The following is a 105,808-nucleotide window of genomic DNA, read 5'->3' on the forward strand; positions in this document are numbered from 1 at the left end:
CCCTGGAATACTTAGGTACAAGGCTTCGGGAGCTGTTCAACGAATGTCTGCGCAGCGGGCAATTTCCGAAGCCTTGGAAGCAAGGGAAGTTGGTGCTCTTGCCAAAGGAGGGGCGGGCACCAGGCTCCTCTTCGGCATATAGGCCGATAGTGCTGCTGAACGAGACGGGCAAATTGTTTGAGAAGATTCTCGCAGCTCGTCTCGTTCAACACCTCGACGAGGCCGGTCCGGGTATCTCGGAGGCTCAGTTCGGGTTCAGGGCCGTTCAACGATCGACGCCTTGAACGCCCTGAAGACTCGGACCACGGAAGCAGTGGCCCAGGGGCAAGTGGTCCTGGCGGTGTCGTTAGACGTTGCAAACGCCTTTAACAGTCTCCCATTCGAGACGATCAGGGAGGCACTCCGATACCAAGGGGTGCCGATCTATCTGAGGAGACTGTTGGAGGCCTACCTCCAGGACAGGGAGGTCGTATGGGCAGGAGGCGGCGGGAAGTTGGTCCGGCGTCGGGTAGGCTGCGGCGTTCCACAGGGGTCGGTCCTCGGCCCAATTCTGTGGAACGTCGGTTTTGATTGGCTTCTGAAGGCACCCGTCCTCCCCGGTATGAGGGTGTTCTGTTACGCGGACGACACCCTCATTACCGCGACGGGGCGGGACTTTGGGGAGGCGGCCCGCCTGGCCGAAGTTGGAACAACTTTGACCATGGACCGAATGGAAATGCTGGGCCTGAGAGTCTCTATATCCAAAACGGAGGCTCTCCTCTTCCACGGTCCACGGAGAGGCCCTCCTCGGGGGGCGAGTATCACTGTCCACGGGACGGTGATCAAGGTGCAGGCCCAGATAAAGTATCTGGGCTTAATCCTGGACGGGCAATGGAGCTTCAGACAGCACTTCGTGCAACTCGGCCCGAAGCTCATCAACACAGCTGCCGCCTTGGGTCGCCTCCTACCCAACGTGGGAGGACCGGGATCGCTATGTCGGCGCCTCTATGCTGGCGTAGTGAGGTCGATGGCACTGTACGGTGCCCCGATATGGGTCGATGCGCTCACTGCTCACAACCGGGCCCTCCTGCGGAGGCCGCAGAGGGTCATAGCGGTAAGAGCGATAAGAGGGTATCGTACAGTGTCTTGGACAGCGGCGACGCTCCTCGCGGACGATCCGCCCTGGGAATTCCAGGCGGAGGTGCTCGCAGAGGTGTACCGCTTCCGGGACGAGGCGAGAGACCGCGGCGACCGTCCAGGGTCGGCGGATGTCGGGCGGATCAGGGCTCTAGCCCAGCAAGCCCGATGGGAGGAAGACCTGAGGTCCCCCACAGCGGGCCTGGCGACAGTGGAGGCGGTACGCCCCCACTTAAATCGCTGGGTCAAAAGAAAACGAGGCACGCTCTCGTTTAGGTTAACGCAGGTACTTACCGGGCACGGCTGCTTCGGTAAGTACCTGCACAAGATAGCACGGCGGGAAATGTCACCTTCCTGCCACGCGTGTGGTGCGCCAACCGACACGGCGCAACACACCCTGACGGAGTGTGCCGCGTGGGGGCCTCAGAGGCTTTCTCTGGCCTCTCCTTGCCGAGCATCATCAACGCGATGTTCGGAAGTCGGAAATGGTCTCCTTCTGTGAAAATGTAATGTCGCAGAAGGAGCGGGAGCGGGAAGAGGACGCCGCTGCAAATCTGCTCCGCCGAAGAAGACTGGGGAGAAGAATGAAACTAATCACTTAATTGAATCATGAATTAAATATTTTGTATCATCTGTAAATAATATTCAATTTAACTTAATTTTATCATTTTGGCGCAAAAGATCATGAATAAAAGTCAAAAAGTAAATTTTCATAAATAAATATAATTTTTCATACACATTTCATACCAGCGAATCATTTACAATGAAGTAAAAAAATTCTATATAGGAACTGTGCAAAATACAACCGAGGCACACCGTGATACATAAAAATATTAATTTAATTTAAAACAAGCTTTTATTTAGTCCATGTACTAAATTACAATTATTATATTAGATTATATTTACATCAGCATTAAATTCCTGATCAATTTGTCATTAAGACATAACCCACACATAGTACTAGGTGAAGTTAAAAACATCATAACCAATGATCATTTTCACTATATATGTACATATAAAACTTAGTATCAACATATTAGTATGGGCACTTATTTCAAAATATGTTTTATAAACACAAAATTTAAAATTTGTTAATACTGATATTCATATGCATGATTGTATTTAAAAAAAATAGTGCTTAAATATAAAAGTGATCTATTTATCAGAAAAACTTAATAACGATTCTTCTAAATTCTGCATGCACTTATAAAGACGAAAGGTCGTACAGTCTAAAATAGCGGCGCATTCGCGTATCACAAAGACGAAACTTTTTGGACAGTTTTCCATAATTTCAATATCAAATTTTTCACTCATATCCAAGCTGCGGGTAACGGCTCGTGATTTGTAATGTCTCGTCCAGTAATTGAACTTTTCTAATTCTATATTAGTAACGAGATTTTCACGCTTAACACGCTTTCTACTATTTTTTTCCAAACGTGATAATTTTTCATTTGCAATTTCACTTAATGGTATATCATCTTCAGAATCACTGTCGCTGTTTGTATGTTTTGATTCATTTTGTTTAGATTCACTAATTGTAAAGTTTTCTATTGTCTTATCAATTATCTCGACAAGCTCTGAATCATCCTCGAATTTAAAACTATAATTAAATTCTATGCCTGAATTCATTTTTAAGTATAATTGCTCGATATGGTGAGTTGAATCGTCGAATTTTGGATTATATTGCGTTTTTGGCATTACGTCTTCTGTGGTTTCATCTTCGTCTGATATTGTATTATTTATTGTTATATTTGGACGAATGCTACTTATAACTGACGAATTCTTATCATCTATATCATGTTCATTGATATTGTTTTCTTCTAGTTTACTATCGCAAATTTCTATTTTAGTATCTTCTAAATTATCACACTGATTATTGTCAAATGTTTCATTATTTGCTAATTCCTGATTTTCTTGGTTATGTATAACATGCTCCGTTATTTTTTCTAACACGTCGTTTTCTAGGCTTTTATAATACTCTTCAATTATTTCTTTAACTGAACCTTTCGATTCGCTTTGACCCATTAACACATCAACTTTCTTCCTTTTTACTTTGGTTTCACCAGCCTCTTGATTTTCATATATATTCTTTCGCTTTTTCGAAACTGGCAGTTTTTCCCTTGGTAATGGTATTTTATATTTTCTGCAAGCCATTTCTATTAATCTCTTTATAATTGAATTTCTGTCAAATGTGTTCGGATTATAATAACCGTCTTCCGAGTTGATAGAGCCTTGTTCACTTAATCTGTCGTTAAAATCTAGTTTACTATCTTGAAAATCGTTTACGTAATCATTTCGAAATTCGGCAATGTTTTTCGAATCCTCAAATGTATAGTTTTTTTTATCTTTTTGAAAATCATTCACGTCGCTAAAATCGTCATCAAATATACAAATACCTTCATCTTCTTCGTCTAACAGTTCAACGTCATTTTCTTCTTTCACCTTAATATTCCCCTTTGAGTCGTCACTCATTGTTTCATCACTTTCAAAGGGTGTGCATTCTGCGTAAGAATCGTATCCATGATCACTGTCTTTATCATTATTGATATTAATTTCTTCTTTGGTAACGTGATCTGTTGTAGGTGGTTTGGTTTTTAACCAGTGTTTATTTTCACAATTTCTAACGAATACCATAGTAGTGTTCCCTTTGGATGATTTCAAGGTTCCAATTATATAAGGATTTATACGTTTATTGTTCTCGCTAACACCCTGAATAATGTTATTAGCGTCATCATATTTTTCAGGAAATTTTAAATCCTTAACGGCGTATTTGAGAGAATATTGAGTGAAATCTTCGCTGAGAAGTAATCGCAGGTCCGGATCTTGTAAGTATTCTAATATAACTTCCGTATACGCAGACATAGGTGTTAAAGTGGCGTGGAATTCTTTTTTAGGAATAAATGATACGGTTTTTTCGACTGTGATCTTGTTTATGATGTCCATCGTTACATTATCACTTAACTTTATAGTCCTTGATTTTCTCTCATTCAAATGTTCCATTAACACAGAATCTTCAACTGGCAGTTTATATAATCTTGCCATTGGTAAGTAATATTTACACAATATGGTTTTTCTAAATAGTAAAAACTGATACCAATCTTGAAATGAGAATAATCTCTCTGTTGAGTCTGAATATGAACCGAGTTTGTAAGACTTTAAATAGTTCTGTTCATAATTGATTTTATCAACCTGATCTGATATTTTCAATTCATATTGAGAATCTAAACCGAAACACATTTTCATAGCTACCAGGATATAAGACATGCAAACACCTTCGTAATCGGGTATGCGAACTAATGTTTGCTTAGTCCTAGTATCCAGTTTTAAAAAGTCGCATGGCATGAGATTCATGAGCGATACTACTAAAGTTTTAAATTCACACGGTAAACATAATTCCTTGACATAGTTAGTGATCATTTTATTCAAATCTGGTACAAGAGGAACACCTAGATCGAGACGTTTGAAGAAAGTCATCGCTAATGTACGAATAATTTTTGGGGTATATTCGTTTTGACACAGAATGAAATTCTTCCAATGCGGGATGGACTTTGTGTTTATTTCATCTGGCACATACTTTGTACAGTTATACAAACTTAATCTACCCTCTTTTATGAACCTCAGCAGATGGGATAGCTGGATGTCACTTCTATCTAAATTTAATGCTATATATATTAATGTTAACAATGTCCCTTTTGTTACAATTTTAATGTCACGTCGAAATTTTTCTGTTTTTTTATTTTTATTATGAGAAGTCTTGGCGATTGAAGATTTGTCGTTTTCATTATCAGACTCATCTGAATTTGCATTATTAGCTTTTTCTTTTCCGACAGAATTTATTGTTTCATTTAAACTTTCGTTATCGAGTTGACTTTTGTTCCTGAAAAAAAAAAATGTTCGTTAATGAAGCCTGTAAATATGTTGTTTAAATTTAAGACAAATTTACAGAAAAAAATTACACTCACTTGTCAACTTCTTTCACTTGAAACATTTTAATGTATTTTGTCCAAATCCATAGTATTGCCATCTTCACGCTGGGTTCAGCTCCCAAGTTCAACAATTCCTCTGTCAATCCGGCTAAAATAAAGTTGTAAGCATGCCATTTGTTCCATTCTGGACTCACTGAAACAATTAAAAACAAAAAATTATATCTACTCTTCAAAGGGATAAATAATATTTATTATGTTTTTGTTACGTACTTGGCATGGCAATTTATATTAGCTTTGCAACTAACGGCCTTATTTATTTATAAAATATAAACGTTGCTTGGCATTGTTTAGTTAAACTTAATGCTTTGTCTTTTTCTTTCTTACTTGTCTTGTCTTTTCTTCAAAACTGACAGAGAAAGAGATAAATCAGTATTTATCTAAACAGTCGCTAAGCAACGTTTACAAGGTAAGGCTGTAAGCGATTACGTAGAAATATCGATTACGTAGAAGCATTTCCGAGCTTCATTTGTTTTTCTCGGCTATTTGGAAACTCAAAAATTTATAAATTTTCAACCAAGTGATGTTAATGTAAAACTTGAATTAAAAAGAGTTACAGTTTCAAGTTTCGATTTTCGATATCGGCGTTCTAGAAAGTACAGAAGACTTAAAGGGTAAGGTTGCCAAAAAAAAAAAATGCTAGGGACGACATATTAATCGAAATCTTACTTAGACTTATACCGAGATGAGCACCAAATTTCAGAAATGCGACAAGCTCGTTGTAGAGCTTGAAATCCATTAAAGGAAGAATTTATACTACTGGAAGATGGGAATATTTCCCAGAATGAAATTACTTACCATTGCCCTTCAAATCGATCCAATTTTGCTACTTTTTGACGAAGATAGAAGAGAATCCCAATTTTGTCTGAAGATAGAAGATTAAGATATGGAGACGACCCTGAGGAAGACACATCCAGTGTAACTTTTTTGAAAGAAAGCTCTCTATAGTGGTTAGTCAGCAATAATTTGAATAGACATTTACATAGGATCACGCTCGGAGCTATATATAGTAGAACATGGGCGCCTGACTGAAATGCACTTTGAAAAAAGAATGTACCTTGTGCCATAGATATGATACACGGAGTTTTAACAGCAAGAGGAAGTACCACTAATTCAAAGTGATGATGTAGTCTTGAGATAATTTCGACTATGGTGACCAGTTTCAGAGACTTGCTATTGGAAAAAAAGAAATTATAGTACACAAGTTTCTACACACAAGTAGTCTCCCTATTTCCTTACTATCATAGACCAGTGGCAGTAAGAGACGACCGGATATACAAAAGGCGCAAGCTACGAACTGCCTAAAACACGGTACTGTAATTATGGCATGAGCCAAAATAAATCTAAGCTATTGCCAGACCCGAAATATTCTGGGCGAGATTATTTACTGAAACAGCAAATACCTGTTCAAGCTATTTTTAATTTTCTATATGAAAAGACCAATTTATTTAAATATATTGTTTTTATTTAACAATGACTACCTTAAAATGTGAATAAAGGTATCTTTAAGCAAATTTTGTAACATTTTATGCATTCTTCTAAATATGTCCATAAGTACTATTAGAAGAATGGAAATTCTGTTAGTTGAATAGGAAAACCACTCTGACTCCTTCACCCTTCAAACCAGAATAAAACAATACTTTATATAAATAGTGCTGTTTAGTAGTAGAATATTGTAATGATTGGGTGGTACGAAGTAAAATACTAATTAATAAAATATAATTACATTACATGCATATATTGATAAAATCATTATTATCATCATCATCACGAATCAATTATTAATGGTCATAATGCTTTACGGTGAAGGAAAATATTGTAAGAAAACCTGCATGTGTCTAATTTCTCTGAAATTCTGCCACAAGTGTATTCCACCAACCCACACTGGAGCAGCATGGTGGAATAAGCTCCAAACCTTCTTTCCGAAAAAGGGAGAGGAGGCCTTTAGCCCAGCAGTGGAACATTTACAGGCTGTTACAGTTACGGTCATAATATTCTTGATGAGTAAAATAATATTAAAAATAATACAATTCTAAGGTTATTTTCTTAAATAAATACTGACTAGGAGAAGAGTCTTTGTTTTATTATGGATTATTGCATTTTACAAACCATCCTATTTCTAGAAGATTTTATTAAACCGGTTTAAGCAGTTAAGTAATTAGGTCACAGGTCTCATAAAAGGCACCCATCACCATACAGGTAGTAGATGTTTCTTAAGAGGAGCCAAGAGACTAAGAGAGAAATAATAAATGTAAGCTATGCTTGATGATGAATATGGCTACTAAGCAATGATAAGGTCCAGAATGTTGGAGTATGCTTGCTTTAAAAAATGTTCACACAAAAATAGACTTAAAGGAGTGTATGACCGAGCAAAGGTGCTGTCCATTGTCATGAGTTAAGTGAGAGAGTGATGAGCCGAAGAAGCCAGTTTCTAAGTCTTTAGCTTTCGTGAGAATATGTAGCCTCAATAATAACATTATTTAAGAAAAAAATATTTATCGGTTCTTATTCACATATGCAAGTCGCTGTTCCCACTATGGTAGCGACCTATTAAATATTGCAATCGCTTATATTTAAATATTCATACAAAAAGTCTTTTAAGTAAATATTTGTCTACTATTAGGACGAACAATTTTTATTTAACATACTAATAAAAAAGATAAATTTATAATAAAAATTCTATTTAACATACTTTCATTTGTCTCTTGCAAAGCTGTAGTTATCTTCTTAGCTGTGGTATGTGCGAAGGTACCATCAGCTAGAACTGTTTGCTCCACAACAGTCTCTCTAACATTTACATCTTGAGTGCCACACTCCACACAGTAGTAGTAGCCATCGACAAGATTCATATCTGTTCCATCACAAACTTTACAAGAATTCGATGTCATTTTAAAATTTTAAAGACAGATGATAATTACATATATTGATCACAATTTTAAAAACACGTGAACGACATGCTGCAACTCAGCTGATATTTGACGTTTATTTAAAAACTTTAAATAGTGTAAAAAACATGATTTAAAAAATGAATTACACTATTTGTAAATATTAAAATTTTCCTATTTAAGCAATTTGCATTACATGCAATGGTATTGCAAATCTTTAATGTATAAATAATATTAAAGTTATTTAGTTTAACTATTTCATGTTTAAAAACGAAATGATCTTTAATGTTGGCAAAATTGTTTTGAACTGACATATTCATTATTGCCATTTACAATAGAAAACTCCCAATTTAGGTGAATTATAATCTGTACTCATTTGACACAAAATTAACCCATACAATTTAAAAGTTGAATTCCATGTAAAACCAATCAGTTAAATAAAAAAACCGAAAAAGTATCTTTCTACCTGGCGCATTAGGTGACATTAGTAAATAGTACTATTATTATTATTAGTAGAAGTATGAGTTTTAATTTATTTTATTTATTTGATTTTTAAAGCTATCACATTAAATTTAAGCTGTACCAAATTAAAAGAGACAGCATAAAAATACACAACATGGGCAATATAACGGTACGGCAAATTCGCGTTCAGAATTTTTTTAACTATTAATTCAGGGTTAATTTGTCTAAATAATTTATTAACGTCTAATTTTATTATGAACTTTTTAAAATCAATTATAGGTTATGTAATGTAATACATTACGAATATTTTAATTAAAATATATATATATACATTTTTTTTATGTTATAATAGTAGCATACAAAATTAGATCATGGCAACTGGAGTTGTACCGTACCTTGCTTGCGGTTGTGGTCATTTGTAGCGTATCGCTATTCGTCGTCAATAACTATACGATACGATCCCGGGGCGTGTTCTGCGTAACAGAGAAACTGAAAGAAACCGACCGGCTTATTTTACTTTCATCACTTAAACGAGTAAAGTTAACTCTTTGCAGATAAAAAACTGAAATGCGAGCTCTGTTACGACCCGTCACACCCCTGTGAGAGATCGTGAATCGTGTTCGTTGCGTGTCTCTGTTTCAAGGGTTGTGCTATTCCCGCGGCTGTTTATCAGTGTTTACTATAGAGTGACTGAGCTGATGTTGTGCAGTGTAAGTTCTGTGTAAGATCGCGCGTTATTCATTGATGGGCGGCTTTTTGCACGCGGCGAAGGCGGCAGATCGGCCGCAACGGCGGATACCAGTTTTCCGGAGGGTCTACTTTAAAATCCGCCACACTGGAACTGATGGAATTAGAAAATATCGTAGCCAACACTGTCTACTTGAAAGCCAGAGAGGGTACGTTTGTAATTTACAATTTAAATTAGTTTTGCGAATTATTATTCATGAGCGACTCTGGGATTCTTTATTCAAAATGGTATGAAGTCGTGCGTGAATCTTGTTTACCGTGCAATTTGTAAACAGGGATAGTTGAATGACCTAATAATCAGTTATTTAATATATATTAATAAAGTTGATCAATAGAGTCCTGTATGCACGTAATAGTGGTTATCTTCAACCGAAAGGTAAATAAATCTTAAACGGCCGGGCATTAGACATTACACATTAGTCATAATTGTATGTAATCAGCTGTGAAATATAATTTACGTCTATAGGTATGTTATTATTTATATACCTGATAAATTATCATATGGTCCTATTTAGATAGTGTGCTTAAAATTGCAAAATTAGAATTATGAAAAATTGAAATATGTTGAAAGTATGATTTTTTTTTTAGTTGACGTTGGCAAATAGTCCAGTTTGGACTTAATATAAAATAAAACTGAATAAAATTAACTTTTTCTTAGCAATCATATACATTTTTGTAATACTATATGGTATTGTGTATTTAAATATAGATGAATATTAAAAATAGATTTTACAATCAATGTTCTTCAAACATTTTCATAAAAGAAACAAATTATTAAATTAAATTATTTTTTCATATCACAAATAATTATATTTGCTACATAGGATAAATCATTGTTCATTTGAAATATATACAAATCGCAAATTTCCTTGTATTGGTGTCAATACAACGTTATAATTAATTGCTAAAGATTTATTATAACTAAAATCCCATTTTTATTTATTAATAATATGCAACATATCTTATTTTTTTTTTTTAATGGGTGCTTAGTTAAATAATGCTATGTATTTACGAATGTCAAAACATTGATGACAAAAAGAGAGATCAGCTTAAGTAATAATAAAAAATAAAAATAAACCAGTGTATAGAATAAAAGATGTATGAAACAAATAAAAACTATTTTTAAACGATAAAGTATTTCAAGTACAAATAGAATAATTTCACTAATATTTGATTAGTAAATCAATGTTGGATTGAGGCAAATACATGTTAGTAATTGGTTTAGCTTATGTTTTTCGGAAGCTATGTCTATGTTGTTAGATGGTTACAAAGATGAAATAAGCTAGGCCTCTTTAAAATACTTTCATACAGCTTGGCAGTTGGTAATTATCTTAACCTAATATTGGGATTCGATGGGTTCTTTCTATTGTCTTCTATGCCAGTGCTAAGAAATGGATATAAATTCTAGAACCAGCAAATATATTTAATATTTTCACTTTAAGTAAGACCGCACAAACTTATTTATTAGTACATAATTAATAGTGACCTCTCTTAATTTCCTGTAGCCTTATTTAAAATCAATGTAAGCTTAAAGCATAGTTTTAGTATATGATATTATTATAATATAAGCATTGTTACTTTAAATTATCAAAAAGACAAGAATGAATTTCAATTTTTTGTACTAATTAAAATCAAATATAGAAATATTTTTTTTTCTCTCAAAATAAATGACATTATATAACTAAAATTATATAATAAAACAAATTTTATCAAATACAGATACTGCAAATTCTTAGCAAATATTCATTGCAATCTTTGTTATTGTTATCAAAGTTTTTATAACATTAGGGTCCGTTCACACAGACCGGCTCGGAGAGGAGAGCAGATTTTTATCACGTTGGAAACAGTGTTTTGAGTGATTGTAGTAAAGTTTATTTTTGCATTTGCACCTTTTTTGTCATTAAAAATGCCTGAACGCGCTTCGTGTGAAGTAATAAAAGGAGCCGACCGGCTCCGCTTGCGTGCTCTTTCTCGCTCGCACCGCAACCGCACCCGCTTTCAGATCTCTTCCAGCCGGTCGATGTGAAATAGTTGGCGGCTCCGCTCCGGCCAATTCCAAGCGTATACGACCCGGTCTGTGTGAAAAGAAAAAAGCAGGCCGATGCTCTCCGAGCCGGTCTGTGTGAACGGACCCTTAGTCATATTAATAAATAGACAACAAACAAACTTTTATTTAATGAAATAAGATTTGTAACATATTTATCAGTTTATATGTATGTATGTTACAGAGGACTGTTAGTTTTTATTAATTAATCTAAATAGATAAGAAAATAATCGTGCATATTGTTTTTAGTATTTATTTAGTATATGTTGTCATTTTAACTAACTTAACAAACCGAAAAATTATAAACTATCTAAATCTTATATCATTTAGTATACCCTTCAAAATCTTTCAATGTATAATTTTGTACAATCTAACTGAATTTATTAAAAACATTTTTTTTTAAATAACACTAGTAAATTGTCACAACCGCCCATAAACATTGGGGATGTAATCATTCCTTACATCACCAATACATCACCAACCTTGATAACTAATATGTTATGGGCCTTGTGTTTGAAGTTAGGCTGGCTCACATACCATTCAAATGGAAAGGGCTGCTGTTTTAGCGATGGAATAATAGATAAGTGGGTGGTACCTACCCAAATGGGCGCTCATAAAGCTTTACCACCTTTTGTGAGTATACATAACATATTAATTCTTATTGTTGACAACATTGACAGTGAAAACAGTGAATTAAAGTTCTTGCATTATCAGTGTACATAAGTAATGGTCACTTACATCCAGCGCCCACGCTCGTAAGGCTAAAAAAAAGTGGTTCCTTATTTTAAATTTGGTCATGTAACTAATAATATTTCTCTATAGACTTATGTATTTGGATGACAAATATTTTATAATAACCATAATATATTTAGTTCCTTATCAGTTTTAAAGGTTAGACAGTTACATAAACCACTTTAGATAAAATTGTTCTAATGCATTATGTCACATGTTTTGGATAAAAAAAAAAAACAAAAGTTTATTGAACTTGTTGTTTATTGTATTTGTTATCCAATTATATACCTACTTTTTAATACCTGTAACTATGGTCATTTTTACACATTATTATTTTTATAACAATAAATCCGTATCCGTCCGTAACAGCCTGTGAATGTCCCACTGCTGGGCTAAAGGCCTCCTCTCCTCTTTTTGAGGAGAAGGTTTGGAGCTTATTCCACCACGCTGCTCCAATGCGGGTTGGTAGAATTCACATGTGGCACAATTTCAGTGAAATTATACACATGCAGGTTTCCTCACGATGTTTTCCTTCACCGTAAAGCACGAGATGAATTATAATCACAAATTAAGCACATGAAAATTCAGTGTTGCTTGCCCGGGTTTGAACCCACGATCATCGGTTAAGATTCACGCGTTCTTACCACAGGGCCATCTCGGCTTTTTTACAACAACAAATACTGAATCAAAATTAATGTACACTTAAATGAGGTTTTATTATGTTATTATACATAAGACTAGCGTCTTATGAAATTAGCTGTGACGATATCATATTTCATACATAACATATAAACGTAACACATATATACAATATATCTCTATAAAACCCAAAATCTTATGAGCATAGTGCCGGTCTGTGTGATTGTTAACACCTTCTTCTTTTAATTTTTTTTAAAACATTAATAACCGTAAGCTTATGTATTACGAGTGTTTTAATTTGAAGGAGAAGGAAAGCCGATCTTGAGGTTTTGAGCCAACGAGCTGCTCCAATTTTGTTTGTTGAATTGTCTATTGCATAAAATGAAGCAAATGAAAACATAGTGGTCCTAGCCCGGGTTTGAATCCGCAATATTCAGTTAGGATTTACGTGTTCTAACCACTCGGCACTCTCGGCTCAAGAGTCAGTGTAATTACAGACACAAGAAATACATTTAACATTGTAAATCCCATTGTTTGTGGTAGCGCAATGACAGTGTAGGGAGTGATTTGTTTCTAACAGTGTCATTTTCTACGAAAGTACACTTACCATTAGATGTAGTCCTTTTGCTTGCCAACCTCCCTATTTTAAAATATAAGATAATTAAATTTTTTTTGGCAAAATGTAGTAAGACCTTTGTCAAAGTTTAAACATTAGAAAAAAAAGCTCGCCAGAATAACATTCGCACAACTTCGAATTTGTATATACTTATATGAAGTTCTTTTTTACGTCGTAAACGGTACATTAAAAGTTCAGACTGAAATTCCGTTATTAAAATTGTTCACATAACAACACTCCCTATACGCCTAAATAATTAATTGAAAACAAGTGAATTGACTAACTAAGGATGGCGACAAGCGTGAACTTGTTTAATTAGCATTCATGGCGCCGATCAACTGGTTTCATGCATTTCTAGAAAATGCAACGCAATAAATAAATATAAATAAACAAAAGTGTATTAAAATAAACTTTATTTATTGGTGATAGGGCTTAGCGTTAGTGTTTTTGAATATATAACGGTTATTCTACATCGAAAACAAAAATATATTTAAGTTATGTTTTATTCTAGTTATTCTTGTTGCGGGCGTAAATATATAACTTCGATTCTATGGTTGAAAGACAGATAGAGAGAATCAAAGAGAGAGAGAAAACGTTAAATATATGAAAACGATCTTGTTTAAAAATATAATTGCATATTTCTAATAAACACAAAAAATTTGAAACCAAGAAAAAATGATAATAATAAATGTATGGTAAAAGATTAAAGAAGCGTAATTTGCGTAGATACCCCATTATATATGTGTGTTTTGAGTATGCATATATATATAACTTTTTATAGGACAAAATTTGGGTTTGAATCCTGCACCTCGGGATTCACAGTCCAATAAGCTACCCACTCGACCAAAGAATAAAACCTTCTACAAAACTTAGCATTATAATTATATCGTCTCCAATTAATGAATTCCAGTCTGCTACGTAATTATATAAAATGGAATGTTACTTTGATCGTACCGTATGCGCTTAAGCATCGTTTATCCGATTGAGTTTAAAAAAATGTAGTTTTGTTGACACTAAGTTTTCTGGCATAGAGCAATAAGAGGAACGCGACTCGTATAGAAAGTCGCAGCGCGGCGACGCTGTCGGGAAACTTACTGGTGGTAGAGCTTTGTGCAAGCTCGTCTGGGTTTCCACCCACTCATCAGATATTCTACCGCAAAACAGTACTTGGTATTGTTGTATTCCGGTTTGAAGGGTGAATGAGCCAGTGTAATTACAGGCACAAGGGACATAACATCTTAGTTCCCAAGGTTCGTGGCGCAGTGATTCGCAGGTGGCCCATATGCTGGTCCGCCTTTCTATTCTATAAAAAAAAAATACGTTATATATAGCTCCAAGTGCAATCGGCTACCTTATTTTTATCTTCATGATTTTATTTCAGTTTTGTCATATTTTTCTCTCCAACTTCATGTCGCACAATAGTATCACTTATAATATATAATCGTGCTACCTTTTCGTCGCGTATGTTTTTACGTCGACTTACATTTTATGACCTAATTATTAAATAGAAGTTTTTTTTATGACACATGTAACTTAAAACAGGCCCTAAATGCTCAATTGCGGGCTAAAAAGCTCTCCTCTTAAGGAGACTGATTTTTCCAGTACGCATCTCCAGTGCAGATCGGTGAAACATTTGTCAGAATTTTTCGGTTCGGTTCCACATTGATGATTGAAAATTTGTACATATTTTTTACTGGTTACAATACAATGTAACATTTAATGTTATTTGTTTTATGACATGGATTAGATTAAAAAGATTTTTGCTAGTTAATTTTTTTTTTAATATAAATATATTTTAATGTCAATGACTCGAAAAGGAGTGCCAGATCGACTATTTCATATTAAAGTAAATAGTTCGTATAAAATTACGTTGACGCTTTAAAAACACCTTAGTCTAAATGTTAGATTATGGCCGTAAATGGTTTTAAGTTTTTTTTCTCACTTAAGTCTTACGACTTTTAAGACACGAATTTTAAGTCTTACGACTTGGGGTCAAATTATATGATACATTAAAACAAATACGACTAATTCGTGCTATCAAATCGAGTCGGCTTTTGCAAGCACTATGAATCGTCATTTTACAGGTCAATATTAAATGTGAAGCTACCACCGTTTCGGAACATAGATCCTTCCTAGAAGATCCGACAAGAAACCCATACATAACATCTTAGTTCCCACGGTTGGTGATGCATTAGCGATGTAAAGAATGCTTAATATTTCTTACAGCGCTTATGTCTATGGGTGGTGGTGACTACTTACCATCAGGTGGCCCATTTTCCCGTCCGCCAACCTGTATTATATAAATAAACAAAGCCACTAAAAAATTGGAATATATATATATAACAGATACGTTTTACGATTTATTTTTTTAATTCAAACAAGCAAATTTGACACCTGTTTGTAACTAGTCTGCCACCCTGAAATAAATATTTAAAATAATTCTTATATCTTAAATGACGTCTAGCAAAGCGGACGGGTTAAGGCGGTGACACATATGCCTGTAAAACGGAGCAGTAGTGCATGCTAGTTAACGGCATTCGCAAGTAACTGGCCAGTACAATTGCTAACTTGCATGCTATTTGTTTTCTTGCATGCCTGTTACTTGCAAGAGGTATACACAAGCCAGTTCACGTGACAGTAGGACCCAGTTCGGAGCTAAGTGTCCTACTGTTTTAAGCTTTTCAATGGAACGCATATAAAATTAATTAAATATTGTCATATGTATTAATTAAGTATTATCATTGTCGCTATTAGCAGTGGAATGTCTGGTGAAAATATTGAGAGAAAAAAGGAGAAGAAGAAAATTTGGTCTGCTACTTTCGTGAAGCGTGTAACTGTCGCGTCGGTTTACACGTTTCGGTTCTACAGCCACCCCCGCTATCCCTAATATTGCATGTTAGTAAATCAAATGTTGTGCAGGTTGCACACACTCCGAGAACCTCCTAGGATTTGGAGGTCTGCAGAGGCGGGCCAACCGTCGGGGCGTTACGGTAGTATGTATGGTATACGTGACGCCCCTCGAAAAGGCGGTGTGGGTACCGCTGATTTTTTAGTGGATATTCCGGCGCATGATTTCGGTGCCGGCGAGTCCCACATACCCCCCAATTCAAGTGGGGGAAACGCGTCAAAGCGTTTCTTCAGCGAAAATAAAAGCGAAAGCGATCCCGTGGCGCTCCTCGTTAAGACGGAAAGGGTACCGCTGGTTTTTTAGTGGGTATTCCGATGTTCGGAGCGCACTCGGCGCCTTGGACACCGGCGAGCCCCATATACCCCCCCCACTGTTCCCGTGGGGGAAACGCGTAACGCGTTTTTCCAGCGTTAAAAAAAAGGTTGTACACTTTGTTGCTAGATACAGGCATGCAATATATACACATGAAAGTAGCTAACTAGATGGCATGCAATACAATTCAAGTAACAGGCGTGTGTGTTCTCGCCTTAACAACCAGAAAACAAATAAATAACTGTTTTTGTCTAGATTTGCATTAACAAAGTGATTAAGTATTATCTACTTAGCGTTATGAAAATATGACCTTGCATAAATAATAAACGTATGTGCTTAGCGTGGCAGAACGTGTTTGTCTAAGTGTATTTTAATATTTGAGTTGGTACTTCAAATTTTAACAATTTAAAAATTTGATTAAACCAATGACGATACGGTACTTTTATTTTATGAGTAACATCCCTTAAAAAGCCCAGGTTTTGAGCTTTTCTTTGTAGAACACGACGAGCCCAGACATTGGCATTGTAACAAATGTTAACTATCGCTTACATCACCAATGCGCCACTAACCTTGGGAACTAAGATGTTATGTCCCTTGTGTCTGTAATTACACTGGCTCACTTACCCTTCAAACCGGAACACAACAATACCAAGTACTGCTATTTTGCGGTAGAATATCTGATGAGTGGGTGGTACCTACCCAGAGGAGCTTGCACAAAGCTCTATCACCAGTAGATTCATATATATATAGCTTATTCTATCACGCTGCCTCCACTCCCAAATGGGTTGGTAGATATACCAGCGACAGATCATCCGAATTACACCGATTTTCCAACCAAATACAAGACAAATTCTTCGTTATTAAATAAGTGTTCCAAATTCTTTTTCTTTATTGGATTTTATTAAGTTAAGCAACATTAAATCAAAACGATTGACGTCAACCTTAAAATCCTCATAAGGTATAATTACATTTGCCGTTTTAGTGTTTTTTTTTTAAATTTCGATTTTTAAATTTGCACGCCTGGGAATAACATTTATTGACACGTTCGTGTTAAATGAAAATGGTGTGATTTGATGCGGTTCGACACTTAAGGAACTTTAATTACTGTATTAAGTTCTTATATGGATTTGTAGTGTTATTTATACGCCGGGTAAGCTAACTTAAGTCTTAATTCAATCGCCTGTTAGGCATTCCACACGATCAGGATTTATCGCTGCGGAAAACCTTGCGTCTTAAACCCTATTCGCTGCTGCTTTTTGTTATCATAATATACGTTTATTTGCGCCAAATGAACCTTTATTATTCTCTATCCAATTGAGAGTTCTTTTTTTTTATATTCGCCGGGAGGGCAAATGACTCTACTCCACCTGATGGTAAGTGGTAGTAGAGTCCAAACGCGACGACGGCCAGTACAGACGGGAAAAACGTTCTGCACTAGCCGCTTTCGCCTTGCCGGCCCGCAAGATGCCTCTTCACACCTCGTTTGAAGGAACCCGGGTTGTAAGAGGAGGGGAACACATAAGCTGGTAAGGAATTCCATTTTTTGGAAGTGCGACAAAGAAAGGAGTTGTTTCTTTGTTCGCGATGGAATTGATGTCACAGTTAGGCGGTGACATCGAGAACCAGCTCGCGTGGACTTAAGAAGGAAGGGGGAAGCAGGAATAATTATTCTAAATTAGTTTAATTATCAATGGGTGAAATATCTAGACTTAACAAAAAATATATATAATATATCCGAATATGTAGTAATTTATAAGTAACGATGGTTAGCTACACGATCTTCTTTCTATAAATATCTTTGAATGTCCGCTCGTAGATTAGTAATATAATTTTTGTATCATAACTTTAATTTATAAGTTGTAATAAAACCTATTTTTGACGACGAAAGGTTATGTCGATCAACGAAAAATTATATCATCATATCTTAGACAAATTATTACAATAAATAAAATTAATTTAAAAAAAAAACCTATTTACTGAAATAATTTTCGACGGTACTAGGAGTTTTCCAATGACACTTAGGACACTTAACTTCAAAGGACCTTTTTAGTGAATTTGAGTGAAAATTGTTTGACAATTTGGCATATACATGTAGTTTAGAATATAAACATATAAATTTACATACAACATATAATGAAAATATTTTTTTATCGGTCTATCGATGAGTACATATCTAAAATCGATTTCAATCTCGGATTGTAGATATAATTTGTTTTGTTAAAAGAATCTCGTTTAATTTTATGGTATAAAATATCATAATATTTGAAAATGGAACGCAATGAATAATGTCATGTTATGTACGTAAATGAACATTTATGAAAGCATTTTCGGTCAGTGTGAAGTGACTTAACAAGATTTAGCGTTTAATTGCGCTCCAGTTGTGACCGACTCGTGGCCGGCGATTCAGTTCTTGTTAAAATTTATTTCAATTATAAATCAATGCATTGCGTAACCTGAATCTATATATCTATTTTGATATAATAGAGTCGGAAATTTCGATATAACAAAGCTTTGTAGTGCCAGAACTACCAGTCAGATTCAAATGGTTTTATGATTATTTATGCCATATATACTCTGTTGATGGTTATGTAGATTATATAACGTTGGGCTACAACTAAATTTCAAATTCGGAAAAATAACGTTCGGAAAGAAATAACTCAGATAGGTCAGACTAGGAAATCGATGACAGTTTTTGTTTTTTATAACAATTTTTTTTTTATTTGAAACTGCTTTGAGGCGATTATTTTGTAGCTCGAGGGTGTATTGTGGTAACACTTTCTATACTTTTCTAGGATCCTTTTATAAAAGCGAAAGAATTACTAATTCCAGTGTAACTATAGGCACAAGGGACATAATCTGCGTTCCCAAGGATGGTGGCGCATTGGCGATGTAAGGAATCGTTATTATTTCTTACATCGTCAGTGTCTATGGGCGGTGGTGACCACATAACATCAGGTGCTCCATTTGCGCGTCGGCCTACCTATATAAAAAATGTATACTGCTAGTAAGATAATACATGTTCCGTGTATTGATAGTATGAACGTCACAATTTCTAGGGGAATTGTTATATTTTTACGAAAATACATTACATAAGTGTATTGAGATGTGAGGGTCAGTATTTTAATCTCTGGAAATGTAATTTTAATAAACATCATATTTGGTCCCAAATTATACTATGCACGAAAAGCCTTTACAAGATCGTATTGATATCGGTTGCATTACCTCGAAGTAGAACTGGATCCAAATTGGTAAAGAAAATGCAGTAAGCGTTTTAAAGCTTATTGTAATAAAAAGGAAACGAAAATGTTTTATATAAGATCCCGATGGGGCACCCGTCGATTATTTGTAAATATGTTTAATTATCTACTTTTTGTCTCAATAACGAAGAAATGTAAAGGTTAGAGTAGAGGACATTTCGTGATTTTTTTTTACTCCTTTATGGGTTTTATCTGACAGCCCTTGAAAATACAATGCAGTTATACGTATAATATTTTAATGTTAACTCAGAACTTATTTACACTAGTAAAATAAAAAATTAGAAATTTTTCTTCATACTAGTCTTAAATATGAGATGTTGTGATGTCGGTAATATACGCTGTTTTTAATTAAAACATTATAATAAAAGCTAATAAGCAACGAATAATACACAGGTAATATACTTGTGTTATATTATATATATAAAAAAGCCGAGATGGCCCAGTGATAAGAACACGTGAATCTTAACCGATGATCGTGGGTTCAAACCCGGGCAAGCATGAATGAACTGAATTTTCATGTGCCTAATTTGTGATTATAATTCATCTCGTGTTTTACGGTGAAGTAAAACATCGTGAGGAAACCTGCATGTGTCTAATTTCACTGAAATTCTGCCACATGTGTATTCTACCAACCCGCACTGGATCAGCGTGGTGGAATAAGCTCCAAACCTTCTCCTCAAAAAGGGAGAGGAGGCCTTCAGAACTGCAGTGGGACATTCTCAGGCTGTTACGGATATTATATATATGTATATATTTCTCTGCATGTGTCTGTCAATGTCCTTATCCAACTTATTTACATGTCTAAGGAGAGAGAGAGAGAGAGAGTATAATAAGCCCTAATTTTCTCCACAGAATAATGTTTTTTCTTCATTTGATTTGATGTTTTAAAGTAGACTGACAAGATATTATTTATAAGTAAAATAAAAAACTAAAGTTAACATTACTTGTTCGATAAATAACCGTGGTGTAACTACGAAAACCTGTTCCCTAGTTTTCTATAAACTGAATTTGTTATTTACAATATGGCATACAACACAAATAGGCATTAAAAAAATAACATATTTAAAAATATTATCGCGAACAACTTCTAAATTTAAATTTCATTTGTTTTTTTTTTAAATTTAATTATAATGTACAATGTTGTTATATATGTATAATGTTGTTTTCTTACTATATAGTTATATATTATTATACGTATGTAAAGGCAATAAAGATACATATTAATCGTGTACGTTTGTCCTCAGGCGGTTCCGATAGCAACAAGGGCAAAAGCAAGAAATGGCGGAAGATCCTACAATTCCCTCACATATCGCAATGTTTAGATATAAAAACAAAAATAGGTAAGTACTTTGTTCTAAGTTCATCACATAATCTTGATCTTAGTAAGTATTTTCTATTACTATGTCACTCGCTGATAATGGAGCATGTAAGTGAAAGAATTTTTAAAATCGGTTAAGTAGTTTTTGGTGTTATCCATTACAAACGAACATACAAAAAAAAAATCAAATCATATCTTTTTATAATATATTTAAATTTTATATATTATATCGTACTTTATTGTATATATGTATATATAAATGTTCTATTTGATAATAGAATGTAAATTGTTTACGTTTGTTATTTGCATTTTTAGACATGTTAAGTTAACGAATAAATTATATATTTAATGTAATTACCATTTAGTAACGGACATAAGGAGATCGCAGTGTCCCTGATATTTCTAAGATAACATTCCTAGGTCATATCCAAGTCACACCGTCTTAACAAGTTTGTTCAACCGCCGTTCCCTTAATAACCATTAACAGTTGAAATATAACGCTTATACGACACTGGCTATTCCTGTAAACGCTATAAATGCTAAGCATTACGGAGTGCCGTTTAAAGAGACAGTTCAAGCTGAGGGTCAGTTCTACTAACAAATTGTCACACTTTGTCGTAACTGTACTTAACGACTGCCTCGTTGGTCTTGTGGCTAGATTTAAGGCCGCAGACCCGAAGGTCCTGGGTTCAAATCCCAGGTCAGGCCAATAAAAGTTATTGGGTTTTTCTGTCGAAAATTCTCAGTAGCAGCCCGGAGTTTGGAAGTTGGAAGTGTGTACACTCCCGTGCGTCGGAAAGCACGTAAAACGTTGGTCCTGCGCTTGAACTCTTTCCAAGCTTGTCGAATTGCCGTCTCATCGGATTTATCTTTATTTTATTGCTTTTTCCTAATTAGTTATACAGTGCGATTCCTTTTTTTAATACGCTCTTTAAATACCTTAAATGATAATTCGCGACAAAAGTGGCAACACTAATTGTTGTCGATTTTATCGGGTCCCTCTAATGATTTGGCCTGTTGATGTATACCTTTTTTATAAAAAAAGTTAGCAATGCCTGTTTTTTAAGAAATTAATAATATTCCTATCTATTCCACCGAATTGTTGCGTTATTGACGCTTTAACGTAATACATAGCTTTCGTATTTACAATAATATGACGGGACGTTACATTTGTCAGTCGGATCTAATGTAAACCGGCTCTCACATAAAATAAGATAAAGTCTTATTAATGTTCATCCTAGAGTTTATTAATAATGTTTAATGTAATGGCATTCAGTGAAGGACTCTTTCAATCCGAATAGTGGACATTACTTTTAGGATGAGCCATAACTCGTTTATCTTATACTTCCCGCGTTAAATTTGTATTATATATATATATATATATAATACAAATTTAACTTATATATATATTACTTTTTATAATTATATATTTTATTATATTTCTGCATATCCATCAATCCGAATATTTTAGCGCTTTGAAATAGTTTAACCTTTTCAAACGGAGAAGGTTAGCCTAGCAGTGGGACATTTACATGTTCTTATTTATGAACAATCTTAAAACCTAATAATTGTAAGGGAGGTAGAACACTTGTACGTTACTAACTTAATTTATACTAATATTTAACGACATTAGCGACATGATTTTTGCTCGAACCTGTTTTCATTTTAAGTTTTGAGATAGTTCCGTGCAGTTAAAAGTATTCAATATGTTGACCCAAAGAATCGGCTACCACCATACGTAATTAGATCAAGTAGTTTTTGCGTGTTGTGGTAACAGACATACGAACATATAACACCATACGTAAATAAATCATTTATGTTCATATGATTATGAACATAATTAGCTAGTATGCTAATCATCCCCGATTAGAACGCGTGAATCTTAACCGAAGATCGTGGGTTCAAACCCGGGCAAGCACCACCGAATTTTCATGTGCTTAATTTGTGTTTATAATTCATCTCGTGCTTGACAGTCAAAGAAAACATCGTGAGGAAACCTGCATGTGTCTAATTTCATTGAAATTCTGCCACATGTGTATTCTACCAACCCGCATTGGAGCAGCGTGGTGGAATAAGCTCGAAACCTTCTCCTTAAAAGGGAGGCCTTAGCCCAGCAGTGGGACATTAACAGGCTGTTACTTTATCTGGGATTAGCACGGGTAGATAAGAAGAAAAATGTATTTTGGATAGGATTTACGTAAAATCAGTTCTTAGTAACCGTCTACGTCGGGGAAGGAGTAACTGTGACAAATTTCAAGTCAATCGGGCGCGTATAGCTTGGGAGATATCGTGTTGAGTTATATATGATGAGTCGCTTATATAAATCTAGATATGTAATTTGTACCTTACACAATACGTCATATTTACATTAATACTTTGAAACATAATAAATTGAAATAAATTTAAATATATTTAAATTTATTTAAAAGAATCGACTGAACATTTAATCTTACGAAACAATCGATTAATACTGACTCTTATGTATATCAATATAAAGGCGAAATTTGAACTCAATCCCGTGACTCGTGCTGGCTCAAAGAAAGCAGAGACACAAAAGAAAACGACGACAATATGGCGTCCCATTTTCTCTCATTCAAATGTCACGTGCATATTAAGTGTGCGTATGATACTATGATCAGCGAGACATTGGTTTACTCAAGTGGATTTTTTCATACATTCTATCTATTGAAAGCGTATATTTATAATAGAAATATATATATATATACATATATATATATATATATATATATATATATATTAAATGTATAAGCTAGCGCTTGACTGTTATCACACCTGATGGAAAGTGATGACACAGTCGAAGATGGAGCGCGCTTGCCTAGAAGATGCCTATTCACTCTAGACTTGAAGATACCCATATTGTAGGTGGTGGGGAAAACGGAGGTCGGGAGGATGGTATTCCAGATCTTAGCGGTGCGTATCAGAAACGAGGAAGCAAATCGTTTCGTACGTGTCTTAGATACGTCAACAACGTACGGGTGCAGATCTTTACGGTGCCTCGCAGTTCTGTGATAAAATGGTGACGGAGGAACCAAATTAAACAGTTCCTGGGCGCACTCTCCGAAATATATTCTGTAGAAAACCGACGAATATATTAGCAAAAGTACTATCCTAACTTATATTATAAATGAGAGAGTGAGTTTGTTATGTTTACACGTCTTAACTGCTCAACTGATTGAAATGTGATTTTACATAAAGGAGTATCTAACACCACAAACGTGGATTAAGTCGCGGGCGAAAACTAGTCATTAATAAAAAGCCAACACGCTATCTCTTTAAAAACAATTGTATAATTTAATTTCATTGTTTTGTTACATAAATTAAAGCAATGCACGTTAAAGGATTCATTAACCAATCGATTCAATTAAAAGTAATGAGAAATTAAATATTTTTATTTTATGGGTAGGCAGACTGACTAATGACCCACATGATGGTCACCATCGCTCATAGACAATGGCGCTAGAAATAATTGATATTACATCGTCAATGCGCCACCAACTTAGGTAAGGTATGTCCCTCGTCCGAATAGTTGCTCTTTATTAAAAAAAATATAATTTTCCAGAAACGACACACAAAATATATACAACAATGCGAAGTATTGATACTTGGGGGTAGGGTAAATGATTGCGTGCAACCGTCTAAGAGTTCCCTGAACTATCATTACCGTTAATATTACAGTTAATTTATAATTAAATACGTAATTTTATATAATATAAAGTTTACCAGACAGTAAAAATATTATTAACGTTATTGTACTGCTTAACCCACAAGGTCGTTGTCGTCAATGAAAACTGTCTCATAATGCTAACAAAGTATATAAGAACAAACGAAGTAACTCCATAACCCTTGATCGCGACGCTGTCAGATAAAACAGGGCATGCTGACACACTTATTAAAGCGGGCTGAAATAACGTTACATCTGTCAACTCCACGATCCAGCTCTTTTAATATAAGCATACCGACATCAAAGTGTGACGCCGCTTAAAATTGAAATATTAAACCCATAAATACTAAGGCTAAGTCATCTATCGTCGAAGGAAAGAAACGACGTGAAATACTTGTACGTAAATAACAATTAAATGGTAAACGCGTTCATTTCCAGTCACAAACGATGCCGGGTACGGTGATGTAAGGTGACCACAAATTTTGAATATTCGTAGGAATTTTCGTTTGTTATGTTTGAGTGGTAATTAAAGGAAACGAGTGTTTTAATGTCTTACGAGTTCGTTTTATTACTATGTCAATATCTCTGGTTAGATTTTTTTGTTACCCAAACTGTACTGTAAAGCAAGGCTCAACTTCTGTTATCTTTATTTAAAAACCTGAGACCATTTGTATTAATTTAAATATTATACTGCTCTAATTTAAGTTTTCTTGAGACTTTTTGTATTCTTTAAATTTATATAATATTAAATAAAATACATTCTTACATATATCAATATATGTGTGTGTGCGTTGCTAAAGTGTTGAGTTTTTTTCTTATAGAATTATGTGGAAGTTATATATCGTTGTAAAACCTAACTTTAGGTAAAGCTAGCTAATAATAGAGTGTCATGATAATCGCGACTAATAGTCACCCTACCGTTCAAGTAGGATGCCTCTACTTATTACACGCGTGGGGTGGCTCAGGGCTGTCTATAAGAAATTCATTTTACATTTTTTTTCCTAACAAATTACCTACGGAATTTGTATTTTATTACATAACGATATTAAATGTAATAAATCTTGTCTTTGTAACTTTATATAAAACCTTATGTAACATTACAAATTTTTAGAGACAGATTCGGTACTTATTATATCTGGATAAACTTCAGAATTTCGAAGATCTTCCGCTGAGTTTTAGGCAGTTGAGTATTGAAATAGTTTGTAAAAACTAATTTTGATGAAATCGTATCTCGAAAAATATTGAAATCAAAAATCCTTTGGAGGGAAATCTTATGATATGAAAGCGTAGCCGTGTGCCAAATTTTAACTCCATTATAACCTTTCGATGGTACACCCCTTATTTTAATTATGGTTAGTATAATATTTCAGACAATTTTCGGCTCCAGGAAAGACGTTTTGGATAAATTTTGAATATAAGAGAAGAGTTTTTATGATAATAAATTGATTGTAAGGCTACAGGGCTTTTCTGTGAAAAGAAAAATAAATTTGCATTCATTTAGATTTAATTTTCCTCAAAATTACTAATTAATTAATATCCGTAACAGCCTGTGAATGTCCCACTGCTGGGCTAAAGGCCTCCTCTCCTCTTTTTGAGGAGAAGGTTTGGAGCTTATTCCACCACGCTGCTCCAATGCGGGTTGGTAGAATTCACATGTGGCAGAACTTCAGTGAAATTAGACACATGCAGGTTTCCTCACGATGTTTTCCTTCACCGTAAAGCACGAGATGAATTATAATCACAAATTAAGCACATGAAAATTCAGTGGTGCTTGCCCGGGTTTGAACCCACGATCATCGGTTAAGATTCACGCGTTCTTACCACAGGGCCATCTCGGCTTTTTTTAATTAATTAATAATATTAATAATTTAATAATTAATTTTAATTATTTAATATACATGAGTCAATTAAATCACCCCCCAAAACCAATGTAAGCCGAATTTAATCAAAATCGTTTTCCAAAAACCATTTAACTTTGTTTAATATTACTTACATCTTTTTAAGAGATAGGTATGCGGACGGGCAAATGGACCACTTCACGTTAAGTGGTCACCACCGCCCATAGACACTAGCGATGTAAGAAACATTAATCATTCCTTACGTCGCCAATGCGCCACCAACCTTGGGAACTGAAATGTTATGTCCTTTGTGCGTGTAGTTACACTGGCTCATTCACCCTTCAAACCCGAACGCGACAATACTAAGTATTGCTTTTCAGCGGTAGAATATCTGATCAGTGGGTGGTACCTACCCAGGCGGGCTTGCACAAAGCCCTACTACACAGAAACCTATAAAGCTATCATAAAAAAGAATAGTAGATTAATATATAATTATTTTATTTCAGTTAGGAGATCTATGTAGAATCCTCGTACTTGAAAATTTCGAAATTAATCCAAAACTGCTAATAAATTAAACCCATATTTGACAATGCAATAATTTACTGTAGGACGTTTAAATTTGTTTTGCAAAACAAATTATCGCTTAAAATTCAACGCGCATATTTTATATCGAGTTTAATTCAAGACGACATTGTCGTAACGCAATAAATTTAACACCTAACATGAAAACACGCGCAGTTCCATAGATAAGACAGTTTAAGAGTTGTAGCCGTGACAGACTGACATATTGACAGGGCGGCTTTCAGAGGTTTTCGCTGTGCCTTTAATGGTAAGGTTTTATAAGCGATGCATATATGTATTAGTCTTACCAAAACGGGCGAGAACTTGTCTCCGTGACGAATTGCTTACAAAATGGAGATCCACGACTCGGAATGTATGATCTCGTGTAATAGACGGCTCGTGTCCCACTGCTGGCTGCGTTATTTATGGAGTTTCATCGCTGGTGCAAATGGTTTAACTAAATACGAATTATATTATATATTTATATTACGTGTATAGTGTAATATATTTAATTGCCAAACTCACGATGTTATAATTGAACTAGTGACGTTATGATTGGGCGGAATTTTGTATTTTTAATGTCAATCAATGTCACTGGATAATTAAGAAATTTAATGGGTTCCATTTTTAAATATCCTATGTGTTAAGTCGAGCTTTAAGTTATCTCTATTTAATTCTATTGTATTTTCGTTTTGCGATTGAATAGCAAATATTCACGTTTGTAATATTAGTAGGATAGTGGGAATCTTCAGTACTTGTGACCATTGTAAGGCCTTGGTCCAATTGTTATTCCTATATCTTCACTTTTTTATATAACTAAACGCTAATCATTGCAAGATGAAGCCGCTTGTCAAAAATGCATCGTCACGCCACGAAAATATACGACAATATTACATAAATATATGTTTAAAATATCGAGATAGAAGCACCAAAATCGCCGAATAGATGATTATGGACCGTCGCTTCAAATGTGTATCATCAACAATTAGATAACCGAATGTGTCGGAGATGTAATTCTTGTACTTTATATGTATTTTCACGGTCTAAAATGAGTAGCGTGATGGAAGAAGTGCCATCCTTCCTAAGAGGAGAACTTTACCAGTCATGAGTTACGTGCTGTTACTTGAAAACTCGGTGAAATAGAGGATGCCTTGTACTGTGTAGTTTTCAAGTGTTTTCTATGTGCCACTTAATAAAAGCTGTTGACAATTACTATTCAAAAAATAATATGGTTATTAAATAAGACAGATATTTCTAATTATCTAGACTATTTCCTAGTATGCAGTAATTACTCGAATTAAATTAAGCGTTCCGTTTTATAATAATCATAATACAGTACATATTTTCTTAATTTAAAGCAATGACAAATTTACGTCAGATATAAACTAATTAATGCTGTATGTCATACAGTTTATTTATAACATAAATGTTTGCGTAACAAATATATATAAATCAAATACTCGCTATTACCAAATCGTATAACTTATGTAACTATTTACGTGTATAGTTATTCTAGGCCGCGTAGATTTATCAATCAAATTAACCGAATGTGACACTCAGCCCTACGTCCCACTGACCCCGCCCTCCTCAATAAACAACTTTTCTATGTAGTTATAAATAAAATCGGGGAGGACGCTAAATGGGTGTTCCCATTAGTCCCTAGTCCAAAACTATTCATTTTGTTAAGATGACGAAATGGTTTTTTCGTTTTTTTTTTGTGACGAAATGTTTCGTCTTCTTCGATTTATAATTTGGCATGGGAATACTGACTGTTTTTTTAAATAATTCTAGGAAGCTCTTTCTAGTATTAATCCGATATCTTGCCAGGACACGCTTTATTACTTTAATCCAGAACTGTCAAGTAACAGTTTTTATTTGCTATAAAAGAATTTTTGTGTATTTGCTACTAGTGAAAAGATTACGAATCAATCTAGATAAGAAAAAGACATTGAAATAAATGTTCTTCGTATTGATTTAACTGCTCAGGAATATACCGATGTATTGTATGGACAGGTATTCTCTAATTCCCTTAGTCTCATAGTCCGATGAGACGGCAGCTCGACATTACCCCAGAGAGAACAGGAGCTGAAGACTTCGCTATAATTATAAAACTATAATTTCGCGCCAGTAAACCCAATAACTTTTTATCGGCCATAGAACCAAACCGAACAAGATGTAGACACAAATGAATTTGATGATATTGTCAGGTCTTAGTGTGCGCGAGTAACACACACAGCGAAATAATCTTTAAATGCAATACAAATAAATAGTAATCGTTCCATTTATATAATAACATATGACTATATAGACTAAGGCAGGCCATCAAAAGAACGTGGATAGTAGAGAAGCCAACAAAATTTTTTCGCCAAGTAATTATTCAGATTTGATGCTAGGACCTTGATATCGACGTAAAGTGTTTAACGAAATGTCACGGCTCAAAGTAAGGTTAAACAGATGAAAATCTGAACTCATCTGGGAGATGTTATTTAAATTAACCAGATTATTTATATAAAGTGGTATTTCATTGTTATGCGTCATTTTTCTTATTTAGATTTATGCATACGATTTTTTTGTATGTACATATTAATTGTACAATTACAAGACCGTCCGTTGAGAGATATTAGTGCGTTTTTAGAACGACACTCTTTTGTCTAATCGAAAAAGTACTTGGTGAGTGAGCCAGTGTAACAACAGACACAAATATCTTAGTTCCCAAGGTTGGTGTTAATATTTCTTACGGCGCCATTATGTATGGGCGGTGGTGACTATTTACCTTCAGGTGTCCCATTTGCCCGTCTGTCTGTGTAATAAAAAAAAAAGTATAGCTATATTTATTTGACTTTTGTGCTCAACTGAATCTAATTAAAGATTTATTAATAGTACTTTAGCTTTGCCAATTAATAAATTATTAATCTCACGTTAAAATAAAACAATAATAAATTAACGCGTATTTGTCAGCAAATGATTACGTAGGAGATAAAAAGCTTGGAGTTTGTTATTCGTTGATCTTGATATTGGATGAATTAATTGAATCTTCTTTAAAATCCTTGTGCCTTATAAAATTTATATATATATTTTAAATAAATATTTTTGTTTTTTATTAACACAGTGTTGACTGAAAGACGCGTCTTGGCGTTTTGTCCTTGCATTATTTGTGCAAATAAATAATCTCATCAATATATCTATTGCGTACATTCAATTAAATTCATTTATTCAACATATAGGCCCGTCAAGGCGAAGTAAACGCGTCAGCACTTGTGATTCCAACGACGCGCGATTGACGTACGACTTAAAAAAATCTATTTATTTATGATTTATTTGAGAATATAATTTATTGTTTTAAGACGAAGGACGCTGTAACTATGCCCGTAGAATGTTAATATATTTGATAATGGTTTCGAATAATGATTTGTATGAATATATGTTGTTTATATAATACGTACTTTGTTATACATTGATTTATCTTATCCTGTCATTGGAAATTTTACATTCGACATATGAGTATAAGTATATTATGTTCATTAGTAAGGTGCAAAGTATATAACTTGGTAGTTGCTTAATTAGAGGTCAGTCTACTATTATAATAAATTAAATAGAACATCGTTTTGTGACAAATGTGAGTCGTTTAGAAAGACTACATAACAAGGTATATTATATTTAGGCTATAACATTACAAATGTCTGTAACTATGATATGACACCCTTTTTACTAAACACACATGGATGGGAAAGGTATAATGTTTCACTCAACATAGTATTACATAAAGGGTCACTTCTCTGTTCTCATCAAGACAGCGGGATTAAAGCTACATTTCTTTGGCGATATTGACGCTTAAGCTCTTGAAATGCAGCAGAAGCTCCATGTTCGTAGAAGGATGGTCGTGGCTAATTCCAAGATTAGAAAACGATTAGGCATAGAATCGTACCACTGAAAGTTGTATAATATCCTGGGACATCATTCACATACGGCCATCTGTTCCCAAACTAAGCATAGCTTGTACTATGGAAACCAGACAACTGATATACTACATATACTACTTTTCTTTTGTAAATACATACTTATATAGATAATTACACCCAGAGTCAGAATAAACACATTCATGCACACAAATGTCTGTCCTGGGTGAGAATCGAACCCACAACCTTCGGCATGAAAGGCAAGTATCTACCAACCACGCCAACCGGCCCGTTTTGATATAAATCAGCTAATTGGTCGAATGTAAGGGCAGCCTATCGAAGATCTTAACTTTTCACATGAGCAAATTATGCCAACGGCTTTATTTAAAGGCGACTACTTAATATCATATTCACTTGTTTACTTTACTTCTGTTTTCTCTTAAAAATTTAACATCTTCTCTAATGCTGGACGAACAAACATCCACTCTTCTAAATATATTTGGCAACGGGAAATATTAATAAAGGTGAAATGCCCTGTTGGGCTATTTGGTTTACTGTTTCTCTTGCTGTCTTCTTTGTTAATGAACCTTGGCAAAGTCATTGACCGAGCCCACCTTTATGCATTGCCAATCCACCTATCTGTTATAACAATAAACATAAAAACATAGCGATCTATCCAGCGCTGAATGATATAGGGGCAGCTAAGTGTGAAGACTGTGTGTATACTTTTGACGGGCCGACAGTTTTATCGCATGCTCAATGAACATGAAGACACATTCGAGTGAAGGTACTTAACGATTAGAAGTCCGTCGGTGTGTGCATTATGCGAAAACGTAGCCCAGGTTGCACGGTTTCTAAGAGAGACAAAGCGATCGTGCAGCTTTGTTGTAGGTATTGCTTACAGTTGTATTGTCTCTTTCTAGAGAGTGATCAATTTGTAAGACTATTGCTCAGTTTTTGTCTCAAGAGACAATAGCAAGTTATTTCATTACATAAGAGTAATTATATTAAGCCGTGTTGTCGACAGATCATGAGGCCCTCGGTGGAAATCCCGGGTTGATCCAATTAAAATATAATTGAGTTTTAAAGTATAAAACAAATTAAAGGATGTGTAGGTTTTTGTTATTGTATTAATTAGACATACTGGATCATCTGATGCTAAGTGGTTATCATCGCAGACATTGGCCTTGTAAGAAATTGGCCTGGTTAATACCAGCCCTCGCCAACACGCCACCAACCTTTGGAACTAGGACGTTATGTCCCTTGTGCCTGTAGTTACACTGGCTCACTCACTTTTCAAACCGAAACACGATAATAATAATGCATTCCGGTTTGAAGGATTGTGGCGAATTGGCGAGGTAAGGAATGGTTATTATTTCTTACCTCGCCAATGTCTGTGGGCGGTGGTGACCACTTACCATTTGGAGGGCCCATTTGCTCGTCAATCTGCCTATAAAATAAAATAAAAATGTGTGTAAGAATAGCGATTAAAATTGTAACTTCGTATGCAGGATATCGTTTGTTTTTGTGCAGTACCCCAGAACAATGTAAGATGACACTTCCGTGGTTGTGCGTATCGAATGTTGAAGTTGAAGGACTGATGCTGTTTATTCTGCATGACGAATGCGAACGGACATAGAATATTTTATTTAAAATATATAAGTATATACATATGTCTTATATTTATTTGGATTTTTTAATGCGTATTCACGGAGCTTAGGTGGCACAGTAAATAGAACGTATTAATTTTTACCGAAGGTTGTAAAACCACTAACATAAACTTTGTTTAGCGATCTTCTGTTAAACACAGATTTATCTCGTTCTGTCATTAGTGATTTGACATTTAAAGAAGAAGATAGCATTGTTTTACTAATCACCCGCTTAGTGAAATTTATAAGTAAAGCCGTAATTGTCTTTAATTAATGTACATTATTTATTAACGACATTTTCACAATTTAAAAAAATATATATCGTTTCTCTAACAGAAACGAATATTTCTCATGTTTGTAATTTAACGTTTCTAACTGAAATGTCTCAAGATAACATAAAATATTTAAATTGTTCAGAAACTTAATTCGGAGTTTAATGTCAGTATTTTTTTTTGTTGAAAAAGGAGAGAACGAAACAATGTATATATCTGTTTCATCCGTTGGAATGACAAAAAAGGATGTCCGTCAATTGAGTGCATTTCATAATAGACCTGACATGTTTGACATACAATATGAATAACGATGGCGCTTTATTCGTAGCTGTTTCCAAACGAAGAATAACGTATGTCTTAAAGAAATAACCACTTACTCTCTGTCCTTCTCTATCTCTGTATAAGCTCTTTAATTTAGAAAGAGACGACTAAATAACAGCGTGACATAATTAACGGTTCTTTAGTGACCTGGATCGAGAGACATGTAGAGCTATAAATGTAACAAAAGTGCTAATTGCCGTGGACGTTAATTTTATTGATGAGACGAACAGACAGCGCGGTAGATAATGAGAAATCTTTATAAATGGAATATTTATTATTGTATATGTTTCATATTATGTATTAGCTATAATATATTAATGTATATGTATATTAATTATTTAAATTGTATTCATAAATGAATATCCTTACAACGAACTATATTGTAATAAAAGGGCGCCTTAACTGTACTTAAACAACCCTAATGTCATTTTATGTGGTAGTTTTCTAGTTTGACTATCAATAAGTAAGTGTACTGCTTCCGGGAGCCGGGAGACGTCGTCTTGCCATACAGACATTTTTTAATTTGGTGTCATACCGACGGCAGCGTCTGTTTGACTTACCGAATGCAATTGTGTTTTAAAAACCATCAAAGAACCCATTGAAATATACATACAAAATTTCATCCAAATCGGTCCAGCCGTTGAGGAGTTAGGTGACAAACACACGTACATTAGAATTATATACATATAGTAAGATATATATAAATATTCTTTAAAATTGAGATATTAGTATGGATGTTTTGATGCCATATTTTGTTCTAAATTTGTAATAATAATGTCCTCCAGACCGATTTCGGCCATGGCGGCCAATCTCAAGAGAGATTAGCCAACTGCGCAGGAGATATTATAGTGCAGAAGTGTGTGCGCAAACACAGGTGCACTCACTATTCCTTCACTCTCATAATCCGATGTGACGGCAATCTGACAGGACCGGAAAGAATTCAAGGTCAGGACCGACGGCTGTACGTGCTTTTCGAGGCACGCGATTGTACACACTTCTAACTTCCAGACTCCGGGATGCTACTGAGAATTTTCTGACAGAAAAACCAATTAACTTTTTAATGGCCCGACCTGGGAATTGAACCCAGGAATCCGGGTCTACGGCCTTACATCAAGCCACTGGACCATCGAGGCAGTCAATATATATATGAATAAGAAAATATACTTCTAAATAGAGATATTAGTATGGATGTTTTGATATCATATTTTGTTCTAAATTTGTAATGAACATGTCTAGAAAAAGGCTATAATGGTATGTGTTTGTATGTGTTAACAAGGCTATTGAATGTAACACGGCACGCGTGATTAACACACATAACTGTTAATACATTTTCAAAGCAACGCTAATACCTCCACAATGATCTCTAATTAAAAAGGGCCCTTTGATCGGCTGACGTGGAATAAACGAGTTCACGTCAAAGAGTGCGCGATGTGAAACAGATATGAAACATGTCTTATATGAAGTGAAAAATGCTTTTTTGGCGCGTTGAGAGTGATTTCAATGTCGAATTTGTATTTAACAGTTTTGATGCAAATAAGTTTTACTTCCGTTACTAATACTGAATAGTATGGCGCGCTTTATTTATTGTTTTATTTGAAAATGGAACGTTTACGATAAAAATCAATGTTCATTTTCCTTTACGGTAGTTTACTTCCAAGCTCCTGGCTGCTTCTGTAAAATTTCTGAACAAATCCAATAAGCTATCTTTGGCGGTATTTGAACCAAGGTTCTTCGAGATCCGCTTTTTAATCTGTCCATTAGTATTAAATCCAACACCCATAAATTGATTTAGCTTGATTAATGCAATTGTTTTTTTTTTCTTTAAATTTAAATTACGTTTGAATTGCAAAAATAGGCGATGGATGTTGTCTCTAAGGACCACCACGACCAATTTGGGAGTGTGTTAATTGTGTACAGATCAAATTGAATCCAGAGTATTTTAAAATTATTTTATTAATTGTTCGTGTATATTGTTATTATTATTTGCTTTCTCAGTTTGAGATAAGTTGACTTACCATAAGTTTCATCTGAATGATTTATCTAATTAGACCACTGTGACAACAACTTCCCACGAGAAGGATGACCCTAGTTTGTATTATAATTCAATTTGTACAGTTTTATACACTTTAAAATGTATTTGAATTTCGCTACCCTAATTGCAAAGCGTCATATGTTATCATATTACGTTTCTTTGCGGTGATCGCCATATGTCTAAACGATTTCATTAATGCTATTAGGAAAGCATCAAATCCGTTTTCTTCTTTTTTTGCAAACTGATTTTCTTTTATCTTTTTCAATAAATCTTTGCAAAATAAATATTTGGTCGAATTTCGATCACTGGGAATTTCTAAACTTCTTAGATATTTTTTTTTATAGTATGTATAGCATTTGGTAGGCGGACGAGTATATGGGCTACCTGATGATAAGTGGTCACCAACGCCCATAGACATTGGCATTGTAAGAAATTTTAACCATTGCTTACATCGCCAATGCACCACCAACCTTGGAACTAAGATGTTATGTCCCTTGTGCCTGTAATTACACTGGCTCACTCACCTTTTCATACCGGAACACAACAATATCAAGTACTGTACAAGATGAGGGCTTTCGAATACTAGTGTAAGTAAATAAATAAAATCATTATATAAGACATGATTGGTATAAGAAAGTCTAATTCAATAAGTTAATAAGCAATAGTCAAAACAACTGTGTAACTTAATCCGAATCTTAAATCAAGTTTCAGTCTAACACAATATACAACGCTGGTCCGAATTCTGTGAAGGGCTATTCTGAGGGACGGCAGATAAATAATTTAATATATCTTGTTAAAGTTTGCTCGGTAACAATCCGAAAGTGGATGTTCGTTCCCTTTTCCGGGAAGGGAATTTATCTTCGTTTACGGAGAAAAGTTACGTAACGAAATCCATCACGTTTTGTAATGTCTTTATTGAAATAGTTTTTGTACATACATTCAAAGTTACCCTGGCACCCTACACTAGGAAGACCCGTGTCTTAGGGGCTATATATAGGCTATATATATGTCACGGTGAGGGATTAGGATATTTTGCTGAAATTCATTGGTTTCGCTTATGTAATGATTGTGTAGTCATTTATTCAATACACTGATACACGATAGATTAGAAAAAAATTGAAGGCAGCTTTTATTGCTTTAAGCAATCTCTTATTAATCTCCATTAACGGGAAAAAATAAGAAATCGGAATTTTATTAATGCTGTTCATACATCTACTTACCTACCTACCTAAAATGTTCGTAAACTATAAAATAAACTTAGTTGTTTGTTGGATAGGTATGGCCCACTTATTCTACAGTCAAATATTATATAACATAAGCAATAATAGTATTGTTATGTTACGGTTTGAAGGGCGAGTGTGCCAATGTAACTACAGGCACAATGGACATTATTATCATCTTTGTCCCTAAGGTTGTTGGCGCATTGACGATGTAAGGGTTAATGTTTCTCACAGCGCTAATGTCTATACAGGCCCAACGACACGTCCACATTTTTATAGTAATAATAAGTATATAAGTAATAAATAAAGAGATTATATATTATTTACTTCCATTATTTCAAACAACATAAACAAATGTTCCGATTATTTTGACGATAACGCCAATCTATTCCTGCCCTTTATAGTTGTAGTACATTTTTTCCTCTGTTGTCGATAACGGTACAGCGCATTAATAGGTGATTGTAATATCATTCTACGACGCGGACTGACCTATTATAAACTCACCAATTAAACTGTAAGTATGCATTGGAGCATAAAAAAGAATATTAGTAGTAATTACAGGCATTGCCCTCTCATCGTTTAATGTTTGGATATGGTTTCACTATCGTTTCCATTGCCTGCTGTGTATGGCAATTTCCTTTGACACATGTATGTTTCCTCGACGTGAATTATTAGCACGATTTAAGCACGTTAAAACTCCGTGGTGCTAAGACGGATTTGTATCATTTAAAATTTTCATGTTCTATCCATTCTATAATTGAGATCAAATTGCACGCGATTGCGTTTAAATATAATTAAGTACCTATTAAAGTAATTTTTATATTCGTACAATTTCGAAAGTATTTTTTTTTATTGATTCTTAAGTCGAGGCTAAAGTTTAATGCAACATAAACGCGTAATAGTCGTAATACAATACTCCAAGTATTATGCAATGAATTAAAAATAAATAATGTTAATTTTTTAAGCAAACGTAAAGCAAAGGTGTTTTCTTACATCTTGGTTGTGGTGGAAAATAATGATGACACACACATACATCTACACACGTAAAAACGTTTCCAAGCTGATTTGATTGTATAAGCCAAGACTCGTCAGAAACCTTCACATGTCAACGACTGTACCAGATTGACAAAAAAATATCGTTATGAAAAACATGACATACTTTATGTTAGTACTTAGTTACATACCTAATAAAAAAACTTATACTAGCTTATAATTCATGCTTTTTTATTCTTTTATTCAAAGCACAATTCCGAGGGTTTAATTTAAATACACCTTGAGCCCTCTTCAGATATACGCGATATAATATCGAAATCGCTATACTATCTGCGATAATTCCAAACGATTGTCCTCACGCCCACGTATTTTATATGAACATCACAGTTGTGAACATCTATGGAAGGCAAAAATCAAGGCGCATGAAGCGCTTCCGTTATTCGTAATATTTGAATTTCAATAAAAGCTTATCGTTTCAATTTTTCCCTTTTCCTTCCAACGATAGTAGTAGTAGAAAATAATGTCGTGCTGATCGAATAATAGCCGTCAATGACAAAAGAGTACACTGACTGATATTTATTATATGATATTACACATTATTTATAATCGAAACGCGACCGGATAAAGACTAGGTGCAGAACTAACTGAATTACGAGGCATTGAAGTGTGACACGACCAACTTCATAACTCTTCGCTGTTTGGAAGAGCCAAATCTTTCATCGGCCTCGTTATCTCGACATTTCGGTATCTGCAGATTCATAAATTAGCATCCATATACCACCGAGGTAACATTCATATTATATTATATGAAATAAAAATAAATATGCATACGAATACATGAAGATTATTATGTGAAAAGTCAGTTATTACACAGCACAGGTACACCAATATTATCAAATGCTTGCGTGTAAAAATGTCACGCAGTGTTGAATATTTTGACGTTTGCTAACAGACTTAATGTTTCATTAACTTGTTTGTTTAATAAGCAATAATAAGAAAATGTTTAAACAAACAACAAGTTTCGATTAAGTTGTTGAAGTTGTTCTAATTACGAGAGGGTTGATTTCGCCATCAGACAAGGGATGCTTACACGCCCTGGGCTTTCATTTCAAAGGATTGAAATTGTTATAAATGCTTGATGTATTTCTTCGTCTGCGTATTTATAACTTTGAAGGGTCCTCAGTTATCATCTTATTGTTGTTTGTTGACTTCGGATTTGTTTTATTTGTATACTTTGAAGGATTATGTTGGAAGGCAGGCACAAAGAGATGATTAGCTATATTTTGTTTTTAAGTGACTTGCTTTTTTCTACAAACGATTTTGACAATCGCTTTGGGATTTTTTGTATAACATAGAAAACTGAAAACTTTTTCTCGCTACTAAATTTTGTACGAAAATTTACTTAAAAACATTACAGAATTATGACATTAGACTGATACCCGGCTGCTGTATCCCTAAATGATTAGTTTATTTTAATGTTATTAGAATTGTCTACGAGGCGTTTTCAGAAACTGCCTTTGGCTTATTATTGAATCAGATGTATATGAATAACGGATAGAAGGGTACATGTATAAATAACAATTTTTTATGTAATATAGACTGGCAAATGGGTAGGTAGGTTTCTTGCCACTGCCCATAGACATTGGTACTGTAGGAAATATTAACCGCCAATGTCTATGGGCGTTGGTGACCACTTACCATTGGGTGGCTCATATGTTCGTCCGCCTATCTATTCAATAAAAAAAAAATCGTTACGGCTGAATCAAGTTCGAAGCAAAAATATATATTTATATATACATTTTATCTTAGTTAACATAACATTAACGTGGCGACGAGTTCTGTGTCGATATAAATTGATATAACGAACATCGCGAGTCGCAATAGTGTTTGTTTAGAAAAAAATTAATCAATATGGAAACATGAAACGAATAACTTCGTTGACACACTAATTGATGGTAGTTCCAAGATTGATAATCAGTATTTCGGTAAACATCCTACTTCCTTATAATCGTGAACAATTTGTGTGGGCGAATAGTATATATACAATTAATAATTGTCTGAATGCCTCGTTTTATGTATGTATATATTTATTAATAACGTTTTAGTGTGTGTAGTGTATTTTATTAATTATATCGTCTGATAGAAATAAGATCACTCACATCAATTGCATATGTTTTTCTTTTATTTGGTGTAAAAATATATTATATATTTGTGCACGGACTAATAAGAATAAAGGTTTTATCTTAAAAATTAAAAAAAAAAAACACTCGCGATGATGAAAGTTCTCTAGTAATACAGCGTTCAAATCTGTTCAGGCATTTAATAATAATATTAATATCTTTATTCTTCAGGCAACAAGGCCCATGCTTTTGGTACATGATAATTAAACATAATATTTCAAAACATACATTAATAATTAGAATCACAATCACAAAAATAATAATTTTTAAAATATATAAGAATTAATAATGAGCTAATTAATTGACGTAAAAAAGAGCAAATAATACATATATATATATCGAGATAAAATAAAATATAATATGAAAAGGAACATATGTATACAAAAACCCTAAAAACATTATTCTCCCATTTTAGGCAGTCGTGTAAAAAAACAAAATATTTTAGAAATCACGAACGAATCAAAACACAAATTATAATTGTATCAGTTAAATGTTTTCTAAGTCGAATAAATAAATATATATAATATGCTTAATTCAAGATGCCTCTTACGAGTTTTTATAATATAATGTCATTTCACAAGATTAAATTAAATGTAGTTTCCATAATTTGATATATCTGGTATGAAAATCAAAGGATACTAACTCCTCGCTTTTTTTGTCTTATTTAATATTTTTTACATAAGCTTTTAAATGTTTGTTATATTTCGGCATCGATTTATATACAGTAACAGCCTGTGAATGTCCCACTGCTGGGCTAAGGCCGCCTTTCTCTTTTTGAAGAGAAGGTTTTTAAGCTTATTCCACCACGCTGCTACATGCAGGTTTCCTCACGATGTTTTCCTTCACCGTCATGCACGAGATGAATTGTAATAACAAATTAAGCACATGGTAATTCAGTGGTGCTTGCCCGGGTTTGAACCCACGATCAACGGTTACGATTCATACTTTCTTACCCCTAGGCCATCTCGGCTTTTTAAACTAAAATTATTTTAACTTAATTACAAGAAATTACATTACATTATACTCCATTTCATTATTATAAGGGTACACAGTCACAATATATATTTTACCATTTTAAATTATAAACCAAAACATAATTATAATTCATTATTACTAATATTTTTCAGTTTTTTCGCATTTATTATTATTAGAATGTTTTTTTTTTTAAATTTGTTTATAATAGATAAAGACACGATCTGATTCGCATACCGACACATGAGCTTTATTCCTCCAATAACAGGAGACCAATTCTACTAATATATAACTATTGACTATATATATATTGACGAGCCGGTTGGCGTGGTTGGTAGATACTTGCCTTTCACGCCGAAGGTTGTGGGTTCGATTCCCACCCAGGACTGACATTTGTGTGCATGAACATGTCTGTTTGTCCTGAGTCTGGGTGTAATTATCTTATATAAGTATGTATTTACAAAAGAAAAGTAGTATATGTAGTATATCAGTTGTCTGGTTTCCATAGCACGAGCTTTGTACAAGCTTAATTTGGGATCAGATGGCCGTGTGTGAAAAATGTCCCAGGATATTATTATTATTATTAATTATACGTATAATTACGATACGGTCTCGATACAATTCTTATCCAACTTCGACTATGCTAATTTTATTCGGATCGGAACCGAACCGATATGATGTTAACATATACCGTTATATCAAAACGAAATTTAATTGTTAGCTGTTATGCCAATAGTTAATAATTGAATTAAAGAATAGGAAAACGAATAAGAAGCAAGCAAGCAATGGGCTCCCTGGATCTAATATGTTAACATGCTATCTATATTTAAAGTATAGTTCTCATCCTTCTAACAGCAATACAGAATTTTGACGTCTTTAGGGCTATTTTGTAATAGCACTCGAAACTCACCGCGGAGATTGTTTGTGACATGTCAGAAAGCGATATGCGATATTGATCATTATAATCATAACATTTCAAGAAAACACGCATCAAAATAGTATATTACAATAAGTAGGTTGTCAATATTTCACGCGTGAGTAACGAAGTGAGTTCTTTAAGACTTCTGTAGTATTTTTAATGCCCTACCGACCACTTAATACAATTAAGTATACACACACACACACAAACACACACACACACACACACACACAAACCAGCAAATTATATGCATTATTGATATTTGATGTTTAATTAAGTACCACCAACTAGAATAAATCACTTTTTGCACGTAAATAATGTAACGTATAGATTTTTTACATCGGATAACTGTTATCGTATGAAAATGCATTAATGTTGCTGTTAGTGCTAATTATAAATATAAATGAGTGTCCGCTTCGGTAATTAATCTTTATAATTATGTTTAGCATTTTATACAGTTTAATGATTAAAAAAACTAGTGTTAAGTAATGATACTAAATTATTTGTTCGCAAATCTTGTATAGCTATTTAGTTTTATTTTGTATTTTTTTTTATCTGTCTTTTAGTAAGGTATCGAGACCATAATCATTTAGATCTCATAGGTGGTAAAGAGAACGTATAATATATATAGGTCCCAATACTACTCCACTACCAAGTGATTAATCGAATCGAAATTCAAAAATCAATGAATATAATAAATATATAAGGATACGAATATGAGATAATAATACCGTTCTATTTTTAAATTTGGAAAATAACCTGTTCCAAAGAGGTCCGTTATAAAAAAAGTGATATATTAATATTAAATGACATTGCAATAAGAAGTGATTGAACAAATAACAAAAATAAAATCTTGATAAGATATTGTATGATTACGTTGTTAATTAATAACTTTCAAGGTTGATGTAAATTAAATATTATATAAATATTAAACAGTTAATATCAAGGTAGAAATAAGTATCAAGCATAGAAACATTAGTGTACGACATCTTAGTAATAATATAGTCTAATTTCATCGAAATTCTGCCACATGTGTATTCCACCAACCCGCATTGGAGCAGCGTGGTGGAATAAGCTCCAAACCTTCTCCTCAAATAGGGAGAGGAGGCCTTAGCCCAGCAGTGGGACATTTACAGGCTGTTATTTTTTATTTATCTTAGTAATAATATAAATGTGAGCGTTTGTACGTCTTTCGTTCACTTACGGTGAACGGATGCGAAAGATTGCCGGAAATTGATTATGTCGTGAAATAGGTTAGGATACTTCATCGTCCGCGTTATCCTTAATACCTGTAAGGCAACGTAGAGGAATTAGCTTCGAACCTTCCTCAATAAAGGCCTTTTCCTAGCTGTACGATATTAACGGACTGTTTCTTTGTATTTATCATCAATTATAATATATATATAGGCAGATGGGCTCTTAAATATTAGCGCTATAGGAAATATTAAGCGTTCCTTACATTACCAATGCGTCAACACTTGGGAACTAAGATGTTGTTCCCTTTGTTCCTGAAGTTACACTGGTCACTTATCCATGGTACGTGGCGGTAGAACATACATATAAGGAGTGAATGGTACCTACCCAGACGGTTTAGTACAAAGCCCTGCCACAGTAGCTTTAATAGTTGGAGCTTTGTGTAAATCCACCACTTATTATTACTATTTTTTTTGAAAGTTTGCGAACAAAAACTCTACTTCCTAATGTTTCATTTTAAAAAAGGTTACATAAATAAACGTTGCAATCGAATTTAACATTAAAATAGTACTCTCGAATAATTGTAACTTAACAAAGTTGGAAATGAATCAAGTATTTTTAAATATTGTAATTAGCAGGAGGATAATGTATTTGGCATGTCTGCTGTTTCCACAAGTCTATGTCGTGACACGCCGTTGCAACATCGCATGGCCACTCGGACACTCGGACCGCCGACACGCTCAGTGTTATTTTAATTAAACGATTAAACGATTACTGTAATACTCGCCACGCGACCGCGAGCCGAATAGTAATGAATGAATTGTTTAATTTATTCAATAGCTCGTTGTTATCGTTTACTTACTTAATTTGCTGTTTGAATATCCCGACAAACATTAAACACCTTGCCTTATATTTGATACTTATTCATGATCATGGAATTTTGATTTTTGTCTAAATAAATGTCCTCCTGTCTGTTCTAAGAGAATTTTAGGAGCTTCACGCTTTTTTTTTATAGTATAGGTTGGCGGACGAGCATATGGGCCACCTGATGGTAAGTGGTCACCAACGCCCATAGACATTGGCATTGTAAGAAATGTTAACCATCGCTTACATCGCCAATGCGCCACCAACCTTGGGAACTAAGATGTTATGGCCCTTGTGCCTGTAATCACACTGGCTCACTCACCCTTCAAACCGGAACAGAACAATAACAAGTACTGCTCTTTTGCGGTAGAATATCTGATTACTACCCAGACGAGCTTGCACAAAGCCCTACCACCAATGCAGGTTGGTTGTTAAGCATGTTACAGATTTTCAATCAGTCTTGTTTGCCCTTGTTTGAACCCGCGATGATCGATTTTTTTTTATTATGTTGCCTTGTAGTCTTCACAGACGTGATGTACGTGTTCTTGTGTCTTATACAATATTCGGTCAGGCCATCTCGGTTCCTAATTTCTCTATTAAAAAAAATTACAAGTTTTTTATCTTTTAAACGTCAACCGTTTTTACGGTAGTAACAATTTTTTAGGTTTTTTTAACATTGATTAATTCTATTACGTCTTATATCTCTTAATGATAAATGTGCAATTCTTGTGTATGTATACATTTATATATATACGTATGCTTGTATTTCGTGAATCTGGAAAAGTTCTCTAATGATTTGGCCGAAATTTTCAACGTTTCAACTTACCAACGTTCCGATAACAACTTCGCGTACATTCACCAATTATATCGTGTCATTTCACTGTCGAAGTTGTTTATTTTTCTTTGTTCTCTCTGTGATTAGTGACAATCAGATAATTGAATGTTGTTCTGAGGTTCAATTTTTTATTGTAAAATGTTAGATACAATCGATGTTAATACGAGGTCAGGACACGTTTCATTGTAACGGTTGGTATTTGCACCTGTCATCGCTAGATGGTCCTTTACATGGGTGATGGTGACGTAACCCTAACTGATTTCGAGGTGACGGCTATTCTCGAGAGAGACTAGCTGATTGCACAGGAGATTATAGAGCAAATAGAATGCGCTAACACTGATGTACTTTCTGTTACCTCGATTTAATAGTCCGTCTGAACATCTAAACAGTTTACAAACGACAATTTACAGTGGCATAAGGTGCAACAGATTTCCTTAGCAATCTATGGACAGAATACTGATTATTAAGGGGAAAAGGGCACAATAATGTGCCTTAACGTTCTTTCTGAAGCATATTTCCTTCCTAATATTTTTCTTCGAACCATGGATTCCATGTCTTGAACTACAAATTATCCACTAGACCGATTAGGGAATTAAGTTTGATGTATTCACCTCTTAAAGAAAATATCCATATTTAGTAACAACACTAAAAAAAGCGAAGCGTTGTATTGCAATTTAATTTAATAATTTAAATATATTCACGAATTGTAATACTTCGACACGATAAATAATATCGTGACGTAATACAAACCGTGTAAATTAAAAATAATTTCATTCTCACAGTTACTGAACGTGTCGGTGTCGTCTTTAATTAAATAACGTCTTTTAAGGTTTATCTTTTTTAATTAAACGTTTTTAATCAGAAAAATTGGAGAGGTTAATGCGTGAGGTCGCGGCCTCATTCGGCTAATTACATTAAATCACTGGTAGGAAAAAAAAAACATGAGTGTGACTCAATGCTCCATATTTCACACTTATCTCCGAACGGCATCATTGTAATTGATCTCATAAATGTTTGTATGTTACATGGGATTATGTGCTTTATCACTTATATGATTAGGGGTTCAATCGTCTGTTTATTACGTTGATATGACAAATGTATGGAATGTATCTGTCGTGATGTCAGAGGATGCTGTAACGGGATCATTTGATTTTGATAAATGTTTCTGTATTGGCATATGGTTTTTTTATATACTCAGTTTATATTTTATATAAAATATGGTATTTCTGTTAAAGATAAATATACGTCAACACTGACTGATCACCATGTTTGGCAAAGTTTGGCACATATATGTAATTTTTTTATGGAAAAGGTTCTTATATAATCCACTTTGCCGGTACTCGCTATTATATATCGCTGCAGCATAAGAACTTCTCTACTGATCAACCGATCGCCATAACAATTATTATATGTTTCCAAAAAGGACAACCCTTAACGGGATGTAATAGTATGTTACATTATTTAGAATTCATGGCGTACTAGTGCTAGATTTTACTTTGAATATCTTAAGTCGTTCTAACCTACTTCCGCCACGGTAACCATTCTCAAGGACCAACGGCTTTACGTGCTTTACGAAGTACGGGAGTATAAACACTTATAATTTCCTCACTCCGGGCATATACTGAGAATAGCTTGACAGAAAAACCCAATATCTTTTTTGAATCCAGGACCATAGGATCCTTATAAGCTAGTGAGTAGACCAACGAGGCAATCAATTTCGAATATATGTATTAACTGTTTCATTGCTGATTAAAGAAATTCTAATTAATCAATTTCATTTGAATTTTCATTCCATCTACGGGTTGCACGCAACTGATTGGAGGGTAAATTAAAATCAATAACCAAAGGTCAATTACACGTTGACGACATGAATGAATGAATGAATGAATGAATGAAAAATTGACAAAGTTGAATGAACATCATTCGGCATGATATATGAACTAGTAACAAATAATCTTCTAGCTCGAGATCATTTTACAAGCAAAGAAAACGTAATTGCTGTTAACTGTTACCTAAAACGTAATTATAGTTGCTAATATTACGACTGGAAATGTAAATTGTACGCAGAATAAGCAAGTAAGTTAATCAATGCTGTGTCTTCTTCTTTCGAATGATCAATCAATTATGGTAGAAAGAAAGAAATCAGTATTTTAGTATTTATCTACACATGCGATTGCGATGCGATTAAAAGCGAGAAGTTGGTGTTAAATATCATCTAAACAAGGCGTTGATAGAGGCTTTTTTTATAATAAAGCAAATGGGCTACCTGATGGTAAGTGATCACTACCGCCCATATACATGGCCACTGTAAGAAATAATAACATCTCTTACCTCACCAATGCGCCACCAACCTTGGGAACTAAGATGTCATGTCATTTGTGCCGTTAGTTACACTATTTACTCACGTTTCGAACCGGAATACACACTATGTATTGCTGTTCGGCTGTAGAATATATGATGAGTGGGTGGTACCTACCCAGACGGGTTTTTACAAAGCCCTATCACCAAATTTTAGCAAACAATCATGACCATCAATAGCATAGATAGCAAACAATCATGACCATCATTAATGAAAGTTTGATAAAAACATTTGTGAATATGCTCGGAATTTTCTTTTCTTCTATTATTTCCATTTTTTTTTTCATTAGTAACGCTATCACGTATATTGTATATATGTACCATATAACTACCAAATATATGTATGTAGCTAGCAAACAAAAAAACGTTTGACAAATAGAGCACGAAAAGTTACTGAACGGTTTTGCCTTCGCTTATTTATATGTAGATATAGAATTATATACTTTTTAAAAATATATATTAAATTTATGAATATAAATTTATTTCCATTAAAATATTCCATTACATTATTCATGACAGCGAGTCACTCTTTTACCAAGATGTTGACATTGATGAGACTTTCATTAAGATTCTATCACTGTCAATGGGTTACGAAACCAGATATGATAAATATATACTGATTTTATATAAAGGGAGAAAATTGTTTATTAGATTATAAATACTTCTGTTTTAAAATGTTTTATTTTAAAACAGAAGTGAAGAATATTTAATGTATTAATAATATTAATATATATTATATTAATATTATTAAAGTCGAATAGAACTTATCCACAAATTTACTAAAGTGTGTGTCTGATATAATGAAATAAAAATTAAACACATTATAAGCTTTGGTCGAAATACGCTTATTTATTTTATGTAAGGAATTAGTTTTTTTCGTACATATCTATCTCAAAGTTTTTTCCTGTGATAGTTTCACCTTAATAAAATTAAAGTAAGTCTGTAAAGCCTGCTGGGCTAAGGTCTCCTCTCCTTTTCTCATTATTTGTATCTTATTCCACTACGCTGCTCCAATGAGGGTCGGTTGAATACACATGTGGCAAAATTTCAATGAAATTAAACACATGCATGTTTCCTCAGGATGTTTTCCTTCACCGTCAAGCACGATATGAATTATAAACACTAATTAAGCACATGAAAATTCAGTGCTTTTTACCCGGGTTTGAACCCATGACCATCGGTTAAGATTTACGCGTTCTGACCACTAGGCCATCTCGGTATTTAATACCTAATGAAAAATATTTAAAATAAATTATATTATGAAAAAGTTTCTCGAGTCCTTGTCGGAGCTCGAGATCTTCGGTAAAGATACACGTTTTCTATTCACTCGCCAATCTCCGCCGAGTTTAGTTTTACGAAGTGTTTAATATTCACGTTTAAACGATTGATTGGCTCGGAGGTCATTGCAGTCTTAATTAACTGATGTGGATTCGATTGCCGATCATGACTAATAATTTGTAAAGCTCATGCCTGGCTTATTGGGTTGAATGTACTAATACCTCGTTGTTGTATTTTCTAGTGTATGTGGCTGAAGTCAGGGTTTTAAACGTAGATCTAACCTATATAAGGTGTTAAGTTTTTAGCATTTGTCCTGAACCTTATTTATCTCCGGTCATATCGAATTACCGTCCCATAGGATTATGTGAGTGTAGGAATAGAGTGCACTTGTGTGTTGCACACATAGTTATACACATTTAATATGTCAGACAGCTAGTCTGCCTAGATCACTCTAGCCGCCGTGACCGCAGTCAGTCAGGCGGTCATCATTCATCGTTTACCAAATTCGGATGAGGGATTAGAGAGTGCGCCTGTGTGCACAATATCATATACGCAGTTGGCTTTCACCATTGGCTAGAGTGATTCATGAGGAATGTTTTGGTGTATAATTCATTATGGTTTTGTGTAAATATGACGTGGAAAAATCATAACGATTGAATGCTTTGCAGGCGTACCCTACGTAAACCAATATTTGTGTTATATATTACATAATAAACATTTTATTTAGTAACTGGTTTTGTTATATTAGCGCACGAAGGGCAAAATTATATCTAGTTTACAGATAGCAATAAGAGGATATATCTATGATTACTAACATATTTTATATATAACCATACAGTAATAAGTATGTATTTTTTATATATTATTTCCTTTACATAGTTTATAATTTTATTGTTTCCGCAAAATGAGGCATAAAACTGATTTGTTGTCTGTATTGAGTTTTTTTTTGCTTGTAGCGTCCAACAAAATATAATATAATTCCTATTATTTATTTTGTAATACTACCTGCTCAACTACGTATGAGTAAAATAATTTTTTTATGTTTCAAACACACAAATTTACCACTTCAATTTTCCCCCTTAATGGTATAATTTCCAAAAATCCTTTACACTCACGACGTATTCCTTCAGCACGCGATGATTTATTACAAACATAAATTAAGCACATAGTTGTTTTATATTCACGAGTTCATTTTGAGGATAAAAATAAATCTATAAATTGACTGACGTCGTTATAAATATGGGAAGTTTTTAATTAAAATCCGTCAAACAGAAGAACGGATAGGAGAATATTTTTGGCTTCTATTTAGATAATAGTGTGTGCCGGGAATAGGAATGTCTTCAAAAAACAAATCGTAGAACGACCGTCCTTTTTCTATTGCAAAATCCGGTATACCTTGTAACTGAATTGATTGTTATTTATGGATTCGAAGCGTTTTCTATTTCCTTCAGCGGAAATGTTCTTATTACCACTCTCTTATTCTGTATTAACGTTTGATTGAATCGCAAAATAACTTGAACGCACACAAAGAGATAAGCTCAAAATCAAGATGTATTTGTCATATTATTATTATTTTTTAAATAAACAGCAATATCAGCAATAAGGCAAGTTTTGCGGATTCCATTTCTGCTTTTATCGCGTATTTCTACATTTATGTAATTTTTTATATACAATTAATATTGTTGGTGCGTAGATGTTGTGCAAAGCAAATCGATCGTCATATATTTATGCTCAAGTCAAGCAACAATTCTCTTTGTCATTAAATGACGATTCGAATGATGAGCCGGTTTTGTTGATACAATTAACGAATAGTAGATCAGTGTGCCTTATGGAAGTTTTTTTTGCTTATTCGTGTAATTCTTCTACTTTGATTAAATTAATTTGAATCAGTGTGCATAATGCGTGTTATTTTACTTATTCGATAGCGTTTACGTTAACTGCGATTTGTATGGAATTCTGATTATTGTCGCGCTGACGTCACTAATGACGTTTTATTCATTCCATAAATCGTTTTTAACATCAACGATATAGATTTAAAAAAACTCATACTATGCACACGTATTCAAACTCATTTAATCAGTATAGAAGCATTACACTTATTGATGGTAAAAGTAAAAACTGCCACCTGGTTCGGCATAGTAGCTAACCTGACTTGAGGAGAACCGGCCCAAATAGGTCATTGCTTACAATCTTCAATATGATAAAGAAAATTCTTATAGATATCAAAAGTAACTCAAAAGGGCGACTCCGCGATAAGCACATCTGGCCGTGGTCTTTCAGAAAATTGAAGAATAAAAAGTTGTTAGTTGTAAATAATTTAAAATTTCAGTAATAAGATAGATTCTAAGAGATTTTTGTTCGAACAGTATTAATAGTGGGAGGAAATTTGTAAATTTTATTTGGCTTAAGCCCAAATCGACTTGTCGAAGGCGATTCTACTTTGTTTATATTGCGATAAATCATAGATTTTTTTTACACAGCGATGAACCTTTGTCGTGAATACTGGATTATATCTCGATTTAGGCTTATGATTATGAGAACTATATATTATATTTATTTTAGGAGAAAAAACCGTACCAGTTTATATGAGCTCTGAAGGTAAACATTCCTAGCACGGATGTATGTTACGTCCCTTAAGTCTCTAATTACAGTGGAGCTTACTTATCTTTCCAAACCGGAAAACACAGTCTACTGTTTAGACATAGCATTACTTATGAGTGAGGTAGTTAACCAGAGTTACTGATCCGGAGATGCTTGCTCAAAATCCAAATGATTTGAATTAAATTCGGAAAAATAATAATATTATTAATTTTGTAAGTGGTAAGTAGAGTTTTCTTAATAAATAAAAACTAACAAAATAGTTAAGTTTATAAGTTAAGTTTTTGTCAATAGTTTTTGTAAATGTTAGATTTCTGATCTCTCATACGGTTCAGTGACCAGACGAGCCTCGCGCATTGACGGTTTGCATCCGTTTCTCATTCACCCCAGTCGTGCGGTGCGTTAGATTCGAATTCGTATGGATGAAAAAGTGTGCGATGATTGCCTTTAGCGAACCAATTCCCATGCATTTAAACCAGTCAATATTTTGATCGCCAATCAAATCGATCAACGTTTTGTATGGAATTGTGTCCTTCAAGTTGCCTTGATTCGATTAGCGTTGTTACGAGAAACTTTCCATTTGATTTCCTTGGTGGTTAGCCCGTTTGTGTAGATACCACCCACTCTGGAGTTTTACCGCCAAATACTTAACATTGGTGCGTCGCGATTTGAAGTATGAGTGAACTAGTGACTACAGGCACAAGTGACGTAACATTTTAGTTCTCAACTTTGGGGTGGCCATTAGCGATGCAAGGAACAGTTAATATTTCTTACATCACCAACCCGCCAGACTGGGTAACTATTTTCCAAAAAATAAAATAAGTTTGAAAGTTGGACTATCATACTCGAATTGTTCAAATTTATTGAATTGCAAATGTACGATCCCCAAGTTTCGAGGTCTCTGAATTCAATACTATTGTTTTAAGAGGATATTGTTGAGGGTTTACGATAAAAACGATCGAAAAACATTGTACATTGAATCACGATAAGAATTAAAAAAAAAACTGACCAATTGAAAGCTAGGTGGCCATTTTAAAATTTTAAATTAATATTAAAATTAATCACAACAAAACAGTCAATACTTGTTCAACCCATAATTGTTGCTATGGGTATGATATGTTGAACAATGCTGTGTATTCATCTATCGAATGTCAAATCAATGATGACAGAAAGAGAAAAAATCAGCGTTTAACTAAAACACCCTCTAAACACATTTTATAAGTATGTGTATAAATATTTTCTTATGTAATTATATCTCGTAGTTCCGGATAAAGTTTGAAACATGTTAGCATATTACGGACCCAGTTCCGCTGGCGTACTACGCGAAAAATATCACCAACCATTTGTTTATACGAGCCAAGTTCGTGCTTTACATCGCTAGAGCCTTCGACTCAATAAAACTTATCGCGAATCGATCGTTGAATCAAGGTATAAGCTGAAGCGATGATGATTTTTTTTATGTGTGCCAAATAATTTTGTATTGCTCCGCTTTATCTTGTTTATGGTTAGTGTAGTGTATCTTTTTGTCCTTTCTCTTTGTCTCTCATGTATAATGTAACAAGCAATAGTTATCATATACAATTAAAGAAGACTTCTTAACTCTTCCTTCCTATTCTATAAAAAAAAAAATTAAAGACAGGCTTTCACAAAGTTCTATCACGTCGTGTATAGAAAAGGTTGTAATCTACATCCTTTTCTATACCCTTACACAAGCGAGGCGGAAACCTCTAGCGTAAACCAGTTGCTGTACAATTCGCCTTCCTATTCTATAAAAAAAAACGAAATTCAACAACGGCTGTCTATCTCAGATTGGTAAATTGCGTTGAGATATAATAGTGTACTAATGTGTGCCCACGCAAACAAAGGTGGCTCTATCCTATCTCTTTACTAGATGAGACACAGAACCAACCTCGCCAAGATACTGAAGTAAAATATCCAACTTCATCTCCGGGCTGCTACTGAGAATGTCTTGAGAATAATTCAATAACTTTTAATAGAGCCTTACAAACTAGCGCGTAAGTCAAAGAAATAATATAAAAATGTACCCGATATATTTTAACACTTAAACCGTATCTTATTACTTCGCAAGCGCCCCACGCTTTGAATAACTATGCGTTGTAAATAAGCGATACGTCGCGTGTTTGTTTGTTCATGTCTCTTGACGACTTACTGCGATGCTAAATTCCTTATAAGACATTAGGCAGACATATTAAATATTTCCCTGCGAATTAATTGATTTATGTGTTGGTATTTGATTTATGTACAATGTTGGTGTCTTCAAATCCAGAGTAAACAGGTTTCTTATAGGCGAGCGTGCAACATCTTAGACCGTGTCGATGCTTAACATCAGGCAAGTCAACGGTCAAACGCTGGCCTATTAATTGTAAAAAAAAAAAAAAAAATGTATTAATCTTTGATAAGTATTTGTTAGAGTATTGGACAGTGATGGATCAGCGGAGCGAATTAATTAGGTCCAGATTATTGGTGCTAAGGGAATATGGATCGCTAAAATACAGCGATGTAGCTGAATAAATATTTCTCGGTAAGGAACTTTTTTCTTAACTTGTTCCAAATTTAAAACCTACCTAAGATTTTAAATTTGGAACAAGTGAAGAAAAAAGTTTTTATACTTGTACTTTTTATGTTTGTTGGATAGCCTGTATACCTTCATGCTGCATAAAGATTTTCCTTTAAAAGGAATAAAATTGGAGATTGCTTCATGATATTCAACAGCGGGATAACGGAAATATATACTCAAGATTTCTTTCGTCAAATGATTAAATAACGCCAGGGTTAATAAATTTATTACAAATATAAATTAAATGATTTATATATAAATATAATTAAAACATTATAAATTAAAGAGTTATTCTTTTAAGTTCATTTAATGAACAGGAAAACTTATTTCAGACTATAATTATTCCAAACAGAGCCGACATGACCCAATGGCTTGAACGCGTGAATCTAAACCACGCAGGCATCAATTAATATGTATGTGCTTAAATTGTGTATAATTCATCTCGTGAAACCTACACATGTCCGAAGATCTAACACATTTGTTTACTTACCCAGATAAGAGCAACGTAGCTGAATAATCTCTAAACCCTATCCAAACGACGAGAAGTCTTTGCCCAGCCCTGGAATAAAAAAAACTGTCAACTTAACTATACTGTATAATAAATCAAAGTTAATTAGCCTAGCTAACGGAACGATCAAATTGCTTCTAAAAAATAGTTCTATTAATCAACCTGATACAGTAACAGTACAGTAACGGCCTGTGGATGTCCCACTGCTGGGCTAAGGCTTCCTCTCCCTTTTTGAGGAGAAGGTAGTAGCTTATTCCACAACGCTACTCCAATGCGGTTTGGTGGAACATGTGGCAGAATTTAAGTGAAATTCGACACATGCAGGTTTCCTCACGATGTTTTCCTTCACCGTCAAGCATGAGATGAATTATAATAAGAAATTAAGCACATGAAAATTCAGTGGCGTTTGCCCGGAGTTGCCCTAACCCGATAATAAATTCTGAATTTGAATAATTAATTGGATCAAAGACGATAAACTAAAACGAGAAATATATAAAATGATATCCGTCTAGATTCATCTAATATCCCTATTTGGTTATAAAAGTTGTTGCCATGTTTGTTATTTTGGCGAGACGTCGATATGCATACCAAATATTTGTGTATATCTGAATACTAGGAAATTTCCGTTTGTGTTCTAATAATATTTTTTTTTGTTTTTTTTTTTTTTTTTTATAGATAATGATGTATGATATAACAGCTTTCAGCTCAGTTTCGTTGAATATTAAACAAAAGATGTCAATGATTGACAGTTGACAAATTAAAAATTAAAATTGTCAATTAGTTTTCGTTTTAAAAAAATCTTTATTCAATATTACTCTTAATGAATTTATACTGTTTCGCTCAATAGTCAGTACACCCATTGTATTGATATTTGACATTCGACCGCATTCAAGGAAAGAAATGTTTTTATTGCTATTATAAATGCAACATTTACGGAGTTTATGCTGTTAAAAAGATTTATGAAATAAATAAATGCAATGACGTCGACAGGAATTTATTTGGTGGAAGTTTTCCTACCGAAATAATTTTGTTGTCTCTTGGTAGTAGCTTATGCAAGTTCATCTGGGTAGGTACCACCCACTCGTCACACATGCTACCGCGAAACAGCAATATTGAGTATTTTTATCTTTAGTTTATAGTGAATGATCCAGTATAACCACGAGCACAAGAAATGCCATCACAGTTTCATGATTGGTAACTAAAGTAAATGTACATATACATAATATGTAATAGACATTTACTTTTTTAATTGCAGAACATTTCATAGACCGTAACATTTTTACAAAAGTCAAATTTACGTTAATCGATAAAACAAAAAAAAAATCAACAAACACAACAGGGTTTATATACTAGTATTAATATAAATACGCCTGCCATTTGAATAGAGAGTGGATTGAGCCATGTATTATGGAGATGAATGTCCACGGTCCATAAAAAATATCTCCAACACTAAAGCGATGTCGATTTATTTGTCCCGCTAAATTATCCGAGACTATATTTAAGCCAAGCGTTTTATTTTAAGTATAACTTATGTGGATTGCTTTTAAATTAGTCGTCACGAAAAATACTTACATAATTAAAGCTATGACAATCCAATCATTTGAAAATAAACAAGGATATTGACAGAGTTATCCTGTATTATTAATAATGTTTAATATACAACGACTTGTTATGTAAATATAACAAAATTGTATTGCTGTTTGTTGTTGTTCTGTTCTTTAAAATACCAAATCACGACAATTGTCCCTTTTTTCACACTGGAAAAACGCATTACGCGTTTTCTCCACGGTAATAGTGGAAGGTATGTGGGACTCGCCGGTGTCCAGGGCGCCGAGTACGCCCCGAACATCGTAATACCCACTAAAAACCAGCGGTACCCTATCCGTCTTAACGAGGAGCGCCACGGGTCTCCATTCTTTAGGGGAGATAGTCCCGGTGACGCCTATTGCGACCATAATTGTCCCTGTTTGTATATAATTATATTATTTAGATTCGGTTTTGTAGTATGATGTTCCTGCGTGTTTTTATTGTCAGGCGGCATTACCTTTGAAATTTCATGATTAACATTTTAATTGCCTTCTGTTCTTTTGCGTCTTTGTTTTTCTTCTTCTTAGAATGCTTGTTGGGAAGTGTCTCTAGGCCTCGTAAAGCAAGCAAAACCGTTGGTCCTGCGCCTGAACTCTTTGCGGTCATGCCGGTTTGTCGTTCCATCGGATTATGAGAGTGAGGGAATAGAGTGTATATGTGTTTGCGCCCATTTTGTATATGTCCTGCGAAATTAACTAGTCTCTTGAGATAGACCGCCGTGGCCGAAATTGGTCAGAAGAACATCGTATTTGTTTTTAATTTATGCTCGTCTAGCCGGGTGGTGTTTACACTCGCGCGTCTTGCTACGCGCGTAAAGTTTTTTATCCTATATCTAAACTTTTGCCGCTTTATCGGATTATGAGAATATCCGTTGTGACCGAAATCAGAAGGACATAATACATCATATATTCATTATTTATTCTATAGTTTGTGTCGCTGTGCTCCGTTTTGAAGGGTGACTGAGTCAGTGCTATTACAGGCACAAGTGACAACATCTAACATTCCATTAACGCCAATGTGACGGTGGAATAATGGGGGTAAGTACTAAGTGCTACTGATATTAGTGCCGATAATGATCTATGAACAAAGTTCCATCAGGCTGGTCCGTTTATCCGTCAGGAAGTCCTTCCTACTATAATTAAAATCCCATAAAAAACGTTCACTGGCCAAAGTCATGGGAGAATATATGTTGTTAAATATTTTCATAATAACGAGGTAAACGGCGTAAGGTTAATTGTTTGAGTGATATTTGAAATGACGTCGGCGGTCGGAATGCGTGACGTCAAACGTCTATTATTGGTAGCGCGGGCCCTTCGGAGTGCAGGTGAATTACTACACTTGCGGTTAAAAAATATATCTCGTGTTTTTGTATAATGACCGGTCTAGCGGGACTATGCTGTTTGCTAAGGGGATATTTAAACGGATAAGGTTATAATGGAATTATAAGTATTCGCTATAACAGTAGCTCATAGTAATAATGCTTAGTTAGTTGCAGTAGTAGTATTGACTTGACGGCAATTATATCGACGTAAAGTATATTTGTAAGTGTCGGTTTTTATGTTTTCTAAAAAACGTCCAATATAGAGGTGCGAATGTAAGCCCCACTGCGTCTTATTATTCGTATAACAATTCGCCAGGATTGATATATTCTAGAACGTTCAATATATGAAATATAAAAATTAAATACAATTATATATAAACAGTTGCCTAACTGTGAACGGAATATTTTATATTATATATTTTTCTTTACACACACAGCAAACGTTCAAAATCAAAATATTCTTTATTCAAATTGGTTTATAAGAGTATTTGATTTGTCATGTTATAGTTTTGAATTACCTAAATGTAAAGCTGCCTCCGGATTGCTATGTGGCTTGGCCGAGATGAACCTCAAGAAACTCGGGCGTTACACATTGTGATAAAATCGTTTAACTCAAATGTTACGAAAATGTTAAGTTGCACTCGATTTCGATTTGACTCTCGTGACGCTCAAAGAAATATCACTTAAAAATAAAAGTTATTATTTTTTATTTCACATTTAAAAAAGAAAATATATAACAATGGGATAAAAAATGTTTATCGTTAATGTTTGTGTATACATTTTAGACTTAAGAACGGAAACGCTAATTGAGCGAAAAACAGCTCACGTCGCTTTGTGGTTTCTTTTAATCATCCACATCGCGAAGTTCGTGTTATGGCACTCATAAGAAGCGCTGCGGCAGGCACTGTTCACCACAACGCGTTATATGTGTTTTTATTCTTTGAGAATAACATACATATGTATACCAAGTCAAGTCGAAGTCAAAATCTTTATTCAATATAGAATCATTACTAAATTGCTAAAAAATCTACCACCAGTTCGAAAAGAAATACCTCAGACCTGAGAAGAACTCAAGGAGATTTTTCTTTTCTTTTACCAACGAATGTTATTGACGGTATAGTTCGATATATTTCGCAAGATGTGTGGTTCTTTAAGAGCTAAGATCTTGATCTTGACTTGATGACTTGTCATCTATCTATAATATTCTTTGACGTTTCACGCGAACGTTTCTAACGATTTTTATGAATTTTGAATGAATTTCGCAATTGTACATTATTGATACGTTTTCTGGTGTCTTGTGATAAAAGCGTAATAATAATAATAAGATTATAATAATCCTCCAGACAGATTTCGGCCATGGCGGCCAATCTCAAGAGAGATTAGCCAACTACGCAGGAGATATTATAGTGCACAAGTGTGAGTAAAAACACAGGTGCACTCTCTATTCCCTAACTCTCGTAATCCGATGGGACGGCAATCCGACACGACTGGAAAGAGTTCAGGCGCAGGACCAACGGCTTTACGTGCTTTTCGAGGCACGGGAGTTTACACTTGCAACTTCTAGACTCCGGGCTGCTACTGAGAATATCCTGACAGAAAAAGTCAATAAGTTTTTTATTGGCCCGACCTGGGAATTGAACCCAGGGTCAGCAGTCAGATAAAAGCGTATACATTGTCCAGCGGCGATTTTTTAACTGTGTAGTCGGGTAACACTCGTAACTATCGTGTCGGTAGTCCTAGTACTAATAGTACGTCAATCATAATTTCAAAAGAAAAATCTTTTACATAAACATACATCACATTGACAAATATAAAGAGAAAAACGACAATCAAAATATTAATTTTAATTTCTCTATGAATTTGCTTCCCTATTACACTTCTGTAAAACCTCTTCCAAATATTCAATGGCGTGGCAACACTTTACGTACTCTTTTTTTTTTTAAATTTTCCAACTATTTTAATCTACAATAATTAATAATATAATTGTATGTATTTTTAATTATCATCTCTAAGGAGTTTAAACGTAAACTAAGATCGTTCCCTCAGTTATCTCATTTTCATTGTTTTAAAGGCATTGCCGTCTAACGGTAATAGTCGGCTCGTAGAAATTTAAGATCGCGTAATTTTAAAATAACTAGACAGAAAGATGCAAGGTTCTCGTTTATTGCCTTACGACGGCTTAAAGAATTTAAAAAAAGCGGAAAATTACAAAATTGAAAATTAAAAAAAAGACAATTAATTTGCAAAATAATTTACTGTATCTATACAACCTTATGATTAAGGATTATCATAATAAAGATATTGATAAAATGAAATATATATATATATATATATATTCTTTTTTATATATAATTATATATAAATTATATTTTATATATATGTGCAGACAGTATCTCCAAATAAATAAATCCTTTATGGATTTTCTCACCTTTGCACTAAAAAAAGCGTTCACCATTCCTACCATCAATGAATAGCCGAACATGGCTTCAAAGATGTAACGCCCCTATACATATAATTATACACTAATTAGGTATATATTATAAATCATTATAACACAGGGAAAAGTATATTCAATAAGTATTCATTAAACAATAATAAGGAAATTTTAATATTTTTATTATTTATATAAATAAACGATTGTTTTTCTCATATTTTGTTTTCATTATCCGTCTCTCAAAAGTACTTTCTGGAATATCATGAAGTGCACAAGCGCTTCTGTCATGTCAGATTATATTGAATTTAATTAATTGCAGCCAGCGATGAATTTAATAAAAAAAAATATAATCAAATTAAGAACCGCCTTAAAGCCGTTTGAAAATGTTACTTATGTATCGTCTCTAGTGTACTGTCCCTGAAAGTGTTAATTAATAAATAATTAAAATATTCAGCCTCCTGTCCGCTGTTTCCTCGTGACCTGGACCTTTATTTTATCTATGGTAATTTGATCCGAATGTTCACTTTAATTTCCAAGTTAGGAAGGCTCAGTTTAACGACTTCCACGGGGGCTTGAGTGCTAAATTATAAAGATAGTTAAAATTGACGCGAGACTAGCAAATAATTCTGACTTTATTTAATTGAGAATTGTACAGCAACTGGTTTACGCCAGAGGTTTCCGCCTCGCTTGTGTAGGGGTATAGAAAAGGATGTAGATTACATCCTTTTCTATACACGACGTGATAGGACTTTGTGAAAGCCCGTCTTTAATTTTTTTTTTTTTATAGAATAGTAAGGTGGACGAGCATATGGGCCACCTGATGGTAAGTGGTCATCAAACGCCCTTAGACATTGGCATTGTAAGAAATGTCAACCATCGCTTATAGCCAATGCGCCACCAACCTTAGGAACTAAGATTTTATGTCCCTTGTGCCTGTAATTACACTGGCTCACTCACCCTTCAAACCGGAACACAACAATATCAAGTATTGCTGTTTTGCGGTAGAATATCTGATGAGTGGGTGGTACCTACCCAGACGAGCTTGCACAAAGCCCTACCACCAGTAAAATACTTATTTTTTTCGCTTCCGGTTTGAAGGATGTAAGAAGTATGCAAAATATCATGTTTGGTCGAGAAGTTAAGACGTGAAAACGTAACAAACAACACAGAAAAATATGTCGACTTTGGCCTATTTACAATGGCAACATTATCTATGTATAAGGTAAAATTATATTTGAAGTTAAAGATAATATGCTTTTTTATATAAATAATTCTTCTCTCGTGTGTATATTTATCATTCATATTCAAAAAAATTAAACCCAATATACATAAAATTTATACGAGAAGTTACAGCGAAGCTTTTATAATAAGTGTCCTCGCTTTTTTAGACTACTGATAAGCTGTTCTTGAATTATATACGACAAAAAACAGTTGTAATAGTTAATACTCATTTGCTAAACTTGTTCCAATTTTTTTTACGCACGCTTCCAAATGTCACACTTTCCAAATATATATATATTACATTTAATAACAACTTTCGCTTATAAAAAAAATAACAGCTAAATGAAACTGTATATAGATAATTGATATTTAATTTTTAATTAACTATAAAAGGTATCCGTGAACCGGTCCCCGAGCAATTGATATTAATTAGAAATTAATTACTCTAATTTATACTAACTTTCCAAGGCGTGTGGAGTGCCGACGTATGAAGGGTATGTAGGTTTAACTGCATCGTTGGTGTAGCGACTAATTATAAGGCTGCAGAACTTGAGGGTTTGGGGTCAGATCCAGGATCGATACAATTAAAAGTGGTTTTTTTTTGTCAAGCTTTCGCATTAACAGTTCCCAGGGTCACTTATTTCTCACTTATCATATATACAACTGCCATCAGCAATACTTGGTACTGGTGAGTAAGCAACTAAAGGCACAAGGGACATAACATCTTGGTACCTAAAGTTGGTGGCGCTTTGACTTACTTAGAAAATTAAGCTAAACACTCATTTTGCTCTTTCTGTCATTATTGATTTCAAATTAGAAAGAAGAAGACACTGAATTGTTTAATTAAACACTCACGAAGCAACGTTTATAAGGAAGTCGATTAATTTAAAAAAAAAGTTTATTTTACGCAGTAACGTATTAACAGTCATGTGATTTTTTACAAAGAGGTAGTTCATGAGCAAGAGGGTCATTGGCTATCTATATCATGGATAGTCTCATAAGATAATTATCTTTTAAGTAGCAACCATTCATGCCTTATCTTCATCCTTTTTATAGTACACTAGATAATACTAGCTAATTCTATATATTATATGTATCTAGCCGAGATGGCCCAATGGTTAGAACGCGTGAATCTTAACCGATGATCATGACTTCAAACCTGGCCTAGCACCACTGACTATTCATGTGCTTAATTTGTGTTTATAATTCATATCGTGCTTGACACATTTGTATTCCGCATTAGAGCAGCATAGTGGAATAAGCTCCAAACCTTCTCAAAAAAAGAGAGGAGGCCTCAGCCCAGCAGTAAGACATTTACAGGTTGTCTGTCACTTACTATTTTACTTTTACCTAAATATTCGTGAATCACATATTTCAGAATCATAGCGGCAATCCCTCGACACCTCATACATATAAAAACCATACAGACCTTTTTATAATCCACGGATTTTGCGGATCGTTCACAGTCGATCTGGGAATTGACCCGGATTTGGGCGGATAACAAAATGATGTATAAAATATTATATAATAACTCGGATAACGATAGGAAAAGCCAAGACTAAACATTTTTTACAGTATAAAATATTAAAATAAATAACAAAGAATTTTAAAATTAAGATAAGTCAAATTAAATAACAATAATAACGATATGTTCAAGCATAAGTAACAGTTATTTATTATATATTCAAGTGAAATCAAAATACGACTATTCATGTATACTTTTACAAGTACATTTGATTCGTAATTTTAAACAATAATATTGAATGTAAAGCCTATTCTACCGAGAAGAACGGGCAAGAAATTATTTTCTATTTTCCATAATTTCATATATATAAATATATAAGGTTATGTCAAACAAATACAATTAAATTTAGATATATACTTAAAATGCTACAAAGCTTTTTTATCATCTATATAATCGTGTTGAGAAAAATGCCTTTTTTTAAGTAAACGATTTAAATTTATTAATTTATATCTTAATAAAGTACTGAGGAATTATTCTCCTGCTTCCCCATTTCCTTCACAAGTCTAACCGTACTGGCACTCTTTGTCACCTAACTGTGACATCAATTCCATCACGAAAGAAGGAATTTGGCAACTCTTTTCTTAATCTCCAAAAAATGGAATTCTTTACCAGCATATGTTTTTTCAAACGTTAATTCTTTACTCCCCTCATCTTATAAACTGGGTTCAAAAAAGGCGTGAAGAGGCATCTTGATTCCTACCGACGGTACTGATAGTCGTAGCGTTTCGACTCTACTTCCACTTACCATCAGGTGAAGAGGTCATTTGCCGTCCCGAATCTATAAAAAAAACTGTTTTAAGTCCGCAGATAATTTTAAATTTAGCCATAAATGTATTTGTTATGTTTTAATAAAAACTGACGAATTATATTTTGTTTCAGATGTAGAATACGATTACGTGGTGGACCAGCAGCCGATCGGCAAGCTGCTCTTCAGACAGTTCTGTGAACGGAACCGACCGAACTACCACAAGTACAACAGCTTCTTAGATGCGGTCAGTGACATGTTTGTTTGTTCACCAGCTTCTACTCACCGCTTCTAACGCGCGACTAGAAGATAATACGATCTTGCAGCGAAATCGATACTGTGCACGATCTATATATATTCAATTACATTAATCAAGCAGTTTACTGATGGTGAGGCTTTATGCAAGCTTCCTTCCAACGTTTATGGGCGTTGGCTACCACTTACCATCAGGTGGCCCATATGCTCGTCCACCTTCCTATTCTATTCTATAAAAAAAAAGAATAGGGATAACGCGTTCGAGTTCGGGTAAGCGCCGCAGAATTTATCAATTAACCGCACTCAGGCGTCTTGGTGAGGTAAGCTCCAAGCATTTTCATTCAATGAGTCGTGAGTTGTTTATCTAAACAATGTGAGTGAATATTATTCTCCTAAACATATAATTATAACACTTTGGCTATACAGTAACAGTGCCTGTGAATGTCCCACTGCTGGGCTAAGGCCTCCTCTCCCTTTTTGAGGAGAAGGTATCGAGCTTATTCCACCACGCTGCTCCAATGCGGGTTGGTGGAATACACATGTGGCAGAATTTCAGTGATATTAGACACATGCAGATTTCATCACGATGTTTTCCTTCACCGCATAGCACGCGATGAATTATAATCACAAATTAAGCACATTAAAATTCAGTGGTGCTTGCCCGGGTTTGAACCCACGATCATCGGTTAAGATTCATGTGTTCTTACCACTGGGACATCTCGGCTAGTTTGGCTATACATAGTTTTAATTTACATTGAATTAGTTATTCAATAGAAAAACAAAACTAATAACTTACTCCTAGTAACTTATTCGGCTGCTTCCTTGTATAATACAGAAAATAATATTTTTAAATGTCTTTAAATGAGTTACAAAAATATATAAGGATACTTTTTAAAAATGTATAAGTATGAGAAAAGCTAGATCGGACGAAGAAACTACAAATATATAGATAAGATGCAGACGTTGGCGCCGAAGCAAACATAATCACATATCATATTCAACTGAAGTTTGTATTTCGTTTGTAATATTTCTACTAGATCGGAAGTGCGTTCAGATCGAAAATACGTGTATCTGTTTGTACAAGAATTGCTTATTTCGTGAAACTTATATAAAAATATAATAAAATATAGCTGCTAGCTTTTTGTTAAGTTTTGGGCACTGAATATTCGTGTGCACTGAAATTTGTGTTTTATAATTCATCTCGTGCTTGACGGTGAAGGAAAACATCGTGAGGAAACCTGCATGTGTCTAATTTCATTGAAATTATGCCACATGTGTATTCTACCAACCCGCATTGGAGCAGCGTGGTGGAATAAGCTCCAAAACCTTCTCCTCAAAAAGGGAGAGGAGGCCTAGGCCCAGCAATGGGACATTAACAGGCTGTCACTGTTTGGGCAAATAATCTTTAAAATGTACTAGATTCGCCCACGTGGATTAAGTATAATATATGTGTTTATTATTACTGAAATAAAATATATGGTCATGTCACTGCTAAAGCTGAGCTATCTAATATTTAAATTATCATTGAAATCGGTTCAGTAGTTTGATAGATCATCGATAGCAAACTCAGCAGATATTTTACCGCTAAACAGCATTACTTAGTATTGTTGCGTGCCGGTTTGAAGAGTGAGTGAGCCAGTGTAAATGGCACAAGGGACATAACTCGCGATGTGTAGAATGGTTAATATTTCTTGTATGATTATGAGAGAAACATAATATAACGAGATTCAAATCAAAATGTGTTTTTAAAATTATATCATTTAGAAAAAGCTACATTATCAGCATGTAATACAAGTTATATTTAATTTTTTATAAAAAATTCGAGATCTCTATGAAAATTATAATAATGTTAAAAAAAAAGTCATATAAAAGTTATTATTTGGCGCGCTCTCCGAAAACTATTGACGATACCCAATATAATAATTACATGTATATATTACTCATTCTAGTCTAGTGGCTTGATATACGGCCGCAGACCCGGAGTTCCTGGGTTTAATTCCCAGGTCGGGCCAATAAAAAGTTATTGAGGTTTTCTGTCAGAAAATTCTCAGTAGCAGCCCGGAGTCTAGAAATTGGAAGTGTGTATACTCTCGTGCCTCGGAAAGCACGTAAAGCCGTTGGTCCTGCGGCTGAACTTTTTCCGGTCGTGTCGGATTGCCGTCCCATCGGATTATGAGAGTTAGGGAATAGAGAGTGCACCTGTGTTTGCGCACACACCTGTGCACAATAATATCTCCTGCGTAGTTGGCTAATCTCTCTTGAGATTGGCCGCCGTGACCGAAATCGGTCTGGAGGACATTATTATTATTATTATTAAGTACAGTAATATTTACTCAGATAATTGTTAATAATAAAATCGGATCGTAAATTTTGAATGCGGTTTGTATTCGTCGTCAATTACAGCGTCGCATTTAAATAATTTCAGAATTAACAACAGTTACTGCAAAATGTATTTTTAAATTATTTATCATATTATATAGATAAGTGTGAAACATTTTCAATGTCACGAGCTCGTGTGGGTGGCTCGTAACGGTGTCCACACACACACAGACACACAGTGAACGTCAGTAGGCGTCGATACCAAAGGGACTATCGAATGATTTCAGCTAATGTATCCATTCGCTACATAACTGAGTTTAATATTAGATATAAAGTAATAAAAACTAATAATAAGCCTTTACTTCAGACTGGTCTATTTATAATAAATTTAACAAATTTTATTTAGAATCTATATTTTTATTTTTTTTATAAATTTAATACAAAACTTTTAGGGAAATCTCTCTGTATAAAAACAAGTAAAATTTATTACACAAATATCTACTGTTATAAAAAATTGTAAACAAAATTTTAGTTTTAACTTTCAGCTGTAATAATAAGCTATTTTACCAAGTAAACTATTCACTACAAGCTCTCTTATTAAGATTTACTTGAACTGCCAATAAACATATACATATTTATCTACGTCAGAATATATCAGCCTTACTTATAAACGTTTTATAGCGAGTATTAAGTTAAACACTGATTTATCTCTTTCTGGCATCAATGTTTTAACATTCGAAAGAAGAAGAGACAACTACGTGTATATAATTGTATAACTGACAATAATGCATGGAAGCAATGATTGTTCGATCTCGTGTGGAAATTAATGGGAGTTTTTGATTGTTTAAATAAATTCTTTTCAGTATATAATACATTTCAAATTTGGAATAAATATTATATTTCCGATTCAAAAAGTATTTATCTGTCTGTTTGAATAAAAATATGTTACTTTCGAATTAGTTGTGGCTGAATGTGTCATTAATCAATGTTATAATTGTTTTTTTTTAAATGTAAAATACGTTTCGTTATCTAGATCTGCGCATCGTGGTCTTCAAGCCAGAATAACAAGAAAAGCTTACGTGTATGTTAAAAGTTGGTATAATGTAAAACCAGTTCCATTAAGAAAGTCTTACGTGTAAACAATCTTTATATTAAAATATTTGTTTGTTTAGTGTGTCTGTAATGTTCGTTATACAGATAACACAAATTACAGACACACCAGACGATCGATTAATTTATTTAATAAAATTTATGGTAATCTATACTTATTTAATAAAATTCGAAGAGGTTTTTATTGTTCGAAAGCGCTTAATTGTTGGATAGCTTAATCCTAGAAGGAGGTTGGTTATAAGGCTTATTTAACAAAATATACAAAATACTACAGGATTTTTCGAAAATTTCTTGTTTATATAGGTAATTTATTTAACGATTGAATTAAAATAACGACGGGATCGACAAATAGATTGACCCAGTTATGAGTAACAATATAAAAACAAATACCCCTCTGTGGGGGTAACGAGGCACCGTTAACAATCTATATATAATTATATAACTGGATTAAGTTTATTTTTGAATTTAATTAAAAATATACATTCTTATAAATATATAAAAATTGCTTACGTCATAAGACTTTTATAATGGAATAGTAACTACCTATTAATTTTTGCTATTTGTTTTTTTATTTTTTATTTTGCGTCCGGCTAGGTACCGCCTATTTGTCAAATATTCTAACACGAACCAGCAATACTTGGTACTGTTGTGTTCCGGTCGGGAGGGTCATGAACCCGTGTAACTATAGGCACAAGGGACATAACATCTTATTTCCGATACATGGTATGGTGTATGGTGGCGCATTGGCGATGTAAGGAATAGTGATCATTTCTTACGGCACCAATATGGGTGGTGACGTGATCAGGTGACCCATATGCCATTTACCTTACTTATATATATATATTTATATATATATAGCTATTTTTCCAGAACTACTTATTTTCTTCGTTTTCCAGAAATGTAACAAATACATGTAAAAATGAATCCCAAAGTGTCACCAAAGTAGACCATGATGGCCCAATTGATAAAGTACAACATCCATCTCTCAACTTGTGTCCGTGTTAGTGGACACAGAACCCCTACCCGTTTAATATTATAAAAGGTTCGCCTCAATCTAGGATTTCCTATCGAGATGTAATAATCAAAATACTTGCAGACGGAAAGATACGAGGTGGAGGTGGATGAGACGCGGACGGCGCTCGCCGTCGAGCTTTTCGGACGGTACCTGAAGACGGAGGATGGGGAAGCGGTCACGGATGTCGTCCCTCCTGACGTCATCGATGACGCGAGCAAGTTACTTGAAGGTATATTTTTTTTTATAATTGAAATTTTTAATGTAAATAATATGAAGGCGAGATGTAATATTTCACTGGTGGTAGAGCTTTGTGCAAACTCGTCTGGGTAGGTACCACCCACTCATCAGATATTCTACCGCAAAACAGCAGTACTTGATATTGTTATGTTCTGGTTTGAAGGGTGAGTGAGCCAGTGTAATTACAGGTACAAGGGATATAAAATCTTAGTTCCCAAGGTTGGTGGCGCATTGGATATGTAAGCGATGGTTGACATTTCTTACAATGCCAATGTCTAATGGCGTTGGAGACCACTTACCATCAAGTGGCCTTCCTATTATATAAAAATAATGTGGTTTTTATCCATCAATTCAGGCTCAGCGGGAGTCATGTATGATGACGACGATGATGGGGTTAAAAATGTATCAAAAGTTAATATTACTGTCAAATTTATACTAAACCAAGATAGAGAATATTTACAATATTCTCATTGCCTAAACGGTATATAAACGTGTATTATATTATTTTTTCAGGCGGCTCGAAGGACATCTTCACGGAGTGCATACGATGCGTCAAGAACTTCCTCGCTGGCAGTCCGTTCTCAGAGTTCGAAAGGTCGATGTACTTCCACCGCTACCTCCAATGGAAATGGCTGGAGGCGCAGCCGATCACTCAGCATACGTTTCGGATGTACCGCGTATTGGGGAAGGGAGGATTCGGGGAAGTGTGCGCGTGTCAGGTGAATTTTTATGTTCCGCCTCAAGTCTAATTTCTAATGGTCACAGTTATTTCTAGTAGGTTCATCTGAAGGTACTTAAGGTGACTTATGCAGCATAAAGGTAGCTGTGTGTGCGTTGTCGCACTCGCATGAAACTCACCTCTATATTTAAGATCGAACTTCGATTCTAAGCTCAGCGTTACTAACCTCCACCTGAACGAGCGATCGTTATTTATGGGTCATTCTATTTGAAAGCAAAATCTTAGAAATTCCACCAAATTCACTTTCTAAGCTATGAGGAATATGCACTGCAAATTGCAATATATTATTTTATTATTACTTTAATAAATATTTACATTATATTATTTTGAATAAACCGAGATGGCCCTGTGTTAAGAACGCGTGAATCTTAACCGATGATCGTGGGTTCAAACCCGGGCAAGCACCACTGAATTTTCATGTGCTTAATTTGTGATTATAATTTATCTCGTGCTTTACGGTGAAGGAAAACATCGTGAGGAAACCTGCATGTGTCTAATTTCACTGAAATTCTGCCACATGTGAATTCTACCAACCCGCATTGGAGCAGCGTGGTGGAATAAGCTCCAAACCTTCTCCTCAAAAAGAGGAGAGGAGGCCTTTAGCCCAACAGTGGGACATTCACAGGCTGTTACGGTACGGTTACGGTATTTTGAATACGCCAAAGTAATATCGGGAGATCAAATGGTAAAGGAAAGGAAGGCTAAGGTAGAGCTTCGCAGTGTTCATATAGCAATAAGCAATGATTTATTTGATCATTTTAGGATTTTTTTTTCGTAATGTGTATTACTGTTGGCTCTAATAGCCTCATGGTAGCATGCGCAAGCGATCCCGTGGCGCCCCCTGATCAGACGGAGAGGGTACTGGTTTTTTAGTGGGTATTCTGGCGCCTTCAGTGCGGTTAACCTCACATACCCCCCACTTCACGTTTATGCCCATGCCCATAAATTCATGCCCAAAATGCCCATAATAGCCTCTACAGTGTCACCGAGCGGGAGAGGCGAGTTCAACTCAATCCGGACACATTAGGATAATAACTTCCACACTAAATATCTAGCGAATCTAGACAGCGCGATTCAGGAATGTGACAGATTCAATGAACGCCATCTATCGCTACCGAGTAGTAATATACGCCGTACATATTCGGATAAGTCCGCCCTGTTTGATGATCATTTGTGTGCTGAAATATTTACGTCAACAACATATGTTCCGTCCGTAGGTACGTGCAACGGGTAAAATGTACGCGTGCAAAAAGTTAGAAAAGAAAAGAATAAAGAAGAGGAAAGGCGAGAACATGGTGATCACGGAGAAATTAATATTGCAACGGATCAACTCTCGCTTCGTGGTCAACTTGGCGTACGCGTACGAGACGAAGGACGCGCTGTGTCTCGTACTGACCATTATGAACGGTGAGCCTTAGTATATAAGGAAGTAATTGTTTTAAATGTTTTTTGTAATATTTTTTTTTTAATTCGCTGTCATCTCATCTGTGATATATGTTAAGTTACGTTTTGATATTGAATTAAACATGTATTGAAAAATATATGTTTAATTTATATTTGCAGTTCGTAATATTGATAGTCATTTATTGTTACTATTTCCTTAGGGGTTTTTTGTATAGTAACATATACCTATAAATATACTCATACAATATATTTGTTGGTAGGGTCTCGTGCAAGCTCGTCTGGGTAGGAACCACCCACTCATCAGATATTCCACCGTCAATAGTAATACTCGGTATCGTTATAAAGTATGGTATATGGTAATAATCGTAAACTTGGTGCGCAGGCGGCGACTTGAAGTTCCACATCTACAACATGTGCGGCGCCGACACCGGGCTCGGCCTCGAGCGCGCGCGCTTCTACGCCGCGCAGGTCGCCTGCGGGCTCGAGCACCTGCACAAGATGGGCATCGTCTACAGGTAGTGCCCGATCGCAACACGGTACTACGGGCCGGGAGTTACTATAGCTCTAATAGATATTCCCTTTAGGAAACGGTAACTCGAGTTGCCAACATTTATAATCGACGGACGTCGGAGGGTCGAATTGAATTTGTTTCGAGGAGAATTGCGCAGTAACCCCCGTGTGGTCGCAGGGACTGCAAGCCGGAGAACATCCTGCTGGACGACGCCGGCCACGTGCGCATCTCGGACCTCGGGCTCGCCGTCGACGTGCCCGACGGAGGCAGCGTGCGCGGCCGAGTGGGCACCGTGGGCTACATGGCGCCCGAGGTACGTAGGACGATTTCGACGGCAGTCGGAACGCAGACCGTCGCCCGTCTCACAGCCGGAGTCCACCGTCCGCAGGTGATAGACAACGAGCGGTACACGTTCAGCCCCGACTGGTTCTCGTTCGGCTGCCTGGTGTACGAGATGATCGAGGGCCGCGCGCCGTTCCGCGCGCGCAAGGAGAAGGTGAAGCGCGAGGAGGTGGACCGGCGCGTGAAGCACGAGGCGGAGCGCTACTCGCACAAGTTCAGCGAGTGCGCGCGCGCGCTGTGCGGCGCGCTGCTGGCCAAGAGCGCGGGCGCGCGGCTGGGCGGCGCGGGCCGGCGCGGCGCGGCGCTCGTCAAGCAGCACCGCTTCTTCGCGCGCCTCAACTGGGCGCGCCTCGAGGCCGGCATGGTGGCCGCGCCCTTCGTGCCCGACCCGCACGCCGTCTACGCCAAGGACGTGCTCGACATCGAGCAGTTCTCCACCGTCAAGGGCGTCAACCTCGACGCCGCCGACGACACCTTCTACGGGAAGTTCAACACGGGCTCCGTCAGCATCCCCTGGCAGCGGGAGATGATCGAGACCGGCTGCTACGCCGAGCTGAACGTCTTCGCGTCGGGTCGGTACCGCATCTGTATTGCGATAATCTTATTCATAATTGTCCTTGGAAGCGGTTGAACGATGTAGTCGTTGATTTGATCCGACGCCATCTAGTACCAAGATACAATGAAAACCATGAAAAAATAGGTTTATCGAAATCGGTTTGTGTCGAAGTATATTCGACTCGAACAAATGCACCAACGTTCACTTTAATATATAAATATATACTATATACTTGTAACAATTACGAATAACGTTCACAGACGAGGAGGGCAAGGAGAGTCGCACGGCGGACCTGCAGCTGTCGCCGCCCAGCGCGCCCGCCGACACCGACACGGGCTGCTTCGTCTTCGCGAGACGGGTACTGTCTTTTATATGTTACTCGGTAGGCGGACGGGCGAACGGCCCACCATATGATGAACGTGGCCCCCGCGGCCCATAGACATTGGCGTTGTAAGAAATATTAACCATTTCTTACATAGTCAACGTCCCACCGACCAAGATGTTATGTCCCTTGTGCCTGTAGCTCCACTGGCTCACTCACCCTTCAAACGAACACGTCAATACTAAGTACTGCTGGCGTGCGGTAGCATATCTGACAAGTGGGTGGGCCCCACCCCGACGAGCTCGCACAAACCCTCCCACCGAGGCCGGTCTGAAGTGACCGCGGCGGACTCGTCTGAAGGCCCCGGCGCCCGTGTTGCAGACGCTGTGCCCGCAGAAGAAGGTCCCGGCGCGCCTGCGGCCCGTGTGCGTGCCCGCGCACCTGCTGGCGCCCGCCTCCCCCGCGCCCGCCAGCTGACCGCCCGGACACGCGCTCCTGCTGCTCTTGGTGAACTTTATACAGCGCTCTGATTCTGTAACTGACTTCACTTCATTTCTTACCGAATGACCCGGAACACTGTAATCGAACGAATATTCAAAATCCAGAGTAGTCGTTGTAGCATTTATGTAATCGCAGCGCTGTATTCGAATTAAACATTCATGAACAAGTTAGTTTAAGAACAATTTTTTATATACGTATTATAAATGTAATCGTGCAAAATTGAATAGTTTTTATCGAACACCGTCTCTTTGTTGTAATCGAGTCCACTTTTGTATATTGACAGGTTATTTTGATGATTTGTTTTCTACCGACTGATGTTTTCATTTTATACGTATTATTTACGAGCTCAAACATGAGTATTAAGCGAACAAAAACCTTATTTGTATCGTAGTAGAGTATATTATCCGACACCCCGATGAAAGCGATTTTGTCGTATGATAAAATTTTGCTAATTGAAAAATTTAAGGCGAAATCTTTTTTACATGTAATTTGTTGAAGTTTTTCGTAAAGATTTATTAATTTTCGAAATACGTTAATACGTATCTTTATTGATATATAATATACCTCATTATGTGTAATCGTTTATGTATTAAAGCTTAAATCGGGGTATTATTTATTTAATGTGAAACGTGTTGATATTATTTATTATTTGATTACGTTTAATTGTAAATTTTTAGGAGCCGAATATTTGAATAAAATGCTTATACGTGTTTAAAATTATATGTGTTCGTATGTTCGTTACGGTTGTGTGAGGTCGTTTCGGTGTATATGAGAATAGGTTGATGGATTGAAATATTGAAAGATTCTCTTGGAAGATTACGTAATGCTAACGGAACTAGGACGTGGTTGACGTATCGCTTTTTTTGGATAGGACGATGTAGCCAGCTGAAAAAATGCAAGTATTTTCTTTATCGCTTACTTATAGCGAAAGAAATGAAGGTACGTGTTAGATAAATAGAATTGAGAGCTACTTAGCTGGTATAGTGATGCTGTAGGCAAAGGAATGGCACAAAAGAAAAACCTATTTATTTTCAATGCAATAAATTATTTTTTTACTTTTTGATGATAATGTAATAGAATTAAAATGACATTATAATGCAGAAATTACTAAATGTTAAATCGAGCAATAATTATGAAAATGATAATATTTAGAAGTTGAGGACGAAAAATCGATGTTTTTTCTATGATGTTAATATTTTTAATAATCTGTGGATGTAACTTTTTTCGTATTCGATAAGATTTTTAATATTTCATTATTGACGTATGCTTTTCTTTAAATACGTTGAAAATTTATATAAAAAAAATATATCTTAAAAATTGCTTCTAAATATTTTGATTATATTTTTCAATTAAAACTATTATTGTATAAGGAAATGGATGAAGTGTGTGTCAAATGATGAATTGAATTGAAAATCTCTGCTTTGATTTATGCTGTTGAGAAATATAATGAAGAGTATGTCAGACTTGGACAGAAAATGTAATCAGATTAAATTAAAATTTATCTGTAATAGTGACTGATGATTACATATTTTATTCGTTAATCATTAATCTGGTTAAATTTTGCCCAAGTCTGGAGTATGTTATGTAATGTTTAGTTTTCCTAGAACTCTGTCATGACATTTTGTTATAAATATCGTCACATTTATCGAATTACATTTAATACAGTTTAGACCAGGGCTTCCCAACTAGAGGTAACTACATTTATAAACTATTTGTTATTTTTAAAACCTACACTATACACAAACCATTGTAATCATCAATCGCTCTAATCGTGATTGATGATTACAATTTGTAGTCTTGATCCTTAATCATTCATCTGATTACATTTTGCCCAAATCTGACAAACATTTGTATATGCTTAATAATATAAGTCATTACAACGTCAGTTATTTAAAATCAATTTCCATTATACATTTTTTTATCGAAATGAGAAATGGGGCACATACAATGTTGGCAAACCCTGGTTTAGATTTTGAAAGCTCCAATATACGGTCCTAATTAACGTTCGTTCACAGTTTCTTATTAATTTTTTTTTAAACGATGCACAAATTTATTCGTATACATTTTGACGCCATATTGTACATTGCCAGTAAATAACTTCCATATTGTATTAGATGTAAGTATTAATGCATTTTGATGTGTACTTTTTAATTGTATTTTTCGATTTTAATAATGCCTGTTCGATGGTGTAATGGCGTTACGATGTTACTAATACACGTAAGTAAATCATAAGTCGGGAGCCGTCTTGTGGAAAAGATTGGACCGTCGAGAATGTTCTAGATTGTATAAATAGCTTTTTGTTTTTTTTTTTTTAATAAATGTCAATTTGCTCACTTGTAGTGTAATAGCGAAAGCACTTTTGCTCAGGGTTTAGCACTGCTAAGATCTGTGGTCGCAATCTTTTTCGCAACGGCAGCATTTGTTATAAACGAATAGTGTCGCACAATGAATGTTTTTACATCGCTTCCGTCGCCGACTGCTTGTTCATTCCATAAAAATCAGATCGCCATAGAATAGTGTTTTTTTTAATGTAGCAACGTGTATTAGTGTACGGTGGTGCGGTGAACGGAACGGTGTGACGATTGAGTTCCTAAAGAAGCGCTCGGGTCAAAAATATATGGAAAGCGATATAATGTCGATCCATGTACATTTACTAAAAAAATTGTTGTCGAGCGCGAGCCTCTGATGTACAGTCAAGCACAAAAGCAGAATTTGTTAGCATTTACAATACACTCGTCACCATTGGATTTGTACGGATTTATTTATGAGTGTGAAGCGTGTAACGGGACGATTTTTTTAATACCTTTTTTTTGCTGTACAAATGTCACGTATAAAGATACACTAGACTAGACAATTTTTTTAGAAATTTTATTCATCTACGCATAGATTGCGTTCCGTTACACTCTTCAAGATTTTTTCAAACCTGTATCATACTCATAGGTGCATTTTCGACTAAATGTATTGAGATATTAATTTTTATTTATGTTGGTAAAAAGGTTTACAGTGGCGAGTCACGTGACATTTATATATCAAATGCAAGCGATTCGAAACGTTGTTTCGATAGGATAAGGTCGAAATTTGATGATCATTTGAACACGTGACCGGTTGTACCTTGCGTCTTAGTGGAATGTAAACTTAGCTTTCTTAATACTGTTAGTCGTTATTGCAGTATTTTGATGCAAATATTATTATTTAATAAGCGTATTCATAAATAAATTGACTCCGATATAGAATTGTTGTTTTAATTTTCCTTTCCAACTCTAATGTAACACTTATTTAATTTTTGTATTTAATTATTGTATTAGGCGTAGTAGCTTATATATATATATATATATATAAACTACTCACATAAACTATTGTCCCCTAATTAGTTGGCTACGACTGTATATATATATATATGTATATATGTATATATATATATGTATATATATATATATATATATATATATGTATATATACTAATGAGCGATTTTTAACATCTGCTAACCGGTAGAAGATCCTTCTTATACGGAAACTGGAATAATAATATATAATTATAATAAAATATTTTTATTCACCAACCTATATTCACAACTAACAAGAAATCAGTTAAAAAAACATAATTGATATTATAAATGCACCGATCAATGATTTCTGATTTTATCTTTTCTTTTTGTTACCAAGAAAATAAGAAATATTAAGTAAATATTCGAAGAGATTCATTGGAATATCTTAAGGTGCGGTTAAACGGTGCGCTTGCGTGCGTCTGATTTATAGCGTAAACATGTAACAGCCGCCCCGTACGGGTCTGAACAGACGGACAATCGCAGCTCCGCTTAACCGCTCCATTAAATGGCACCATTTTCCAAGAACTCGTACAATAAATTATCAATTCAGAAAAACTATAAAGCTTATTAAACAAAAAACTAAACATTTTATACACAACAATAAATAAACTTACAACCTGTTAATATAGTATAATATACATATATAACTAAACTCAATTTTAAAAACAGTCTTTTTCAAATATCTATTTACACGATCGCTTTTTTCTTATGAACATTTTTCTTATCCACATATATCCGCTGGAATAACACGAATTTACCACTTTGAATGTTTTTAGTTTCGTATATGGCGCCTTTTATCCTCCACGACGGTTGCTCGCAGTGTTGCCAGTATCTACAATCTTTGGGAACTTGTAATTTATCTAAAAGTTTACTCGATAAACTCGGTATAATGGGTTGTAATATAATTGAGCATATCCTCAGAGTTTCTAGAGTGATGTGGAGTACGACGTCCAACTCCTTCTGACCTTCTGGTTTTTTCTTTAGTTCCCACGGTTTCATGGTTTCGAAAAATAGATTAGCTAAATGCAACACGTGGATGACTGCGTCCACGCCTTTATAGAACTGGTAGTTTGAGTAATGTTGATGGCAGATCTCTGTTGAATGAAAAACTTATATAAGTTGGAATTATATAATGAGAAACAGAAATACATCAGAAGCATTATCTACAGTAATATCTCTTACTGGAAAAAGTCACACTCACTCGCGACACACACTCACAGGGCGGGCTTTTTTTTTTTTTTAAACTCGCCGGGAGGGCAAATGACTCTACTCCACCTGATGGTAAGTGGTAGTAGAGTCCAAATGCGACTACGGCGAGTACAGACGGGAAAAACGTTCTACACTAGCCGCCTTCGCCTTGCCGGCCCGCAAGATGCCTCTTCACGCCTCGTTTGAAGGAACCCGGGTTGTAAGAGGAGGGGAACACGTGAGCTGGTAAGGAATTCCATTTTTTGGTAGTGCGACAAAGAAAGGAGTTGCCAAATTTCTTTGTGCGCGATGGAATTGATGTCACAGTTAGGCGGTGACATCGAGAACCAGCTCGCGTGGACTTAAGAAGGAAAGGGGAAGCAGGAATTAGAGAGAATAATTCCTCAGAGCACTCGCCGTGATACAGTCGATAGAAAGCGCTCAGTGCTGCTATCTCACGACGCAATTGTAAAGGTTCAAGGGTGTTTGTGACCTTTACGTCGCAAATAATGCGTACGGCACGTCGCTGCAACCGGTCCAAGGCCTCAAGTAGGTACTTAGCGGAGCCATCCCAAAGGTGCGAGCAATATTCCACGCAAGACCGTACCTGTATTTTGTACAGCAGGCACAATTGTTGCGGCGTGAAAAAGCGCCGCACCTTGTTCAGAACTCCGAGTTTCCGTGAAGCTGTTTTTATAACAGCTTCGATGTAATCCCTTGGACTAAGGTCGCAGCGAACGTCAATCCCTAGCATGGCGATTTTGCTTTACATCACCAGCGGAGTACCACAGAGGGAGGGAAGAGGGGAAAATGTTGACTTTTTCGCCGTGAGAGCGCATACCTGTGTTTTCTTGGCATTAAACTCAACAAGATTATCAGAGCCTCATTTGGCGATGAGCTCTAACGTCCTATCGAGTTCAATGACAAGATCCTTCCGCCTCTCCTCAATTTCCGCTCGCCCAGCCACTGCGCGTCCGTGGTATCCACCATGCACTGTACTATCGTCTGCATAGCAATGTATGTTCCCAAGAGAGAGCATATCATTGATATGCAAAAGAAAGAGTGTGGGAGATAGCACAGATCCCAGGGGGACCCCAGCATTCACTGCATAGAATTGTGAAGCGCAACCATCAACTAAAACACGAAGGCTACGCTTGTGTAGGAAGCTGGCAATCCAGGTGCATAGCTGAGCAGGCAGACCATATGCCGGCAGCTTGGAGAGAAGACTTCTGTGCCAGACCCTGTCGAAAGCCTTGGAGATATCGAGGCTGACAGCCAACGATTCTCCATGCTTGTCGATAGCTTCACCCCAGAGGTGTGTTACATACGCTAGAAGATCACCTGTGGACCGTTTTGGTCGAAACCCGTACTGACGATCATTAATTAAACAGTGATCTTCTAGGTAATGGATCAGTTGGTTGTTTAAAATCCGTTCCATCACCTTACAAAGTACTGAGGTGATAGCTATTAGCCGATAATTTGCCGGGTCAGACCGATCCCCTTTTTTGGGAACCGCTTGCACATTAGCTCTTCTCCAAGCCTCCGGCACACATCCCGAAGAGAGAGAAAGTTGGAACAGGCGCGTTAACACAGGAGACAGCTCCGCTGCGCACTTCTTCAGCACTATGGCTGGTATTCCATCGGGACCGCTAGCTTTCCGTACATCAAGTGATTGCAGCTCCGCACGCACATCATGTTGCCTGATTTTAATGTCAGGTATCGTATGGCCACATGAAGGTATTGTAGGTGGCAGCGCACTACAATCATCGATGACGGAATTGTCGGCAAAGAGTTTAGCCAGGAGATCAGCTTGCTCTTGCGGACTGTGTGCTAGCGATCCGTCCGGATTTCTGAGCGGTGGCAGCGAAGGTTGGCAGAAATTGTTTCGCACAGACTTGGTCAGACGCCAGAAGCTACGGGAGCCCCTAGGATGCGAAACAAGGTCATGACCAATCTGTACAATGCGCTGTGCATCCGCTCTCGTGTATGCCTTTCTACAGGACTTGGAATTTTTATTATAGTTTGCTTTCAGTGAGTCAATGTTAGATGCCCCGCTAATGCAGCCGTTGATACACTTGCGATATGCCGCCTGCTTAGATGATACAGCATCGGCACATTCACGAGTGAACCAACGGTTACGCGTACTCCTACTGACGAGATCTGAGCTAGGAATGTAGTATTCCATTCCCAACATGATCTCGCCAGCAACAGCAGCGGCACTAGCTGTCGGGTCATTCCCACTGAAGCAACGTTCCTTCCAAGGGACCGACGCATAGTAATCGCGCATACCGTCCCATTCCGCCGACTTATAGTGCCAAACGCGACGTTTGCATACCGCTAGTGGCGGCAGCTTGGCCTGTGGCACTCTGGTAGATAGATATAAGGCTGTAATCCGAAGAGCCAAGAGGAGCCTGAACCACAACCTGATATTCCACCGGGTGAGAAGTCAGCAGAAGGTCCAGTAGAGAAGGTGCTTGCCCATCAATGTCTGGGATCCTGGTGGGCTGATCAACCAGTTGGGTCAAGTCATGTGTGAGAGCAAAAGCATGAGCAGTCCTTCCAGCATGGTCAGTTTTGAGGGATTTCAACCATGATTCATGGTGAGCATTAAAATCCCCCAAAAACACCAATTCCGCGTTAGGAAATTGCTCTTGCGCAGCATCTGCCACCCGACTAAGATGGTCAAATAATCGGCTTGTCTCCAAGTCACCATTGTGGGATCTGTAGAGGCACACGTAGACTCGGCTCTGACGAACCAGGACCACACGTACCACCAACATGGAGAAGGAGGGGTCCTCCACAATGAAGGCTTGCGACACAAACACTCACCGGGCGGGCTCGCGACACACACACTCACCGAGCGGGCTTGCGACACACACACTCACCGGGCGGGCTTGCGACACACACACTCACCGAGCGGGCTCGCGACACACACACTTACCGGGCGGGCTCGCGACACACACACTCACCGAGCGGGCTTGCGACACACACACTTACCGGGCGGGCTCGCGACACACACTTACCGGGCGGGCTCGCGACACACACTCACCGGGCGGGCTCGCGACACACACACTTACCGGGCGGGCTTGCGACACACACACTCACCGGGCGGGCTTGCGACACACACACTCACCGGGCGGGCTTTCGACATACACACTTACCGGGCGGGCTTGCGACACACACACTCACCGGGCGGGCTCGCGACACACACTCACCGGGCGGGCTCGCGACACACACTCACCGGGCGGGCTTGCGACACACACACTCACCGGGCGGGCTCGCGACACACACACTCAACAGGCGGGCTCGCGACACACACTCACCGGGCGGGCTCGCGACACACACTCACCGGACGGGCTTGCGACACACACACTCACCGGGCGGGCTTGCGACACACACACTCACCGGGCGGGCTTTCGACATACACACTTACCGGGCGGGCTCGCGACACACACACTCACCGGGCGGGCTCGCGACACACACTCACCGGGCGGGCTCGCGACACACACTCACCGGGCGGGCTCGCGACACACACTCACCGGGCGGGCTTGCGACACACACACTCACCGGGCGGGCTCGCGACACACACACTTACCGGGCGGGCTTGCGACACACACACTCACCGGGCGGGCTTGCGACACACACACTCACCGGGCGGGCTTTCGACATACACACTTACCGGGCGGGCTTGCGACACACACATTCACCGGACGGGCTTGCGACACACACACTCACCGGGCGGGCTTGCGACACACACACTCACCGGGCGGGCTTTCGACATACACACTTACCGGGCGGGCTCGCGACACACACACTCACCGGGCGGGCTCGCGACACACACTCACCGGGCGGGCTCGCGACACACACTCACCGGGCGGGCTCGCGACACACACTCACCGGGCGGGCTTGCGACACACACACTCACCGGGCGGGCTCGCGACACACACACTCAACAGGCGGGCTCGCGACACACACTCACCGGACGGGCTTGCGACACACACACTCACCGGGCGGGCTTGCGACACACACACTCACCGGGCGGGCTTTCGACATACACACTTACCGGGCGGGCTCGCGACACACACACTCACCGGGCGGGCTCGCGACACACACTCACCGGGCGGGCTCGCGACACACACACTCACCGGGCGGGCTCGCGACACACACTCACCGGGCGGGCTCGCGACACACACTCACCGGGCGGGCTCGCGACACACACTCACCGGGCGGGCTCGCGACACACACTCACCGGGCGGGCTCGCGACACACACTCGCCGGCGGGCTCGCGACACACACACTCACCGGGCGGGCTCGCGACACACACTCACCGGGCGGGCTCGCGACACACACTCACCGGGCGGGCTCGCGACACACACTCACCGGGCGGGCTCGCGACACACACTCACCGGGCGGGCTCGCGACACACACTCGCCGGCGGGCTCGCGACACACACACTCACCGGGCGGGCTCGCGACACACACTCACCGGGCGGGCTCGCGACAAACACTCGCCGGCGGGCTCGCGACACACACACTCACCGGGCAGGCTCGCGACACACACTCGCCGGCGGGCTCGCGACACACACACTCACCGGGCAGGCGCTCGACGGCGCGCAGCAGGCGCGCGGCGGGCTCCCGTCGCGCGACGTCCCGCAGCTCGTGCGCGTGCGGCGGCGGCAGCTCGTGGCGCGGGTTGAGCGCGGCGCCGCACGCGCGACTGGCGAGGTTGCCGAGCGTGTCCGCCAGCTCGGAGTTCGCGATATTCACGAGCTTCGTCTCGCTGTAGTCTGTGGTTTGTGAAGAACTATTTTAATGTAAAAGCCGTTCAAGCCTCCCGTTAACACTGAGTTGCAATATCCCAGATGGCACCGAAACGGACAATATTTGCTTTCGACTTCCACTGACACACACAGACACACTGGCACTCACTGGCGTCGTCGGCCAAGGTGGCCTCCCGCAGCAGCACGTAGCGCAGCGCGGCGGGCGCCGGCACACTGCGGGGCGCCACGACGTTACCCAGCGACTTGGACATCTTGCTGCCGTCCACGGTCCAGTGCGAGTGACACACGAGGCGTCGCGGCGGCTGCCAGCGAGCCGCCATCAGAAACGCCGGCCAGTATATACCATGGAACCTGGGTCGATCACCATTTACTTTAATTTCCTATATTCGTCCTAAATCAAACTACTGAATCAAACAAATGATCTTGACAACTTTAAACTGTACTTAAGTATATAACTTACTTTAAAATATCTTTTCCAACAACATGTACATCAGCGGGCCAGGCCCGTCGAGACATCAGTTGCTCCTCATCCGGGTAACCACAAACTGTCAAGTAATTGATCAGAGCGTCAAGCCAAACATATATACTTTGCTCTTCATCATCTGGCACCTAGAATAACATAAAGTCATTATGTTATTTACAATATATAATGTTAAATTTTTAATTAAAAAAAAAAAAGTCTCACATACCCGTACTGCCCAATGTACTCTCGAGGAAGGACGACTGACAGAGATGTCAGGGAAGTAGGCGTCACTTGCGAGAAAGTCTTGAAGTTGCTTCTGGAACTTACTCGGTTGAATTACTCCATCTATTTTAATGATTGTTATCAGAGATTAAAATTAACAAAACAATAATTCGATCATCTCATTGCTCAAATCATATAATTAAAAACAAAGAATAAATTATGATGATGATAATAAGAAAACCAAATAAGACTAAATTCACCAACAATATATTATATTTTATTAGTTTTACCTCTACTTTCTGAAAAAATTATCAAAGGTAATATTTACTAATATGACTAAATCTGACTGATAGTGTTCACTCATTGGTCACCTATTGGGTCATTAGCTGTAATCAACCAATGAGCATTCAGATTAAATTCAAATTAATTAATCTGACTTTGATCATATTTAAGAATATAAAAGTTAATTTATTTATATTTTACCTGGTTTCAACCAGTCTTGGAGATGTGTTTTGAATGCACTTAATCTAAACATGTAGTTTGTCTCCTCGGTCCATTCCAGTTGGTGGCCTGATTCTACAGACACTTTTATCTGTAAGAAAATAATTATTTTCAATATATTACTTAATAGTTACAAAAAGTTAATAATCAGATATAACTATATACTATAGTTCAGTGTTAATTCAAATTAAATTTTGATAATAAAAACCATGAAAAATCCAAATTGCACAGTGGCAACATTGGTTAGCTAGTGCAAATGTTCATGTATTATTGTATGATAGAACAGGAGAAAGAGGTGGAAAAGTAGGTAAGGAATGTTTTGTATGTGTATTTTTATAGGTTATATTAAAGTTAGTTACCTTTCCATCTTTAGTGATTTCTTCTCTAGTATGTGACTCAGGAACAAATGCTTCATCATTAACACTATACCAGCCTGCATATTTTGCCTTATAGATATAGTCTTGTTTTACTAATTTGTTCTGAAATTGTGTGAAAATAAATGGAATTGTAATCTCTAATTATAAATGTAATGGATGTAAATTGTCAGACCAAAGCCATGAAAGCAAAGATCATTTAAAAAAAACATGGTTGATATTTTTCAAACATTGATTGATAAATCTTTATTAATTACTGGTATTTGGACAAAACTTAGATATTATGTTAAGCTTTACATAGAATAAATATTATATACATATTTTGAATTTAAAAAAAAATATTAAGTTAAATAAACATCTTATTAGATATTCCTTTTCTGTTGTTTCACATCTGCCTTGTGTATTTTCTACAAAGAGTTTTTTCTAAAAAGAGTTTATGTTAATATTATTAGTAAAAGAGTATATGTCTTTTAAATTAAAAGTTTGGATAGAACTGGTTTAAAATTAAGTTGGTTCACATACTCATCCTAAAAATGAAGTCACATAAAAGGTTCCCAAATATTGAGATCAGTGAAAGAAGTAATATAAATTAACAAACCCAAAAGTGTCGCACAGCTTTTTTATGCCTTTCCTCAGTTGTTCTTATATAATCTGTATATCCTACTTCAAAGTCATCAAAAAGATCTCTGTACTCCTGAGAGATATTATTACAATAGTTCTGCAAAGGTAAATTAGCTTGGGCAGCAGCTTGTTGGATTTTTGTCCCATGTTCATCTGTCCCTGTGAATTTCAATTATTAAAACAATTATTAAACAATTAATTATATAAACATTTAGGAACATAAAAAATATCATGCTTCAATTTAATATACATTATCAATATAAATCATAGTTGTTTTGTAAAAGAAATATATGTTTAATTATTAATTGATAAGCACATACATGTATTTTTCTATAAATGTAAAATAGATGCAATAAAAAAATATATAAGATATTTTTTAAATCTTTCATCTTATATTGAAATACCATAAAATTAAGTATTCATGAAGCTCTTATTTAAAGGGTATTTGTTACCTGTGCTAAATATAACATTACAATCAGGATTCGTTAGTTTCTCAAACCGTTGTATCGCATCTGCCACCACTGCTGTATATAAATGGCCCAAGTGAGGAGCTAAAAGGATATTCATAACAATGAAAATATATAGACAATGTTCAAATATTTACTGAAGTTGTAGGACCTTTTAATATATATATTTTTTCTCATTCCCTGTCGGACCTTTTAATTCAAATGTTGGTTAGAATAGAATGTCAATTTATAAAATTTTTATAGTAATCTTTTTTTTTAAATAGCTAAATTAAGGTCTAAGAAAATCTTTAACGGAATATACTAGGTTAAGATTAAGTATTTAGTTTTTTAAGTAATAAACCATTGTTAAAATAATAATTGTATACTTGATTTAAATAACTTACCGGCATTTACATAAAAAATCGGTGTTGTAATATAAAAAGGCCTTTTCTGCACAACAGAGGATAATAAACGTACAGATAATCGCATTTTTTAATTATTTATAAAGAATCTTATTTTGTTTAGGTTATAAAACTTGACATGAAGTGTTCAAGCTGTGTTACAAAAGCAGCTATGAACTTTGTTTAGTTAACTTCTTAAAATTATGAAGCTTAAAAATACTTTGATATAAATAAAATGAGCATTATTTGTAAATAAATAGGTAGGAAACAATTTTTCTAATATGGAAAAATACAATATTTACTACGTTTGAGACAGTAAAGGTATTTATTTTTAAATGTCAAAGTTGACTACAATTCTATATCGATATTTTTGAATAAACTCAAATAACGAAGAACGAGGAATATATATATACCTATACATATAAAATGTTTTAGTAACTTGTTAAAGAGTTTACTTATTATTTGATAAATATGTTTTTTTATAGACAGAGTTTAAAACGACCATACCATGTTTATTTAATTACGTGCAACAGTTTACATTATAATTCTTAAATATCGATGTAGTGTATCGACGAGTGAGATAAATCTCTAAGCTTAGTGAACGTTCCTTTTCTCTTAAAAAATAAATAAATAAATATTAATGCATATTTTTTTAAATAAAGCTGTATTATAAATTAGGAAAACTATTCAAGAAAAACTACGAAAATAAATAATATTATTTTTAAACGTTTCTAATATTTCAGGCTGTTACGTTTAAGTTTGACAGCATTGAAAGACAGATAAATCTGCGTTAATTTTTATACCTACTTGCGGCAGCTGTAGTGCCAAATATATTTCACTTGAAAAATCTGACTGATTAAAGCTTTTATTTCAATTATTCTTTAGTATATTAGGAAATATATAGACAAATTAAATATGGATGACTTCGAGAAGGAGAATGAAAGTGACCGTAACAAGGTAACATAATTTAATTCCGACAATGTTTACAAACTTCTCGATTTCGCCTTGTATTTTGATATTCTAAAAATTCTCACATTTTCTAGAACATCTGTCTATATTAACCCACATGAATAACAAATATACCTTAGCAGCAGATATTAACAGCAGTTTGAAATACTAAGAATGATTATTTTCAGCTTATAATACTTATAAAAAATCAAAAATCGTTTATATATAAGTATCATTTTAAATTTAATTGTTATGGTAAAATTCTTAAATAAACTTATTATAAGAAACATACTAATTGACTTTAATAATGCATGAATTAAAATAGAATCAAAATTTTATAGGCATTATAGTAAACTAAGATAAATAAATGTAAATAACTGTTTACAATATATTTCTTTTTTAGGACCGAAGCCCATCTCCCGGTGTTAAGTCAACAGCGGTTGTCAAATATACAGCATTTCAAAGCCCAGTAGGATATGCTAGACTGCAATGTAATACAGATCTCAACCTACCCCCTTCCAACTGGGGTGGGATCGACACATATGGCCTTAAACAGATTATTACGAGAGATAGTGGGCTTTCAAGGTATGAAACTTTTGTATTTTATTATTATTACTCACCCTAAGTATCCTGTATTGTAAGCTATTGACAGATAATTATTATGTTTCACTTAACTTATTATTAACTCATGTTTAATTGTTCCACCCTTGTTGGCTCAGTGGTTATAAGGCTGCAGATCTCAAGGTCCACTGTTTATATTCCAGATAGTGTTAGTAAAATATTGAGTTTTTCTGTCAAGAAAATCTCAGTTTACTAAGTTGGTCTGCAAGTTGTCTTTCTTTGGTTATATATGAATAGCCATCCCATCATATCATACAGCGTTTTGCCCTGGGGTAGAGCGATTGGGGCAATTGTAATGTGTTTGAAAAGGGCAAAATTACCAGGGGTATAAGGTTGCTTGATTTTTATAATAGTGGTAATTTTTATTTATATAATATAAACTGTAATGCAATTTTTGTGAAGTAAAAGCTTCAACCAAAGTGTTCTGAAAGACAATCCCGCACTACCCTGATCATAGGCCAGGGCCAGTGTTGGGATTATAAGAGTGAGCTAATAGAGATATCATCAGTATTTAGGCACAAAATTACTTAATTTAATTTCTCCGGTGCAGTTGCCCAGTTTAAATTGATCAGTAGAATATTAAAAAGTTTATGTTTGCTCCACAGTTTTAGAATGGCGCATATGTTTCCTGACTGTGTCGGTGAAGTGGATGTTATTTCAGATGCGGAATGCATAAAAAAATTACTTAAATTGCCCTACCAGCCCAATGGAACAGTATGTCAAAAATTTAATTTAATTTTTTTAATTATTTAATTTATCAAGTAATATTTTAGCTTAAGATGCTTATATAAGATTCTTATGGTATTCTGGCTGAGGAACTTGATTCCCTCCATTTACGTAATGCACGTTTATGTTTTTAAAATAACCTTTAACATTTATCTCACAATGTAATAAGTTGAACGGGGTAATGCCATTAAATTTTCTATCGACATCAATTATGAAATATAATGTTATAACATAAAACATTTTTTTTTATCTTGTTTTTAAAATTAAAATATTGTTTCAGGTTAGCATGATGGTGCACAGAGTAGAGAACACACTACTTTTAGATGATTTTGATGTTTATGAGTATCTAATGAAGTCCGAATGGTCTTGGCTGAAAGATTTCTTCTATGAAAACATTCTTAAAACTATGTCCGAAAAGGTTTTATTTCTTTTTATTTATCATTATGATGTAAAGTTCATATGTTTTTTCTTTATTTACTTTGAATATACTAAGCTTATAATTAGTGATTTTTGTATAAAAAAAATAAAAATTGATATCGGAACTAACCATTGTGCCAAAGCATGCAAGAAGTATAGAAAAAAGTGTACATAGTCATTATAAATATTGACTTTTATTTATACAGATAATAAAATAAACAATTATTGCAATATTTAATAATACATTTAATATGTATTTACAGGAACGTATGTCCTTGACGTTCGCTCCGAGTCCCAGCTCAGCATTACAGTTGACGCATAAGTTTCTGTCTCATAGCGTGGTAGAGCTACCTCAGCCTTTACCTAGTGTTGTACCTCATACTCCTATGTGCTTAGCCGGTATGGATGTATTTATTTTCAACATATTTGGGATATATTTGTTAGGGAATAAAACTTATTATATTCACATTATAATATTACAATAAATTATTTACTAAAAAAAAATTACTTAGACATACTAATTTTACATTACATTACTAACTTTTTTGATAAAAGAAATAAATGTATGTGGTTATAAATTTCAATATATACATAAAAGAAATGTTTCGAATTTCCTTAAAAACTTTATTACATGTAACATTTGTTCCAAAGGGCCCTTTCTTCCTGAACCCGACACTAGACCAGAAGAGCCGACCAATGAGAAGAGTTTCAACCGAAACGTTCTCTGGACGTTTGAAGAAATACACATGTTAATCGGCAGCAATCTACCAATATTCGGTGACAAAGACCGACCATGTGTCAGTCTCCGTTTAAGGGACGCCAGGGAACCAATAAACGTACTGACAGGTATAGACTACTGGCTGGACAACTTGATGTGCAACGTACCTGAAGTTCTAATGTGCTACCATCTAGACGGCATAGTACAGAAGTACGAGCCGATGAAAACCGAAGACTTACCTAATATGGAGAATTCGAGATTTTCACCGAAAGTCATAAGAAACGTCGCCCAGAATATATTATCGTTTCTTAAATCGAATGCCACGAAAGCGGGTCACACTTACTGGCTGTTCAAGGGGCCGCACGATGATGTGGTGAAGCTGTACGACCTGACGTCGCTCTGTCCAGATGACATGGACAACCCGTTCACGACGCCGGTAGCCATGCTCCTGTACAGAGTGGCCAGGAACATGCGGCTCATGAACAGGTCCAAACACGTGAGGCAGCTGCTGGAACACGTCGTGGAACTGCTGCAAGAGGAACGCTATCCGCAGATCGTGGCTTCTTCGCACTACATGTTGGCAGATTTGTACGTGCCGGCGACTACTAATCCAGCTTGTCCCAATTTTAAAGGTTAGTTGGTTTTATAAGTCAAAACTGGAAAAAAACATTTTCAATTGCATGGTTTTCATTTAAGTCCGGGCTTAAAGGTACCGGTACCTTCCATAAGAATTGGGTTATGAAACTCAGCGCTGCAGGGAGACAACGTGAGGATACCATTATTTGTTAGATGAAATTCAGCCATATGAGTATCCATCCTTCTCCTCAAAAGGGAGAGGAGGCCTTAGCCCAGCAGTGGGACATTAACAGGCTGTTACTGAGTATCCATCATGCTCAAAATCTTCTTATGAGGAAAGGAGGTCTTTCCCAGCAGTGACACATACAGGCCGTTGTGTCATTACATCCAATCTTAAACAAGAATCACTGCCTAATCGTTACAATATTATTTCAAGATGAAAGTTCAGACTCCGAGGAAGAATCTGATTTCGGAGACTATGCCGAGTTCCCCCCCCACACCAAGTCGGAAGGAGACGGCGGATGTGAGCGAGACAAGTGCGACGACGACAACGTGGAGATCGTGAGCGACGCCACAGACAAGGTATTGAATTTTGTGTTAACTGTAACCCATCAAAAACATGTACCACTGAATTTTCATGTGCTTAATTTGTGATTATAATTCATCTCGTGCTTTACGGTGAAGGAAAACATCGTGAGGAAACCTGCATGTGTCTAATTTCACTGAAATTCTGCCACATGTGAATTCTACCAACCCGCATTGGAGCAGCGTGGTGGAATAAGCTCCAAACCTTCTCCTCAAAAAGAGGAGAGGAGGCCTTTAGCCCAGCAGTGGGATATTCACAGGCTGTTACGGTTACGGTATACTTATTATAATTTACTTATAAATAATTATTAATAAATACGAAAGTCGACTATACTCTTAGTTGTAAGTAGTTTTAAGTACTAGGATATGTTTGGATTAAAAAAAAATTAAGAGTGGTATTCCACTCATTATACATTCACGTGAAGACCTTAAAATCCACATAAAGACCGGCTGTCATCAATTTTTAAAGGCCGATTCCTACATTACAGGAATTATAAGTAAGTTCCTAATAGGATCAATTAATTGAAAAATTATAATAAAAAGATAAAAATTTATTAGTTTCGGATTTATTCCTTTGTATTCACCCCACTACTTATCTGGATGCCAAATTTGAACTTTCTAGATCATCTAGAACTGGGTTAGAGTTCTGATCTATAGGTATGTCAGTGATAAAAATGACGTTTTTTGGACGTTAATATCTCAATAACCGTTTGAGGTGTTTTTATGAAATTTGGAGCACATATGCCGCCAGTCTCAATATATGACCCAAATTTGATTTGTTTATGTGAAATAGTTTTTGGGTTATGAGGTGATCAAAAGTAGCTCCAAATGGTTCGTGTAATATTGGTACGGTGCTGCTCGCCAGTTCTGTTAGCTTGAACTTGGCTTGACACGCTACCGCGTGTCTAGATAATAATAGCAACATGAAAACTATAAATATTGCCTACTCTACTCTATTTCTTGAGGTAAACCATCTAGTGGTAATCATCACACACACGGACTCATATAGGAGCTGGCTGTAAATTACATAGTTTTTGAATGGTTACTTTCGTAATGTTTTTTTTTTTTTTTTTTATAGAATAGGAAGGCGGACGAGCATATGGGCCACCTGATGGTAAGTGGTCACCAACGCTCTTAGACATTAGCATTGTAAGAAATGTCAACCATCGCTTACATATCCAATGCGCCACCAACCTTGGGAACTAAGATTTTATGTCCCTTGTGCCTGTAATTACACTGGCTCACTCACCCTTCAAACCGGAACACAACAATATCAAGTATTGCTGTTTTGCGGTAGAATATCTGATGAGTGGGTGGTACCTACCCAGACGAGCTTGCACAAAGCCCTACCACCAGTAAATCCGGTTGGCATTTATCTTTTGTACAACTAAAATTAACCAATAGGTAGTGACAAGCTTACTTTAGATTTGGATTTCCAGAGATCACCATTATATGTACAACAAAAATGTCTAAAGTCTCAATCCCCACAAATGTATCCACTCTGATAACATCAAAAACTCTTAGTCTACAGCGAGTCCCTCGTTGTTAAGACTGTTTTACTTGGTGATAGAGTTTAAAATTTTTAATATTATATTTGATACGTGGTGGTAAGTAGCCCCCACCGTCCATAGGCGTTGTAAGAAATTTAATTATCTTTACATTGACAATACGCCAATGAAATTGGTAAATAAGATATGTCCCATGTGCCTGTTACACTGGCGTTCGTCATTCTTTAAACCGGAAAGAAACAATAATAAGTAGTGCTGTGTAGCGGTAGAATAAGTGATGAATAGGCGGTACTTACCCAGACATGCAAGCACAAAGCTTTACCATCTCGTAAGGTTTTTTCCAATATTAACTTAAAGCACAATAAATGAAATGTTTCCAGCCACAGGCGGCGAGCGGTGCGGCGTTGTCGCTGCAGTGTACGAGCGACTGCACGGGGGCGGGCGCACGCGGACTGGCGCTGCGGGACATCGGACACCGCCGCTCTGCGCGACGCACGGTACACACACACGGACTCACACGCTCGCACACACGCAGTGTACGAGTGACTGCACGGGGGCGGGCGCGCGCGGACTGGCGCTGCGGGACATCGGACACCGCCGCTCTGCGCGACGCACGGTACACACACACGGACTCACACGCTCGCACACACGCAGTGTACGAGCGACTGCACGGGGGCGGGCGCGCGCGGACTGGCGCTGCGGGACATCGGACACCGCCGCTCTGCGCGACGCACGGTACACACACACGGACTCACACGCTCGCACACACGCAGTGTACGAGCGACTGCACGGGGGCGGGCGCGCGCGGACTGGCGCTGCGGGACATCGGACACCGCCGCTCTGCGCGACGCACGGTACACACACACGGACTCACACGCTCGCACACACGCAGTGTACGAGCGACTGCACGGGGGCGGGCGCGCGCGGACTGGCGCTGCGGGACATCGGACACCGCCGCTCTGCGCGACGCACGGTACACACACACGGACTCACACGCTCGCACACACGCAGTGTACGAGCGACTGCACGGGGGCGGGCGCGCGCGGACTGGCGCTGCGGGACATCGGACACCGCCGCTCTGCGCGACGCACGGTACACACACACGGACTCACACGCTCGCACACACGCAGTGTACGAGTGACTGCACGGGGGCGGTGAAATTAAACTTCGTTTCAAGATAGGACATGGAGACAGAGATTGCCAAACATCAGGAGCACGCAGAGTCCGCAACAGACGCATAAGCGTATGATTATGTAATTATTATTTTTTTCAGAATGAGAAAATCAAAAGAGATGGCAATAAAGGCTTGGGACTCGAACCAGCGACTCGTTGTGGAAGGGCGCTGAAACACGCCCTCAAGGGACTTAAAGCATTGCATCATCTCACTATTGATAAATCAAAGGTATATTATAGCTTAAGAATATATTTTGAAGTAACCAATTCCTGGTTTGTTTGGCTTTTTAAAAAAAAGTAGGTGTACGTGCAAAATGGGCCAGCTCATGGTTAATGGTCACCACCGCCAATAGACATCGGCAATGTAAGAAATATTAACCATTCCTTCGCCAATGCGTGGTGTATGTAACGACCTTGGTAACGAAGATGTTATGTCCCTTGTGCCTGTAGTTACACCGGCTCACCCTTCAAACCGTCACCCAATAATACTAAATATTGCTGTTTGGCGGTAGAATACCTGGTGAGTGTGTACTACCTACCTAGACAGGGTTGCACAAAACGTTATTCATTGTAACCGTTATTATTGTAAAGCATTATAAAAATAATAATTAATTTAATTTTTTTGATTTTTTAATTTTATGTATTTATTCAAAGGAAGAAGAACGCGAGCGACTCAGACAACAAATCATAATTGAAGAGCAACATCCTAAAATGGCAAATCCCTATGAACCCATTTCAATGAACTACGAACCGCTAAAACGCAACAAGGACGGCAAAGAACACGTATCCAGGAGCAGGAGACGCAAGAAGGAGAGGAAAAACACGGATAAAGCTGGAAACTGTTTGATAGAGTCTAAATCGAACATAGACAAGAACGCCATATTAGTTAGAAAGGAGAATAACACGTTACCAAATTGGCACGAACCCAATAGAGATGACAATTTCGCGTGGAAACTCCACTTGAAGACTTTACTATACGAAAAAATATGCCTTGCTTATGCAACACTGGCCGAATACAGCTACTCACATGAACAGTTCGGCTTTTCCCTTAAGTATATTCATTTGGCCAGCAAATGTCAAAAGTTGTTAAGTAATATGATTATAAAAAGTCGCGTCGTCGACGCTGGCTGTCTCATTGGTAGAGTCGGTGACAATTTCTTCCAACTCAGCAAAAATTGGGCCAGCTTAGAGCAGTTCAAGAAGCAGTTCGAGACTGACCACGATATCGATGGTCAGATAAAATTGGAGATTGAAAAAGATATGGCGGAGGAGATCGATGGTGATGCAGGGGATGAGTTTGAATTAGGTGAGCTGGTCATTTTAATGAGCTGGGTTGCATTCGGAGGAAATTAGTAGAAGTATTTCTCACTTGAGTTATTTTATATAATTTTTTAATTGTTAAGATACTTTAAATAAAAATGTAATTCTTATATAAACAAATTTATACGATATACTCTCTTTTGTCACCAAAATTTTGTTCGACTGTACAACGTTCCGTTTCAGAGATCGCGCTCCCGCTGTGCGAGACGGACTCGATGTTGGCATCGTGTCGGTACTACGAGCGGGCGGAGCGGGCGTCGGCCGACGTCACGCACAAGCGGGGCGAGCTGCTGCGCAGGCGAGCCTCCGTCTGCAACGAGCTGGCCGTGCGGTACATGCACGACGCGCAACGTGAGTACGCGCTAACCACGCACGGACAGCGCACGATGTTTTTAAGTTTTATTAAATGTTGCTGTTTTTACTCAAATAAACTACTTGTACATACAGAGATCTACATTAAATACGCTGAAGAAGCAGACCAAACTGATCCCAAAGTGGAGCAACTCCGAGAGCAATTCTTGACGTTCTCCCGTCGCTCCTCCGAGTGTCTCGACGAGGCCACAGCGATATTTGAGCAAGTCAAGGATGTGCCTAATTTAGCTCTATTATATTGCAACAAGGCGAGGTACATGAGGTTCAAGGCTCATTGTGATCAGGGAAACTTTAAGTGAGTATATTCTAAAGAACTCAATACTCTTTGTTTATATGCTTCCTGTAATTTGAAAGATCTGCGTTGTTTGACTGGCAAATGGGCCAATATTTGTTAAAAATTCATCAATCAATTAAAAACCCTACATTTTGAACCTGTTCTTATACATTTTTATAATGTTAGCTAATGGTAGCTTTAAATTTTGGACTCAATTACCATTTAGAGTGGAGTCAGTTGTCTACCCGGGAATTATAAAAAAAAACAACAACAGGTTCAAAATGTAGGCTTTTTAATGATCATAGGTAGGCAAAATAAAGTTTTATTAATTTTATAAAGTTTTATTAATTTAATATTTCAATTATTTCCGAGTGTAGCTCCCAGAAGCGTAGCCTGTACAGCCAGGCGGAGGAGCTGTACTCGTCCGCGCTCAAGCTGCTCGGGCCGCGGGAGTCGTGCGGCGCCGTCTCCGTGTGGGACCTGGTCTCCTGGGAGCTGTCCTGCCATCTCTACACCAGGGCGGTGCTCATGCAGGACTGCCCTAGTTTATATGCTAATGTGAGTTACCGATAACGGGAAATTAATTGACTATGAAACAGCAAAAAAAATTACGCGTCTCTTGTTTAATCGGAGCTTTGAAATCTATTTATTTTGTAAAACACGTTATATATTAACTGTGCCCGCCGTCGCGACCCTAAAGCCAAACCTCACAGGTTCTCCGTTCGATCGCTTCGTACTTATACGATATCGTATCGCAGGAAGTGTCCGAGGTGGCGGACGCGTTCAAGCACGCGCTGAGGCACTGCCCGCTGAGCCCGGGCCCGCGCCAGTACCTGTACCAGTTCCGCGCCGCCATGATCTACCACCGGCTGGGCTCGCTGCACCACGCGCAGTTCCGCGCCGCGGACGGCCCGCGCCGGCGCGGCCTGCTGCTCGCCACGTGCGCGAACTACGAGCGCGCCGCGCGGCAATTCGCGGCGCTGGAGGACGCCGCCATGTTCCTCACCGTGCGCCTGGAGCACGTCGCCGCGCTGGAGGCGCACGCCGCCGGTACGCCCCCCCCCACATAAACGTGCCGCCCGCTATTAGACGCCGCCATGTTCCTCACCGTGCGCCTGGAGCACGTCGCCGCGCTGGAGGCGCACGCCGCCGGTACGCCCCCCCCCACATAAACGTGCCGCCCGCTATTAGACGCCGCCATGTTCCTCACCGTGCGCCTGGAGCACGTCGCCGCGCTGGAGGCGCACGCCGCCGGTACGCCCCCCCCCCACATAAACGTGCCGCCCGCTATTAGACGCCGCCATGTTCCTCACCGTGCGCCTGGAGCACGTCGCCGCGCTGGAGGCGCACGCCGCCGGTACGCCCCCCCCCACATAAACGTGCCGCCCGCTATTAGACGCCGCCATGTTCCTCACCGTGCGCCTGGAGCACGTCGCCGCGCTGGAGGCGCACGCCGCCGGTACGCCCCCCCCCACATAAACGTGCCGCCCGCTATTAGACGCCGCCATGTTCCTCACCGTGCGCCTGGAGCACGTCGCCGCGCTGGAGGCGCACGCCGCCGGTACGCCCCCCCCCACATAAACGTGCCGCCCGCTATTAGACGCCGCCATGTTCCTCACCGTGCGCCTGGAGCACGTCGCCGCGCTGGAGGCGCACGCCGCCGGTACGCCCCCCCCCACATAAACGTGCCGCCCGCTATTAGACGCCGCCATGTTCCTCACCGTGCGCCTGGAGCACGTCGCCGCGCTGGAGGCGCACGCCGCCGGTACGCCCCCCCCCACATAAACGTGCCGCCCGCTATTAGACGCCGCCATGTTCCTCACCGTGCGCCTGGAGCACGTCGCCGCGCTGGAGGCGCACGCCGCCGGTACGCCCCCCCCCACATAAACGTGCCGCCCGCTATTAGACGCCGCCATGTTCCTCACCGTGCGCCTGGAGCACGTCGCCGCGCTGGAGGCGCACGCCGCCGGTACGCCCCCCCCCACATAAACGTGCCGCCCGCTATTAGACGCCGCCATGTTCCTCACCGTGCGCCTGGAGCACGTCGCCGCGCTGGAGGCGCACGCCGCCGGTACGCCCCCCCCCACATAAACGTGCCGCCCGCTATTAGACGCCGCCATGTTCCTCACCGTGCGCCTGGAGCACGTCGCCGCGCTGGAGGCGCACGCCGCCGGTACGCCCCCCCCCACATAAACGTGCCGCCCGCTATTAGACGCCGCCATGTTCCTCACCGTGCGCCTGGAGCACGTCGCCGCGCTGGAGGCGCACGCCGCCGGTACGCCCCCCCCCACATAAACGTGCCGCCCGCTATTAGACGCCGCCATGTTCCTCACCGTGCGCCTGGAGCACGTCGCCGCGCTGGAGGCGCACGCCGCCGGTACGCCCCCCCCCACATAAACGTGCCGCCCGCTATTAGACGCCGCCATGTTCCTCACCGTGCGCCTGGAGCACGTCGCCGCGCTGGAGGCGCACGCCGCCGGTACGCCCCCCCCCACATAAACGTGCCGCCCGCTATTAGACGCCGCCATGTTCCTCACCGTGCGCCTGGAGCACGTCGCCGCGCTGGAGGCGCACGCCGCCGGTACGCCCCCCCCCACATAAACGTGCCGCCCGCTATTAGACGCCGCCATGTTCCTCACCGTGCGCCTGGAGCACGTCGCCGCGCTGGAGGCGCACGCCGCCGGTACGCCCCCCCCCACATAAACGTGCCGCCCGCTATTAGACGCCGCCATGTTCCTCACCGTGCGCCTGGAGCACGTCGCCGCGCTGGAGGCGCACGCCGCCGGTACGCCCCCCCCCACATAAACGTGCCGCCCGCTATTAGACGCCGCCATGTTCCTCACCGTGCGCCTGGAGCACGTCGCCGCGCTGGAGGCGCACGCCGCCGGTACGCCCCCCCCCACATAAACGTGCCGCCCGCTATTAGACGCCGCCATGTTCCTCACCGTGCGCCTGGAGCACTTTTCGACTCATACTAGACACAAAACGGGTCATATCCCAATTAAAACATGCCGTGTATTAAATATATTTATAGCATCCAGAAGTGAAGCTAAAATGGAACTCCAAATCTTACAAATTAATTTAAACAACTCAAACAATTACTCTTAAAAAGTCGAATAACACAATTGTACACATTCAACAAATTACAAGTCGCGTCGATAATGAATTAATTACTGTACCATTCTATTCACCGACAAAATGACGGTTTTTAAATAAGCGCGCGTTTTTTTTAACAACTATTGTAGGGATCAGGGAAGGAAAATAACTTATTTATTTAGATAAGAATTAATACCGTGTTTATAAACACGACTTCGCAAATAATGCATTGTTTTAAAATAAATTTGATTATAATAAAAAAAGTTATTGTGAGTCAACCTTAAAAGGTAGACATATGTTATCGCGGACTTTTTTCTAGAACTTTTTATGAGGAACAATGCCGTCATACATGATTGTTGCGTTACTTTAACCGTTTACGCGTTGCGTAAACGCAGTTCACGCAATGAAAGCTATCAAAAGGAATACATTTTCCCTGTATTTGCAACATTTTTATTTTTCATTGATGCTATGTTCCTATTGGTCGTGGCGTGATGTTATATAGCCTATAGCCTTCCTCGATAAATGGGCTTTCCAACACTAAAAAAATATTTAACTCGAACCCGTAGTTCCTGAGATTAACGCGTTCAACCAAACGAACTCATCAGCTTTATATATAATATTAGTATAGAGATTAAAATTCTATACGATATATGTTCTACACATAAGGTTTAATTTTTTTCTTTTATTTCGTGTAATTTAAATTAATAATATATATTAGCTGTGGTCGCCACATGCATAGAAATGAGTTGACATTGCGTCACGTGAGTCACGCGATTTAATAATATGGCCCCTATTAAAATATCACGTTAAATTAAATTACTTTATGACGGGATCGCGATATACTTAAATGTCGTTATAAATAGAACTAAGAGCCTTGAAAAATGTATAAACAATAAAATTACATAATAATATGTAGTTGTGTAGTAATTGTTAAAAAATTGTATATGATATTTTTCTATATTGTTGTGATCCGGTATAAAGGGTGAGTGAGCCAGTGTAGCTACAGGCACAGGGACACAACATCTTAGTTCCCAAAGTTGATGGCTTATGAGCGATGTAAGGGATGCTTAATATTTCTTATTCGGTGGCAATCGCTTACCATCAGGTGGCCCATTTGAGGCAGACTGATAACCTATTTTCAATAAAATTAAATTGAAACCATATTTCCTTTTACAGTATCACCGAATCTCAAACTGAAGGCACTCCAGAACGCAATAGAATTACTGAGGCAGTGTCACTCCATAATGAAAGTCTTAAAAGATCGCGAACCCGAAGAAAACAAGGAAGTTCCGAAGTCCGAAGAGCACAAGGAAGTTCCGAAGTCCGAAGACCACAAGGAAGTTCCGAAGTCCGAAGACCACAAGGAAGTTCCTAAGTCCGAGGACGGTGATGAGAAAACGCTGAAAGACGAACATAGTCTCCTCTGCCTTTACGAAAATCGATTGAATTTCATATTAAAAAGCGTCATACAGTATTGCAGATCGAAATCTAACAAGGATTACGAAAAAATGACAGACATGTATAAGAAATTGTATTGCGCTAGTTTGAAGATTAAAAAATCGGATAACGTTAGATTATATGCGGCCAGTATCTGTAACGTGCTCACTGCTATGGATGATATTAGCAAGGAGTTTGAATAGATATTTTTTAAAACTGTTTTTAAAAAGTTTTGCTTACCGTTGTATTTCAAATTTATTAAATAGCTTTTCCTCATGTCAAAGTGATAACGTGATCGTTAAAAAAAGATAGAAAAATCGGTGAGGTTTTTTTTGGATAGACAGAAATGTCAATGAGCTCTCATCGACCGGAAGCGGGTTTCAAACCTTTTTTTGATGTGAAACATCTATTGGTGATCTCTTTTGATATCATAAATCCTTCCATTCTTGTGTGCGTGGCGCGTATACAAAATAATTCGATGATATATATTTATATAAAAATAAAAATTATGAAACTATATTTCAATTTACTTCACTTCATTCATTCATTCGTTTCCATTCATTATAAATTCTTTTCTTAACCTCCTTCATAACAATTTCCTTCCTTGACGGCCAAATTTTTTATTTGTGTTAAGCTTATATTGTAAATCTAACAAAATGTTTTTAAATCAAAGCGCATTTTATCTTTAAAAGATTTGACAAATAAGCGAATCTCTTTATAAGTTTTGTAAATAATTATTTAATTGTTTTATAAATAAAGTGTTTTGTGTTCAAATGTTTGTTTGAGAGTTTTTTTTTTTATTTGCCACGTTTTATATTTGTGTTAACATATTTTTATAGGACTACCGATTGTCAGTCTTCGTGTTATACTATATTATTGTTGTATAGTACTATGAACCTTTATTTTATTTTATTTAATATTTTCTATCTTTGACGAGCCGGTTGGCGTGGTTGGTAGATGCTTGCCTTACACGCCGGAGATTGTGGGTTCGATTCAAACCCAGGACTGATTTTTGAGTGCATGAACATGTCTGTTTGTCCTCGGTCTGGGTGTAATTATATATATATAAGTATGTATTAACAAAAAGAAAAATAATATATGTAGTATATCAATTGTCTGGTTTCCATAGTACACGCTCTGTACAAGCTTAATTTGGGATCAGATGGCCCTGTGTGAAAAATGTCCCAGGATATTATTATTATTTAATAATTTGTTTCACAACATATATGTATATAACTGATGTCATAAAAGTAAGAGAAAACATATATTTTTATATATTATTATTTTTATATAGTTGTTTGAGATTAAGTAAAATACTTAGTTGATCTTCGAACATTGGGAGATTAATTATATTTGTTTAATTGGGAATTACATAAAATCACCATAGAAGGTATGGTTGTTTCTTAATAAAATAATCAATTTTCTAACATAGGTATAATTATGGAATCAATCGCAAATAAAGGAAATTTGTATTAGAGTGTATTAAAAGTTCAATCTTCAATTTTTAATATTATAAATATAAGTATAAATGTAATGTTTATTTAAACAAATATTATATATGAGATATGTACCTTTATTATATACATATATTAGCTAGGATTTATCGGTATAGGCTAAATCACATTAAATATTAAAACATAATTATTGTCTATGGAATTAAAATCAAAATGATTTATTCAACATTGATATTCACACCAGAAACTACCACCGGTTCGAAAAAGAAACATGCAGCCCTGAGAAGAACCGGCGAAATAAACTCAGCGGGTTTTTTTTTTCATGTATCGTTTACAAAAAAAAAGAAGAGAAATAACCTTGCGGCGGTCGTTTTATTCCAAAGGAGTACTATCATTCATAAATTCATTAATTGTATAATAACCTTTAGCACATAAGCGTTCCTTTACAATTTTTTTAAATTTAGCAACTGAGGCATTTTGAACGCTTTCTGGGATCCTGTTGTAGAACTGTATACATTGAGAGTTTTGACTCTATGCAGTCGAATAACGGGAGTAATTAATTTGTGTTCGTTCCTTATACCAATGTTATGAGTATCACATTTTCTCACAAAATCATTAATATTTTTCCGTACACATTATATGTATTGAGATATATTACATAATATGTATTGGGAAGCAACAGTTAATATTTTAATTTCTTTAAATTTCTGTCTTAGAGATTCTTTAGCTCCTAGGTTATAGATTGCGCGAATAGCTCTCTTTTGCAGCACAAATATCGTATTGATTGCGGCAGCATAACCCCACAGTACAATACGTAAGACATGATACTGTGAAAATAACTAAAATATACAAGACGGGCCGTATCAACGTCGGTGAATAACCGCAAAAGCCGCTGAGCTTAGTCTACTCGCCAATCCGTCAATATGGGGGACCCACTGCAACTTGGCATCAACAGTAAGGCCAAGGAATGTAGTAGACTCAACTGGATCCATGGATTCCCCATTGATAAGTACATCAGATTTTACATTATTTACATTTAAATAATTATATTGTAATAAATTTTACAATTTTTGTTTTCGTATTATTTAACATGAGATTACACTGACACGAGATGACACTGAACCAATGATATCAGAGATGACATTGTTTACATCGTCATACTGTATTTGTTTTCTTTTAATTTTAAAAACTAAAGAGGTATCATCAGCAAACAACCTATGTCATGTTTGTTCCCTACAAGAAAAGGCAGGTCATTTATATATATATGAGGAATAAAGAATAAAGGTCCGAGAATTGATCCCTGATGGACCCCCATACCGACTGAAACTTTAGGAGATCTTTTCCCATTAACGTCGACCCTCTGAATTCTATTGTTAAGCTAAGAAGTCAGAAGCTCGAGCGCACCTACTCTTATTCCATAGTGAATAAATAATCTTATATATATAGATAAGATACTACTACTATCCATACCGAAGAGAGAATCCAACTGCGTTGGACAACTTGGGACATATTATAATGCGCAAGTGTTTGCGCAATCACAAAATTCACTACATGTTCTCTCAATCTGATGACCTGATAGGACAGCAAATCTGACAGGCAAAGGACCAACGGCTTTCCTTCGCAAGGGAGTTTAAGCAATTTCCAGACTCCTACTGCAGAGCTGCTACTGATAATTTCTCGATGGAAAAACCCAATAGCTTTTTAATGGTCCGAGTTGCGTTTTGAAACAGGATTTGCGGCCCGGCCGCAATGTTATTTATATATAAGAAAAAGAAGTGGTCCCAAAATAGAGCCCTGTGGGACTCCATAGGTGATAGGCAAAGCCACACTTTGGACACTTCCAATTCTAACAACTTGCGACCTGTTTGTGAGATAGGATTTTAATATTTTAAGTACGTTACCTTTTTGATGTTTTCAAGTTTATGTAATAGGAGGCTATGACATGGTATCAAAGGCTTTTTTTTATCGATAAACACGCCTACTGCGATGTTCTTTTTATCTATGTTTTGTCTTATTTTTGTTATTAGGTCTACAGTTGCAGCAGTGGTATTACTTTTAGGCCTGAAACCGTATTGTCGTGTAGATATTAAATCAAAAGAGTCCAAGTACGTAGCTAAGCGACTGTGAGTTAGTTTTTCTAATATTTTTGAGATAACTGGCAATACAGAAATTGGACGATAGTTTCCTGGGTGAGTTTGAGGTCCAGATTTATGGATAGGAGTTACTTTTGAAATCTTTAATGAGTCCGGGAGACTTCCTTCAGACATAAGTTTGTTGAAACATTGCGACAAGCTTTTTGAAATCAAATTTCATACACATTTTATGGCTTTAGAGCTAATTTTATTTATACAAGTGCGTGTGTTGGAATCTAGATCTTTTATAATCTTTTCAATTTCATTAGATCTACATGGTTTCAATGTTAAAAGTTCATGATTGCTATGACTATTTCTTTGATGTATGGGATGTAGTGTCATGATATTTTTTGGGTATTTTTTCGGCTAGAACTGAACCTATTGTTGAGAAATATGTATTAAAAACATCACAAACTTTCTCTTTTAATTGCATGATAATTTTTGAAAGAGCACAACTTTCCTTTGTTTTATTACTCGATAATTTGTATATTATAGACCATGTCCTGTTTGGGTTGTTTGCACTGCTTTTAAAAAGTTTATAATAGTATGATTTTTTGTATCTTGTATTAACTTAGTTGTATCATTTCTCTTTAAGTTAAGATCATCTAGTATTTTCTGTCTTTTCTGATTGATTTTATGTTGTGTCCATGAATAGTTTCTTTGACTTATTCCATCGATAATGTCCCTATTTATCCAATCTTCAGGTATATCATTCAGAATTTTAGTTTTTGTTACTTTAAAATCTAGTACATGCATTTTTGTTATATTTTCGAGTTTAGTATAGTTAATTATTGTGTACAGTACAGAGGAATACAGTTTTCTGTAGCCTATTGCTTCATAAGTAGTACGTAATTTTTTCGGAGGTTTGACTCAACTTGGTTGTGTTTTAAGATGTCTTGTACGTAGGCATACAACTGATACTCCACCTCCTCTCACATCTGTCCTATAATTGTAGTAGTGTGTATAATTGTCTATCTATAGCTGTAAAGCTTGATCTTCTGATGCTATCAATAATAATAATGACATGAACAGTAGTTTTTAATAATAATAATAATAGATAACTTTATTCACCAAAAAGAAACAAAGACAAAAAAAAATGTACAAAACCATAAAAAAGAGTTAACAATATGATATTTGATAATTTGGTGAAAAGGTCGTAGTCAGTGAGCTAGGCTGCTTTTCAATCTACGCCTTATACATATGCTGCCAACACAAACGCTACATTCAGTGCAGTAAAAGGTAAAAGAAGATAAAATTACTTAAATAATAAAAGTTAATACAATTTTATAACACGCCCAATTGGCTAAAATATAAAACATGCAAGCATTACTAAAACAGAGGGTTTTTTTTGTTAAATTCTAGGAAAAGGAAAATATTTCATATTGAATAAAAAAAATGAAAATAAAATAATAATAATATTTAAAATGTTTAACCAAATAGAGATATATGTTTTAATAAATTAGAATCAAAATAACAATTAAGTATTGAAGTTTAGTTACACACATTTGTCCAGACACATTTCGTCTTTTGCATAGATAGAAGCCATTGCTTGCATTGTGCCTTAAACTTTTTTTGAGACGTACTGTTCTTTATCGGAGGTGGGATATCGTTCCAACACTTAGAAGCTGCGAAACGAAAGCTACCTCTAAATGCTTGCAAATGTGGTCTAGGCAGTACTAGTCGCGGAACTCGTCTCCATCTACAATTAGATTCATTTGTTTCAGACCATTTAAGTTAATCCGCCATATAATTGGGAATTTTACGATATTTTAAGATGAAAGTGACATTCTTTATTTTAAGTGTACGGCGATTTTTTATATTTAATATATTCTTGGAATTTAAATAAGGTGTAATATGCGAATATCGAGGTATATTGTAATAAAATCTTAGACAAGAATTTTGTATCCTCTGTATTTTCCTTTCAGTCTTTTTATAAAGGCAGGGACCATAAAGGACATCACAGTAGTCCAACTGAGATAGAACCAAGGATTCCACAAATTTTGATCGCGCTGAATCACTCAAAAATGGTCAAACTTATAAATCATTTTGAGTAAAGCATAACGCTTCGTAGTAACAGATGATATGTGTTCTTCAAAACGTAATGACCCATCCAACTTCACCCCAAGGTTCCTCGCTAGCTTAGACTCAACTAAGGAATGACTATCTATAAAAATCGCAAAACAGCAGTACTTGTTATTGTTGTGTTCCGGTTTGAAGGATGAGTGAGCCAGTGTAATTACAGGCACAAGATACATAAAATCTTAGTTCCCAAGGTTGGTGGCGCATTGGCTATGTAAGCGATGGTTGACATTTCTTACAATGCCAATGTCTAAGGGCGTTTGGTGACCACTTACCATCAGGTGGCCCATATGCTCGTCCGCCTTGCTATTCTATAAAAAAAAAATCCTATGACACATTTGACCAAGCGATACCATATGTTGCCTAGTACCAAAAATTATGTAAGTACATTTTTGTGGATTTAATGACAGGTCATGATTCTTCGACCAACTAAAAATTTGAGAAAGGTCATCATTAACATTTTGGATAGTTTTATCATTATTTATATATGGATTGATGTACAAAAATAACTGTGTATCATCTGCGTAGACGTGGACTAAATTAGTTTTGACACATTCGTCATTCATTCGAGTACAAAATTGATCCAAGTATAGAACCTCTATTAACCTTTATAGCGCTAGACCTTGCAGGCCTTCCATTCATGCCAGAAACTTCTACTATTTGTAATCTATCTTTGAAATAACTAGAAAACCACTTACATACGAGATCAGAAGAACCATAAAATTTCAATTTGGCAAGAATTAAATCTATATCGAGACAGTCAAATGCTCTACTGTAGTCTTATAATATCAAAATTGAAAGCCATATTATTATTAGATGCAGAAAGAATTTCATCAACAATATGTAATAACGCTGTAGTGGAACTGTGTGACTTTCTAAAACTCGATTGACATTTCGGAATAATGCAATGTTTTTCAAAATAGGAAGCAATTTGTCGATTTACAGCCTTTTCCAAAACCTTTGATAAAACAGGCAATATTCCAATTGGTGGTAAGTCTTTCACTGAGATGTTGGGAAGTATCCCGTGCGTAATGAGGTATTTATTATATGTGTAATAGCAACTAATGAGTATGGGAGGGTAAGTTTTACCATTTTGATAGAAATCTCATCAATATCTACGGCATTAGAGACTATAGAATTAATTATTTTTAATATTCTCTCGGCGGAAAGTTCTGTAAAATCACATCCAGAATAAATCGGATGGTTATACTTATTTATAATGCTACTATTATGTGAAACACTAGGTACCGAGTCAAGGAATGCTTTATTTATTATATTTGGATCACATAGATGAGCTGGAATTATATTATTGTGAGTGCGTAAAAACTTTTTAAGTTCACCGTGCATTTTTTTCAGATTATTAATGAATTCTTTAATTTTATTTGTGAAATAAAAAGATTTTTCTTTTTGAGTTACCTCAAATACAGTGTTTCTCAATTATTTGTATGAATTTATATCGCGATCAGAGTTCGTTTTTTTAGCAATATTACAAGCCTGATCTATGTCTATCAACATTGATTTAATGGTATCTGTAATCCATGGGGAACGCTTAGTATTCAAAGGAACAAAATGATTGAAAAGGCCCAGAATTAAAAATATAAAACACTACCATAGCATCGATATGATCAAACTGTAATATCATATCCCAAGGTGTAATAGATGAAGCGAACTGGTATGTATCAAGTTCAAAATTATTAAATGCTCTGTACTGAATAACTCTTGGAATTGGTTTATTTACTTCCAGAGGTATGATTGCCGTAATAAAAGCATGATCACTCAAATCATCGTTATATTGAACATTAATTTCCCTTATATTTAAGCTATCATTACAACAGATAACATCTATTAGAGAGCCAGTTGTATTCGTGACTCGAGTAGGTTTGTTAACTATTTGATTCAATTTATATTCCGCTATTAACGATAAATACCTTTAATGAGAAATACCATGCGAATTTAAATCAATGTTTATGTCACCAGTTACAAATACGTATTCATATTTTGGTGTTAAAAATGATAAATTGTCATCTAGCGTCGATAAAAATGTGCTAAAACTAAATTTAGAAGGTCGTTAGATGACTCCTACAGCAATTATGCATCTTTTAATCTTAATTTCAAACCACTGTTGCTCAAGTGCCGAAG

General features: G+C 36.7%; 4 protein-coding genes across 7 annotated transcripts; 2 read left to right on the forward strand and 2 right to left on the reverse strand.

Annotated features, from left to right (window-relative positions):
• Nucleotides 1–2,246: 2,246 nt before the first annotated feature.
• LOC126778090 (uncharacterized) lies at nucleotides 2,247–8,073 on the reverse strand. 2 transcript variants are annotated; one of them, XM_050501461.1, is made up of 3 exons: nucleotides 7,792–8,073; nucleotides 5,079–5,235; nucleotides 2,247–4,993 (listed from the first exon to the last, which is right to left on the reverse strand). In XM_050501461.1, exons 1-3 carry the CDS (start codon nucleotides 7,985–7,987, stop codon nucleotides 2,272–2,274), a joined length of 3,075 nt encoding a protein of 1,024 aa, XP_050357418.1. In that variant the 5' UTR covers nucleotides 7,988–8,073; the 3' UTR covers nucleotides 2,247–2,271. The 2 variants fall into 2 exon arrangements, with proteins under 2 accessions (XP_050357418.1, XP_050357419.1); XM_050501462.1 differs by lacking the exon at nucleotides 7,792–8,073 and adding an exon at nucleotides 5,898–5,948.
• A 789-nt stretch (nucleotides 8,074–8,862) lies between these two features.
• LOC126778130 (G protein-coupled receptor kinase 2) lies at nucleotides 8,863–75,138 on the forward strand. 2 transcript variants are annotated; one of them, XM_050501535.1, is made up of 12 exons: nucleotides 8,863–9,342; nucleotides 20,946–21,041; nucleotides 62,735–62,847; nucleotides 66,208–66,255; nucleotides 67,381–67,528; nucleotides 68,050–68,255; nucleotides 69,493–69,682; nucleotides 70,062–70,194; nucleotides 70,368–70,503; nucleotides 70,579–71,104; nucleotides 71,349–71,446; nucleotides 71,792–75,138. In XM_050501535.1, exons 1-12 carry the CDS (start codon nucleotides 9,291–9,293, stop codon nucleotides 71,885–71,887), a joined length of 1,842 nt encoding a protein of 613 aa, XP_050357492.1. In that variant the 5' UTR covers nucleotides 8,863–9,290; the 3' UTR covers nucleotides 71,888–75,138. The 2 variants fall into 2 exon arrangements, with proteins under 2 accessions (XP_050357492.1, XP_050357493.1); XM_050501536.1 differs by lacking the exon at nucleotides 66,208–66,255.
• A 318-nt stretch (nucleotides 75,139–75,456) lies between these two features.
• LOC126778143 (methionine--tRNA ligase, mitochondrial) lies at nucleotides 75,457–84,514 on the reverse strand. Its single transcript, XM_050501558.1, has 10 exons — nucleotides 84,237–84,514; nucleotides 83,839–83,937; nucleotides 83,364–83,545; nucleotides 82,751–82,870; nucleotides 82,374–82,482; nucleotides 81,895–82,013; nucleotides 81,666–81,814; nucleotides 81,354–81,556; nucleotides 81,017–81,211; nucleotides 75,457–76,331 (listed from the first exon to the last, which is right to left on the reverse strand). The coding sequence occupies exons 1-10, from the start codon at nucleotides 84,319–84,321 to the stop codon at nucleotides 75,925–75,927; spliced, it is 1,668 nt and encodes a 555-aa protein (XP_050357515.1). The 5' UTR covers nucleotides 84,322–84,514; the 3' UTR covers nucleotides 75,457–75,924.
• Nucleotides 84,515–85,046: 532 nt separating this feature from the next.
• LOC126778081 (erythroid differentiation-related factor 1) lies at nucleotides 85,047–98,670 on the forward strand. 2 transcript variants are annotated; one of them, XM_050501444.1, is made up of 16 exons: nucleotides 85,047–85,190; nucleotides 85,585–85,766; nucleotides 86,408–86,516; nucleotides 86,809–86,946; nucleotides 87,209–87,344; nucleotides 87,597–88,295; nucleotides 88,676–88,821; nucleotides 90,713–90,829; nucleotides 91,606–91,734; nucleotides 92,160–92,811; nucleotides 93,009–93,176; nucleotides 93,273–93,492; nucleotides 93,849–94,029; nucleotides 94,230–94,521; nucleotides 97,744–97,880; nucleotides 97,962–98,670. In XM_050501444.1, the coding sequence occupies exons 1-16, from the start codon at nucleotides 85,149–85,151 to the stop codon at nucleotides 98,205–98,207; spliced, it is 3,594 nt and encodes a 1,197-aa protein (XP_050357401.1). In that variant the 5' UTR covers nucleotides 85,047–85,148; the 3' UTR covers nucleotides 98,208–98,670. The 2 variants fall into 2 exon arrangements, with proteins under 2 accessions (XP_050357401.1, XP_050357400.1); XM_050501443.1 differs by having other exon boundaries at nucleotides 97,744–98,670.
• Nucleotides 98,671–105,808: the final 7,138 nt, after the last annotated feature.

The sequence above is a fragment of the Nymphalis io genome, chromosome 25, assembly GCF_905147045.1.
Source record: "Nymphalis io chromosome 25, ilAglIoxx1.1, whole genome shotgun sequence".
Classification (NCBI taxonomy): Eukaryota; Metazoa; Arthropoda; class Insecta; order Lepidoptera; family Nymphalidae; genus Nymphalis; species Nymphalis io.

Coding starts and splice junctions, on each gene's coding strand:
- LOC126778090 (XM_050501461.1), bottom strand. CDS start 7,987: ATGACATCGAATTCTTGTAAAGTTTGTGATGGAACAGATATGAATCTT. Junction 5,236..7,791: donor TTTGCAAGAGACAAATGAAA/GTATGTTAAATA, acceptor TAATTGTTTCAG/TGAGTCCAGAATGGAACAAA. Junction 4,994..5,078: donor CAAGTGAAAGAAGTTGACAA/GTGAGTGTAATT, acceptor TTTTTTTTTCAG/GAACAAAAGTCAACTCGATA.
- LOC126778130 (XM_050501535.1), top strand. CDS start 9,291: ATGGAATTAGAAAATATCGTAGCCAACACTGTCTACTTGAAAGCCAGA. Junction 68,256..69,492: donor GGGAAGTGTGCGCGTGTCAG/GTGAATTTTTAT, acceptor TTCCGTCCGTAG/GTACGTGCAACGGGTAAAAT. Junction 71,105..71,348: donor GCTGAACGTCTTCGCGTCGG/GTCGGTACCGCA, acceptor TAACGTTCACAG/ACGAGGAGGGCAAGGAGAGT.
- LOC126778143 (XM_050501558.1), bottom strand. CDS start 84,321: ATGCGATTATCTGTACGTTTATTATCCTCTGTTGTGCAGAAAAGGCCT. Junction 82,014..82,373: donor CCAAGACTGGTTGAAACCAG/GTAAAATATAAA, acceptor TCATTAAAATAG/ATGGAGTAATTCAACCGAGT. Junction 81,815..81,894: donor GAGTACATTGGGCAGTACGG/GTATGTGAGACT, acceptor ATGTTATTCTAG/GTGCCAGATGATGAAGAGCA.
- LOC126778081 (XM_050501443.1), top strand. CDS start 85,149: ATGGATGACTTCGAGAAGGAGAATGAAAGTGACCGTAACAAG. Junction 90,830..91,605: donor GCCGCTCTGCGCGACGCACG/GTACACACACAC, acceptor TATTTTTTTCAG/AATGAGAAAATCAAAAGAGA. Junction 94,030..94,229: donor GCCCTAGTTTATATGCTAAT/GTGAGTTACCGA, acceptor ATCGTATCGCAG/GAAGTGTCCGAGGTGGCGGA.